At 52.3% G+C, this 113171-nt stretch overlaps 4 protein-coding genes across 8 annotated transcripts; 2 read left to right on the top strand and 2 right to left on the bottom strand.

Annotated features, from left to right (window-relative positions):
• Positions 1-6719: 6719 nt before the first annotated feature.
• E2F1 (E2F transcription factor 1) lies at positions 6720-10410 on the top strand. Its single transcript, XM_074920272.1, has 7 exons — positions 6720-6914; positions 7492-7582; positions 8172-8391; positions 8840-8992; positions 9139-9253; positions 9368-9572; positions 9826-10410. Exons 1-7 carry the CDS (start codon positions 6720-6722, stop codon positions 10074-10076), a joined length of 1230 nt encoding a protein of 409 aa, XP_074776373.1. The 3' UTR covers positions 10077-10410.
• Positions 10411-16257: 5847 nt separating this feature from the next.
• On the top strand, positions 16258-44085 carry NECAB3 (N-terminal EF-hand calcium binding protein 3). The gene is made up of 13 exons (XM_074919856.1): positions 16258-16543; positions 21362-21386; positions 22442-22550; positions 29380-29405; positions 29738-29835; positions 38519-38655; positions 38840-38961; positions 39253-39332; positions 39704-39757; positions 40421-40533; positions 42683-42760; positions 43132-43223; positions 43975-44085. Exons 1-13 carry the CDS (start codon positions 16451-16453, stop codon positions 44001-44003), a joined length of 1056 nt encoding a protein of 351 aa, XP_074775957.1. The 5' UTR covers positions 16258-16450; the 3' UTR covers positions 44004-44085.
• On the bottom strand, positions 36297-37359 carry ACTL10 (actin like 10). The gene is given in 5 exon segments (XM_074920278.1): positions 36297-36460; positions 36463-36782; positions 36784-36991; positions 36994-37329; positions 37332-37359. Coding segments are annotated over 5 exon segments (1056 nt in total).
• On the bottom strand, positions 44026-110098 carry CBFA2T2 (CBFA2/RUNX1 partner transcriptional co-repressor 2). 5 transcript variants are annotated; one of them, XM_074919853.1, is made up of 12 exons: positions 110003-110098; positions 63303-63446; positions 59266-59507; positions 57059-57148; positions 56292-56473; positions 55396-55649; positions 54605-54690; positions 53319-53514; positions 51536-51538; positions 51355-51423; positions 50779-50969; positions 44026-48706 (listed from the first exon to the last, which is right to left on the bottom strand). In XM_074919853.1, exons 1-12 carry the CDS (start codon positions 110028-110030, stop codon positions 48416-48418), a joined length of 1776 nt encoding a protein of 591 aa, XP_074775954.1. In that variant the 5' UTR covers positions 110031-110098; the 3' UTR covers positions 44026-48415. The 5 variants fall into 5 exon arrangements, with proteins under 5 accessions (XP_074775954.1, XP_074775953.1, XP_074775956.1 ...); XM_074919852.1 differs by lacking the exon at positions 51536-51538 and having other exon boundaries at positions 50779-50966; XM_074919855.1 differs by lacking the exons at positions 51536-51538; positions 110003-110098 and adding an exon at positions 109263-109304.
• Positions 110099-113171: the final 3073 nt, after the last annotated feature.

A 113171-nucleotide genomic window follows, 5' to 3' on the forward strand; every position in this document is an offset into this window, starting at 1 on the left:
TTCCTATGCTGCAGCTGTTTGTGTCAGCGTGGTTGTACCTTCAGACCACGTGAGTCCAACTGCCTCCAGGCTGGGAGGATTGTAGCATATACAAACTGCACACACTCAAACGCAGTGTAAATGGGAAAGAGCATGACCAGCTCTTGCATTGCAGCTAGCAAAGAGTCCGTCTGTGCTGCCGGGTGTTCCTGGGGTGACGTGGTTACAGGGCAGACTGCTCCTTCAGGCCTTGCAGTCTGCTGGGAACGCACACAAGTGTTTGCAGAGAGCACGCAACTGTTCAGAGAAGTGGGCTGGAGGAAGCTCTGTTGGTGACTGCCCCGCTCACGTGTGGAGTCCTGGCTTCAGTCTGTGTTCCTGGTCCTTGCTCAAATACTCCTCCTTAGGGCAGGTGGCCTGTGGCAGGACCATCTGCCAGAGCAGGGTGTGGGTACGAGGCACTGGGCACGCATCTGAACCTGCTTCACCTGTTAGCTAAACACAGTAAGGACATACACAAATAGACAAAGTATGAATGTATGTAGATGATTTTACTGCCTCTTTGTTTTGCCAATTATCAGGCCTAGCATAAAGGACACAGCCAGCATAAAGATGAACCAATAACCAAATTGTATTTGATACAAAAGGGTCAGTACATGGGTGAGCGCTGGGGGTACAAACAAGTCAGTCAGATTATACATAATTGACATCAATCCCACTGACCCCAACAACGACACCACACAACCAACAATGGGGGGAATAAACAGTGACACGCAGCCTACCATAGAAGGGACAGGAGACAACCGAGTCAACAAACCAAACACATCAGACCAAGGAAGCCACATACTGAATCTCTACACAGCCCACGTTTACAAAGGCCAGAGCTGACTGGAGCCCAGTCCCAGGGAGGCGGGAGGTCCTTCCCCAACAGGGAACTCTGCACAGGGCATCCACCTCACAGACAGACACTGCCCCTCCTGCAAGGGGTCCCAGCTTTTATCCCCAAGTGGGACACCTGACCTTGGGTTACTGAATGCAGGACCCCTGGGGCTCCTTTACCCAATGGCTCTGTCTGCCAGGCCGGCTGCACCCTGGAGGGAAGCCTAAAGGCAAACTCACCCCCCTTTGGGAAGGGCTGTGGGAATCACCCACGTGTCAACCTTAATGTGGGGCTTGGGGTTGAAACCCCAGAATTTTACTCTTCCAAACTAAGAGCTACAAAAGGAATATGCTGTAGAGGTAACAGCAGCCTCTGTGTGAGGAGCTCCCTACGCACAGGCAGGTAGGTGAGGTCCTCATCCCAAGCAGAAGGTCCCTCTTCGAGGGGATCACTGAGTAGTTGTAAGACAAAACCTCCTGCTTTATAGTTGCTGCAGTGTCCAGCCCAGGCACATGAGAAGCCAAATTAACACCTCTAAACTGATGTCAGTCCTATCTCAAAGTGGTTATTTCCCCCCTCAAAAGCATCATACTGTATCTGAGCCCTTCTCCCATTCCAAGTGAAGCTCTGAGTGAGCTGCAGGTTTTCCTCTGACTCTTTACCTGCCTTTTGGGTTCACAGCACCAAGGACCATGCTCTGAACCTGCTAGGGAGTGAACTTGGACTGGCTAGAGTTACTAAGTCTAGGTAAAAGCTAAAGCACAAAAGCAACATCAAGGGGCTTATTTCCAAATGTACTCCTTGATGACTTGCAGGCTATTTGCACAATGTACTGCTCTCCAAGGAGAAACAGTTCAACCTCCTTCATCTAGGTTGGAAAACACCTTGAAGCTCCTCCAGTCCAACCATGAACCTCACACTGACCGTCCCCAACTCCCCCAGATCCCTCAGCGCTGGCTCAGCCCGACTCTTCAACCCCTCCAGGGATGGGGACTCCCCCCCTGCCCTGGGCAGCCCATTCCAACGCCCAACAGCCCCTTCTGCACAGAAATCCTTCCTCAGAGCCAGCCTGACCCTGCCCTGGGCAGCTTGAGGCCATTCCCTCGGGGCCTGGCACTGGTTCCTTGGTTCAAGAGACTCATCCCCCTCTCTGCACCCTCCTGTCAGGGAGCTGTAGAGGGCCAGGAGGTCTCCCCTCAGCCTCCTCTTCTCCAGACTAAACCCCCCCAGTTCCCTCAGCTGCTCCCCAGCAGACCTGTGCTCCAGACCCTGCCCCAGCTCCGTTGCCCTTCTCTGGACACGCTCGAGTCATTCAATGGCCTTTTTGGGGTGAGGGGCCCAAAACTGAACCCACTCATCAAGGGGCGGCCTCACCAGTGCCGAGCACAGGGCTCAGATCCCTTCCCTGTCCCTGCTGGCCACGCTATTGCTGACACAAGCCAGGATGCCATTGGCCTTCTTGGCCACCTGGGCACACTGCTGGCTCCTGTTCAGCCGGCTGTCAATCACCCCCCCAGGTCCCTCTCTGACTGGCAGCTCTCCAGCCACTCCTCCCCAAGCCTGTAGCCCTGCTGGGGGTTGTTGTGGCCCAAGGGCAGCCCCCGGCATTTGCCCTCAGTGAAACTCCCCCAGTTGGGCTCAGCCCATGGCTCCAGCCTGGCCAGGTCTCTCTGCAGCCTCCCTGCCCTCGAGCAGATCAACACTCGCACCCAGCTGGGTGTCATCTGCAAACTGACTGAGGGTGCCCTCGATCCCCTCGTCCAGATCATCAGTAAAGATGTTAAACAGGAGTGGCCCCTAACCGAGCCCTGGGGGACACCACTCTGACCGGCCGCCAACCAGATTTAACTCCGTTCACCACAACTCTCTGGGCCCGGCCATCCAGACAGTTTTTACCCAGCGAAGCGTGTGCCCATCCAAGCCTCGAGCAGCCAGTTTCGCCAGGAGAATGCTGTGGGAAACAGTGTCAAAGGCCTTGCTAAAGTCAAGGTAAACAACATCCACAGACTTTCCCTCATCCAATAAGCAGGTCACCCTGTCATAGAAGGAGATCAGGTTTGTCAAGCAGGACCTGCCTTTCATAATCCCATGCTGAGTGGGGTCAAAGAGCCTTGTCACACGGAGTGGCTTTTAGCAACTGGGATGGGAAGCAGCACAACTACCAGGTTGTACTGTGCTGTCTTACAGAGGCTGGAACAAGAGCAGAGCAGGGGGCAAGCAGGCTCTGTGCCCCTGTCACTTCTATAGAAGGACTCTACGGATTGATGTGAGCTTTAATAACAGATGCCATCATATGAGAGAAGAAAATAACACTGCTGAATCTGTTGTGCCCAGCATCCAAGAGACTAGGTGACCTGATGTCCTGGAGAAAAACTGCTAGTGTAATCTTCTGTAACAAGATGCAAGGAAGCAGGCAGTTCCTAGCTTTTGGGACCAGGATCTGAAAGGAAACACCTAAACCAGTGATGCTTTCCTGCCACAAGCAAGCTTTAGTTACTCTATTTGTGCTATCAGAAAATCTCTGCGGTTCCTGTGGAAAAGGGGCAATGGCTAAGGTGATGGAGATGGAGGGCAGTAAGGTCAGGATAGCAGGACTGTGGGGGCTCTGGGCTTTCCCCAGGTGCCCGTCCTCTTGCAGCAAGAGCGTGCCACACTGTCAGCTCGCTGTCACCTGAACCAAAGTGGTGGGAATGGGAGCGTTGGCTGGAGGCCCCGGGGGAAGCCAGAACGCAGCCGCTCCAGGGTGACAGGTCAGCGCAGCCCGTATGGGAGCTGCTGAAAGCAGGACCACGCTACGGATGACGAGGACACAGAATGTGCTTCTGGGGCACCTACATGCTAAGGTTAACTGAGCACAGGGATGCAGGTTACATCCTGCCAGCTCTCCTTTGCCTGCTCCCACGGCCAGGAGATAGTTTTGCAGTGTAGATAGCAGCTGGGGCTCCATCTGCAGCCCTGGTCTGTGCTTTTCCCTCAGCACAGGGACCAGCAGGCACCCCTTGGCCTGAGTCTGTCCTGAGGTGCAAGGCAGCCAAAACCCACCCGAACGCAGTGACTGCTGCTGGGTAAATCCAGCTGGGGTACAAAGCTTATGAATAGCCTTCCTGATCCTCTGCAGGACCAAGTGGGGCCAGAGGATAAAGGACTTTATCTTTGTGCAGCACCCGCCAGACAGCTAATCTTGGGAACACATCTCCACTCCCTAGCAGGGCTGGCAAGGCTGGGAGGAGTCTGCAGCTGTGCAGGAGACAGGATTCATCTGCTTTCCCTCATATGCATGCAAGAAAAGCTCCTGCCCTTCCTTCTCCCTCAAGGGTTTGCCTTTCATTTGTCTTCACAGCCACCCTTTCTCAATGCCGCCAGCACTAAAAGCCTTGGAGAAGTTGCAGAGCAGCCAGGCAGCACAGCGGCTGGGGGGAGAGGGGGGCAGAGCACGGCCTGCTCCCCCCGAATAAGCTCCCGCATGAATTAGGGGGGGAAAAAAAAAACCAGCCTTTGTGAGCAGAGCAGGAGCAGCTGGTGCAGCAGCTGTGTCCCAAACCCTACATCACCCCAGGAAGCGCCTGGCCGAGGCTCCCTGGGGATGGGGAGAGCACTGCCAGCCATTCGCTCCCGCCCGGCTGTTAGGGTTGCCTTTTTTCCCCCTTCCCAGATGGAAGAAACATTAACTGTGTGCAAACATCTGGTCTAACTGTTGCTTATGCTTCACAGTAATAATACTGCAGTGCAAGGGCTCCAAAGAGCGGGCCCTTAAATATTAGAAAGGCCAAGCATTAATTAACTGTATTAATTTCCTTTAAGCACTGTTTTTATTTGCTTTTTGCTGATGAAGAAATGAGGCATGGCGAGGTGGTATGATTGGTCACGGACATGCAGTATGTTCCTAGCGTATTTAAGGATATGTAGGGATTTGGGGAAATCATGGCATTGCTCCGTGCTGACTGTCCTGCAGGGCAATTGCAGCCACTGCCAAAGTATCCAGCATAAAATCCTTTAAAGCCTGAAACCTGTTAGGCCAGCGCAGAGGCAATGCGTGTCAGGATCTGCTCCGCAGCAGAGTTAACACAGCCCTGCAAATGCCTCCTGCATCCCACGCACTGGTGGAAAAAACACCCCATCTCCTGCATCCCAGGCAGGTCGGATTTGGCAGCGGGGCCAGGGCGGGAGCCAGCACCGGCCCACGGCCCTGCCTGGTGGCGGGAACGGGCTGAGGGCCACCGTACTCGTCCGTGGGGCCTCCCGGGGATGCATGGGGCAGCTTGTGGGGGACACAGAGGGGTTAAACCCTGCACTTGGCTCAGGGGGGTTCTGGGTGCCTGGCCAAGACCCAGCCACCACACTTTGCCCATGAGCTTCAACATTTCTGGGCTCTGGGAAAGGCTTAATCTTTAAACGCGGCAGTTTTATTAGAAAGGTGTATAGATTTTTTTCCTTTTTAATTTTGCCTTCTCATGCGGCAGGAGAGTTATCGGCATCCTGCAGGCGGGAGATGCTGATGGTGTGAGCCGCCTGTGCTGTGTCTCCAGGGTGGACTATCATGTCTCGGCGTGGCAGGGCCACTCCCGACTCTGGCTGCCACCCCCTCGGCCGCTGCCTCGCCCCTGCCCACACAGTCCCACCGCCCGAGATAGCTGTCAGCACGGTCAAGTGCAGATTTTGCTTCCAGCAGAGCTTTTTCTCTGTGCTGCCTTGCGAGGGGTTATCAACTAGTGCTGAAGAAGCTGCCGAGATCCACAGCTGTTCGGCATTCGGAAACACAAAATGCCGTGAATCGCCCGGCAAACGGCACAGCAGATTGCAGCATCCCGATCCATCTGCGTGAGCCGGGCCCCTCGAGCAGGGTCGGAGCCCAAAGCCTCCAGACTTGCCCAACAACCCCGTCCGTGGTCTCGGGACAGCTTTGCAACCCTGAACTCATCCCCGGGAACGCTCCCCACAGCGCAGAGACCTGCTCGAAGGCTGCACCCCGGCACGGCCGGGCACCCCTCGACGCCCACCGCTGCTGCCGAGCTGCCCCCCGCCAGGGCAAGGCTGCGGTTACCGTCACCCCACCCGGGGAAGGGGCGCGTCCGGGGGCAGCCTGGGACACCCCGTTCAGCCCAAACCCACGGGGCCCCATGGGTGGGCAGAGTCCGCGGGGAGGGGCGAGATGAACTTTGCTCGTGGGTGTGTGCCGGGGCTCTCCGCCGCCGCCACCCGCAGAGCAGCTAAGCCGCAGCCGGAAGCCCGTTACCCCGACGGGGCAGGACCTGCAGCCCGGGCCCGGGGCACGGAGAGCGCTCGGCGCACGCCGCTGTTGCGTGGCCAGCTCTTCCCGAGGCTTAAAGAAACAGCGGGTGGGCAAGGCACGGGGCCGGGGAGGCTTCGGACGGGAACGCCGGGGGGGGCTGGTGGCCGCCGCTCCCCCCCCCCGCTGCCGCCACCGCGCTCCGCACCCACGCGGCGCCCCCGCCGCGTCCCCGAGCCGCCCCCCGATTGGCCCCCACCTCGGCGCGGCGCCGCCGATTGGCCGCCTGTCAGCGCGTCGGGCGCCGCCGTCCGCGGCCAATCGTTGGGCGGCACCGCCCGTCGCTCCGGCGGCGCTGGCCAATGGGACGCCGCTCCCGCCCCCCCGCCGCGGCGCCCGGCGGCGGGCGCAGCCAATGGGCGGGCGGCGGGGAGGCTCGCGCCGCTTTCGCGGCAAAAAGGATTTGGCGCGCAAAGGCGCGCGGGGCTGGCGCGCCGAACAATACGGCGGCGGGCGCGGAGCCGAGCGGAGCGGAGCGGCCCCGCGCCCGGCATGGGCCGCGCCCCTGCCCGCGCCCTGCCCGCCGCGCCGCCCGCCGCCCCGGGCCCGGCGGCCCTGGGAGCCATGTGAGCCATGGCGGCGGCGGCGGGCGGCGCGGCGGGGCTGGCGGCGCTGCTGGGCAGCGCCTCCCCGCACCTCCTCATCGTCTCCGCCGCTGAGGAGCCCGCGGGCGGTGGCCACCCTGACGCCGACCTCCTGCTCTTCGCCACGCCGCAGCCCGCCCGTCCCGGCGCCGCGCCGAGACGGCCCGCGCTGGGCCGCCCGCCGGTAACCCCCCGGGGCCGGGACGGGGAGCGGGACCGGGACGGGGGACGGGGGCTGCGGAGCCCGCGGAGCCCAGGGCCCGGTGAGGCCGCGCTGGGTATGGGGCCGCGCAGCGCTGGGCCGCGGCCAGCCGGGCGATCCGCCGGGTAGGGCTGTGCCACGCCGGGCCGCTCCCTGCTCCGCGCCGGGCCGTCACCTGCCGTCCCCTGCTGGGCCGGGCCGTGCCCCGTAGCCCACCTGCCGAGCGCGGCCCTGCCCCGGCTGCCGCTCCGGAAGCCGCCCGGGCGCTGGGCCGTGCTTTGCCTCCCCTTCCTGCGGCCCGCGCCTGCTTTGGGGCGCTCCCCACACCGTGGCGGGGCACCCCAGGGCTGGGCCAGCCGCCCCGCCATCCCCGCTGGCGTGCGTGGCAGCCGGGGAGCCGCTCCCCTCAACCCTCTCCTGCCGGGAGCGGGAGCTCCCACAACCCGCGGTGCTGTGCCCTGGGGGGGGGGCTCTCGGGGGGGCCCTCACGGCTGCTCTCAATCGCCAGCACTGTGGAGGGCAGCGGGGCCGTCCCTCTGATGAGCCCCATCCCTCGCAGGTGAAGAGGAAGCTGAACTTGGAGACAGATCACCAGTACATAGCAGAGAGCCTGCCGGTGGGCCGGGGCAAGGCCAGGAACCCCGCCAAAGGTACCAGCCCCGCTCCCCCTGACCCCCCCCAGCCTGGAGCAGGGGTCTGGCCGTCCCGTGCTGCTACCCATGGGCTGGGCTGTGCCTCCAGGCTCGTCCTGGGATCTTCTCCCCTTCGTGTTGTTTTGGAGAGGCTGTTCCTGTGGCTGGGCTGTTTCTGGCCACTGTTCCAGCCCGTGCTGTTGTCCTTTGGGCTGGTGGCACAGTTGTCCTGCCCATTTGCTGGCCACCACACCAGCTCCATCCCTCTCTGTGCAATGGAGCTGGAGCTGTTTGCAGAGTGTCGGTGCAGCGTCCCAGGTGTACCCTCCATCATCTCCCCACTGAGCCCTGCCTGGCACTTTGGTGCCACAACCCAGCTTGCGGTCACAACTGAGCATGGGTGTCAGAGCCTGCGCCAGGCCCTGCAGCATTCTTCCCTTGGGGGATGTGGGGAGCTCGGCCCATTGCCCTGAGGAAGCAGATGGGTTTCAGGGTGCTGGTCCTGGTTCACGAGCCACTGCAAGTGTGGGGAAGTGTTTTGGGACCTCTCAGCTCCAGCACTGGGTTTCGCTTGTGGCTAAATCGCACTTGTCCTCGGTGGCTGCAGGGGCAAAGTCTCCTGGGGAGAAGTCCCGCTACGAAACCTCGCTGAACCTCACCACCAAGCGCTTCCTGGAGCTGCTGAGCCAGTCGCCTGATGGCGTGGTGGACCTCAACTGGGCAGCTGAGGTGCTGAAGGTGCAGAAGAGGCGCATCTACGACATCACCAATGTCCTGGAGGGCATCCAACTCATCACCAAGAAGTCCAAGAACAACATCCAGTGGCTGTATGTCCGTGGGCTGGGCTCGTGGGGCTGTGGCTGGCTGTTCCCTGGGATGGGGAAGCCGCCTGGGCCAGGCTCATGTGGAGCAGGATAAGCTCAGAGTAGTGTCACTGGGAGCTTCTGCTCAGGGGTGGAGTGATGGCTCCCCCTTCCCATGGTCCATGGCCCCGGGTGAGGGCCTCGCTTCTATGCGGGTGACACCCGAGCAGCATGGGTGCTCCTGAGTCAGCTGTGAGTTCCCCTCAGGCTCCTCGAGCCAGCCTGGGGTGTGGGGGGGGCTGCATCCAGACTGAGGGAAGGGACCCCAGGGCTGTGTCCTGCTGGGAAAGCCCTGCAAGGCTGATTCCCTGGTTATGGGGTGGCCCAGGTGGGGACAGTGCATGGGAACAGCCACAGTGTGGGGCAGAGGGGGCAGTGGGGTTCAGCTGCCGATGGCCATGGTGCTCCCCAGGGGCAGCCAGGCCACTGTGGGGGCCCCTGGCCGGCACCGGCTGCTGGAGAAGGAGCTGCGGGAGCTGCAGGCGGCCGAGCGGCAGCTGGACGATCTCATCCAGACGTGCACAGTACAGCTGCGCCTGCTCACCGAGGACCCCGCCAACCAGCAATATCCTTTGGTGCGGGGCCGGGATGGGGCTGGCTGGGTGTGGGGGGGATGCAGCTGAGCCCAGCCATGTTGCAGGCAGGGTGTTTTGCTGCCTGCTCTGCTGCTGTGTGAAAGCATCCCAGTGTCTGCTCCTTGACCTGCCACACCGCAGCGTACGTGACCTGCCAGGATCTCCGCAGCATCGTGGACCCCTCAGAGCAAATGGTGATGGTTATCAAAGCCCCCCCGGAGACCCAGCTGCAGGTCTCAGACCCAGCAGAGGTGAGCTGGGGCCACCCTCTACTCCCCATGTCTGCACATCCCTCAGCAAAGCCCAGCCCAGGCCCCCTGGACATCCTTGCCCCTCCTTGTCTCACTCGTCTCCCCTTTCCCCAGGCTTTCCAGGTCTCCGTGCGAAGCACTCAGGGCCCCATCGATGTCTTCCTCTGCCCCGAGGACAGCTCAGGGGTCTGTAGCCCTGTCAAGAGCCCCTTCAAAGCTCCTGCAGGGGAGTCATCTCCCAGCCATTCGCAGCCCAGAGCCTCTCCTCTCCTGCATCCTGCCCAGGACGTGAACATGCCGCTGCTGCCCGGAGAGCAAGGTGGGTGGCTGGGGTTGGGGATGGGGTTGCTGGTGTGATGGTGGCACAGTGGCTCTGGCCAGGGGTTATTGCTGTGTTTGCAGCTGTGATCCCCTCTGCTGTTGGCACAAGCAAGGAGCTGGGGTGATGCTCAGACACCTCAGCAAGGCAGGGGGTTGGGAAAGCAGGTTCTTCTGCATAGCCAAAAAAACCCTGCTTATTTGGGTTTTTTGGCACGTATTGCGGGCTTTACGGCTGCTTCCCATCCCAGCAGAAACACTGCTGCCGGGGACAAGCGCGCTGCCCAGCAAGTGCTCAGCAGAGGAGGTGAGCCTCTCGCCGCTGGCCTCCATGGACACCCTCCTGGAGCAGAGCAGGGAGGATTTTTCGGGTTTCTTGGCGGACGAGTTCATCAACCTGTCGCCGCCACAGGCGCAGGACTACCACTTCGGCCTGGAGGAGGGCGAGGGCATCAGTGAGCTCTTTGACTGTGACTTTGGGGACTTCACACCCTTGGACTTCTGAGGCTCTGCTGGGGTGCTCAGGGGAGCTGCCAAGTGTGTGTGGGGGGCCACCCCTGGGCTCCTGCCCTTGCAGGCAGGGTGGGCAGGGCAGGCAACCCCTCCAGCGGCAGCACCCACAGCTCCTCTCCCTGTCTGTTTTTGCAATATTTTCTTCTTCCACCTCCAGACCCCCCAGCCCAGCAGGAGCCGGTGGCATCCCTGGCTCCAGCCCCACGAGGGGGATGCCAGGGTGGGGGTCCCATTTCAGGGGACCCCCCGCAAAGCCCTTATCACATGGGGAGGGGCTGCCCAGGGCAGAGCCACTGCCCCCCCCCAGGTGCCTGTTACGGAGCTTTAAGCAGTCCTGTGTATAGATTTGATTAATTTATTATTGTCCCCTGGGGACAGTGTTTTAATTTCCCAGGGGGGTTGTGGGGGGGGGGGCCGTGCAGCAGAGTAGGGGTGCCGAGAGGTTTCGTCATGCTGGAAAGGGGGTGGTGGAGATGTGGGGGGCGCTGGGTTGGGGCTGTCTCCCCCTCCCCTGCGTGGGGGGGACTCCCCAGAGCCCGGCTAAGTGTGGGGTATTTATTTATTATTTATGGCGTGTGGGAGCTCTCCCGGAACATGGGGGGGGCAGGAGGGAATGAGGGGACGGTGCTGGTGGGGGGGACATGGAGGGTCCCGCTAGGGACTCGCTGGCATGTCCCAGCTTTGCTCGCGGCCAAAATGGGGCTGCTGGCGAAGCCACCACGGTGGCAGGTGGCTGTGGGAGGGGGACAGGGCTGGATGGGGCTGGCAGCCCCAGGACCGTGTGTGTCCCCCCTCGGGGGTGCGACACAGGGGTGCCCAGGGGGGATGCATCTCTGCAGGCGAGGACCCATTGCTGTCTCCAGGCTTTTCTTCCCCTCCCCACGCAGCCTTTCAGCCTTCCATCTCCGTCTCCCCCTCTCTGGCCCGCTGGGGCTGGGAGGGTAGGAGCGGGGTGTCCCGGCCGGGCTGGAGACGCACTTTCACTTTTACTGCCTTTTAACAAGCTTGTGTTCCTCTGAGCTTCGTGTTTAATAAAGGTTTCTACTGACTCTGGCCTTTGGCACAGGGCTGCATTCAGGGAGCTGGGGGCATTAGGGGTGGTGGGGACCTCAGCCTGAGAAACCAAGGGGTTTGGGGTTATTTGGGGGCGATGGGGTGGTGCTTGATTTTGAACTTGAAATGCATGAGCAGGTATGTCACTGCCTGGTGTTACAGGAAGTGCTTTGGGCCTTGTTTGGTTTTTTTTTTTTTCCCCCCTTCAACTCCACACATTCCCCAGGAGCTGGGGCTGATCCTGCCACCTTCTGCACCCCCCAAGAGGGTGTACCCCAGGGGGACATGGCCATGGCTCTGGGGGGGGAGTTCGCTCCTTTTGGCAGCCCCTGTGCCCACTCAGCTCCTCTCCTGCCTGGCTCCCTTCCCTGTCTTCCCCTCCCGTCAGTTTTGGGGCAGTGTTTGCACAGGGGTACGGGGAGGAGGAAAGCAACGTGGGGCCTGTGTGAAACCAGTCCACACATCCACCACCCCAGCAGGCTCCTTGTGACTTCCCAGCTCCCCTGTTCACTCCAGCACCACCTTGTCCTGCCTGAATGCAGCTTCCAGCACCACTCTGTGGCCCAAAGTTTGAGGTTCCTGTGTCCCTGCTCACTGGGGATGAGCTGGCTGCAAGTGGCAGCCCTGACCCTGAATGCCCCTACCCCCTCTGTGGAGGATCCTTCCTGGGGATCAGGGGATGTTGAGGGCCCCTGGTGAGGGATGCTTGGAGATTCCAGGGGCTCCCTGGCAGCCTGGAGCGGGCTGAGGGGGGCTATGGCCCCCACCCAAGTGGCCGGCAGGGATGTGCCCCTTCCTTCCCATGTGTGAGTACTCACTGCCTCTTTCTGCCTGGCCTCCTGCCTGTTTTCCCTTTAAACAGCCTGATAAATACTTCACCCTGGATCATGTTGCATAAGCTCACCCTGCTCCTGTGCCAGCTTTTGCAGGGAATGGGAACCCGGGTTCCGGCCAGGCTGCCGGTGGGTGCTGGGGTGGCACGACAAGCCCATCGCTGCTGCCTCCATCCTCTTGTCCCCATCCCTGCATTGTCCCCAGCTCGTCGTACTGCCACAGTACTGGACTGTTCTTGCTTCAGGACACGCATGGATAGCAGTGTGTTGGTGTGGGGTAGCAAACCACACAGCTCAGCACCGTCGTGGTGCCAGCTGCCCTGCTCTCAGCCCTCCTCCCTGCAGCCCCAGGCACTGGCCAGGGCTCAGGAGTGGGGCCAGCCGGGGCCCTGGCAAGGAGGGGAGCATGCCATGCCATCCCAAAACCCAACGGTCAGGAGGGCAGTGGCACACACAGCCTGTCTGTCCCCTGTGCTCGAGTGGGAGGAGCCAGTGATTTGTGTCACACTGTCACCCCATCAAATGGGGCTCTTTTGGGCAATTAAACTGGAAGAGCTCTCGTGCTGCTCTGGTCCATGGGGCTCCTGCCCCACAGAGCCAGGGGCAGGGGGACAGGGAGACCAGGGTGGGTTGGACATGGACCCCTGGTTCCCTGCCTGCTGCATCCTTCTTTGCAAGGTCGATGTTTGTCACCTGAGGTGATAGAGGTGCTGAAGCTTTCATGATTTACAGTGGGGTGCCAAGCCCAACCATATGCCAACACATCCTCACTCCTGTGCTTAGCAAGATCCAGCGCTCCTCCACTCCCCCTCTTAGTTTCATTTTCGTGGAGGGTGACGGTGATCTGCACTGCTGCCCAAAGGCCAGAGACCCCAGCGAGAGGGAAGGTTGGCTTTCAGGGGAGCCAGTGGGCACAGGGAGACAGAAGAGGACTTACACCAACATCCTTAGCTCTGCAGGACTGTTCCTGCGAGCGAGCTAACTCTTGGTCACAGCACAGCTTTTCCCTTTTCCTCTGAGCAAAGGCGAACCTCTCTGATGGCATTCACCATCACATTCCCCTAATAGGGAGCCTCATGGGATGATGAGCCCTTGGGACTCCTGGTCCCCATGAAAGCAGCCTCCCGGCAGGGACAGGAACACATCCCCCGCTGCGGCAGCGCAGCCCATCTCAGGGGGAATGCGTTGGCGGCTCCACACGAGCCAGAGCACCATAAAAATAACCGCTCTGCCTCCCAGGGATGATTCATGATGCAGCTGAAGGGCTTCCCTCCTGCTATTTCAAATTGCTGGAGAAAGATCTGATGATAGCTTGTGTAGGGGCTCTCATTTCCAAAGAGCACATGGCGGTTTTGGGAAGCAGCCCCGGGCACTGCCCAAATTTATGAGCTATCTGCACCACAGATGCTTTTCTTTGTCAAGTGAAGCAGACACGGTGTGGGAGGTGGTCACCCTGCACACATCCTGTGTGCCCCATGTGTCCTTGGCTCCTGTTCGCTCCCATCTGCCATTCTTTGGCAGGAACCCTGTCGGGACTGTGCCCGTCCAGCTCTGGGGGTGCCCGGTGCCGTCTGGCTGTGGTGGCAGCTCCATTGGCACTGGCAAACGGTGCAGCAGGTGGGCACGCATCTGCAGGCTGAGCTATGCCACATGCAGATGTGCTGCTGAGCCCAGGCAGTTGTGGGGTCTCCTGTCCCCATGCTGAGAAGTATGGGCTCGGAGGAGTCAGGAGAGCCCAGCAGTGGGACGAGCTCTGGGACAGGCTGGCAGTGGCTGAGGGGCAGCATTAGATGCTGACACAGTATCAAGTTTGCCAGAATTCATACCTTTAATCTAATCCCCCTTGGAGGGTCCAGGCAGGTTTTGGGGTCTCTACAGGCCCCTGTGGCATCTCTGGCCCGGGGTGCTGTGCCCCTGCCAGCACTGCCTGCCTTGCTTCTGCATCCCAACCCACGCTTCAATATTTCCACTTCTGAAAATCACTCAAATTTCTTTTGCAAGAAAGTAACTCAGGTAGGTGAAGCGCAGCATCGTTTATTCACCAGTAAGTGGGTGCTTCGTTTAATTCCTTCCTGGCTGTGGTCCTGTGCCCCCGGTGCCTGGGTAGCAGAGCAAAGCCCTGGTCTGGTGTTCCCCCCCCCCCCGGCCTGGGCAAAGGCCATGTCCGCCTTCCCTGCCCCTGGCTTTCGGGGGACGATTTGGAAGGAGCTGGGGGCAACCGCTGCCTCCTGCTGCCGGCAGAAGTTTTGCTCTGGCCTCTGGCCTCGGGACTTTGCAGCTGCTCCTTCTCACCCAGACACTCACGCCATCCCCGAGGCATCCTGATAGGGACCTAGCATGGATTTTAGCAGCACAGAAGTGCAGGAGGCCCCCCCCTAGGACTTTGCTTTGATCCACGGCAGAGCCACACCATCGCCCAAGCCCCTTCCCACACTCCCTGGCAAGGTGCTCTGTCCCTGCTGCCGTAGGGCCTCCCCTGCCTGTTTCTCTAGTGCCTGCCTCCATTTTAGTTTGATTTGATTATGGCCACGCTTGACAGCTCCAGCTCTTGGACCTCTTTCTGTCTCCCCAGCTGCATGGGCTGGGTGCACGTGCTCCCCAGAAACCCTCAGATACCCCCATCAGGTCCCAAGTGCACTTTTTCCGCCTCTTTTCCCTTGCACACACCCGGAGCAGCTGGGAGATGGTAAAAATAACTGTGATGCATCCTTGCAAGTGCTCTGGGCTCAGCTTGCAGCCGGTTCTCCCTGGGGGAGGAGGAGAGTGAGCAAACTACACGTGCCACGGCTCGGTCACGTTGGGCTAGGGAAGTGTCTTGGTTTTGAGACCTGGGTTAAGAGAAGCCAAGCTCAGCAAAATGGGTTGGCCTCAAGAGGTCCATGTGAAGGGAGAGGTGGTGCAGTTGGAGGCAAGTGTGGCTGGGATTTTGTACCCAGGTGAAACTGGTGCATACCTCTTTCCATAAGTAAAGCCCCAGGATACCCCGAGAGGGATGGGAAGAATCCCACCACCCCAAGAAGTCACCATGTACCCTGGGAGCAGTGTGAAGCTCTGCCCAGGCACAGCTTTATCTAGTTTATTTAACTAATTAGCTGTTCCTTGTTTGTAAAAATGTCTGAGGACAGGCTGGGGTATGGACATGGGTGTCTGTCCTGTTCCTCTCTGCATGCACAGGCCTCTGGGAGCCTGTGCTGGGCAGGGATGGAGGCAGCTCCTGCCTCCTTCTCCTCTCCCCCAGCCAGCCTGTCCCCCACTCCTGCAGCCCCCGTTTGGGGCATGAAGGGGTTTTACATCTTCTCAGGGTACTGGGGACCCAGTGCCATCGGTACAACCCCGTCACACCTGGCGTACTGTGCTGGGGGGAAGTAGCACCGAGAAAAGGCCCCCGGCATTGTGGGCATGGAGTAGCTGGCACCACTGGAAAGTCATTTGAAACCACTTGGGGTGGCAGGGGGACCCCCCCAGGGCCATCCGCAACCACAGTGGGACCACCCATGGCCAAACTAGGGCCACCCCAGGGCCAACTGGGGCATCAGGGCTATCCCACACCAACTGTAACCACACTGAGACCAACCATGGCCACACTGGGACCAACCAGGGCAACGAGGGCTACCATGGGGCCAACAGCAACCATACTGAGACCACCCGTGGCCAAACTGGGACCAACTGGGGCCACACTGGGGCAACCAGGGCTACCCTGGGACCAACAGCATCCACACTAGGACCACCCATGGCCACACTGGGCCCAGCTGGGACTAGGGCTACTCTGAGGCCAACAGGGACCACACTGGGACCACCCATGGCCACACTGGGACCATCTGGGACAACTAGGGCTACCCTGGGGCTAACAGGGACCACACGTGGCCAAACAGACCAACGGAGGCAACCAGGGATGGTCACACCACAGTGTGACAGCTCAGGGCTGCACCGGGACCCCCGTGGGCCGCACTGGAGCCACCTGGGAGCGCAGTGGGGTGCGCTGTGTCCAACCAGGCCCAGCCCGGGACAGCCCTACAGCCGGCCGGGCCCCGGGAGCAAGCGGCGGCCGCCACCGCACCGTGCCCACACCCGGGTCACGGCGCCCCCGCCGCGTCCCCGCCACCGCCCCGCCCCTCTCCCCTCCGCCAACGACAGGCGCGGCCCTGCGGTGCCAATCACTGGCCGCGGCCAACCGAATCGCCGAGGGGGCGGGCCCTCAGCGGAGGCAAAATTGCCTGGCGGCTGCGGAGCCGCTGGGACTCTGAGTCCGGCTCCGCGGCGCGCGCCCTACGGCAGCGTATCGCGGGGCACCGCACCCTACGGCAGCGTACCGCGCCCTACGGCAGCGTACCGCGGGGCACCGCACCCTACGGCAGCGTATCGCGGGGCACCGCGCCCTACGGCAGCGTACCGCGCCCTACGGCATCGCACCGCGGGGCACCGCACCCTACGGCGCCGCAGCGCTCCCTCCCGCGCCGCAGCGCCCGCGCCCGGCGGGGCCATGATGGCGTGCGCCGAGCTGCTGGCCGTGTGTCTGCTCTCAGCCGACCGCGGCCCCGCGCCCCGCCGCCAGCCGCTCCCCATCTTCCACGACGTGAGTACCGCGGGGCGAGCTCCTGTCCCACCCCCGGGGCCGGGCGGGCCGCGGTGCCTTCTCGCGGGGAGCCGTGGCGGGGCTGCGCATGTAGGTGTCAGGGTGAGGCCCTTTCCCGCCTGCCCTGGCCGAGGAGCCAAGCCCAAGAGGTAAGTGAGTGGGCCCTGCGACTTCGCTGGGCCCGAAGCTGTGAATCCAGGCGTGGGTTGTGATGTCTTAAATAATACTTAGTGTTGTATCTTTTTTCTGAATTATGGGTCTCTGAGTGGCTAGAAATAGCCCACTTCTTATCAAGAGCTGGCTGTCGTGACTTCTGGAGCGGGAGCTGTGTGTGTCTGGCAGGAAAACTGCAGAAGGTACCATGTAGCTGTTAAAAGCCGTGGGATCCCACAGGCAGAGTGTGTCTGTTGCCCGCTGCAGCCCCCGTCCCTGCCTGCTCCTAACGCACCAGGAGTTGTGGAGGAAGATGCTCTTTGTGCAGGTTGGAGGTTGGCCAGGCGCCCCGGTGGCTATGGGTGGCTTGGGGGAGTTGAAGGTGAGGATAGTGGCTGTCTTTGTTTTCACAAGACAGGTCCTGGCACAGTGCTTCCCATCACACTGTGTCCCCTCAAGCCCTGCGGCGAGGGTGCTCTTGTTGAGAGGGAGCTGTGCGCCCTGGAGCTGGGGCTCTGGGGGAGGCAGTGCCTCTCCTCCTGTGGCACCTGGCAGGGTGGGCAGGCAGCTGCATGCCTGGCCATCTCCCAGGGCAAGCAGCACAGTTTGGGTCAAAGCCCACCTCTGCTGCTGGAGCACATCAGAGGGGCTCAACTCCCCCGTTCCTGGCTGTCTTTTGTGAGCTATAGGGTGCCTGGGTCGGATGGGCAGCACCCAGATCTCCCTGGTGAACCACCAGCTCTTTCATTCCCTGCCCTGCTGCAGGGACTGGAGAGGAGAAAGCAAGCAAGAGTTAAGGGCAAGGGTTGGTGTGGTGCCCCGGCATCTGGACAGCTCAGGATGGTGCCAGCTGTTGTCTCTGTCTTATCCCAGTTTGGGCAGTGCCACCCGTGTGTCCCAGTTCATCCTGGAGGAGGGTGGCAGGAGATCTTGGGCAGCACTTTGGGAAGGCGAATGCAATGCCTGGTCCGATCCTCCGCCTGGGAGACCTCCTGGCATCACCAGGGAGCAGCTGGAAGGTGCAGCTCTCCTGGCCTCAGTGGTACCCCCCAGCTTCCAGCCAGGGTTCAGGGTCTCTCTCCTGATGAGGGGGGATTTCAGACTGCAAGGCTCTCCAGACAGCATCATTAACCACACTAATTACTTGGCTGATGGAAGATGGGCTGGAGGGGGGTTGGTGTGTTCCAGCTCGGCTCCTCGGGGCAGCCACTGAATCCCACATCTATCCCTCAGGGCATCATTAAGCCAATTAAAATGGGAAGTGTTAACAGCAGTAGCAGCTGCTTTCCGGGTTCTGGCGGCTTCCCTTCCTTTTCCCTATGGCTCCCTTTGCTCTGGAGATTGGCAGGGTGAGTTTAATATCTCCCCTTTTGGGTCTGGGCAGTTGGCTGGTCTCCAGCTGCCCCCCAAGGCTTGTCAGGGCAAGCTGCTCCCCACCGCAGTGGGGCAGGATCCCAGACTGCCCCTTGGGCAGCAGAAAGGCAGGGCTGTCCACCACAGATCCCGGGTGGCAGCCAGTGCTTCCCCCGGGGCTGGAGCTGCTGTCTGCCTGCCCGCAGATCGCCTGCCTTCAGGAGAGGTGAGGAGGAGGAGGGCTTTGCCTGAGACGCTTCGCTGCAGGCACGGTACTAACTGCAGTGCTGCCATCGCAGTTGTTTCTCTGTGCAGACATCTCAAGCCTCTCTGAGATTCGTCCCCCAAGCTGGCACTCGAGGGTTGCTTACTCCCCAGTCGGTGTACAAGAGGTTCAGAAAAGCTGCTTGGACAGCCCGTCGTTTATCGTCGGCGCCCGGCCGCAGCCCACGTTAGCCTGCGGTGGGTCGGTGGGTACAGTGTCCCCGGGGTGGCTGTGCCCTCCCCAGCAGCTGGCGTGTTCCTGGCTGCGTGTCCATCAGCCACAGTTGCTTCCATCCCTGTAGGCAGGGGAAGCCCTATAATGTCCCTCCTTCCTGGGATGTGTGGAGGCTCACCCCAAATAAAGGCACTGGGTGTGGCTACAGCTGTTTGGACCCAAGCAGGAGCCGGGGGCTGAGGGAAATGTCTTGGGCTTCAGGCAGTGTCCCTGTGTTTCTGAGACTGCAAGCCTGTAGGGCCTCTCCAGCAGCCGATGCAGACCTGATCCTATTCCCAGCCTGGCTTTGCATCGCTTTTCCCTGGCTTTGTCCGAGGGTTGCTGTCCGCGCTGGGCTCTTTAACCAGGAGCAGCACTTACCTGTCATTGCCATGCATGTGCCTACGCCCCAGGTGGGGCTGGGAATTGCCCCAGGGCGGCCAGGAGTCACCCCGTGGAGCGTGGAAGTGGATCTGCACTATTTTTGCTAGGCTGGAGTTGGATCCTGCCTTGCACACAGGAGCCATCAGTGTTTCCTGGCACACCAAGGCACCCCTCTGCAGCTGGGGTCGGCTGAGGACAGGCTCGCTGGAGGTGGTGAGGAGCCCTGCCGTCCCTGGGGGATGTGGAGCAGACGGGGCCTCACCTCCAGGGCTCTCACAGCTCTGCTTCTTGCACCACTTTTGTTTATTTTGAGCTTCAGGCAGCTGTTGTGTGTGCACTGGCAGTGCTTTTCTAATGCACCCCTGGAGCAGAGGCTCCCGTGTGTGAGGCAGAAGCGTCAACTGTTTGCTGAGATTCATGCTGAATCCAGGATGGGCTCACCATGGATTAGAGACCTTCTCAGCTCCATAGGATCCCCCCTGGAAATTGTGCTCTCCCTCTTAGCCCATAGTCAGACCCAGTGGAGCAGGGCCAGCCTGTGAGTGGGAAATATTTGGCCTCTCTTGAATCTGCGTTTGTGAAGTGCCTGGGTGACAGGTGACTGTCTTTGGGATGAGCTAGCTGGCCTCAGTGACATCTAGAGTCAGAGAAATGTCGTTGCATGAGCCATGTATCCCTCCGGAGACAGAGAGCTCTGCAGGATTAAGCTTTTGCCTTGATGAAAAGCGGCTGCCCGAGGCAGGGAGGCAGCAGGGGCATGTGGGGCCCCCTGGTGCTGCCCCTGCCCGCAGGCCCGGCTGCCCCTGCATCTAGGGAGCCCCAGCACACGTAACCCTGCAGCTGTGAGACCCCTGATGCACAAGCAAACCCTTTAGCCTGTAGAAAGTTTTGCTTTAAAACCCAGAGAAAGCCCCAGCATGCGGGAGCTGCGGGTTCCTGTCACAGGTGGTAGCGGTCGAGCACCCAGATGCCTCGAGTGAGTCCTACGGGGTGTTCAGAGTGCACCCTCCTGCTTTCCTGCAAGGGAGGCAGCCTGGCCGCATGAGGAGAGACGGTTACCTAACGCTGGTCGGCTCAGGGCACCCTCCGTTCCCTGTAGTGGCTCGGGTCAGGAGGAGCTGGTGTTGCTCATAACAGCATCCTCCAAGGAGGTGTCCCTGCTCCTGATTTTGGTCACGGGGAAGGACCAGGAAGCTCCTGCTGGGACTGGCTTCAGAAAAGCCTCTGCCCACTTGCAAGCCAGCGGCTTCCTCAGGAGTGAGCAGCAGAGGTTTCTCTGGGCAGCTGTTTACCTCAAAGTGATTTTTCAGAGACATTTCAGTAGTAGATATGGGCTTGTGCCCTCAAAACACGCAGCAAAGCTGTCAGCAGTGCAGAAGGGAGCTGGGGGCAGAGGGGGCAGCTGGCTGCAACGCGTCTTCCTGCAGCAGGGAGCAGAGCTTGTCTGGGGGTGGTTATGTCAGCAGTCTCTGCTTTGCAGGTGTGTGAAAAAGAATATAACAAAGTCTGCTTTCCCCTTTTCCTGCCCTTTTTTATTTCTGATCTTTCTTCACACCTTCAGATTTCTTCATCAACCAGGATGATTAAGAAGAATGATTAAAAAAAAGAAAATTGCCACACACAACTTTCTGTGTTGGTTCCATAAGGATGTGCTGGCCAAAATCTTGCACTGTTTGGTCTTGCAAGATGTTCCCAGGCTTAGGAAATGATTCTGCTTCTCACTGGAGTCAGCCCTAGACCTTCTGACAATTATTGGTGGAAGAAGAGCCAGGCGGGGATAAGAAGCCCCAGATTTCTGGGGTGTTGGCAGAAGCCTTGTGGTTGGGAATCTGGGTTGAGACCCTGAATTGGAGCAGCACTCCAGCTGTGCTCTGTGGCATAATTAGTTACAGATTAATTCATTAATTATTAATTACAGTGTATGTGCTTGTCGAGGTGTTGCAGGAAGGTTTGTTGTGAAGGGTCATGACAAAGTGCAGGACAAGAGCTGCTCCTCAGTGCAGACAGTTGAAGTGTCAGTGGTGATGCACAAACTGCTCCTGTTATGGAGTGGTTTTATGCTTAATGTTCTTTCATTTAAAGGGTCTGAAAAATTAAACACTTTCCATCACAAGGGTGTAGTGAAGCCCTTTCTAGTTCGTCTCCCTCTGTGTTCTCTAAAAGATGCTTGGTGTGAATGCTGGGCTTGCTTGGGTGGCAGCGGCTGTGCCGAGATCTTTGCACATTGGAGGCAAGAAATGGTTTTGAGAATTTGAAAAGGGGAATTTCCCCAGAGCGGCCTGTGCAGCACTGGCCTCTGCAGCCCTGCCAGCGGGGGTTTCTTCACGGCTCCCCCGGGCTCCAGGAGTTGGTTTTCCCATGGTGGCAGTGCTGGGTGCTGCCTGCCTCGCCGCTCAGCCGTGCTGCTCTCCCTGCTGCCTCGCTAAACCCTGTTGTATTTTCTCTTGCAGATTTTCCGACGAGCCGACAAGAATGGTGAGTGTTTTGTTCCTGCTGCTGCCTCCCCCTCCCTGCCTGGGTCTGGGCGAAGCAGCATAGCCTGTCCCTGCTGGGAGGTTTGGCTGAACAAGTGAAGGAGGATAAGGGCAAGCAGCTCTCTGCTGCAGGAAAAATGCTTTTCTTCTTTGTCTGGAGGAAGAGGCTCTAGAGGCAAAGGGCCTGGCCGGGGGCTGGGGAAGTGAGCTCCCCCTGTTCAATGCCCATGTGCCATGCAGGACAGAACCGCTTCCAAACCCTCTCCTTCCTGCATGCTCACAACCTCTCCTCTGCACTGCTAGCAGTGAGAAGGGAAGGCTGTGCAGCAGGCAGCCCAGGGGCCATCAGGCTTCTGCTCCATCTCTTGCATGATTGATTCAGTCTCTGCGCTCATTCCAGGGTTTTACAGGTGCCCTTGGTTGGGTGGCCCTGTTCCTGGATGCCCAGAGGAACCCCTGGCATTTGAGAGTTAAGCTCTGCCCCTCAGTTTTTAATCTGGCACCCATAAATCAAGAAGTGCAAAGTTGTTTTTTGGAGCCTTCCCACCCTGTCTTGGGCTCTTTTCCTTCACATTAGCTTGCAGGCTCCAGGAGCTGCTTTTGTTGTAGATCAAAATGCAGCCCAGGAGCTGAAGTCCTCCACAGACGGGAAGAAAAAAGCTCTTGAGTCAATGGAGAGATTTTCTTTCCATAAAAACCTGATGCTGTCTTCATGGTGTTGTTTGTAATGGGCTCTGTGCTTGGACAGTCATCTTGGACAGTCGTCTAAGTACAGAGTGTCTGCATGCGTTTCTGAATATGTTGCATGGGACCTTTTGGAAGGGGCTGAAATTCCCACCTGAAATTCCAGCAGCAGTGTCCCTGCTTGCCAGCACTGCTGGGTTTTTGATGGGGACTGGTGGGACATGCTTTCAATGAGATATCTGCTCTAATTATCATGCACAACACTCCCAACCGTCCCACGCTCCTGGTAGAGAGGCTGCTGGGAGGATTGCTGGGGCCTGTGTGCTTCTTTCTGCAGATATATAATTATTCTTCCCTTTTATTTAAATGCAGATGATGGGAAGCTGTCATTTGAGGAGTTCAAGAACTATTTCGCTGATGGGATCCTGAGCTCGGAGGAGCTGTGGGAGTTGTTCAGTGGCATTGACAGGCGTCATTCAGAGTAAGTACTGTGGTGGCACAGAGATGAAGGAGAATATAAAACTGCTTGACTGTAGATGGAGGACATTTGGAGGCGGGTGTGATAAATAGTCAGGGTGAGATAAACCTACCTCTTGTAACACACAGATGTTAAACCCCATTGAACACCGGCTACAAGCATTAGTGATGAGAGAAGCCAGACATTTTGAGAACAGTTGTTACCAGATTTACTGTAGTTCTGTAAAAGCAAGCATCCATTTAAAATTACATTATGTTAGTTTGAAAAATGTATTCCAGAAATATACGTTCTGTAGAGCAGGTTGTGTCTGCAGGAGGAGCATGTGGTGGTGTGAGGACGATGCACAGACTGTGCAAAGTTGCAGACTTTGCCACTGCTGACACAAGGAACTGCTTTTCACTTACGTAAGAGCTGCTTTCCACCAGAAATGGGACTTAGGAGTGTAACTGTGAATTTAGGCCAGCTACTTTTAAAAAAAGAAACCCCCAAAGAACAGGAGAAGTAATTGCGCTTAGCCTTGGTCTTCTCTTGTTTGGTGCTATCTAGAGGAGTCCGTTGGGCTTGGCTGGGTTTCTCATCTCAGTCTTTCAGATCTCAGCGTGGCATTGCCGGGGTCCCTCTGTCTTCCCGGCTGCTGTGAACGAGCATCTCTTGGCCTTGGGAGAACCTGGGTGTTGATGAATGGCACGTCTGGGGGCTGCCTGGTCAAATGCAGAGGTGCTGCTGGGGGAGAAAGTGGCTGCAGCTTCCTCCCAGTCTCGGGCAGTAGGCTCGTCTTGGGCAGCAGGCTCATCTTTGGCTTGTGCCACTTCCCCAGCACCCCAGGAAGCATCTCCCGTGCCTCTCTGATGCCTTCAGCCAGGGCATTGTCTGAGCAGGTCCCTGCCAGGGAGAGGTAACTCAGAGCACCCTTAGCTGCCCACGCTGGTCCCAGGGCTTTGCAGGAGCCAGAGCAGCAGCACATAGGGCCTGTGCCCTGCCCTGATGCAGACAGCCCCTGAACACCACCGAGCCCCTGACAGCAGGTCCCCAGCAGTCCCTGACTGCAAGTCCCCCCATCATCCACCCAGGCCTGGGGGAACGGTGACTGACTCCGGCCAGCGGTGGGGTGGTGGGGCAGAGAAGTGGGCTCGTGTGTGCCATCCGCTCTTAAGCCTGGCTGCCTGTTGCTGCCTGTCCTGCCAGCTGGGCTCATTGGATGTGGTCAGCAGGAGATGTCTCTTTGGGCTGTGATCCCAGGGAGTTAGCAGTGAGCTTTCATCTGCAAATGCTCCTTCCCTCTCACTCCATTTTTGGGGTGGCCTTGGAGCCATCCCCCATACAATACCGCTGGAAAACATGGGTTGCAGCAAAGCAGAGTTTCAACTGTGCCTTTAGCTGAACGGTGAAGATCTCCTGGTTTACCATTGCTTTTAGGTCGGGCTTCTTCCGTCTGTCTAGAGCAGACAAACAGGACTGACCAAAGCGAGTGGGCTGTCAGAGCCGGGCACGGCTGCAGCAGTGCTCTCTCCAACTCATTACCCGTAATGACGGTGCGGTAGCTATGACAACGTGGCAGTTGCAGCATTGAGCTAGTGACATCTGTTAGCCAGGCATGACCGTTAGGTCTTTGATCTCTTTCTGACATGAAGAGCAGAAGGGACCCTGCGGACAGAGCTGCTTCCCATATTCCTGTGTTCAGTGACTTCAAGCAAGTGTAGGAGACACCATCGCTCCAGCCCTTCGAGGCAGCTCCCATTTCCGCAAGAGCAGAAGGGTAAGTCCAGCCCTGAGGCCATTCCAGGTGTAGTTCTTGTTTCTGTCCCTGACTAGGTCATGGTCCATGTAGGACAGGACATGAGAGGGGGCAGCAGGGAACTGTACATTTCTTCAGCTTCATCCCCAGCTCACGGAGGAGGAGGAGGTGGGGTCTCCCAGAGAGGGAGCCTCGTGTTCAACTTGTCTGGTGAGCAGCATCCTGCCCCCTGCAAACAACATGGGGCAGCGCTGGTCTGCCCCAGCGCTCTGATCCTGTCCCAGAGCTGTGTGTCTGCCGGGACAAGGGACTTGGAGAGACTGGCCTGTCCCCGGGGAGGCAGGACCCCGACTGTGCCCCAGGGCTGCCTGGGGACTGCTTGCCCACTGCACAGCAGCAGGTGACAGAGATCGAGCAGTGTTCAGCATACTGGGCCTTGTAGAGGTCTCTGTGGCTCTGCATGTAGAGCTGGACCTTCTGGCATTTGTTTTTGAGGTTTTCAGGGGGACTTGATCCTTTGTACAACATCTGGTGTCTCGTAAGGGCTGTGCTGGTGCCCTGCTGTCCCCTCGCCAGGAGGGTTGGACAGCCCATCTCCTCTGGGCTGCCTGCTTGCCTTGCACTTGCAGAAACTTAATATTTTTGAGAGGTGGCTGAAATTTTTGGCCAGATTCAAGAGTTATGACCTGAGGTAGTACTTGGAAGTATTAAAAAGCTGGGAAGCATCTACAAAGTCTACAAACATATCTGGCATGCTTCTTCCATGTCCCATAGCTTTTCTGGTGATGGAAAAGTTTCACCCTTAATCTGGTGGGTGGATTTGGCCACAAGGGTGCTGTGTTCATCGGGTCTGGGCTGAAACTTGTGTTTCTTTGTCAGTGCCAGCCTGACCCAAGGAGAGGCAGTAACAGAGACCTTTATACCCAGGCACTCTGTGTCTGGGTAACGGAGCACAGACACGCCCTGACCCTCACCCATCACTGCGAACCTGCAGCCGCTCCCCTGAGTCCCAAAGCTGACATCTGGGAAGATGAATATTTCAGAGGCCTTATATGTTACTTGCTCTCCTTCCAGAGAGCCCATGGTGCCACACTCTCCTTTTCTCCCCATCCTTCCTCTCTGATCTTCACCTCCCATCCACCCGGCACTCAGGTGGGATGCTGTGGCCTGTGCATCAGGTACCTCTGTTCAGATTTTATACTTCCCTACATGGCTTTTTTTTGTTCTGCATTTCTGAAAATTGTTCCATTTTGGCTTTAAAGTATCTCCTTGCCCTAATTCTTTGACATTAAAAAAATTCAATTGGAACCAAATTCGACTCTTTATTGCCATTTGGTACAACAGCTCTGTCTGCCATTTTGTGTAGCTTGTCAAGAAGCTCCACACCAGCTCTGGCACTGGCGCAGAACAGAAAGATTCACCTTCCTGGAAAAGTGCATTTTCATCCAATGAAATGCCTGGGTGAGAAGAGACAGGTGTTTTTGAAGGGAAGGAAATCTCCATTGCTGCAGAAGCATCTTGGGAGATGTGGTTTGCTCTCTGAGCAGCTGTGTCCATCTGCAGCTCAGCCAAGCGGGGTGGCAGCAGATCCCGGGGTCTCACAGGGACAACTTAATGGAGAGTTGGTTACAAAGGGCTTTGGACTGGATGTTGTAGTGTTGCATGGGTCGCATGCCTACTGCTCTTTGCAGGGGACTCTGAAACCTGCCCAGGGAAGCATCGCATGGACCTCATGTGTCTTTCTGTCCTGCATCCGTTGGGAAAATTTAGAAAAATAAGGTCTGAAAAATCCTCCTTTGCATGAGAGCGGTCAGATGGTGGTGGCAGGAATTGGGTACAGATTTCACAGAGCCTGTGTCTCTGACCTTGAGTTACAAGTGAAAGAAGTGGGAGTGCTGACGGTGTTTTTTAAAAACTCTCAGTGGAAGTAACTTCAAGACTGGTTCTGTGGAAGAAGGGACTTGTGTGAACTTTCCTCCCCTCTCTAGTCAGAGACTTGGAGCTGCAGCATCTACCAGTCTCTGAATAATGGAGAGTGACTGAAGCACTCTGGGTTACACCAGAAAGGTTTGGAAACCAGACCTGTGATGGCAGCAAAGGTACCCAGCGTGATAAAAATAAAAAAAATCCCATCTGCTTTGCTGAAGCTGATTGCTGTTTTCTCGCATAAATTCCAGGCACACTGACAAAATCCCGACAGCATAATGATGACAAGATCCTTCATCATCAGTTCAAGCTTAATTACAGTTAATCAGTGGTTTGAGCACAGTCAAAATACAGCTATGTGGAAATGTGAAGAGTCTCAGGATGAGTGCTTTGGAGACAGAGACTGGCTCTTCTCTTGGAGTGGGAGAAGGGATGGCAGAGAGAGGAGCAGAGCAAAGCCTGCTGCCCCGTTGCAGCCCTGCAAAATGCATTGGTGGGGTTTGATGTGCACGTTCTTCACGTAAGCTCCTCCTGGTTTCTGGTACGAAATAGCTTCTAGTAGCATGAAAATGGTGCCACTGGCCTTGTGATTTGTTTGCTGTGCTCTGCCCTGCCACTAACTGTGGCCTGGGGGCTGCCACAGGATGCAGGAGGTGGGAAGAGGTGTCTGCACAGGGTTGCTGACGGATCAGGCTGCACTGGGAAGGGAGCAGATCTTCCATGGGACAGCTTCCACGGGCTGGTGTTTGCCACAGGATCCTGGCAATTGGTTCAGTGTTTAACTGTTCAGTGTTTTAGTGATTGATTAGTTAGCATTTATTTTTAAGTAGAAAACAGACAATATAGATATAAGTAATCTCTGGTCTCTCCTTAGAAGCTGTAGGGTTGGTGTTGGTCATAGCTCCTTGTCACACAGACATCTGCTCGCTGGAGCTGAGGTGGGGAACTGGGCAGTGGGTTGACCTGGTGGCCCCTTCTTCTTGCTGGTGCAACCAGTCCCAGCCCCAGGTTCTTGCTGGGGACAGATGCAAGTGCCTGGGTAATGTGTGCATTAGATGTTTCACTGTGTATTTTGTTATCTCATGTCTCTATCCTTCTTTTGTGATTTTTACCCACCTCTTGGCTAGGAACCAGTGGTTGCAGTTACTACTCTGGGGCACAGGTCTAACAAACAGTGCTGCAGATGCTGCGGTGCCAAGTCTCTTGTGGCAGTGCAGCAGCAGTGGCTCTGCAGGCTCCAGGCAACTTTCAGAAGTGGAAAAATTAAGGAGGAGCAAGAAATTTTTCCAATTTAAATTTATGCTTCAAACCCCAGTCACTCTATCTAGCAGGGCTGTGGTTGGATTCATGGAGCTGCTCAGAGATGGGATCAGCAAAGTTTGATGGAGTGGAGTTGGCAGAAGAAAGGGGCTGTGGTTTTGCTGATTATCTGTATTGCGTCTCAAGGGAAACACTATTTTTTTATCCACTTTAAAAACTATCTGCAGTTCCAGGACAGTGCGCCAGAGCTCCTGCGGTAGGTGTTTAAAATAGATGAGCCAAATCACATCCTAAAACTGCCTGTCTCCGTTGCCTAAGGCGGCGCCTGATGTAATTAGCTAAACAGAGGGGTCTTCAGTCCCAGTGCTGTGGGTCTGTGATGACGTCTTGCACCAAAATATTTTCATGATTTGAAGCACTGCCTGTTACTAAAGTACACAAAGTGGAAGCCCAGCAGAAAGAGAGACACAGAAACCAGCCTTTGACATCTAGGGGAATAGCTGTAGAAAGATTTTGCTTAAATTATTACACCTGTTCCTGGCATGGCATTTTGGATACTTTACACACTTTCCTCTAATTTTGCCTCAGGGTGTTTTTGCCTCTTTGCCCTGTGAGCGGTGTCAGAGGGGGGACAGGGTGATGCAGCTGTGGTTTGACTTGCCCTGGGCAGTGGCACTCCAGCAGTCCTTGTGCTTGGAGCCCAGTAAACTCTGGGTATCACTGGTTCCTCCGTGTGTGACAGCACTTAAACACAAACTCTTCTGTGCTCTCTTCCACCTTCACAATCAGGATTAAAAATGGTTGTAATCATTTAAGGGATTTTGAGACAGCAGAATTTCTTGGGCAGAGGCTGATTTGAATACACGTTATCCTGGGGCCTTTCCCTGCAGGCTCTGCAGGTGATGCCGGGCATTGCAAGCAGCTCTGCCTCTCTGGCTCTGGCCACCTGAGCATGTCCGACAGCTTCATGTGAACCCATGGTTCTGCTTGACATCCCTTCCCAAAAATGTGGCTGTTTCTGGATGTTTCCTCCTCCCTCTCCACCCCAGCAGCACCTTTATTAGCAGCAGGAGGGACCTGGCTAAGCCCTGCAGGGACACCAGCATTGATTATCCAGGGCTGCGCTCTCTGTTAGCGAAAAGGGACAGGAGGTTGGCCCCTGTCTCCAGATTTTTGGATGCAGCTCCCTGATTTAAGGCCTTCACAGCAGGAACAACCCCTCTCAGGGGCTGTGAAGCCAGACAACCCCCTGCCCTGGGAGCCTGAAGGCAGCCCCACATCACCAGGCTCTGAAGGCCCGGGGGAGAAGGAGGAGGAGCAGCTGGGGTCTCCTGTGGGACAGACGGGAGAGAAGGGGGTCTGGTGCCATGGGGCAGCCATGAGGAAGGACCTGGGCTGAGGTCAGGGGAAATATGAGGAGGGAGCACTGGCTGAATGCTTCACACCTTTGGTGGAAGAGGTTGGCTTGAAGAAGCAGCTTTTGGGACTCGTCAGCTCCGGGGCACAGAAATGGGGCTGCCAACCCAGCTGGCCAGTCCAGGGACATGGAACGTTTTCTGTCCCCCCTTGACCTCTCTCCTGGCCCCATCATGCTCTCAGAGACACTTTCACAGCACACTGCAGCTCCAGTAGATGTTGGTGGAGCAGCTCTGCTTGCTCCTTCAGCCCGTGAAGCAGAGGTGATGCTCTGCAGCCCTGCCTGGGTGCTGCCGGTGCTGCGCATAGCTCCTGAGCAGCTGGCTCCAACCTGAGCCGCTTTTTATTCTTCTAATCCAGCTTTTGGGAGTACATGGGAGGATCAGTAAATCCACTGGGGGCTCAAAACAAGCCCTCAAGACCCTGCTCACCACAACTGTTTCTCCACAACCAGCCCTACCATCTAACAAGAATTTGTTTTTCTGTTTCTTGCAGTAATGTGGACACGGAGAAACTGTGCGGTAAGTAGGGTGATATCCCTGCCTTGGAGGGCTTCTTCTCTTGAGGGTCTGTGGTGGGGCTTTGTGCATGTCTGACCTGGGCAGGACTGGGCAGTCAAGTGCCATTGACAGTTCCTGTGCCTGAATCCCAGCACAGAGGGCATCCGTGCTTTGCCCAAGAGGATGGGACATTCTGTCCCTGGGGATAGCAGAGGACTCTTCACTTCAGTCTGGGAGGGATCATGGCTCTGGAGAGCCTTGCAGCACTGGGCTGTGCATGGGAAGCACCAGGTGCAGGGCAGGCAGAGGTGGAGGCACTCGGGAAGCTCACCAAGATCTTCTTCCTGCTTCAGATTATTTCTCAGCGTATCTCGGGGAATACAGGAATGTGCTTTCTGCCCTGGAAGCCCTCAACTCTGCAGTCCTGGCAGCCATGGACAAAACCAAGCTGGTAAGGATGGGGCCATGGGAGGGTGGTGGGACAGGTGGGTGTGTAAGAGAAGCTGTGGTGATTTTAGCTGCTTGCTTAGCGTTAAACTGGGGTGTCAGAGGCAGAAAATATGGTTCCTCCCATATCCACGGGGTTGCCTGTGTGTGCTTCAGTTGTCTCCATGTGCAGTGACAGCTTTTGTGCTCTGGAGATGTCTTCTTCCTCATGGGGCTCTGGCTACAGTTGTTTCAACAGCTCCTTGCAGACTGCTTGCAGGGTCCTACCTGGGGCCACTGTTTCTGGGAGCATCACTGATAGTCTTTGTGTTGCATCCCTGAGCCAAAGCAAGGTCTTTTCCACAAAGAATGTGACCTGAAATGAGGGACTCCCAGGGTGGAGCATGCTCTGGACTGACCCCAGCAGCTTGTGCTCAGCACAGTCTGTGCTCACAGCAACAAAATTGGCTGTGGGAGAGGGGTCAGACCCACTGGGGCAGGAGAGCTGCTCTGGGAAGCAGCGAGGCGCTTGGGAGAAGGTAGGAGATGGTGAAATTTCATTGACCCCCAGCCTTGTGCCGAGTTCATCCCTGCGGCAAATGCTCTCCCTGCAGCTTGTGCTGATGGGAGGCAGATTGAAGGCTGCTAATTAGGGCAAGCAGCCTCCTGCTTTGTGAGCCCCCCTGCCTCTGTGTCGGAGAGCAGAAGTCTGCAGTGCACAGCCTCACAGGCTAAATAAAGCTGCAGAAAAGCAGTGGCCAATACGGGAAGGGACCCTCCTCAGGGACCAGCAGCCCCCTTTGCACCTGAAATGTATTAAATGGTTTAGCTGTGGGGTTGGGGCTGATGCTGTTTCACAGCTGTGGGAAGGGCCTGCTCTTTCTTTCCCTTCGATGTGGTGGTTTGATGCTTGGCAGGAAATGGATGAAGAGCATCATCCCGTGCACACTATCCGTGGACCTATTGATCAGACAGAGAGGTGAGGTGGGACCAGTCCTGCTCTCAGCTCTGCAGAGTCATTGAAGTGTTTGTGCCTCTGTAGTGTCAGTCACGATCTTGCCCTCTCTTTGAGTTTTCTCTGGCCAGATCCAGCCTCAACAGCATCTCCCTGTACACTGTGAAATTCATGCCAGGAGACCAGGAGAGGGAATCACTTGAAAACACATTTTCTCTTTGGTTCAGTTGCCTGGCCCCCTTCACAGTTATTAAATGCAAGTCCAGAGGGAGAGAATGAATGCTCTTTAGAGAGCTATGCATTATTTCAGTTCTTTTCTGTTTTGCTTTTTTTTTTTGCTAATGAATTTATATATTCACGTATTTCTCCAAAGGACAGCACAATTACTGTCTGCCTCACAGTACTGGCATGATGCATTCCTTCACTTAATAGTTTCTGGTGCCACAGGTGTTCCCTGGAAAAGAGAAGTTGATTTTCCCTGTTGAAACAGATTTTTGTGGACTCACTTTTCCACCCCTGTTTGGATCCACATGGAGCCAGGGGGTCAGGGCAGCCTGATGTTGACAGTGCTGCTCTCAGCGGCGAGGTCTGTGCTGATGGGGTGCTCTGATCCCAGCCCTGAGCTACTGGGTGCCCTGATGCAGATACTGACCCTCCTGGGAAGCATCTCCCTGTGCTTCCCTGCTCCGTGGGGCTCTGAGCCGGGGAGAGGCAGGAGAGGGCAGGGTTCCAACCCTGTGGTCAGGGCTCTTGAGGAGCTGTGGGAAATCACCTCTGCTAGAGGCTGGCCTTCTTACCTACTGTGACCTGAATACATTCCCACGTTTGTGTTTCCAGAATGGGACTCAATCTTGGGTTATTATGGGATTAGTGGGTTTATTAGGTTGGGTTTTAGCCAAAGCTCACACCTCTCTGAGCCAGGGGAGGGGGCAGAGATTTCTTATATGACACATCTGTCCCTCATTTCTGTTGATTCAAACACCTCTAATGCTACCATGACTGAGGACTGAGAGCCCCAGCTTGTCAGAGACCACCCTCCTGGAAGAGCTGAATGAAACTTCATCCTGGGGAGCTGCTTTTGCTGGAGATGCAGCCATGCAGTGCACTGAGAAAACTGGAAGAGATTTGCCTGCTCCAGTGGCCCTCACCATAAAGCTCTGCTTCCCGAGCAGGGCTGTGGAGTCAACAGATGCTGAAGGATCTGCAGTCCCTGCCTGTTTTCCCCTGCTGTATTTAAGAGAGCTCCATGTCACTCCCGAGGAGGCAGTGGTACCCAGACTAGCTGGAAGAAGGAGAAGGGGATCTCTGACTTGAGCTGGGTCTCACCAGTTGAACCACAGCATCTCTTGGTTAGGGCATGGTCCATCTCTGGTAGTTCCTTACTTCTGCTGCCGCAGGATTGCTCACCCCTGCATCCTCCAGGTACTTACCCACCGCTGTGAACAGGCTCATGTGAAATACGAGCCCACTTTACAAGCAGAAAGACAGGGTGGCTTTGTTCATACAACGAAAGCAGGGCCTGAGAGATGCACTGGGCTCGCTCAAACCATGCCAGGGCGATGAACCACAGGGAGGAGAGAGAGGGATAAGGAAGCTGAAGCTCGGAGAAGGTATGCTGTGGCTCTGTTTGGGAGTTGTGGTTTGAAGCATGCTGCCAACAGCCTTTTTAGTCTCAAGGATTCCCACCTCCACACGAGCTGTCGTGGTCACCGTGGGCCAGGGTCCCTGGCGTGGATCAACGGCGTGTCTCAGTGGCTGTCTCCCTGCGGGCAGGATCCTCGGCCTGCTGCCTGCCGTGCACATTGCCAGCTGCAGGATAAGCACTGCGATAAAGCATGGGAAATGCAAGGAGGGTTCGTCCTTCTCACTGTGTAAGTGACTGCAGTTACTGTAGGAAATAGTGTATGTGTGGGCAGTAAACCTGCTCATGGTCTTTACGGATCCACAGGTTGGCAGGAGGAAACCAAATCATTAGGGGTTCCTCACTGGGTTGCTAGAAACATGGTAAAGAAAAGATACCTTTTCAAGAAAAGAGGGTTTTTCTCCAAATTCTGTCATTCCCACTTAGATTTGTAAAGTATAACTTGATAGCTATGCTTCAGTATAGTAATTACAGCTTATCTTGTGGCTAAACTTTGCATTTGTTACAATATAATAGTGTCAGAGGAAGAAGTGAACTGTGGAAATACCTTGGGAAACAGTCTGATATTTCTCACAAGGGACCTTTATGCTAAAATATTTTCATTCTCCAGTTTGCAGACGCTGCAAACTAGCCCATAAATACCTCTCCAAGTCAGGCACTCTTATTTCTCCTTTGGCAGGAATTATGAGATCACCTATTCCACTCTGTCCTGAGCTTAACTGTCATCATAAGAAACTAATAAAACCTCTCAAAAGCAGAATTATAGCAGCTCTTGGCAACTTTGGGATTTTCATCTGGGTCAATGGAGCTGAAATACCAGTCCACGACCAGAAAGCCTTGTCTTGTGCTTGCTGAGTTATTTTCTCTGTGACTCCTTTCCATGAGTCTTTGCTGTGAGCAGAAAATGCTGTGCTCAGTGAGACAGAACATGTTTTTATTGAGCCTCTAGCAGAGGGGTTTGAACTGTGTGTGGCAACACCTGCCAAGAGGGTTTTGCTTTTTTGCCCTAAAGTGAGGAGTGCAAAGGGGGCCGGGCGGCTGAACTGAAGCGAAGGTGCGTTATTCAAGTGATTCTCTTCCCCTGGCATGAACTTTTCCAAGTCGATGCAGAAGGTTGAAACAGCATTTGGGGCTCTCTTGAGAGATGGTAATTTCCATCCTTGTCTCTGGTGCATTCCCCTGGGCATGCTGTGTTTGATGAGGTGAGAGACAGGAGGCAGCTGGCTCGTCGTGTGCAATGCTCGCCCGAAATACTGACATGTCTGTGTGGGATCCTGCTTTGCCCTTGCAATGTGCGCTGGGGCTCGCTGGGCCCGGGAGGATGGGGAGCCCTCTGCACAGCGAGCTTCAGAGCCAAGTCCCCCCCACGCATGGCCTGCCCCGGGGCTGGTAGTTGGGTTTTGGGGAGTGACACCCCAGGCTGGTGCCTGTGCCTGTGTGTTTGAGGTGTAAGGACTTTGCTGGAGCGAGCCGTGGGGCTCGGGGCAGGCTGAACATGCCCTCCACAGCTGTGACACCGTGTCAGTGAGAGCAGCTGCCTGGTTCTGTGATAAAGCTCCATCCACCAACACCATCCACAGAGGACATCAGGATTAGGCCATCCTCAGGATGGAAGTTGAGAGGATGGGGAGTGCAGGGAGGCTGCCTTGGCACTGGGGCTTCCCCAGCACCTGGCCCTTTGAAGGGGAGCGATGCGGCTGGGGAGAAGCATCCAGCCCCTGTGCGAGGGGAAGTGTCCATATGCCAAGGCTGTGGGGGCCACAGCCAGCCCCGGCGGGGGGCTGGGGAGGATGGGTTGGGGAGGGGATCGCACCTCATTAAGTGGGTCCCACGCGGCTGCAGAGGCTGCTTGCTGTGGGAAGTGCCTCTGTGCAGAAAGAAGGGTGACAGCGTTTGGAGTTGGACCAGCTCCTGAAATGAAACAGCCTGTGCCTGGCCATGTGGTGGATGAATAATGTATTCTTTCTGCTGTGCCCCGGTGGGGGGGACCCTGTCAATTATTCTTCACTTTTCTTTCTCAGGCTTGTCCTGGGGAGGTTTGAGTGTCGGTTGTTCTCCTGTAAGCGGGGGTTGTGTGCCTGGGCTGGCAGGAGCTGAGCAAGCACAGAGGAGCGGTGCTGCTGGGGATTTTGGTGCCTGCACCCCTTGTGAGTGGGGAGGTGAAGGAGGGGGCAGGGGCCCTGCCTGGGGTCCCCAGCCCTGTGCGCTCCATCTTCTGGGGCCACAGGGAAGGAGGCTTGTGGGAGCTGATGGGATGCTTGGCTGGGGAAAGCCCAGAGATGCAGAGCTGGACCTCAGCTTCCTACAGCCGCATCGGATCAGCTTTGCTGCCATCTTATTCCTCTGGCACAAAAATGAGATTCATTTTCAAGCACAGATGAGAACCCGCAGGCAGCATGGCTGCTGGGGAGAGGGCTCTGCTCACCATGTGCTGAGGGGTGCAGGGAGAGGCTGTGGCCACTCCAGCATGAGCCCAGGGCAGTGCTCAGTAGATGAGCATCCCCTCCGCTTACCTTCCCCTCCCGGCCAGCCGCAGCTGTGCCAGCAGCCCCAGGCAGACGTGGTCTGGGACTGGGCTGGTGGCTCAGCTGTGGTGCAGAGGAACCAGAAAACCACGGGGGGCTCAGGGCCCTCCCCGCTCCTCAACAGATTTCTGACACCAGCATTGGAAGGGTTACCTCCGTGTGCTTTTGTGCAGAGCTTCTGGAGTTCAAGATCCTCAGTTCTCTTGTGTGTTGGAGAGAAACACAGTAGGAATTGGAAATACTTGACCTGACTAATGTGGTAGTGTTGCTGGACTCTGTTTTGGACATGAAAGGGGGAGTTCATGGTGCTCGGACATGTGAAGGCAGCCTGGCTGCTGGTCTGTGCTGCAGCCTTGGGGGTGCACGAGGACACCATGGGGAAGGCAGAGGTGACTTTGGTCCAGTCTGTTTCCTTGTCTGTCAAGGGAAGGGGTTGACCTCTGCTGGGGGATGCTCCTGGGGAGCAACCAGTCCTCCTTGACCTTCCATTTCCAGTCCTGTCTCTCATAGTGCTCACAGTGATGTCCTGTGGTTTCTGTGTCCCTTGACAGCCTGGCCATGGGGAGAGGAGTCTGCTGTGACAGCTGGGCAGTGCTTCCCAGCTGCTTCCCCCCATGCAACCTCTGATCCTTTTGTCATCATCTAAGCTGACTCAGTTCACTAAAGCAGCAGCAAAGCCAGGTGAGTGCTTTTCTGCCTGTTCAGTGAGCTGAATCAGCTCCCTGAAGCACCAAATGACCTTTATACCAAAATTACAAAGAGCGAATTCAGTTCCCTGGTTTCCACCAGCTCATCCTCCATACCCAGTGCTGAGCTGCTTCAGTGCCAAGATCAGAAATCACCTCCCATAGTAAAACTGCTGCAGTGCAGGCACCCCTGGACCTTCTCCTCAGCTCATTCCTCCCACACCTGGGGCTCCCCTCGGAGTTTGGGGCTCCTGCGGAAGGAACTTTCCTGCCTGCTGGAGTGGAGCCCTCCCCTGCTCCGGCAGGCGCAGGCAGTGCCTTCAGGACAGCTTTGCTGCAGTGCTCAGGACATGCGCAGCCTCCAGCCCGGAGTGCCGGGCTCGGCTGTCGACCGGCTGTACCCAGACAGTCAGCGTGGCCTGAGTTCACAGCACAAGCTGTGGTTGTGTTGCCAGCCTGATCAGACACAGACTTATTAGAGTGATGGTGCATAGGCATAGAAATAACCTGGAGTGTAAATGAAAAGCCATTTACTTCTCTTGGAGCGTTTGAATTGACTTTACATTCCTGCAGCAGTGCAGGAGCTGGCCCCAGCAAGGGAGACCCCCCTCCTGCAGCAGGAGCTGTGCCCCACTGGTGGGATGCTTTGAACACGTGGTTGTTGTCTGCCTACTGCCATCATATATTGTGCGTGTACATGGCACCGTGCTCCCGGTACTCACCTTTTGCCATCCATGTGTGCTGGAAGGACATGAGCGATGCTGCCATCGAGCCCACGGCCCAGGCTGCTGTGCTACTTTCTGGGCTTGCCAGGGCGTGGATGTGGCAGGCCGTGCCGTGTTCAACTCTAAGCACATCCTCTCGGGAAAGCCAGGAAATGCTGAGGAGCTCCCTGACAGCGTAGTGTTACCCACAGTCTCCCTCCTGGTGTGGTCGGGTACCTTCTGGAAGTTCTGCAGGGCCAAGTGGGGGAGCCCTGGGGAGCTTTGGTGGAGTAGCTTTGGCTGGAAGAGCAGCTTCGGGCAGAACCGTCCCTTGTCCAGGGTTATCCATTGCCCATCAGGAGCCTGAAATCTGGCTGGATGATGGTAACCTTGGTTGTGGAGGTCTCCTTCATAGTCGATGGAGACACAGCAGCACTGCTTCTTCAGCTGGATCACTGGTCTTCCTCAAGGCCTTCAGCCCTGCGGGGTGGCTGGGCTCTGGGTCAGCAGGCTGTGCAGGCAGCTGGGAGGGAGCCACCTGCCACCCCAGGGTCTGTCCCAGGCAGGAGGAGGTGACATGGGACACTCCTGCTCCGGCCTCCACAGCCAGACCAGTGCCTCTGCCCTAGGCACAGAGGGAGAGGAGCCCGGTGTTAGCCACGTGCAGGGCCCGAAGCTCTCGAAAAGCATTTCCACCACCTCTTCCCTGCTGGTGGAAGGGCAGGATGGGGAGTTGGCCATGAGCACTGGCTGTTCCTCTGAGAGAGCTTTCAGGGCACAGAAGAGGTGGCTCCGTAGGTTTTCCATGCCACCCCAGTCCTTGATGATGCTGTGTTTGAGTGGGTAGGTCTGGGGTGCTGTGGCGAAGCCTGCTGTGCTTTCAGCGGTGGTGAAATGCTGCTGCCTCTCCCACGTTGTGGATGCACTGAAGGGACACAGCAACATGGTTCTCAGCACAAACTTATGCAGCTTCTGGCCTGCAAAGCCTGCCCGGGTCAAGCTCTGCTGTTGTCCATAATGAGTGCAGGCTTTGGCATGACTGGCACTCATGAGGGACGCTGGGGAGGAGGGAAGAGCGTCACCCTGTAGTGAAACAAGAGGAGTCTTGTGGGGGAAGACCAACCACAGGTACCTGCTCTGCAAGGGAGACTGGCTCAGCCCCAGCGGAGGAGAACTCTGCCTGCTCTCGAAGTGTCTGTCTGGGTGTGTGCCTCAGCCTTTCCTCCTGTCCCCTTGCTCCCTGCCTCCTGAGTGTCCCTCCTTGGGTACCTTGTCTTCATCCCCAGGATGTCTAACAGTGCAAGGGCAAAACTCCAGGTGGTTTTAAGGAAGCAAGTGAAGACTGGACAAGAAAGTAAAGGGATTGGACCAGGCTGCAGGGAATGGTGCTGCCAGCAGAGCCCATAGCATGTGGAAAGAAGCCATGCTCCAGGCTGCAGCCGTTTATTGCACCCAGATTTGTGCCCAAGAGGATTTGTGGTCGCAGTTGGCAAAGGAAGGAAGGAGTTTTGGGTGTCTGTGTCTGTGTCCAGGCACTTCCCTGGCTCCCTGTGCTCCTCAGACATGTCCTGGGGCATGGCATGCATCCTGACCTGCTGCTTGGGTGCCCTCTGGGCCATCTTACCTTCTTGCCAGGATGCACAGTGACCCCTCCATTCTCCCCAGCGCTTCTTATGTGCCCCCCTGGACCCGCCTTTACATGCCCCCAGCACGTATAAAAAAAATGTGCCTGTGGTGCACACTTTGCACATCAGACCAGGCAGGAGGGTGGCGAGGAGAGGGCACACAACCCCGTGTTCTCACCTCCAGTGCAGAGCACACTCCAGAGCAGTGTGTGAGCTGTTAGGCAGAGCATCCCTTGCTGCACCCGGCCCAGAGCTGGGGGCTGTTTCTGCAAGTGGCCTTTAATTTGCAGCTTGGAAGTGTCCACCTGCAGTCCTCCACGGCTCCCAGGGGCTGTGAGTACTGTGGCCAGGATGAGGAGGTCTCACACTGTGTGTTCTGAGTTGTGACCTTGCAGGCATGCACCCAGAGGAAGCTTTTGTCCTACAGTGTTGTTACTTCTTACAATAACTAAAAAATTGATCAGAATCCCCCATGTTGGGTTTATTTAAGGGCCAACGCCTTCCAGATGCGGCTCTGCTCCCCCTGCACGGAGCCGGAAGCATCTGACAGATCCTTTTCTCTTCCCTGCAGAGGTACGAGACCTCCTCAAAGATGGAGCAGTTCTTGACCCGTTTCCTGCTGCGGGAAACCATGCACCAGCTGCAGTCCCTGCAGGCCTCACTCGAGTGTGCTGTGGACACCGTGGAGGAGCAGGCGGGACGGGAGAGGTAAGGGGGTGGGACATGCTGGTCCTCCCCCTCTCCCCACCACCTGTGGGGGTTGCAGCATGGGGCAGGACTGGCAGATCTCCCTGGGAGGGACACCTGGGAGAAGGATCTGCCCTTTCGAAGCCCACTGTGAAGCTGACCCATATAGTCGGTGACTTCAACCCTGCCTTTTGTATTCTTTCAGAAAGGACATAAAGAAATCGGAGACCTCGGTCGGCCTGCGGTCAGGGAGACGATGTGGGCGCAGAGGACAGAAGAATGTATGTCTGTCTCCAACAGACCCCTACTCCGGGATGCTAACGACAGGTATCTGCAGCCTGGCCATCCCTTGGGTTGGTGTCTCTGCCCCACTGGAGCCTGGAGTGGGTGTGGAAGCAGCAGCACAGGGCAGCGGGGGCTTGTCCACGGTAGGGCCTGGACCATCGCACCTAGGTGCCAGCTGGAGCTGCTGTGGGATGTTGTATCTCTTGAGCAGTGGGAGAAGTTTTTGGAGAAAAACCAACCAGTATTTTGGTTTAAATCAGTTTAGAAGCTTTTGCGGTTTCTGGGTCTTGAGCAAGCTTTTCCAGTGACACCTCTCTGCCCTTTCCTGTATAGGTGTTTGTGTCGAAGACAACAGCCAGTGGATGGCGCAGATTAACAGACTGCAGCAGCTCATCGAGAAACTAGAGTGCAAGGTGCGTGCAGAGGGGAGGTGGGCTGGGGGCTGCCCCGCACCTCAGCGCCAGCCAGGGCAGTGCTGGCACCCATTCACCACACCCCGACTTGCAAAGCTGCTGTCTCCAAAGCCCCCCTCTCCCCTCAGCTCTGCTGGCCCTCGCCTGGCTTCTCCATGGTCCTTGCTGACCTGACAAGTCAGTGTGGACCCCCTGAGCCCCACAGATATGCAGTTCGCATCCCTATTCTCCCCCAGGTTCCCTAAGGAGCGTCTCCAGAGTGGGACCCGTCTGTCCCGCTCAGCTGGGCTGCACTGTGGGTTACTGCCACCTTCTACCTTGTTGCAAAGTTCTCTCAGTAACAGTGATTTTTGCTATGGTGTTAAATGCAGAGCCCACGCCTGGAGCCACTAAAGGAGGAAGCGATGTGTGAAGGAAGAGATGCAGTAAGTCCCTGTCCTTCTGCTTATTGTTTGCAGGTAACCCCATAGCGTGCACCGATCCCCCTCTCGCACACACACGTGTGTGCTCACATAGCCCCTGTGCCCCGACACTGGAGTCACCTGGGTGAGCTGCTGCCTTTGGTCTGGTGGACGGGTCTGTGCCCAGCGACGCAGCAGGGTGGGAGTCAGAGCTGTGAGCGTGGGACCATCCACAGGACAAATGCAGCTCCATCGTGTCCCTGAAAGTCCCGGGCAGCACCCACGGCCAGCCCAGAGGAAGGCAGCAACGCTCCGCTTGTGAGCACCCAGATCCTCCGGGTTTGCTCCGAGCACCTGCAGACCATGTGGAGCCCCTTGGAGGGGTCCTGAGGCCCCTTTCTGTGGGGGGAAGGACACAGGGAAATGCAGCAGCCCCAGAGCAGAACCCAGCCACCAGGGGATGGAGCATCTCCTGTTGGTGCTGTCCTCCTTGTAATGGCAACCTGCCCAGGTAGGAAGAAGCTGCTGAATGTTGGTGGTGTCCCCAGCACTGTGGTGCCAGCCCCTTCTTGCGGCTTCCCCTGCGGTGCTGCTGGGCACCGCCTTGTCCCGCAGCAGGGTGGGAGCAGGGAGGGCAGGAGGGGACAGATCAGTCCCTGATGCCGCTGCTCCACTGTCCCTTTGCAGCACATCCTGGTGGCCAAGAGGCAGATCTCGGTGGCGACGAGCAGCATTGAGGAGTTCCGCCAGGCGTTCAGGTCCTACACGGAGATCACCGCTGGGCAGAGCAGCTGCCTGCAGTAAGTGTGGCAGGCACAGGGTCTGTTTGTGGAGTGGCTCACCCAGAAATAGGGGCTTTTAACATGGCACGCTTGGGGGATAAAAGGGGTTTTTGTGGAATTTCTTGTGTGCTGGTCAGTGCAAGGGTGGACTTAGTGCGCAGTGGTTTGATGTTGCAGAGAGGACAGGACAGTGTCACAGCTGCAGCAGTGTCTGCCTGCAGTGCTGTCCCATCTCCTGCTGCAGGTACACCCAGTGAGAGCCCCTTGTCAGCCTCTGGCAAGGAGGGGATGATTTTTATGCCAGCAGGAACGGCTTTGGCATGTGTGAATGCGTGTGTTCCTCTGACACTGAAGGACTCGAAAATCGTAGAATCAAAAAATGGTTTGGGTTGGAAGGGACCTCAAAGATCATCTGGTTCCAACCCCCTGCCACGGGCAGGGACACCTTCCACTAGCCCAGGTTGCCCAAAGCCCTGTCCAACCTGGCTCTGAACACTTCCAGGGATGGAGCATCCACAAACAACTTGGGCAGCCTGGTCTAGTGCCTCACCACCCTCACAGTAAAAAACTTCTTCCTTATATTTACTCTAAACCTCCCCTCCCTCAGCTTCTACCCATCACCCCTTGTTCTATCATTTACAGTCCCTTGTAAAAAGTCCCTCCCCAGCCTTCTTGTAAGTGCCCTTCAGGTACTAGAAAGCCACTGTAAGGTCTCCCTGGAGCCTTCTCTTCTCCAGGCTGAACAAGCCCAACTGTCTCAGCCTGTCCTCATAGGAGAGGTGTTCCAGCCCTCTGATCATCTTGGTAGCCCTCCTCTGGACTCGTTCTAACAGTTCTATATCCGTCTTGTGTTGGGGGCTCCAAAGCTGGACACAGTATTCCAGGTGGGGTCTCACAAGGGCAGGGTAATTAAAAAAAAAATAATGGGGAAGAGCCAGTGGGAGAGTGCACGTCAGAGCACTGCTTTGTGTAAAGTGTGTGTAGCGCTGGAGGGGAGCAGGCGTGAACACCTGAAGCCAACCCTGGTGTGAGAGCAAGGCTCTGCCCCCCAGCACCACTCCAGAGCTCTGAGCAGAGCAGAGGATGGAGCCCAGGTCTGCCTCCAGGGACGTGCCACTGCCAGCGTGTCCCTGGAGATTGCACAGCTGCTCTTTGAGAGGCATTTTCCTTCTCCCACAGGAGATTTCAGGCAGCTTTCAGTGGGAAATGTTCGTGCTGTTCCCATTTAAAGTATCATTTTTCAGCTCTTCAGTTCCAACAGCACAAAATTGCGTTTTCAGTCCAAACAAAAGGAAGATACTTATTTTGACATGTGTGGCAGAGAGAACGGTATTTTTTTTTCTTCAGAATTGATGGGCTCTTCTGTCATGAGAACTATTGGTGCAGACAACTGGGTAGCGTTGCACGGGCAGGCACTCCATGTGAGTGGAGAGCTGCAGTGAAGCCTGGGGAGGCTCCGCTGTCCTGGTTCACACCAGGGAATTGCAACACACAGGAGGATGCAGCCTCCGAGCTGCCAGGTGACTTGCTTCGCTCTCCCCTCCCAGAGCTTGGTCCTTTCCTGCAGCCCTTTGCAGCAGCTGGAGGAAACGTTCACCCTTAGTCAGAGTGCAGATGGTTCCCCAGGCCCCACACACTGAGCCTGGCTCTCTCACCTCCCTGCTGCTTCCCCCTCCATCTTCCCGTGGACTGGAGAAAGCCCCGGCCTGTTCCTGCGGCAGGAGGGAGCGTGGGAAGCCTCGCCTGGCGAGACAGTGTCCCTTCGGGGAGCAGCCAGCTGTGAGTTTGTGCTGGGATCTTGGCTCCTTGCACTCCTGCCTCAGTTTCTCTGTGTGAAGGGTGAGGGGTGATGGGCTGTGTGCTGCAGTGCTAGGCATGCACTAAGAAATGCTTAATAAAACACCACGCTGGTTTGTGGGCAGCAGCAGCAAGGACAGTTTAACAGCTGTACAGCTCCTCTGCTGCCTGCCTGCAGGAACTGCGAAGCACAGAGGGTTTGTGTTCAGGATCTCCTGGAGCCGTGGGGCAGGTGGCTGCCTCCAAACGGCTCTCTGAAAGCCCCGTGGTGAGGCTCACGTGCAGACTGTGCCCCTCGCTCCCGGGACCGACGTGGCTGCACCATGTCAGCTCGCCAGGCCCCGTCTGAGGGTGGCTCCTGTCCCCGCAGCGTGTCTGCCTGCAAGCTGACGGACGAGGCCTGCTTCATCCTGTACGAGTTCTGGCAGGACGTGACTTCGTGGAGAAGGTTGGAGGCTTTTTTTGTGTGGGGCTGGGTCTGGATGCTCTTGGGGGGGGGGGGGGGGGGGGGGGGGGGGGGGCGCTGAATGGTGTTTCCTCTCGGGGCTCCCCCAGTGCCCCACTGCTCCCTCTCCTTGCACGGCCTGTCCTGCTGCTGACCACTCAGCCCAGCGTGTCCCCACGGCCCTTAGCAGCAGGAGGGGGTGAACGCGCTGAGCAAGGGTTTGGGGAGGGGGCAGGAGGGGGTGTCCTGCGCTGGGTGGTGCAGAAGCAGCCCCGTCCCCGTGCATGGGCCAGGATCCTGGCGCACAAGCACTCTCCTGCACCACCTGGCACGCGCAGGCCCTGCGCCCTCCCCACCCCACACCTGTTTTACAGCCACTTGCAGTCCAGCTGCAGCAAGACTTTCCAGCGGTCCATCATCAGCTTGCTGGAGTCCCCGGAGCTGCTGACCACCATGCTCTTCCCAGGTGAGGGGGGCCCTGGGGGGCTGTGGAACCCCAGCGGTTCAGCGCTCCTGCTCTGGGTGTTGTGCAGAGGGCAGGAGCAGCACCAGAACAGGCACCTTCATCCCTCCAGAGCAGAAGATTGGCTTGAGGGTGACCTAAATTGTGTTTTTCAAGCCCAAGTGAGACCTGTTTCCCTGGGCAGGTTTGGGGGTGGGGGGTGTGCTGGCAGCGCTGTGGGGCCTCTGCCCTGCCTGGGGGCTGCTCTTCCACCAGGAGAGTCGAACAGCTGGGGACAGACACTTCCCAGGTAGCAGATGAGCTCAGCCCTGTCTGGAATACACCTGATGCCTCATCTTTTTTTCCCATCTGAGCCCTGAACCTGCTCTGCAAAGCCCTGGCCCTGCTGGGTCAGTCCCAGGGGCTGCGTCCAGGTTTACAGCTCAGCGGGGCTGAGGCTGGGGAGAGACCAGCTCAGGGAAAACACACGTTCCCCGTGGTACCAATAGAAACCTGGCCGAGGCCTGAGGAACTGGGAGAGATTGGTCATAGATAAGACCAAATTAAGCCCCAGTTTGCTGTCACTTTTGGGTCTTGTGTAAAAATAACATGAAACACAGGTTAATTTGAATCAAACCCCACGCTGGCAGTGCTCCTCCTGATCTGCTGCACCCACTGACTGTGTTCCTGATGCTCAGGTCTCTGCCCCCCCAATCCCCCTGCCCCGCTTATCGCTGACTGCACATCCCTGAGCCCTTCCCCTCTCCCTCCCCAGCCTCCTGGTGGATCATGAACAGCAACTGACCCTGGGCAGCCGCCTTCAGGACGCTGTCGGCATGCGGAAGGATGCGGAGCCCTCGGCACAGCCGGCGCCTTCCCCCGCGTTCGTCACCCCCTGCCCCTCTCCCCTCCTGCGGTCTGGCAGGGGCTGCCCACCCATTGTCCCTGGCAGTGTTTTACCCTTTTGCTCTTTCCTTGTGAATTTATTTATTCCCCCCACCCAGAGAGTCCCCGTGCTGCCTGGGGGGAGCAGGGCCCTCCCAGCAGCGCTCGTGGGAGCCGTGTTTGGGGGTGGCAGCCTGGCCCCTGGGGGACCACGGGTCTGGTTGCCGCACCCTGGCAGCCCTCAGCCCCTCTCGCACCCCGGCTCTTCTTCCTCCCTATGCTCCTCTTCCTCCTGGCTCTGAGGACAGGCCAAGAGGCTCCACAGGGGGCTGGGATGGGCTAGGGGACATTGCTCTGGCCAGCTGTGGCCTGGCCCACCTTGGGCCACCAGTGGCTCTGCCCAGGGAGCCGGGCTGCCTAGTACGGATTGTGAATAGTATTTTATAGGACAAAAATTAAGTGTTTCTGGCAGGGTGTGCCAGAGCCAGCCCTGGCCACGCTGGCAGCCGATGCAGCCATTGTCACGGCTTTGAGCCTGGCCTCGTGCGCCCCGCAGCTGTGCCCGTCCCCCCAGTCACCCACCACACACGCCCCAGGGAGGGCGAGCATGGCTGATAGCTCTGTTGCTTCATCCTGCAGCTCAGAACATAAACCAGTGTTAGCACCGGTTTCAGTGCTGTCAGAAAGAGGTTGTAGCCGAATTAATTAATGGTGACGGGGGTCAGTGGCAGGGCATGAGCTGAACGGGGAGGCCCCCTTGGCTGCCCCGTGGGTCCCACACGCGGGGTTGGTTTGTTGGTGCTGCAGAAGCGGCTCCTGCGCTGACCTGGTGCCACAGGAGCCGTCACAAACGGCAGGGACCTGCTGGGGCACACGGGGCCTTGCAGGGCAGCAAATGGCCACGGGCAAAGGCCTCCTGGCGTGGAAAGTACCACTGTCCTTGCACCCCACTGGTCCCCAACACCCGGCCTGGCTCACCACAGGCATCCACACCCTCAGCCCTTGCTTGCTGGGGTACCGCGTCTCCCGTCCCCCCCCACGGCTCTTCCACTCCCCACGGGAACTGCTCCCCAGCAGCACCCCCGGAAACATTAACTTGTTTTTTTTCCCCAATCCCCGGGTGCGGTAATTAAAATGCGGTTAATCCGTGGCCGAGGGGACACTGCAGACAAGCTGTGCTGGGCACAGCCAGCACCGTGTCACCCCCGCCAGCCCGCTACCATGGAGCCCCAGCGGGAGGGGGGGCTGGCTTCGCCCCGGCAGGAGCTTCCCAGGGGTTCCCTGGGTTGGGGCACAGGGAGGGCGGCCTGGCTGCTGCAGGGAGCGACCTGCAGAGATGGCATCAGGGAACCACCTGGTTCGGGGCGGGGGGGGCCGTCAGACTCCGGCCCCTGGCAGGCGCAGGCACCCAAACCCCCTCCCCAGGACGGGGTGAGCACAGAGCCTGACCCCGGCCCCACGTGGGACCCCTCCTCCCAGCGCCCAGTTATTTACCCATTATTGGTAGCTGCGGATTTCCCTGGCCCAAGCCAGTTCGCTGTGATCACGGGGCAGCAGTGGGGGCTCCAGCCCTCTGGGGGCCCCGATCCCCCCACGGGCCCCACGCATGAGGGGAGCAGGGCCGTGCCGGGGCCGGAGCTGCACGGGGGTGGTTAGAGCCGGCACCCGCAGGGCCGAGCTGCAGCCCCCCCAGACTAGTGGGGGTTTGGCCCTCAGATGAGGCAAAGGCGTGTGCAGCGGGCAGCCTCGCGTGGCGACAGCACCTCCAGGCTGTTCTGTGCTCAAATCAAACGACAAAAAGCTAGGAAAAGAATATAAACATCAACCCGAAGAAATCTAGAATTACTGAGAAAGGGGCTGGACACCAGCTGTGCCTGCACTTGCACCCAGGGCTCCCCCATGACCGGCAGCAGCGTCTCCACCCCCGGCGAGGCCATTTTTGTCCCCTGGCCAAGGCCAGGGCCTGGCAGCGCAGCTGCAGGGAGCCCAAGGGCAGCCCGAGGCCCCCCGCGACCCTCTGCTCCTTCTGCCCGAGGAAGGGGAGCTGTATGATGAATATAGTCTTTTTATTGACTACTTCTGAGTAGAACAAACTAAATACATCTGTAACAGTTTGGGTTCCTTTATACAGTACATTAAATAAGTTATGCACAGGAATGATGTAACAAATTTCTATTACAGAATTAAATGTCAAAAAAAATAGAAACCTCAACCCAATGTCTTCCCATGTCCGAATTTCACATTTATCATTCCATGTTAAAAAAAAAAAAAAAAGCAATTGTTCTAATCATGACTGTTAGTATTTCATTCATTTACACTGGGGTTAATTTTAATACACGGCCATCAAAGTTGCATGAGAATTATGGAAGACAATCTATTTACAAGCAATTCCTCCCAGCCCTGCCCTGCTCTTTCCACACCTGACCTGCAGCACGGGGTCGGGGCCAGGTGAGGATCGGGACCTGGCAACCAGACGTTATTTACCTGAGGCTGCCCCGAACATGCCCGTGGCCCCTTGGGGCAGGAAAGCCCTTCAGCCCCCCAGGAGAGGCCTGGGGTGCTACCCCTCCCCGCTGCAGCCTTGGGGGAACCCCTCGGGTGGGGTGACACCTTCCCCAGGCTGCTGCACCCCGGTGCCACCCCCCCGGGGGCTGCCCCATGCCAGGGGCACAGCACCCGGCAGCTGGGGGAGACAGGCCCAAGGGCCAGGCGAGAGCTGACTGGACCACCAGGCGACTTTGTGGCTTTTTTGCATAATAAAACCTTGCAGACAGGGGAATCACCCACTCCAGCCCTGACAGCAGCCTCCGAAAGAGCTTTTCCTAAGGGACAGAGCTGGTTCAGCGGGTCGCTCGTTTATCCCCAGCAGCTCGCTACACCGCTGCAGGCTCAGTGACGATTCATTACAGCTCCATTATTCGCCTCCAACTGAAAAAGTGATCAAAAATAATTTGGGAATTACTTGCCTCATTGGGCTCCAGCCCAGCAATCACACAAAACCAGTCACGGAAACACGGCTTTGCTGAATAGTTGGCTTCCTAGAGCCCGTTTGTGTGCAGTGTGGGAAAGCAGAGCAGGTCCCCAGAGGTGCCCATCCCTGCCCCAGCCACGCCTCTGATGAGGCCCCCCAAGATGAGCCCCAAAACAGCCCTTCTGTGGGTCCACAACAGGGCCTGCGCTGTCCCAGATCCCTCCTTCCGCACGGCAGCGGGGTCGCTGGGAGTGACGGATCCCCCGGCACCTCCCGCTCCGCGCCCGCTGCGTGCCCGGGATGGGCTCCGAGGGCGGGAGGCGGCGGCTGCACATCCTGGGGCAGCTCCGGCAAGGGCAGCGCGGGTGGTGTGGGAGCAGAGCGCCCCAGGAGCCCCCCTGGGGCTGGGGGTAATTAGCGACGCAGGACACCACGTCCTGCCTTTATTGTAATAGTTTGGCCAACGCGCGTGGAGAGAACAGACTGTGAATAACCCACCGCAATCGTGTGAGGATCTCTGTGGTTAAAAACAACGGCAGTAACTCTCAAACCAACAACTTCCATGCAGTGAAAAAAACCACTTTCTGCATAGCAAAGTAACGGTACACAGGTGGGAAGGGCAGTAACCACCCGCAACTAATCCAGGTTTGTTCTGTGCTGTCCCCAAAGGTCCCACCCTGGGTAACACAAAGCTGTCTGTCCCGTCACAGAACGGGATTAAAACCAGGCCTTCCAGAAGTGACCAGCCGTAACTCCCTGGTACTGACATGTGAATGCTCTCCCCCTTTCTGCAGTCATCCGCCGCCAGGAAGGCAGGAGAGGAGAGGGCGTGGCTTTTGCCATTGCAGACAACGAGATGCTCCTGCTGGGAAACGGCTCTGGTCTGTTCACAGCAACAACAGCCAGCACAGCCCTCTGAGACACCACTCGGAAGGAAAAAAAACCCACAGATGCACATTATGGAAAAAAGGTGGCTGAAGGAGGCGGCAGCTCAGACACCTCAGGAAAGGAGCTTGAGCACATCTGACCCGTGAGGACGGGGCTCAGCATCTCCCGCGTGCACTGGCAGCTCTCTCCACGGAATCCAGGTTCCCCCCGAGTGCCCGCTGGCCTCCTCCCGGTACCCCCCTGCAGAGAGACGGGCACAGAGGTGCCGCGGGCAAGACCAGCCCCAGTTCTTCACAAGCCACAAAAGGAAAAAGGCAGAATGAGATGGCAAAGCCCGAGTGTCGGTGCTCTGAGGAGGCAGCGCGATGTGTCCAATGTGTCAAGTGATACAAGTTGCTGTGGGTTTTTTTTTTTTTCAGCTTTAAAAAAACCCAGGGAAACTGATCAAATGGAATGAACCAAAACTCCCCCTTTAGAGTCCGTTCGTATCTATTGCTGTCACGGATGCTGGGGTGGAGGACCGGGAGGTGGTCGCCGAGGTCTTCTCGAGGGCCGGGCTGGGCACGCCGTCCAGGCTCTTGGCAGCAGCTGCCGCCGACCGGCCCGTGGGCAGAGCCAGTGGCTTGCTCTGACCGTGCAGGCCCTGGCCGCAGATTCGGTGGTGCCTCTCCCAGTCCTTGTGCTGGCAGAAGGAGCCGCAGTACCGGGCGATGTTGCAGCCGCTGCACGTCTCACTGGCTTTGCGACCGCAGTTCCAGCAACTCTGCAAGACCAAAGACGCCACACTTTAAAATGGGTTTAGTTTCCAAGAGCTGCAGGACGGTGCTGACTCAGCAGCCTTGGAGGGGACTGTTCATCCCCCTCTGGCCTAGATTTAGTAATATTAAAATGAGCAATCCATTAATTCCCACCATTACACAGCCCTTTGCCAAGGGTACTAACCCCTACTCTTCTGCTCTGCCCAAAACCGCCTGCCAGACTGCACCGGTCACATCCTCTCCCCTAGATCCACCCAAACGCACAGAAGAAACAGCAGGCAAGGACTAAAAAACATGCTGCAGATGCTGCTATTCGGTCTTTTTATTTCCTGTTTTAGAGCAGCTCTATTGTGGTATCGCTCCCGGCCAAGTGCTCTCTGCAGGGATTACAGCGTGCTGCACAGGCACCATTTGCTTTGCACCCTGCCTAGCTGCACAAGAGGTCGGAGCAGTCTAATTTGGAAAAGAAAAAGCTCATTTGAAAGCCTCCCAGCCAGGTGGAAGCACTGCCAGAGCCCAAGCTTCAATCTGGAAGCGGAGCAAAGCCCCTCTAGCCGCTGGGAGAGGCATCAGCTGGTGGGCTTACGGCGTGCCACTGCTGCCTCAGGAGCGAGCGCGGGGCAAGGGGCCAGCCCCGGGAGCTGCGGCTGCAGCTGCTCCGAGGAGGGGAGCCGGCAGATCAGCTTTCCTGCAGCTGGACTCGTGTGTTAGCAACCACATACTGGGGAGGGCAGGTTCAGCTGCAGAAAAGCAGCCTCTGCCAGGGCCCGCCTGGCTCTAACCCTGCCTGACGGGGCAACTCGCACCGGCCACAAGCAAAAAAGTTGTCGAAGCCAGAGAGGGGGGCGGTGGGAGATGCTGGCCTGTACGAGGCAGCCCTGTTGTGAGGGAGAGCAGTGAGATTCCCCGCTCCCAGGGTCTGCACCAGAGCCACCAGCTCCTCGTGATGATTTACAGGCTGGCAGCGAAGTGCCGAAGTGAGCGGGTCAGGGGCGAGGCGCTCCGGAGTCAGCACGTCCCCGAGGCCCCTTGGTCTGCCCAGAGAAACAGGACTCAGGACCAAATAAAACCCCCACTGAAGCCTGCAGTAACTCGTGGAAAACTGGGTCACTGCTTTACAGCTGCTTGCACTTCAAGCAGTGTTTTTAAACTGTATTTCAGAAGTTACACGGCATGCCAGAATACACGACAGCTTTTCAGCATGGCCTGCAGAGAAGAGCCCTGGGGCTTGCATGAGAGTGTGCTGGCTGGGGGATGCTTGGCTGCTCCCGAGGTCCCACGCTGCTCCCCGGGACAGCTGGAGGAGGAGGACACTCCTCTAGTATTCCCCTGCAGAGAAATCATTGCTTGTCTCACTTCTTCCATGGCTTCCTGAACAGTTCCACCCACTCCCATCATATGTTTACCGACTGGTGCATTCAACTTTCAGTGATTTAATTGGGAAATATCAGAGTTCAGACATACTTCTCTGTAACAACACCTAATGTTTACATGGTTCCTTCCCAAGCCCTGGTCAGCAGGGTGAACTGAAACCCCGCAAATGGCCTTGCTGCCCACACAGCCCCAGTGGGCATTAACTCCACGTTCCCACCAGATTTTTGCTCAGCAGAAACAGAGGCAAAGCCTCTGCTCTTGTATTTGTGTGGAGAAAATAAAACCAGAAGCAAACCACACGTGGCTGGGCTGCAGTGATGCAGGAATTAACGATGCAATTCTCCTTGCCCAGTCCAGCCGAGATCTCCAAAGCTTAATGAAGTGAGCTTCCTGTTAATGAACACTGAAGGTAATTAATGATTGAGGAGCAGAGAGAAATTCTCCGAGACACGCATTCACCAGGTGTCACTGGCTGTGACCAACGTAAGAGTCTTCCCTTGTTTTCCAGTGTGCAAGTGTCTCATTACTGAGCAAAATGTTGTGGGGTTTTTTTAGGGTATCAATGCATCATTTTAGCTATTGATTGGAGAGAGACTTTTAAAAGGGAAAAGGGACAGGAGACCTGCAGGCTCCTGCTGGGTAAGACCTGGAGACCTTGTGAGTCTTGGGAAGTCCCTTCCCAGGATGTCCCCTGGCACCTTACCTCTGTGGACTCCTCCTGCTCGTTTATCACCAAGAAAGCATCCTCGGTGGCCTGGCGCTTGGCGTCTGCGATGGTCTGCTCCATCCGAGCCCTCTCGGAGGCAATCATCTCAAAAGCCTTCTGCTCGGCCTCTGCCACCGCTTTCTGCACCTCCGACATGGCCTGGCGCTTCACCTCATTCACGGCTTCTTCTGGAAAAAAAATGCAGCTTCATCCACCCACCCCAGGAGCGGAATGAGCCTCAGAGATGAGAGATGTCGGGATGTGGCAGCGTGTTGGCTGCAGCTGGGATGCCCAGGGCAGCAGGGATGAAGGGACGTGGTCAGCACCAGCATCACGACTGCTCCTGGGAGCCGAGGGGCCACGCTTAGCCCCACAGGATCCCCACTGGCAGCATACAGAAGGAGCAAAGCACTTTGGAAAACCCAGGCTGGGGGCATTGCAGCCAGATGTGCACATCCTGGGGCCTTCCTGCAGCTGGGCTTCTCCAGTTCCCGCAGAGCAAATCTAGAGCATCTGTGTTTACCTCGACCGATCCGGCAGAATCCCTCACCGAGGTTACTAGCAAACACTTACCAGCTTTTTTCCATATCTCTTCGGTGACGTAGCCTGTGCCCGACCTGCTGCTGAACTCCCGCAATGAATCTGTTGGATAAGGGACACAGGGTGAGGTTGGCAAAGCCTCATCTCCCCCCACTGCTGCTTGAGCAAGTGCTCGGCGGTACCTTGGTACGTCATGAGGCAGGGTAGAATTAACCAGCTAAAACTCAAAGCAGAGGATTCCTACAGTGAAAGCCATGCATCAAGCACTCAGATGATAGACTACAACATTTAATTAGCGCCTTGCATAATTTATGACACTATATAACCCATTTCCATCTCCTGGTACTCTATAACAACAGGCAATGCTTATAAATATGTGCCATCAAACATCTGCACTGCCCAGCGACTTCGTGCATCAATCTATATGTCCAGAAATTTATATTAAGGGCAGCACTTTCCATTCCCAAGGGCAATTCAAAGGCTTGAACTGACTCTGTCCTGCCAGAGCTCTTGGGGAGAGAGGTGTGTACGCAGCACCCATGAGCCTGGGAAGAGCCTGTGTGACAGATGGGGACAGTCACACAGGGATGTAACACAGGCTGCAGTCACAGAGGGAAGCTTCTCAGGAGCCTCGTCCTGTGTTCTGTCTGCATCCCCCTTTTTAAGGCTTCAGAGTTACCTTCTGAAGCGTCAAAACAAAAACTAATTCGTGTCAAAGGCTGGTGGGAGAACCAAAGCACTCCAGGAGGGCGGTGAGGTTAAGCCTGTGGTACACCTGAGGATGCTTCTTGATGTTTAACTGCACCTTCTTGCAACAGCAACGGAGCTTGAAAATTAGCCCTAGGTCCCACGAGGGGGGAAAGCATCAACAACGCTCCCAACTTATAAAAAAAAATTAAATTATATCACCTTTAACAACATGGAGCTGTTAGTCACAATATACTTAACTGTAGAAGGGCTAAAACCAGGCTGTGCTGCTCAGGCCATCGCACGTGCGCAGCCACCCCACGGCCTCGCTCCATGCTGCTCTGCAGTCACAGCTGGAGCCACGGGTGCTTGGTTTCCGAGAAACTCCGATTAATCTCTTCTATTTTAGTTCCTTTTGCTTGTGTACTTGTTATTGTTTTCCCAGGAAATACTGGTTCTTGCTGTCTGGAAACTATCAAAACTTGTTCAATTGCAGCTAAATCTGGGCTGGGCTCTAATTCAGATGGTTCTTTTTGACATGCAGGAGGTTTCATTCTTTATTTTGTATACAAATAAGTTGAATGTATATAAAATTGAGAGTTTTAGTTTGACATTTATTAGTATTGCTAGAAAACATCCATCCTCATTACTGAATGATCAGCTGCTTTTTTCAGCATTTGATTTGCAGCAAATTTATTTGGATGGAAATTAGAGTTCTATTCAAATGCATAATATCAGCATTTCAGACTTGTTTTTTGTAAAGGGTCAAAACCTCCGCATACTGGATGGGAAAAATAGTCAGCTTTAATAAAGTTAAGTTGACTCATGATACAAAAATAGAATTAATAACTCAGGTAGTAGCTCTTACACTTACAGCAGTCTTCGGTATTTTTAGAATTAGTAGACCTTGACATTTACAATCCTTTAGGCAAGACAAAATGGAAAGGGAAGAGGGGCGGAACCAACCACCTCTCCCGCCTTTTTGTCCCCTGTTTCTCAGCTTGGAATGATCTTGGCTCGGGTTGCTCAGCTCGGTGACAAGGGAGATGCTCTCCTGGCACCAGCAGAAGGTGCTGCTGGCTGCCCAAAGGTGCCTTCAGACCTCAGCAAATGCTGCTTCCAGGAGCTCACCCAGCTCCTTCCAATGAATCGTCTCTCTTCAAAGCTTTGAGAACAGCTATGCGCTGCTTAGGTATTTAATTTATATTATAATTTGAATGTATTATCATCACTTTATGCCTAATATAGCTGTGTCGTAATTAGACACCCACTTAAAAAGGTCGTGGCTCAGCACGCCCACCCTCGCTTACCGCTGCCGATGGAGTCGGAGCTGCTGGGGCTGTGCTGCCTGGAGACGAGCTCGCTGCCCGCCTTCCGCGGCTCGGCCGTCTCGCTGCACCGCCTCTTCCAGTAGTTGAGCTCTTCCCGATCGGCCTCCTGGCAGCGCCGCAGCACGGCCATCGAGCGCCGGGTCTTCTCCACCATCTCCATGATGCAGTTCAGGGCCTGCAGGGAGGAAGGGGTTCTCAGTCTTGCTCATGAGGTCACCTCCCAAGCTGCTCGTCGGAGGCACCATGGAGGGACCATCGCAGGAAGATGAAACACGAGGTCATGTCCCAGCAACAGGCTCTGAGGATGAGGCAGTGTTCGAGCAGGTGGGTAAGACCTGGGGGCCGTACCATGCACAGCAGCGATGCAGTGCCCGCTGGGAGGGACCTGCTCACACCCACCCCGTGAGGCCTTGGCCACCACAGGACGTGGCTAAACTCCTTCAGGCCGCTCTCCTGAAGATGGAGGGGAAAAACCCACCACTTACCTACGGGAATAAGGTGCCCATGCAAGGGTTGGCTGCGGTACTGGTGCCAACTCTCCACAGTCACATCCCAACTTGCAAATATTCAGCTATGGGGCCTCTACTCCGCCCCACACCCCCCAAAAAAATCCATCAGCTTTAGAGCATAAGCAAGCATGAGATCTCTCTGCTTTTACGATCAAAGCTGAATTTCAATCGCACCTCTCTAGGGGAAACACTCCAACGAAGTGCTTGGATGAGCAGCCTTGCTCAGAGAGAAAAAGCTGACTGCAGAAAGTCTGCCAGAAGTACCGAGTCTTGCGGTTTGTGTGCCTAGTGAGGCCCACAAAAGGCTGGCACCTCAGGAAAAAAAGTCTTTAAAAAAATAAAAATGTGTTTACTTATTCTGTAAGCTCCATATCTTATTGCACATAGCACATCTGCACACTTGTTGGCCCAACGCTGGCCAGGCTGAGGCAGGAAAGACCCGTGTGGGACAAGGCTGGGTTGTGGGACAAGGCCAGGGCAGCACAGGGCCATGCTCAGCAGAAGCTCCCCAGCTCCAGACACTTCACCCAGAGTGATCTGGGCTCCCACTAACCATGGGCAGAGAAAACCTGCCAGGAAAGCGCTACTGCTCTTATCTGCCCTCCCTGACATCCACCTCCTTGTGGTGGTTTGTTCCTCTACAAGCCGCTAGGAAAGGCTGGATATGGTATCAACAAGAAAATCAGAAACTGGAGCAGGTGGAACACTGGGTTGCTGCGTCCCACAGAGCTTCCCACACCTCCTGCCGTTTCTTACGTGATCGAGATGCTTCCACTCGTCAGCCCACTCTCTCTCCGTGAGGCGGTGGTCCACCAGCTCATCCTGGTATCCCCCGTTCAAACCTGCAACAAACCACAGCCAGGGGCACGATTCGATGGACTGAGCTTCCAGTGCTGGCGAGGGAAGGTGGCCCCGAAGCGGTAACAAAGAGCTGCATTTCCAGCTACATAGAGCTGGGATTTTAAAGCACAGCTGAAGGAGGTGGGTCTACAGGGGAAATTCCACCACAGTGCTTTCATCCCTGTCGGTGCCTCATCTCAAAAGTGCTACAACCCACTCACAGGTCTGGATCTGACCTGCTGAGGAGCCAGCTCCCTCATCAAAATCCCACAGGAGCTCAGAGCTTGTGATTCAGGCTGCTCTGCTGGAAACACAGCGTGTGCCTCCCACACCCCCCTGGGGAGAAACAGGGCCGGGGGTCAGCTCTGCTCTCTAGCTTTAGTGATCTTGGAAAAGTTACTTCCTATTTCCCCTGCCCTCCACTCCTGCCTGCCAGGTTGGCTACACTCAACTCACACACCAGCTCCTTCCTCCTCACCCTCATTGTCTCCAGCCTTTACATGTACACAGGGATATACAAACTCTCAATCTTCCCATTTAACATCCCACGATCAGTTGTTTTCTCCAAATTCCCTGCAAAAACTCAGCTGAGGACATGCCCAGCATTACACAGCTTTGGGTGCAAGTGGCCAAGCAGGGACTGATGCCAAAGCTCAACTGCTGGACCTCACAGCTCCTATGACTAAAAGTCCTCCTGGCTTTCTTACCAAGACCACCATGCCTGTCCCGAATCTCTCTGTGCTCCAACATCTTGCTGGGGTCCCTGTAGAGGTGGGAGGTTGCGATATCTTCCAAGGTGTAGTGCTGAAGGGGCGGCGGGGTGGGGTGGAACTGCCCCCCGGGGTTCATCAGGGGGATTGTCAGGGCAGGGCTGTGTCGGGGCGCGGGGCTGATGGTGCACACCCTCTTGGCCGGAGGCTCTGTCGGCAGCGGCTCCCTCTCAAAGCTGTTGTCTTCCCTTCTGCAACCACACCGGCAGAGAGAGGTGTTCGTTAGCACCACATAAATGTACTCAGGAAGGGAAAGATGCAGACTGCCAATCAGCAGAGTTTGGGCAGCGATGTTTTTACCAGGGGGTAAAGGCAGGGAGCTAAAACAAACATGCTCAAACTTGTGAACAAATCCACAAAATGACCCTGTCAAAGAGAAAGTTCAAGATGGCCAAGTGCTGTGATTCATCTTTCTGAGCATGACCAAATTAAAATTTCACAGTTTTTATAAATTTGAAGCATGCTCCACATAATTACGTAACAACTTTTAACTTGGAATAAGAAGTGGTGAAAATGAACTGCATGCTTCTCAGCCCTGACAGTGCCTCCGCTTGCTGCCCGGGGAGGCGGAGAACTGCTCAGCTCTCCAGCTCAGGCTTTTTAGAGCTACCCAGCAAGTCCCCCTGGGACAGAGCCTGCCTGAAAGAGGATCCCAACCTGAATTCACAGTGTATGAGGAGCAAACATTGGTGGTTTATTAACAGCCACAAAAGTCTCTGGGAGTGACAAGATCCTACGGTTTAGCCCTGGATGCTGCCTGAAGCTTCGACAGCAAAGTTGAAAGAGAAGTCACAATTTCGAGAACCTGGCAGAGCGATGGAAGCTGTTTTTACCTGTCTGGACTGTGCCTCTTCCCATTCCCGTTCACCTCGATCAGGAGCTCGGAGGAGTCGGCGGGGGATGTGGTGTTTGTGTTCAGCAGGATGTGCTCGTGCTGTGCCAGGTACTGGGAGGGCGTCTGCTTGGCAGCCCGGGCGCAGTGCAGCAGCTCTCTCTGCAGCAGCGGGAGGTTGGCCTGGAAAAGAAGCGTGGGTCTGGTTTATGCAGGCTGCAGGCAGGCCCTTCCAGCCGTTCGCAGGAGGTTTGCTCTGCACACCTAATCCCTCAGAGCAGTAACACCTAGAGCCTGTGGCCTCCGCTCAGGATCCTCCAGCTCCCAGTGTCTGCAAGGTCAGATTTACCTGTATTTTCTCAAGAGCTGAGGATGGCCTGACGTCAGTGCCCCCAAAAATCAAGTGTCATGGGAGGGGCTCTGTGTTTCCAGCATCTAACCACCCCAGACATGCCCTGTACACCAACACTTCAAGTATTCTAGATCTGAACATTTGCAAATAAGATTATAAGATCAGAAGCTGCTGAATGGAACTCGGTTTGTCTCCTTTATCCCTAACATACAAGCAGACATATGTGGCACTCGTTATAATGTTAGCTTTCCACAAGCCAGCCCCACATGGCCACTGCTACGGTCTGTGCAGTCTGTCTTGGACTTTAACAGGATTGCCATGGTGCTGGAAACGAGAGCTTTCCCAGCAAGGACATGCTGCCAAGTGGCACAGACTGGCACACAGAGTGCCGGCGAGCCCCACCAGCTCCCTGTCACCTTCAGAAAGGGGATCACAAACGGCCGGAGGGGGAAGTTCGTTGCCTCTTGCAGCTTGCAGTGAAATTCCTCGATTGTCACCGTTGAGTTCTGAGAAAAGAAATTAAAAAATGAAATGACAATTTGTTCTTATTTTTAGACACATGGGAAACAGCTCCAAATGAACAGAACTGGAAGGGAGACTGCATCTGCCACTACAGGACTGACAATGCTTGCATCAGACCCTGCCTAACACAGCCAAAAAGACTCGGGCCAATGGAGTAGAAATGCTTCACCAGGCGAGGGGTGAACGCTGTGCACAGCCGGCGCTGCCCAGCCCAACATCCTCCCAGCTCTGGGGCTGGGAGGCAGGGATGGGCTCCCGGCAGGCAGCAGGACCCAGCTGGCATCTCCTGCACCCTGCCCAGGGGCAGGCTGCAGGGAGCCATACAGCGATTCCAGCTGCTCAAGGCTGCAGGCCGTCCTCCCTCTCAACTCATCTCACCTAATCCATCCACAAGGTCAGCACCAGCCTGCTGCTCACCCCACTCGCACGGTCCCCCCTGGCCTGACCTGCATCCCTGTGGCCGTGCAGGCCGGGTGCTCCCCGGGACAGCAGCATTTGATAACCTGTACGTACAATGTTCACCCCTGCGGCAATTACCACGATCAGTGGTGAGGACAACAGGCAGAGGAACCTGGACAGCTTATCATTTCCCTTCCAAAGGGTAAGCTGAGGTACTACCCTACACCCATGGAAACGTATACGCCTGCCTTCTTCAGCAGCAGCAGCATTTTGCATCCAGTGCTCAAGCACTGTGAAAGCCCCCGAGGCCATGGACAGACCCACATTCCCTCTGCCTGTGCCAACCTTAGAAGCAGAACTACTCCAGGCTGCCTGCGGTCTGGCTACCTTTGCTGTGTGCTGAGCCTCAAAAGAAACATGCCAAAAGCCAGAGATCAGCTTAGGAGCAGCGCTGGGAGCTGCACTGGACCCCAGCCAGGCAGGCGGCTGGTGCTGTGCTCCAGGGTCTCGGTCCAGGGGATGGGCTTGCACAGCATTTATACCAGTCAGTTTCTATACCTGCAAATATTAAGTCACAATTCCACAGCAAGACCTGTTCCTTTGTTTTTTGAAGGGTGTTTTCAGCTGTCTGTAGCTACAGAAGGGCACGATGCACTGTTTATGCACCCACAAACTGCCACCGACCCCTGCTCTCACAAATCCAAGGGTAGGACTGCACAAGAAGGGCAGACAATGCCTACAGGTTATTTACCAAGCCTCTTCCTGTAGCTGCACCTTCAGACTGTCACAACCAAAGAATCAATGCCTTTGGTACTGCAGGCAAATATGCAATCAGCAAAGCAGCAGCACACCAGAAGCCTAGACCTCTTGTTCTGCAACAGCAGCCTTCCATCCTCTGCAGACCTTGGTAACAGTCAGCCTTGCTGTGCTAGTGGGCTTGTTTAAGACATGAAGGAGCAGCCCATCAAGGAAAAAAACCCAATAAATGTATCACTGCCTATCATAAATGAAATCTTTGAAGAGTCCAGATATTCTCTGCACACTCAAGAGCAGAGAAGCACTACCAGCTTTTCAGAGCAAGTCCCTGCTAGTGCCAGGACTCAGCTCCCAAGCAGCACCCCTGCTTTTCCATGACACCTGGCCGCCTTCCTGAGCAAAGCAGGTTTGAGCACCCTGAAGTCAGGGCAGCCCTAATGAAACAGTGGCTGGAACTGGAATTTCTTTGTATGGAGGCAGATCAGAGGCAAAGTGATCCACGGTCAGGGTCAGGCATGAGAAAGAAAACACTTTCCTTAGTATAAAACTACAGGCTCCTCTGAACTGTGTGAAAAGTTTCATTCATGAGGGGAAATGGAGAAACCCAGCAAAGCCCATGCCTTCCAGCAAGCCCATGGCACCAGACGTGTGGCCTTTATAGAAAAGCTTAGACCAAATCCTTCCAAGTTTTCCTAAGTTCAGCTGCACCCAAGCTCATGCCAAAGCCACTGGACAGCTTTTTGAAACCCACCAAAGAGAAGAAAAAAAGAAGTCCGCAAGTCTACTAGAAAGCATAAACATTACAGAGTCTTGCTCAGTCAACAGCTCTGCTCATAAAGGCACCAACAGATAATGTTGTGTAACGGGCAGGCGCTGGCTGCCAGGATCCCATCGCCAAAGGGCTCTGGCAGAAGCAAGGCAGCCCGGGCCGGCACGTGGGGCTTACCACTAGTGCCAGGACGAGGGTCCGGACCTTCTCCCCGATCTCTGGTGAAATGTCGTTGCCGAACTGCTGCAGAGTAGTGAGGAAGCGCTTCAGCTTGCTGAGCTGCCGGGCGCCACATGTGGCTGGGAGCTGCTGGTTCGTCAGTGAGGAGGAGGAGGAGGAGGAAGGACCGTTGCTAAATCTCTGGGGTGGGGATGGTGCCCCGTTCAGTGTCGGGGGGGAATGGTTTATTCCGTTGGGCACTGCAAATGGGAGACAGAAGTGTTACCGAGCATCAGACACGCACGTCCCTGTGGTCTGGTGTTTACGAGGATCCATCTTCCACCCAAGAACCTGCTGCTGCTGGTTAATCACTGCTAGCAAACTGGACAAGAACCAGAAAAAGGGCCATGGCCAGAGCAGAGCCTGCATGCCATGCCGGAGGGCACCCAGATGGTCACAGGCAACGTGTGTGCCTTCTCGTCCACCTTCCCTGAGCTCGTGGGGACGCTCTGCAGCTGCCAGCGCACAAGAACCATGCGCCCAGCCAAGGCATCCACAGGAGTTTTCCTTACAGGATTGCTCAGGTGTGATTTATAGCACTGCCAGTGACTTCCCTGGCATTTCTCTCCTCCGCCAGCTCCATTCACACAGCCAAACACTGCAGAATTGGGGCTCAGCAGAGCAGGCACACCTCCATCCGTGAGGACTGACGGGGTCAGGCTGCACAAAGCCAATGCTGTGGCAGACGGAGCTGCGCCATATGCTCAGCCCGATGAACTCAACGTGCTTTAGTTCAAAGTTTACGGCTCTCGGCAAGAATCACTGAGCAGCATTTTCTGGTCTGCGTCAGGCTGAAAATTACACCAGATGATCCAAGGATACTTCCCAGCCCCACTGTTTACAACGTCACCAGTGCTCCCTACAGCCAGGGCCCCACTGCCAGGATAGTGCAGCTCAGGTGCCTCCACCTCACCCAGAGGATGGCTGTTGGCATCCTGCCCCCTGCTGCACCTCCCTGGGGATCTACAGGCAGTTTTGCAAACACAGTTGTTTTTTCCAACCTGGTCCCATCTGTAACTTTGCCTCCTGTAAGCAGCAAGCATGTCGAAACAGACTGAAGGGCTGGAAGTCTGGGAACTCGGCGAGGGATTAGAATAAATTGTTGACATCCCTGCGCCACCATTGTGCAATCTAGAGCCCTGTCTGAAGAGCAGCTGTGTGCTTGGGGCCTCCAGTCAGTATAAACTCAGAATTTTAAAGGTGAAAAGTACATCACTGTAAATATAGTTTTAGCTGATCCACTGGGTTATCCTTAAAAGCCCAGCCCTGAATTCTTTATGGATGCAAGCACAGAAGAGAAAGCGACAAGCTATAAAAAACACTTCAAATGACAGCGTTCAGAGCAGAAGCACTGAAGCCACTCGGCAGAGCTGCCCCTTACATACAGGGCAGGGGAAGGTGTGTGCCACCATGGAGCAGCAACTTGCAAAAAAAAGATGCCAAAATTTCCGCTGCAGCTTCGTGAGGATCATACCAAATGATCACAACCCCAGTGAGGGTTTTTTGGAGAAGGTGGCAGGAGATACTTGAACGGTTAAACCCCTCTGGAGCACACTGGGGTCAGAGGCTGGAAAGGCTCCACACACCTGGTCCTGCCGTGGTGAGCACGGGAGGGAACTCAAGAAGATTAACCAGAATCAGTTAAGATGTAAGGGAAAGATAAGGCTAGAGAGACCATCAAAGGTGGTTCCTGCTAACAGGGTCTTCTGCAGCATAACAAAGACAGAGAGATGATGAAATGAAGGCAAAGGCCAGGACTCAGAGGATGAAGGTGCAAAGAGAAAGTGAGTTTATGCCTCTTGTTACGGAGCAATGCAACCTGAAAAACTCCTGTCCATGTCAGCTTCCCCAAAGCAGCAAAAGACCAGAAATGTCCTGCAGACAACATGTACTTGAAGGGTTAGCTACATGGAGTACCAGCAAACGCAGAGCTACGTGAAAGGCAAGGCTGCTGGCAATTACTCATGAAGAACATTTATTACATGATGAAAGTATTTATAAATAGGAGGGAAAGCCACCCAGAGAAGCTCCTCTCAGAGGACTGCACAACTCTGCACTCTCTAACAGCCACAACCAAGGTGCTTTACCCTCTTCTCTATTTCACTTCCTCTTATTCTTTCAAATGAAAGACTAGGGAGAGAAACAAGCTCTATTTATACCCCAGGAGAAGTAGGGGCTGTGCAACCCAGCTGGGGGGCTGCAGGGGACCCTCGGGGGAGGCTGCCAAAGATGGGAGTGACAGATGTTGATGGACTCAGGTGATGCCACGGAAGCAGAGCGAGTTGGGTTGGCTCGAGGCTGCTGTTAGATGCAGCCCCCGTAACCGCTCTCTGTGTTTGTAGGTTTAATCTGACCCCTCCTGCAAACGGTGTTACCGCAGGGTGGCTGGCAGTTATCTGCTCCTGCACGTCACCAGGATCTGCTCTGCCACAGACCACAGAGCCAGGCTGGGACCTCTATTTCCAGGTGAGAAGGTAGTGACGAAGCAAGCTGAGGTGGCATACAGAGACCGGTGCGATTACAGCTGTGAGGAAAGGAGGTTGCTAAATTCCTGGGAACATAAAAGTCATCATCTAGGGCTGCTCTGTTAAATTCTGCCTTAGGTCCTCAGTACTCAAAGGCTTTGTTACTTCTCCAACCCTTTAGTTACTGATCCACAGGCAGGCATGGCCTTCCTCCAGCATGCTGCTCCTCACCTGTCCAAGCCATGAGATTTCACAGGGCAGAGGACACACCCACTGACTCTGACAAAGACCCTTCAGTACAACTGACAAGTAAAAAGCAAGAATAAACTTCACCACAGGCTGTATCTCTCATCTCTCTTGGAAAGAAGCAATCAAGTCATCTGCAATCAGCAGATTCAGGCTCCTTGGCCCTTAACAGTGTGCCTGCTGAACAACCTCATTTGAAAAATTAATTTCTGTCACTTTGCTAATGATCTTTTTCTGCGTGAGCAAAAGGAGAGCCATTAAAAACCCCTCAGTGCATAAAGCTGGGGACAACGTGTCTGGCGGGATAACCCAGCGATTAGTGCTATTGCCAGCATCATGCAATACATCAGTGTGTGTCCTGAAAGAGGCTGGATTGTAAATCTCCGAAATCCATTGCCAGTGTGAAACTGTGAGATATCCCAGACACCATTGTGGACAGCAAAGCAATGCAGAACCAGCCAGGGAGATGCTCAGCGCAGGAAAAAAGGGGTGAGGAGGGCTTGGAAAATATGTACGTGCCACGTGTGGGGGTCAGATAACTCTGTGCCCAACAAAGTAAAGCAGCTTTGCTCCAGAATGATGCTTTTAAAAAGACATTAAATGGCATAAATATCAGCTAAGGGACAAAAAAAAGTCCGTACTCTTTCTAGACTGTGAGAAAAGGCTGTACACGTCCACTCTGTCCACAGAGTCACCTCTGTGCAACACCCTGCTAGAAGCAAGGCTGGGCAGGGCCAGGATCTACTGCAGCTTAATAGCAAAGATTATAAAGTGAAGATGGAGAAAAGAGAAGCTGGATGGACAGCAAGGAATTTCCAAGGCTGAGAAATTAAAAAAAAGGAAAACTTTCTAATCTCCACTACAGAAATGCTGTCTGCGAAGTGAGATATAGCAGAGAGGGAATTAACTCCTCCAAAAGATACAGTGAAAAGCCTGGCTCTTGGCTTGTTTGAAGCTGACCTGATAAAAGACTTCAATTTCTTAAGGAGTCTATGGCAGAAATCAAGGCTGCACCTGCAAGGACTCAAGGCAGCACTAGGAGTAAGGCAGGAGCAGGTGGGGTGGGGGGAGACGACAGACCCCTTTATATATCCTGCAGAGGCAGCAGAACAGGAGGGAAGCCCCAGCCACCCCTTCCTTACAGCCCTGCAGCGTGGCTAACGCTTGCCGTGCTGGTGAGCAGCCCTGGCTGACGGCTGAGACATCCCCGGTGACTTCTATAAGCAGAAGTTTTTCTCCTGGCTAGAGCTGGTCCCAGGGAAAAGCACGTTACTGGGGTCTTACGTGCAGTCGGGGTGAAGGACACGGGCCGGGGTCCGCCGGGGTTCACAGGGGGCAGCGGCGGCATGTTGGGAGGAGAGGACCTGGACTGTATCTTCACTTCCACGGGCGATCCGGGCATCACTGGCACCCTCTTCTCACCAGCGACTGTGTGAAGAGAAGGTGGTAACGCTTAGTGACAGTCACAGACAAGCATTTCCCCACCCAGCACATGAAGTACAGTTGCAAGGGCAAAGATGGGAAGGGGTGAAGGAAAAAAAATCACAGGAGGCTCCCACACTGCTGTGCACGCCCTGGGCGGGCAGCGGGTGTCCTGGGGTGCTGCCGGGCAGGCTCAGGATGCCTGTGTTCACCATCCCAGACTCTCAAATGCATCTTTTCACCCCTTGTGCCCAAAGATGCTTCCTCAAAATATTTCTGCCCACTTGCTTTGCTTTTCTCCCCTGTAAGACCCCCTCAGCCCATGCTGGTGTGCACGGGGCAGCACTGGTGAGGGGTGCTGAGGTTCCACTGCCAGCCCTGCTCTCCACTGAGAAAAAACACACTCCAAAGCAGCCACTTTGGCAAACAGCTCTCTGACCAGCTTTTCACATTTGCTTTTTTAAAAAAAGTCACAAATTAAATGCTCCTACACCTCCTCTCTTGCACCAGGGTGTTCCTTGCTGCCAGCACAGTCCCCCCATGGCTGCACACACCCCGCACCCACTTGGCTTCTCTGGAGGAACTGCCAGGCTGAAGCCATGCAACAGTCAGCTCGGTTTTTGGGTGGGTGCTGGCCCGCTGTGCAGGGCCCACCGGTGCAACATTGGCAGCAGCTGTGTCAGAAGTGACTGAAATGCTCATGGCACTGTAAAAATGAGCCCATATCAGCTAGTCATACCCTCTCTCTGGCGTGGAGACTCTGGTGCCTAATACAGCACCAGTTCACGCCACAGCTTCTTTTTCAGCCTCTGAGGGTCCCTCCTGAGGACCCAAGCTCTGGCGGTATGTCCCAGCCCAGCTGAACCAGTTGGTCATGCTCGTGGCTCCAGTGTGGCTTAAGTCAGCCTCAGAAGCGTCCTTGGGGAGAAAGGAGAGAAAAGGAGGAAATGTGTGCTTATGCAAGCCTTAGGGAGGATGTTAGGATTTTGGGGGGGGATTTGGGTTGAGTTTTTTGGTTTTTAGAACCAGACAGCTCAGCAGACAAAACCTAAGCATCTCCAAAAGTGCAGCTCCCATTGGAGCCCACAAAGCCCCCCCGGGGGCGCTCCATGACACGCTGTCAGGGCTTCAGCACCCGCCTGGATGTGGAGCTCAACACCCTGGGTGATGTGACATGCAGCAAATTGTCCCTCCGAGCTCCCTGCTCCTCGAGCCACTGCTCCCTCGCTCAATTAGCTTCCTAACGAGTTGTGACCGCCAGCGCAGGAACACTGATGGGTTCCCAGCGCCCATCTGCACCCGGCTCCGGGGTGAGGGAGGTGCAGACATTCATCTTTCACCTCTCTCTGGTGCAAGCAAGCTGGGCTTCGGTCTGGTGAATTTTCTCAGGCAGTTGTTGGCTTTCAGCGAGCAGAGAAGTCTGACGGAGCTTCAGGGCAGCAGCCAAGCGAGCGCTTTGTGCTGGCACACAAGCATCACCACTCAGCACAGTGGCTGAAGGGGGATCCCAGTGCACCCCCTGGAACTGGGCACAGCCAAAAACCGACATGTGCACAGAGGCTCTCTACCGTCTGGGATCAGTCCTGATCCTGCTTTAAGCCACAGAGGAAGGGTATTAAAGATCATGCTGTAATCTAATCAAATTAGATTACAATCTAATTTGTAATCCACTGTTTTTACAAGTATCTATCAACTGTAAGAAATTCAGCTTTCAAGTTCTGGCAAAGCAATTAAATGCTGTATTCCCACAAAGCTGAGAAGCACAGAATGAACGGTAAAGTTTTGCACTGAAATGCAACCACAAAACCTGCTGCTTCGCAACTCCTGACAACAGAAATGCTGCTTTTGAGGAGAGAAGATGCAAACTGCCACCCAAGCCCTTCGTGTCGCTGGCCTGGAATCTGCTCCGTGAACCACCAGCACCTGCTCTGCCACCATGCACCAGGCATGAGCTGGCTCATTTATTTTCCTCGTGACAAGTCATGGTTAACATCAGCAAGGTAACAAATGAAGTGTATGTTTTCTCACATTTTTCTTTCTGTTTGCTGGATGATTTGTGGAAGGGGGCACAGAGATGAATACATGCTGAAAACCCATGTTTTCCTGCCATTTCAGCACAGCTGGAATAACTGAGGTGGTGGGGCTGGAATTGCTATAAAACCTGTGTCTGCAGTACTTCCATGGCAGAGAGTTTGTGTCTCTTTATTTAAACCTGTTTAAAAAAAAAAAAAAAATTCTAGGCTTTGCTCCCATGAACAGAGTGAGGACCCACCAAATGCTCTATTAATCTTAACATATAATAACCATATTAATATTATGAACTACTATTCGCATACATTTGGTCCAACTTTCCTATGATTTAATACTGATGTGCAGACTCTCCCTATCCCATCCACACATGAATACAATATTCAGATAATAACAACACATTGACATAGGAATAGGAAGTCATTCGTGCACACAGGTACCCATTCCAGCAGGTGAGTTTATTATAAAGAGCAGGAGGGGACAAACTCTCGCCTTTCCTCCCACTCAAAATAAATGCAGCAAAATAGTCAAATAGCAGGGTTTGTGCATGAAGTTAGGGGCGTTCCTAGCAGAAGTAGTCTGAGTTCTGTCACCCAGGCAGGGAAGGGAAATGTTGCTAAACAACCCAAATTTTTCAGTCAAAACGGCACTAATTGTGTCTATCCACAACGATGCCAGCTGCAAGATGGCCATCAGGGGACAGAAACATGTTTGCTCCGAATATGGGAATAATTGCAAAACCGTGAGCTAATACAGGAGAACCAGGACCTGTTTGCACGTTGTCCACAGAGATGTGAGATGTGGTTCAGGCTTTCCTCTGCAAGCTCTCTGCCTGCCTCTGCACCTGCCCGGCTGCAGGCACACCAAGGAGCGCGCTGCATCGCTCCCTGTGGGCTGCTAGCCCCTTCCTTCTGCACAGCCCAAATACCACTGTGCTGCCACCCGCCCGCCTCCTTGGATCTTCTTCACCTGCTTCCTATGAAACCCTCCTCCCCGGGAGAATATGGCCAACCTGATATTGCCATGCTCTGGAGAGAAACAGACTGTGAAACCAATCCTTAAGGTTTCTCCTCTTTCCTCCTAAAATGCTCCTAGAGCACATTAAGAAAGCAGAACTAATTTGGTTAATTTACAGGGGGGGGGGGGGGGAAGTCACATGGAATTTATAATCCCAAAATAAAACCAGCTACTGCTGGGTTACTGCATGAGACACCAAAACCAAAGCCCACGAGAAGCCAACACCTTCTTTTCCAAGCTCACTCCGACAGACAAGAAGCAAACAGGATTGTTAAATTTAAAAGCTTCCTGCTAATGACCTGGGGCATCTATAAATGCAGATAAAAACCATCTTTCTAAAACTCCTCCTTTTTAGCCTAAACACATCCATTTAATGAGAATCATGTGAGCAAACCAGACTGCAAACGAGGACTTGAGTCAGCCTCGCATTGACCTGGGGCTAAAAATGAGCCAGTGAGATGGTCCCTGGAGAAATGCTGCCTTCCCAGTCTCTTTCTTCTGCATTTCACTGTTCAGAAATATTTACTGGCTCACCAATGGCAACATTTCAGAGCTGTCTCCAGATGCACTGAGAGGATGCTGAGATGCTCCTCAAAATGCCTGCAAGTCCGTCCAGCGTATCAGTCATCTGATATCACGCTGGAGTCACACACTGTAATAGATTTTTGGATGATGCTCTAAGAATAATTCTTTTCAATGACTGAACTCCAATTGTCAGAGCATGACATCTACCTAAACTAGAAACAATGGTTTGTTTTCCTTCAAAAACTCATCCTTCCAAACCCTAGCTGGACTTCGAAACATTTACAAATGTGTAGTTATTTTTCAGGCAGTGTCTGCAGGACACAGATTGAACATGTTTATGGCACAACACTTTTGCTGTCAAGCTGCCAAACGTCAAAACTTTGCAGTGACACATGCTCAACTTTGCACCCAGGACCTGCAAAGGTTAACCAGGGAAAGAGGCGTCAGCGACGTGGCCAACCAGCCGGGTGGGAGAGCTGCCTTCCTGGCCTTGGATGTGCTGGAGTTTCACATGGGAAGACGATTCACTGGGAGTAGAATGAAACCCGATCACAGAGATGCTGTTTTAGTCTTGGCTTGATGCAAGAATTTCATCTTCTCCAAAAGCTGACAAAGCCTGAAGACCAGATTTCACAGCGATTGGAGTTACAGATTTCAGATGCTGCAAAGCTGCTGTCTGGGTGAGGACAGCTGTAGGCACATATCGGTTTATGCTGCGTGCCCTATATATTCGCGTGTTCCATTTAAGGAGCCCAGGTGTGGAAGAGGCTAGAAAGCCCCAGAGCTTTGAATACACCTGAAACCCTTCATCCCTAGTGACATGAAGAAAAACCCCAGTTCTACATGACTCTCACAGCACATACCAACAGTCAATGCATTTCCTTTGCTGCTCCAGTTCTCATCCTAGCATAACAAATCGAAAAGGAGCATATGTCAAGATTAAGTGCAGCTGATTGTTTTCCTTTCTGGAAAGGAGAGCTAAGTGAGGCGACAGGACAGCATGCCAGGAAAAAACCTGGGGTCTTGACTGGTCCTCAGAGAATTCCCACTCCTGTGCTTCCAGGGGACCGAGACTCCAGCTCTCCAACAGAACAGCACATTTTAGAATGGGCAGTTTCAACACATTTCATGAGACATTTCCTCATACTTATTTTCTTTAAAGAAGTCTTTCACCTATGGTGTTTAGTACAGAGAGTGATGCTGTGATAGGTAACCTCTGAAGAATGGCTAGCATTTACTGAACTGTATAAAGAAGCTGTTTATTAATCTCTTCACGCCTGTGGGTTTGAGAAAAGGGAAAAGGCAGAAGAAAAAAAATAGCGACAAGTTAGGGAGTATCTCAAGTACACTGGAATTTAAATTAATCCTTAAATGCCTTTGGCAATTAGAGAATAAACTAAGTGATGAAAAAGAAATAAAAACACTGCATGAAGAAAACTGGATGTTACTTTCCCCAAAAAAGCAAGATAAGGAACTGGAGAAGAGAGTCCGGAATAACCCTGGGGGGCAGACAGACACAACTGGTCTCCTCCTCATCCACTTCCTAAAGTTCAAAACATAGTTCCAACAGTCATCAGAATAGTATCAGGATGGGAGACTTATATTTATTAACAAAACGCAGACTGTGAACCTTTCTCACATCCTTGCTGGGGCTACAACTCCCATAAACACAGTTGCATTTTGAAGAGGCGATGGGCAGTTATGAAGCGCCTGAGGCTGGTGGTGCTCTGCTTTGCAGGATGATGCTCAAGGGAAAGCCTTGATCTAGTTGTGAGAGCGGACTTGTGAGCTTGCTGAGAGTAAGGGAGGAGAGAGAGAGCCCCTGCTATGGTGAAGAAAACATGGATGTTTTATAGGAATTCACACTGTGGCATCTGCATGGGCACAATTTAACACCATCCAGCAACCTCTGTGAGTGAGCACATGGAGTACGTGCAGGTTCTTAAACTTTCCTATCAGCTCAAGACAGTAAAGACTTTCTTCTTTCCTCATGGGAAATGGATTTAAAGTCTGTGGCTGGATGTTTGGAGGGCATGTACAGCATGAGCATCAGTATCTTCAAGCCATTCTTGACACAGGTGTAGGATTCCCCTTGGTTTGCTGTCGTGAGAGTTAAGGAGGAACCTGCCTGGCCTAGAAGCGATTTTGTAGCTCCCATTTATAAATAAGCTGCACAGAGTTGGAACTGCTTCTCACAAACCTGTCTGCCAGACTTGAGCACTCCAGCTTTCTGCAGAAGTCAAAACATGAAACATATTGGAATAAATAAGAGAAAAACATTACATGTGAGGCAGCACTGCAAAACTGGCAGGTATGCACAGGTAAGGGTTTGCTTTTGCAGTTTGCAGGACAGAGAGAGCAGACTCAAAATCAGACCTTGCCAACAAGGATTTGATCCCTAAGTGGTTAGATTGACAGTCTGTAAGTTAACAATGTTTTGGTTTTAGTTCATGTCTTTTGAACAAAAGACTGTTTACAAGCGCTTGCCCAGTCGTTCAGTCTCAGGAGTAAAAGCATGTAACTGTTTCATACAGTAAGAAGAGGCTTAATCAGAGCAGATGTTTTCGACTTTGATCTACAACAGGCAGAATATGCTCATAACCTAAAAAGCCTCAAGAAGAGCCCCGAATTCATACATGTCTCTTGAGAGCAAGGGACTGGAGAATCATCCCAGTAGCAGCAGCTGAGGTTGTCTGCCAGGAGAAAGTCTTTAGTAGCCCAGGAGCCGGGTCCAAGCTTCTTCTGGAGCCAACAGAGAGACACCTCCAAAGGCAATTCAGCCCATCCCAAAACATTCATCAAAGCAAGGAAAATAAGCCACACTTCAGACACACCTCTCTTTCCACTGGCCCTATCTCTTCAGATGACCACTTGGACTAGAGGCATGAACTATAGATTGCCTACAAGTCAGCAAAATGAACCCTTCCTAGAAATAGTCCTTTCAACCAGAGACTTGTTTCCCCATGGTTTACAGGGGTAAGAATCTCTGGTTTAAGACAAAGCAACACAAAGCTCAACTAAATAAAGAGACCATTTGAAAGAGGGAAACAAAGGAAGGACACACCTCGGTGCCCTCTCCAGTGGCTGGCAGGACCCTGCCTACAGCCTAGGAGAGCTGCTTTTAGATAACTAGCTCAACATATCGTCCTGGAGAAAAAGCCAGGGAAATGGCCTAAACCCATCCATTCCAGCCCAAACATGTCTACGATGAAAAGGACACACTGCAGTTGGTTGCGTCGCAGGGTTCCCTGTTGATAGTCTGAATGCAAACGAGAGGCAGCATCAGTGTAACCTGACCCGATAACGTAAATAGGGTGAAATGAAATATGGTTCGCCACCTCCCCAGCTTTGGCGAATGTTTATTTTGAATAACATGCTTATCTGCTCCAACTGCTCACCATCTGTTTTCAGTCTCCACCAAGCTAATATTTTTCACATTTAGGAACTGAGAAATGGGAAGAATTACATTTAAATTTTATTAACATCTTTCCTCCGCTCTAAGGTTGCCTTTCCCTCCCCTTGACGGCTCTAAGCCATCTGTAGAGCACCTTTGCAGTTCTCCAAGGCATGCAGATGAGAGGTTATCTACATGCAAAACAAGAGTATCATTACTCAGACTTCTAGAAGACGCTGTTTACTGCTACTCCACTGCAATCCCTCCATCACCTGCTTCCAGACAGCTTCCCCCAAGCTCAGACTGAAACCACATCATTGAGGAACGAGCCAATATTTTATCTTTTTGCAGCATCACTGCATCAAAAAGTGATGGAGGGGGAAGACTGAAGATAAGCATCAGAAACAAGGCAGCCGATACAGCAGCCTTAAGAAAAAAAGGATGATTGGGCTAGTCCCAATTTAGTGAGGGAGATGTTAAGAGGTTTGTAGTCAAGATTACATTTCTGTACAAATATTGACATTTATTTGCGCATAGGGTGGTTTCCAGAGGTCTCCCTTTGCTTGAATCAATAAACGATAACTTACTGGGAGACAGAACTGGGAGACACGAGTGTGTCACATAAACAGGTCAGCAGCAAATGTTGGTCAACTGAGGCCCTTCTCCATCTCCTCCCTCCATGCCAAAGCACGGAGTTGGCTAAGATAATACTATAGCATCTGTTGCAGTGGGTAACTTATGTTACTGTACGGATACTTCCTCCACTAAATGCAGTCAGCCTATTTTTACCCTGTTTAGCTTGGTTTTATAGCACATCTAGGCTCCTGAGCTGTAAGATGCTGTGGGAGTGGAGAGGACTCAGCACCTCGCAGGAGAGCCTTGCATCACACAGGAGGGAGCTGCTGAGCCTGGGATAGGCATTTTATAAATCAAAAATAAACGCGTGTATCTCCATTGCCATCTATTCCTCTCCCACACACAGCTGTTTCACTTTAAATCTCAATTCAATGTGAAACTCAGATAGAAGAACTTGAAAGAGCAAAGTATGTTATCGCTCGCAACCAGTCCAGAAAGCAGTTAATAAGGGAAATAAGATTAATAATTTATTTCTGAAGGCAGACTGCAGATCTTTATCCATCTTGCCCTTCAGTGATTTTTATAAAAACCTATTAATGTGCCTGGCTCTACAAACTCATTGGTAGCACAGGTTGGACTTCACAGCAGTTCTCTTTTGCTGTGTTCCCACCCAGACAAGATGGTTGCAGCTCTGACTCTGCCCTCGCCTTGGCCATGCCAGACCCATCAGCACAAACCCACCTCGACATCATCTCTGCCTCCTTAGCTCTGGTTTCCTCTGGTCCACAGCCTCATACCAGGGTCTGCAGTGCAAGCCCACGGCTGCAGGATCCATCCCGCAAACAACTGCATCCGATAGCTCCCAGAGTGGGGTATGCATCGAGCCTCCCAAATCCTGGTCATCTGACTGCTACAAGAGCACAAACCACTTCGGCACGGTAGCCCCCCCTCTCCTGCTCTCACTGCCATGAAGGAGCAAGGGAATAGTTACTCAGACCACGAAAGCTGCCCTAAAAACCATTCACACATGGTGCGGCAGCCAGCTGGGAGCTGTTGCCGCTCTTACCAACAAGCCATAGCAATGCCCTTCCCACACAAGAAGTTTCGGGGACCCAAATTCATCTCTTGATGTCCCTGCCAAGAGCTTTTGCTCATCGGCTGTCTCAAAGGGATGCAGTGAGCACTGCTCGGGAGCCCACATGCCCCTGGGCAGGGAACCCACCCCACCCTCGCCAGCCACTTGCTCTGCCCCCATCAGAGACAGCCACCCCCAAGGGAGGGATATGCTCCTGGAATATACCCCAGCAGAATGCATTCCTGGAAACCAAAGCCTACAAAGCAGCCAGCATTTCAGTTTTAGGATGGGAAGGGCTCTGGGGATCGGGGAAGAGAGCTCCTCCCTCCCCGAAACCACCCCTCTGGTTGCTCAGACCTCTTTGGCCGGGGTTATAACCTGGACAGGGGCATGGGCAGGGCAGGGCAGCTGTGTTCAAGCAAAGGCAGAGATGCTCACTAGTTCGTGTGATTAGTTACTGCTACAGTACTTTGGTAATTTTTCATTAGTCCATTGTTCCACTTAAAGTTACAGAATCAAGACTTATTTTTGTTTTAAATCATCCACTCCCATTACAATATTAAGAAATATTTACTCCTCTGCACTATTTACTTATTAGGCTAAAGCACTCTGAATGAAAAATGAAAGCAGCTACAGATATCAAACAGGCAATTATCACAATCATGGAAAAATTAGTTCTTAAAAGTCTCAGCCTGCTGCACTGCTCTCTAAATCCTCCGACTCTGAGTGAAACAACGGTGGCGGGAGCAAACTTTCCAGATGGGAACATCTGTCTCTCATTTGCCGCAGGGAAGAAAACACCAGGAAGATTAACAGCTCTCAAGGCCGGTGGAGCCCAGACACAACACGTACAAAAGGGATGCCATTTAAAAAGAGACTTGAAGCAACAGCTTGGTATCAAAGATTTTTTTTAATTATTATTTTGTGGGGCTTCTACATACAGAGAAATGTTATGTCAGAAAAAAAAAAAAAAAAGAGCCTGAGTTTCACTTATAGTAAATGCTCTGTACAATGAAAGCAAGAATTGAGTTAACCATGCTTACATGAATGACATACAGCACTTCTACCAACTCAGCTACTTTTTAGAGATGAAAAATCATTACAAGGGTTGGCTTTAGGGGGTTACCCCCTAAAGGTCAGAAATAGCTCCCTGCCCAAAGCAGCAAGGCCATGGATGGGGTGAGGTGCCCCTCTGAGATCCAGAGACTGAACACCAAGTTTACTCCAGAGAGTAAAAAGCAATCCAACACATGGAAAACTCACAGCTGAAGGACATGCTAACCCAGCCTCCCCCAGCAACCCTAGCACTGAAAATCCATTCCTTTTAGTTTTCTTTAAACTCTGCCAGAGCTTAGGGACTGCATTTCTGAAGGCAGGCAGGCATTTCGGACAGGCTCCATCTCCTCCAGCCGCACATGTGATGCTGCCCAAATGGAAGTGTCAGGCACTAATGCTCGCTCCTGGCATGGTTCAGCAGCACAGCAAACGTGCAAGACATGCAAGCCATCCTCTGCACTTCAACACCAGAGCCACCAGCTCTGCCTCCACTCCACACCCAGCACTGGCATATCACAGCTTCCCCCTCTGTCTTTGACTTTCCTCAGCAGCACTTTCTGACTGTAGAGGTACCCATTATAGCAACTCAAACTCTTCTTAATTCTAATTCTTGATGTCTATTCAATACCTGCCAGTTCTAGCTGGCATAAGCCCTCTCTGGGAGAGCATCTGCCTGTTGTGAAGGGTAACATGCCATTAATTGTGAATTAGGACCCAAGTGTTGAAAAAAGAAAACTTCTAAATGGATACAACTGCCTTTAAAACTTTAGACTTCTGCAAGTACTGGTTTTAAACCAAAGTTGTGCCAAACTCTGCTGAGGTATAAAGAAAATAATTTATTAACAAAAATCCCACAGGTTATATATTACAGAACAACTGAGCACTGTAATTTTGGTAGCGGAATTTTTTTTCTTCTTGCTTAGGCTAAACACCATAGAGTAAATAAAGCTACAACTTTTGTACCTGTAAAATCCTGGGTGACTCAAAGAGGGGAACACCACAGTGAAACAAGCTATAACTTTTGAAAGCATTTTCCACCTTAACAGAGGCTTTGAGACAGACTTTAAGATATGATTCTATCTAGCACTCATAAATCCATTTAAAACTTGGATTGATGGCCATTTAACGAGCAGCTCCACCCTTCTCCTGCTCTCCAGATGAAACACATACGCACTAGACTCCATTTTGTTACCTTCCTCTCCAACCCAGCAGTATCAGAAAAGCGGCAGTAGAGCCCAGGGAGCAGTGTTTAATTGGCAGCCTCTTATTACTAATTAGCTCCGAGGGGCTCTCCACAGCTTGTAATGGTCAATAGAAATGCATCCACTGCATTAAATGGGCTTCGGAGCAGCAGAGATGCTGGAGCAGTCTCCCAGGAACGACCCCACTGCAGTCCGGGGGACCCAGGCCACCACCGCAGCTCCCCGTGGAGGAGCCAGCACAGGGCCACCACAGCCCTCACTGGGCCTCTCCGGTTGCACATACGGGTCTGGAGGAGCCTCAGGGAGGCTACAGGGTTGTCTCACCCAGGGGAAGCGTTCCCAGATTCTGGCTGCTATGCAGCTTCCCTGCAGCATGTCCTGTACAAGAGCCTCTCGCGTGGATGCTGTGATTAGAGGTGTCCGAGCAGGCACAACATCAGCAGTGCTCATTGCTTAAAATCCATCAGCAAGTCTTTGGCAAAAGAGATTTAAACCACAAATTAATCTTACCACCACTCAACAAACTCCATTTGAGAGTCTGGGACCCCATCTCTCCTCAGCTGCCCTACTCTATTCTTTAACAAAACAGTTCAGAAAAGGGGAGTCTGCAAAAAGCATTTCAGCATAGCAGGGCTGGGATTTCGCAGCGCTGTGATTTCCCAGCGCCGTTCTGCTCACAGTTGGCTGAGCCGAAGAGCTGCCGGTGCTGTACCACGGCAAGGCCACAGCTATGACACTGCAGCAGCGCTCACCCGTCATGCAGCCCCCTTGTCCCTGCTGGGCTGCTGCAGAAAGCCTGGATGAATGCTGCGGGTCCAGCATTCCTGTGGCTTCCCCAGAGGAGCCACATTTCCAACCTTCCAGAGGGATTTTTGCTGGGTCCTGCAGCTTCCATGCTGTGAGTCTGGTTCATTCCTGGAAGCTGGGGGGGGGGAGTGGTAGTCTATTCTGAGACACCAGGCTAGTGACCCTTCTTTTACACCACCTGGTGTTTTATACCCCAGCTCTTAGTTTCAGTATCAGTAGGAAAAATAAAGTTGTGGAAGAGGAGGTAATTTTCTAGTCAAATCTGTAAAAAATTTAGCAGATGTCAAGCAGGATGCTGTTTCTGGGTCAGTGCAGCAAGCCCTGCTGCTTAAAGGCTTCCCACCAGCAGTCCCTCTCTGCTCACTGCAGGATGAAGCCCTGCCTGTTTGGGAGCAGTCATTTAGGGAGTTTCCTTAGAGAAAAGCATCACATGAAGCAGAAGCTTTTTCACCTCCCGGTGCATTTTTAACCCCTGACTCCAAGCAGTTAAGTGATGGTGTGAAGCCTGGGGCCACAGCACCGGGGGGGGGGGAGCTTGGACCCATCACCACGTCTCCCACTACTGCTCCTCTGCTCCCTGTTAGCTCCTGGAAACCAGTTTGGTCACACACAGCATCAGTTCCTGCCAGGATGTGTACAGGTTGTTTTGTTTGTACAGACGGTCCCATGGATCGCTAAGAGGATCTTTTGGACCAATAATCTCAGGTAAAAAAAAATATCCCTGGGCCCCAGACATGAGGCTCCTGCATGCAGACTGTCAGTTCAACACCCATCTGCTCTCTAGCATGCTGGGGAGGAAACTCCCAAGTAGCTCATAACCACAAAGCTTTGGGGATCAAAACTGTAGGTTTTCTGCTGCCCTTCAGAGCAGAATCCACATGAACCAGGAGGTTCATGAAACACCATGAGCAACTCCAGCAGTGGACAGAGCTGGCGTGGGCTCTGCTGCCCAGGCAGCCCCAGCAGCACCCCGCAGGGCACTGGGAAGAGCACCCATGAATGATGAACCATGGCATGGGCTGGGCTGGCAGAAAGCTGCAGACAGCAAGGTCTACTGGAGTTTTGTGTCACCAGATAACTCAGAAACACTTCAACCACAGCAGCAAGACGAAAACACAAACCTCCTTTGGAAGAGAGCCCTTGTCTATATAAGCTTGTTTTTTTTACCTGAGCATCCCTGAGATTAGATTGTACCTTCACAACAATCCCGCCTCACTGGGTACAACAAACACAAGCATTGTCCATGACTTGAACAAGTTCTCAGTCCTGCACTACTCAGCCTGACTGGAGAGGCAGGTATAGACACTTCTCGCAGAGCCTACATAGGGCATAGCCATCCTGGAGCACCTCAGAAATTCATACAACACAAGGTAAAAGGGGAATGGCCTGAAAATCATTAGAGGAGGAAACAGTCTCATTCAAAACAAGAGAATTAATTCAAACCCACCACAAATTCCTCTTAAAATCATTTGAAGATTTAAGAACTTTACAGCTGGTTACTAAGGACATACAGGAGGAGGTTTAAGTCAGAAGCTTTAAAACAGCAATTTAAAAATACAACCCTCTCTCAGTTCTCCACCTTCCAAGCCCCATTGCTTGATGATTTGGTTCCCACCACTATAAATCAACCTAAAAAACCACCACTGACCTCAAAAAATAGCCAGTACTGAGCAAATCTGGATTTCTCATGGCACCATAACTGCCACTGAGCATGTGGGGATCTGAAGCTAATGAGAACTGGTACAGCAGATCTGGCATCTAAAAGGTGAGGGTATCTGGTGAGTAGAAAATAAACTAATACAGGAATTGAAATAATAAAGTCTATGCATACAAGACAGACCCAAAATACCAGCACCAGCAGCCCAAGCACCACTACCAGTTAACTGGTAAATAACGCCACTTAAAAAAAGTCAAGTAAAGGAGTGAAAGGATGAAGGCGGAACTCATTTAATCTATAACAATTAGGCCATAGAGAGGCATAAATAACACCAAGGACACCCAAAGCTATTACCAAAAGCCCAAATTAAACCAGAAAGCCCCAAAACTGTTAAACACAGAACAGGTACAATTCCTGACCATCTGGAGAAGGAAGCAGTCCAGAAGCTCATAGTCAGAAGGGCTAGTTTAGATGAAAACAATAGTCATTTTCACAAAAACAAAACAATCCAACCCAGAACAAACCACTATCCAAGTCCTACCACAAACCCAAAATGAAGCAATCAAGGAAGGATACACAAAAAAACAATCCCCCTTGGATCCCTGAAGTCATACTGTTTGCTCTCTTTTCCAATTACAAAGCAGAGTCCAACAGGGAGTCTCCCTTCTCTAGACGGAGGCCAAAGAGCAGGAGCTCACCCACGAGCTCCAGGGCTAAATTTCCATCAAACTTTATCATAAACTGAGCAAGCTGTCCCAGAAATCAAGGGGGAACTTGGAAAAGACCTGGGAAGTCTTTTTCATCCCTGTTATTTACAACTTTCTACAAGTGCTGAAGTCCAAACTGAGGACCACAAGCATCCCTCACTCCACAGACCACTGTGGTTTTACTACTGCAGCCCTTGCACTGATGCTGGCAGTGCTGCATGCACTAACACCCGTCTTACTACCCCATCAACGTACCTAAGGTAGCCAAGATTTGCTAATCACACCATAACTCACACTGGCTCTCTTTAGAGAGTGCGCTTCATCCGCTTGGGTGCTAAGTACATTAACTGCTGCCCAGCTAATATTCATTCCCGATCAATGACACATGTAGGAGCCCTGCCAAGATGACAATTCCATCTCTTAAAAACACTCCTCACGTCACTACACAAATTGCTCTTCCTCTTTGCTCCAAACCTGATCAGCATGTGGAAAGTTCTCCACTGTCCCATGGAGCTGGAAGCACAGGAGTGATACATTTAGGGATGGGTTTCAGAGGTGTTTAGGAGCCTATCGATGTAGATGGGCACCTACACGCCCTTAGCAGCAGGGTGCCGGGTCTGGTGCTGGAGCAGCATCTCCTGCAGAGCCCAGGCACGGAGAGATGGGGGTGGACTGAAGAGCCATTAAAGCTCACTACTTCTTGGTCTCTTCAGAGAATGACCCCAGCAGATAGATGCAGAGCAGTAACTGCCTCTGCTGTGCCTTGTTCCTCTCTCTCTTATGGGCAGCAGAGGTAGAGATTTTCCATGGATAACCTCTGGAGATGCAGTGATGCACAGGGACCACAGAGTGAAGGTGCTGGCTCAGCTGCCGATGTGCTTGCTTTCAAAGCATCATGCTGCAACACAGCACAAAACCCACTTTCCAACTTGTCATTCTTAGGGTTGTCCTAAACTAGTTACTAGTAACCTGCATAAGCCTGCTCAACATCAGCTGGAGCACAAAGCTACATTAACCAAGAAGTGCAACCGCCAAAACTGCAACACCAGGAAACAGAGAGTCTACCTTGCAAACAAAAAACCTCAAGTTTGTTTTAAACTGCTATTTTCCTCCCCCGGTCACAGCAAAGCCTGTGACACAGTGCCTATAAATTTCCCCTAATGATGCAGCAGCCAGGCAGAGACCCATCTGTGCTTCGGCACAGGTGAGACTTTTCACTATCATGTAAGCGCAGGCTGCCTTTCAATTACACTCACCAGCCCATTAGGCAAATTAGATTTGCATACGAGAGGATAACTAGAAAGTCAAGAAATAGGCCCTGAAGTAAAATATGTTTTATAACCTACACATCCCTGGGAAGATGCGGACAGTAAGTTTGCTATCCAATCCATGGCTGAGTCTGATGTTCATGTCCGCCAGGCTTCTGCTCTCAGCACTGGTGTATTTTTAAGGATGGTCTCTCCACCACACAGAACTGAAGCCAAAGACATCTGCTTACCCTGCATCCCCACCTCCCTAAAAATATGCCCATTTCTGCAGGGTTTTGCATCATTTGCAGGTTCTGCCTCGCAGTATGCTTGATTACTGGTCCCAGGGAACTTAAATACATTCCACCAGGATTTCAATAAAAATACCATTAAACTACAGAATTATTTCCAGCACCTGAAGAAGGTGCACTGGTACATGGTGCCCAGCAGTATGGGACTGCATTGGTGTCCTATGTCACCGAGAACATTTGTGTGGACTAAATGGTTCTGCTCAGGTGATCCTGAAGAATTACTCTGCCTGCATGTACTTTTTTTTTCCTGGTGAGTGTATGCAAAACAGAGACAACCTAGCTCATCTCCCAGAATCCAGATGGCACTTGCAAACCTTGTCTGTGTATCAAATGTTGTTTTTTAGATCAAGTGTCCCTGGTTGACAACACAGAACTTCACGATGCTATCTTTAGAGAGGCTTCTCTGCAAAGAAACACCCTTTGAGCATACGTTACAGGGAATATGCTAATGTGGCATGGTGCTTTCAGCGGACGCAGATGTATCTGTTTCTGGGAGCCCAGATACCCTGGAACAGGCTGAGCCTGGTTGAAGATGAAAGGGTCATCCATCTCCCCTTTTAACACCAAGCCCCTACAGAAAACACGTGTCAACAAGTTAAGACTGCAGAGAAAGGTTAATGTACACCACTAGAGAGATGCAGGATGAGCTCACAAAGTCCACTTGCACACAAGAATTATGGTTACCAAAACACCCTATGAAACGAGTTAGAGTAGCTGAAAACAGACAGCAAAATCAAAGGAATGAAAACTCTCAATTTCTCCTACAGGTTCAGAGATTTTTACCTCACTTTCCTGTTCATCTAAATGCAAGGGTCTGATCATAAACCAATGGTTTTCTTCCTCAAGGTCTAAATTTCCTCCTCCAGATTTCATGTAAAGATATAAGCAGCACATGCAAAGTAACTTTTTTTAAGACAGGCCATTAACAAAGAACAAAACTCTACAAAACTTTAAGTTTCACATATTCGAGATGGTAATGTTACCCTCAACAAAAAAAAAAATTAGTAGTAGTTGTTAAAAATAATACCATCACCCACTGAGTTTTCTCAGCTCCAACCCCAAGAATCATTACCTGCCTATGAAAAAGCATGAAAATTCCCTGACCTGTACACGGTCCCACTAAGCAGCAAAATGGCATTACAAAAGCTAGAAGACAAGGAAGGCTGCAGAAACAGAAAAGGTTAAGATACAGCTCATCCCCAGGATCAGAAGGTGACACCAACAGCAGCAAGGTAACTGAAATAACCCCTCACGCCCGCTGCTGAAAAGAACATTTCAGAACAGTGACATCAGGTAAAGCAGCTTCTTTTGAAAAAAAGAAAGTGATCCAGGAGGTAGCTCCTTCCATATTGCAGGCACTCACAGTAAACACCATATGGTCTGTTAATTTAATTAGGGAGAAGAAACCCCCTAAGTTTGAGATTTGACTTTGAAGGGTTTAAAACAAGTATGAGGAAAATCGCTCAAGATACTCTATTAGGTCGTCTTGCTAGCTTCACCCATCCTTCTAACCTGATTCAGTGGGTGGCTCTCCCCACCCTGCACAGCACCTCTAAGGGGCTGATAATTTTATTTTTCGAAGTCCACTACCAGATGTGCACAATCCACACGGTTGCACCTGCACAACTGCTTCCCAGGAAGATCTGGGTGGTCCACGCAGTGCAGCGAAGCCAGCACAGGTCTGTCAGAAAGGAGGTACATGCAGTCAATAACCCCAGCACTTCAGCTTAAACCCATCCTCTTGGATACCAACCAGAATTTTTATTTTAAATCCTTCTCACAAACTACATTGGCAGATCCCACCCATCAAGGCAGGATGGACCTCAAGGTGGAGGTCAACCTGACAAATGCCAAAGAACCAATGCTGAGACACAAAGTCTCGAGACAAGGCCATTCCCCATCTGTAAGCAAGTTTGTATTTGTAATCTTGAGGTCAACCAGCTGAGCCCCAGCCACTCCCAAAGACTTTATCTGAGCAAAGACTCACTGCAGCATCTCCATCCAGACCAGCAAGAGAGACTCTTTACCCAAAGGGGCTGTGTTATCTGAATAAAGTCATTCTTCTTTTTGAACACATCTTCCAGGTCTTGCTCTGAGGAGAGAGGAGCACATCCAGGATCTTTTCTAGCTAGAGGTTTGCATACATATATCTGTACTGCAACAGGAGACTGCAGCACCACTGTCACGCTGGAGCACCCTGCCAGGTCTCAGCATGAGCAGCCCGGGGCTGCCCAGTGCACCACCAGCAAGGAACAAGACAGATCCCATGGAAGTGGCTGCTGGGGCATAACCAAGAATGCAATGACACAAAACTTACTGATTACCTATGAAATAGCTAGGACTTATGGGGCTTTGATGGGCTTTCATCTTCAAGTAGCCTGCTCAGGTCCAGGCAGTAGCGTGCAACACCTTGGTCGTGGTGCTTTGAGGACCGCCATCCTCCAGCAAGCTCCTCTCTCAGGAGCCACCAGCACAACTCTCATCAACTGCAGTCAGTGCTGCAGCATAACCAAAGACCTTTTGGGAGGCCCAGTGTGTTATGAGGGAAACCCAACATTTCTCAATAGAGGTATACACTCTGACCAACTGACCTCCAGACATGGACAGGGCTTTGACGCCAAAGTTGTTGGGACAGAAGCACAGAGGAAAGCTATACCTGATGCCTCCAGTATGGAGACAAGCTGCCACTTTCCTCCGTTTCTGCCTGGCACAAAGTAGGTCAGGGCTGCGTGGGCTGATCCCCTCATCATGGGACACGACCCACTGGTGCTCTTCAATGAAGATGCTCTGTGCCTCTGCAGAGCAGGTTCATTTTCAAGCCCTAGATAGGGCAGAAAGAGATGCCCCCCTCTCCCTCTCTCCTGTTACCAACTGCAGCACAGCTCACCTCAAGGCAAACCCAGGCTGCTCCATGCCACTGCATCAGCAGGAAACCCAGAGATTGCAGGGGGTTTGGGGTTTCATGCAACCTGCTGCCCTGCAGATGAATCATATCAGGACAAAAAAATCACATCATTCCCAGAATTTTGTAACCTCGATGGGTGTGTAGTTTCCCTTTGGCTCTTCTCAACAGTTGACTACACTCACAAATTAACAACCCACTTTTCAATTATTTTTTCCTTTTCTATCCAGACCCAGGCTGGGATCCGCATGTCCCTTTAATAGGTGTGCCACAGCAATATGCCAGAGACCAGAGTTCCCCATTTTCTAGTAAAAAAAACCCTCCACCAAATAGCCAAACATCTAAACCCCAGCAGACTTCTTCCTGCTAGCCAGAAAACCTCCTCTCAGGACACTGCAAAGGTTTAATTTACTACCAATTGCCCTCTGGTTATTTTACATTTATTGGGTGGGGGCTGAAGAAAGGAAGAAAGCAGGGCAAGGGTGTAATTAGCTTTGCTTGTAAAATGTTCATCCCAGTTGTAATAGCAACTGAAGCCTATTGGGGGCTTAAAAGATTTCAGGGTTTTGTGCCTTGCGAGTGCTGAAGTGTCTGTGTGGGATGGGGGGAATAAAAAAGGGGGAAAAAAAAAATATTTTAAAAAAAATTCAGTAAGTGGATCCTACTTCTTGCCACAACCCCATATGGAAGTAATCAAGCACAAGGGTGGCAGCTGGGGCCAATAACAGTCACCTGCAGTTGAGGGACATGGGGGTTTCGGATGGGTTTTTAATGCTAATTTCCTGGAGAAACAATGAGGGAGCGGGCGCAGAGCGGCAGCCGAGGGCGGATGAATAGGGACCAGCCGGAACAATGGCTGCACCTGGTGCCGGAGCAGCGGCACAGAGCCGGCACGCGGCAACAGCGCACGGCACATCTGTTCCCCGCACAATACCCCACTCCCCCCAGCGCTCCACCAGCATCCTAAGTAATACCCGTCTTTAAACATTCACAGCTTGCTGCAGAGCAACAGGTCTGAGCTGTTTCGGGGCTGCAGTGTGCTCCTCCTCCTCCTCCCCTTGTTTGGGGCAAGCTCAGTGATGATTATCAATACTTTTGAGGCTTTCTTGGGTTTTTTTTGTGAAAGAGATGCCTTTGAAAGGGATGGCTACACAGCATCCCACCATCGGGGTGTGGTGTCCTGTTGCTGGAAGGAAAACTGACTCCTTGCTTTGTAGTTTCCATAGGACCAGCGAGCAACAGAGCAGCAGATCTGCAACAGTCCTGGTTCTTCCAAACAGTCTTCTGGCCACCTGCGACTGTCCTCCTTCAATAGCACAAGTCCTGCTGCAGGGACGAAAGACAGGAGTCCTACAGCCGGGAGCACGCCAAGGAAATTCAATACATGTTATTCTAAAACCTTAAGCTTGGCTTATAAGAATGCCACTGCCCAGCCCAATAAAAAGGCACGATAGTTACACTTTAAAATGCTTTGAAACCTCTGAAATCGCTATTGTCCTTTCGGACATAAGCTGCCAACACACAAAGCAGCACTAAGGTCAAGGTCTTGCCTCAGAAAATTGCTTGCAGACCCAGGAACTGAACCCAAGCCTCTAGGTACTCCACTTCAACTGCGGGATTGTCGCTCGCCAGTTCTTCCCAGCTCCTGCTTTTGCTCTAAACAAAGGTTTTTCCAGCTGTTCCCTGAATGCCGCATGAATTAAGACAGTCTCCATCATAAAAATAAAAGTTGAACAGGCTCCCAGAGACCTGCAGTGACGCTGCCCTCAGAGACCACTCTGGAGTGTCTGCCGAAACACATTTCATACCCAGCTTCTAACAAGCAATCGGATATGGAAATAGTCACTAGATGCTAGGATAAAGGCAAGCTTACAGTCTAGCCCAGAACAAGTGTAGATAAGCCAATCCTTATTATGGGAAAAAACCCAATAGGCAACAGATTACAACCATCTCCCGATCAGATTTAAGAACTAGCCAGCACTGCCTTAAATCTGCTACATATGCCCAAGTCCTCAAACGACTTTATTCAGCTATCCAGCTATACTATAAACATTGCACATGCACGTCAAACAAATCTCAGTTTTTGTCCGAATCCTGAAAAAACAAGAGGCCACCTGGCTTGCCCATCCCAGCACACAATCGTGTGAGAGCGCTGCCTCCTGCAAAATGCTGCCAATGGTTACTGCATTTATGGGTCAATTTGTGGACCAGAGAGCTGGCTGCTTTGAAAACTCAGCTCCTGAAGTCAAATCACACTTTCTCCCTCTTGCCTGCTGTCCCCCAGTGATAACCTCTACAAGCCAAAATCCACTGTGAGTGATGCACGACGAAGACCTGTAAAGCAGCAGTAAAATAATTTGGGACTCCCATTTAATCTGACAGACAAGGCAGCATTAAGAAGTGAAACCCCGCTCTCTGAGACACCAGTATTGTAAGACTAAGAGGAAGAAAACAGAAGGAAATAAAAACCCCAAAAGCCTGACCCATGGTTCACGTAAGAAAAGCTCCCTTTGCTTTTGGCTTCAGCAGGTTTAAACAAGCCTCTGCAAAAGCCAGCAGATGCAACTTGCAAAAATAGCAGCATCTTGGAAGTAAGCAGAGGCCATGGCTCCAGTCCCTGGGCAGAGCAGAACCCGACTTGGCAACACTGTTTTGGCCTTTTCACTATTAAATGGAGTCTCTGCTCTTTTCCTCAGGGCATTCCCTGTGTAACAGACTTCTCAGATTAACAATTTATTCTCCTTGCCTTTAGCAATTTTGCTCCTTCCTCAGACCCTTCAAATCCTTCACTTGGCTTACTGCACTTTCCTGTTGGCAATATTTCCTCAAACTGCCTTTGCTTTACCCCTTTTACCTTATTTCTTAACACTGGCGTCTCTTAGTTTTGTATTATTTGCAGGTGTCTCTTAACCAGTGGATGTGCTGGGGTAGGGGTACCCAGCTGGAGAGGACCCAAAGTCCTTTAGGTGAAGCCTAGGTAGTCCCAAAAATCAGGTGAAACATCTTCATGTTAATTGTGAAAAATCGCATTATCCAGAAGATAATTCTGAAAAAACAAGTCTTCAGTTATAATAATTTTGTAGAAGTGGGGTAGCCCATCCAAGTGGCCACTGGGTTTCAAGCCGTCCCCTTCCCCAAAATACAACTACCACTCTCACCTAAGCACTCAGCTCCTCAGGCACCTCAAATCCTTCCCCAGAATAAGGGAACCTGAGAAGAAAAAAAGTTTCCTGCAGCGCTTGAGCAAGACACCAGCAAATTAGTTGTTTAATGGCCAAATCATGCTGCCCTGATGCTGGCAAAACTTCCGTTTGCTTAATCAGAGCCCGACCTGCAAAGAGACTGCAGGAGCAGATGCTCCAACACTGTGCTGCGTTCACAAACTCGGGAAGTCTTCAGGAGAGCCGCAGCAGCGGAGCACGGCTCTTTGCGTTCAGATATCATCACAGCCTGTATGGCTTTGCTGGAGATTTTCTGGTTTTCATTCCTCCTTTGTGCGGGTGCACTTTTGAGACGCTGAAGTCGCAGAGCATTTAGGCAGCACACGCTCCTTCTGCCTCCTCTCTGGGGACAGTGAGGGACACATAGGAGGTGTTCAGCATCTCTGTAGAAGCAGACTTACATATTTTTTATATATTATAATGCAGGGATATTATCTCCTGCATGCTGCAAGAGAAGGAAAACCTTAAGGCGGCACATGCAGCCGCCAAACCGGACAAGGATGGAGCTGCAGCCCATGCAGCAGCAAAGCACCCTGCCAGGGAGCCTGGCCTGGCTGCACCACGCTCTCCCCCTGTCATTTAGCACGCTTAAAACTAACCGGAACAAAGCAACAGCAAAGTGCCCCAAAGGGAACCCTCCTGCACCAGACAGCCTACTAAAATCCCTCTCTCTTTTTCCAGCTCAATAGCAGACAACCCTCAGCCACATTTTAGCTCCCCAAACTTTGAGTGCTGACTTTGGTGCATGTCCTGTGGCTGGGCAGGATTTCTCCGGTACATAAAATGGACTGTGAGTACTGTTGCGCAGGAGCCAAGGGCTGCGGGAGGGAGAAAAAGCCAGTAATATTTTGCAGAGCACCCACCCGGGGCAGCAGCTCAGCAAACGTGCAACAGAGGGATCTTTACAACAAGCTCTGGAGGATTGGAGGAGCAATTTCAACTGCTGACACCTCCCCCCCCCCAAAAAAAAAAAAAGAAGGGGAGGGGGGGGAAGTGCAGGTTTAAAATACATACGCAAGATCAGGAGATTACAATGGAATAAGGGAAGATTCAGCAGTCTGCAGCCTGACAGGGAAAATATATAGGGCAGGGAGGTCTGTTCCAATATCACAAAATTGATCAGAGAGATTTAGATGCTGGTAGCATCAGTTGCTGCTCGAGGAGCGCAAAGACAAAAAGGGAGCAGCCTCTGCCACAATGCAGAGAAGCACTGAAAACAGAAAATTAAGGAAATTTGGGAGTTGATGGAAGAAATCCACCTCTGCAGATTTACCCCCCAGCTTCAGTATCAGCATGCAGAAATGAGAGCAAGGCTAGGCACAGCAGAAAAACACATTCTGCTAAAATACACAAAAACCTTCCTGCTTTTCCATTTCCCCAGAAAATGCTGAATCCCAGATTTCTGCTCATGGGGAGAAGGGGGGGGGGGGAATAAAAATAAAAAAAATAATAAACCATTCCATGGCAACATAGAGAGCTCTAACGCAGCTCTCCTCAGAGAGTTTAGTATTTTTTCAGCTGCAGAATCCACGCAGGCAGCCGGCTCCTCTATTGAAGTTTTCCCCCAGCAGAGCCACTGCAGTCGACCGGAGGCAGGCTGGGTGGTGAAGCGCTGCGGACCGCGCCGCTCCCACCCTCTTCCTTTACCTGAGCTCAAGGTTGAGGCTCTCCCTAGCCCACCAACAAAACCCACGTCGCTCTTCAAATCTACTTGGCGGCACAGCAGCTAAGCATCCCCCCGAGCATCCCCCCCTGCCCCTGGATATGCTGCACCCTACCCAGTCCCGTTTAAAAATAGACCCCTCTATTGCTTACCCTAAACAGCAAGGTTGCAACGATCCAGCTGCTGTTGAATACACCTAGTTTCTTTGAAATATAAATAAAAGCGCTCTTCCTCCTCCTCCGCTCGTGATCTTCGAGCACAGCCGGAGCCCAGCCTGCCTTCTCCTTTCATTAGCTGGACATGTGTCAGGTCCTGCACATCTGCGATTTCTCACTGCCTGGAGCCGCCTGTCCGATTCCAGGGAAACACAGATGGATCCCAGATGGGAAGGTCCTGCCAAACAGACCAGCTCTCCACCTTGCCAGAATACCCAGCTTAGAGGCACACACCCTCGGCTCCCTGCCTGCTCCCTGCCTGCGCCGCGCTGCTGCCAGGCTGCTCGCCAGCTGATGTCACCAAGCACACACCTACCAGCGCCTCGCAGCCGGGCTAACATTAACTTGTTAAATACACGTAATTTGTTTATGGCCGGCAATAACAGCGAGACGACGGCGGGGCGGCGAGAGGAAAGGAGGGCTTCGCCGACACAGGCGCTTCCACCGGAGCGACCCTCCCAAAATCAGCTTTGCCTGATGCAGTACTGGGTGTAAATCAGCCTTCGTCTTAGCCCTCAATTTTGAAATCTGGATAAGCTGTTGGGTAAACGAGCGAATTAATTTTCTGAAGGTTTCCCCATGCACGTAAATCTTCCCTGTAAACTCCTCTCCCAGCCCCAGCGCCAGAGTTTGCAGCGCTGGAAAGCTGGCATGTGTTAGCAATTAGAAGCAACAACAAGATAACAAGATACTGATGTTGCAAGGGTACCAAATGAGGACTGGAAAATTCAAAGGAAGAGCAATTAAATGTGTAACATATTACTCGGATCGAAGAGGAAGTGTTAAAGGAAAATGTAAATCCGAAACATTTTATAGGGCGAGTAAACTCAACCAGGGATCTCACAGCAGCAGGGGAGGCTCATAACAGAAACCCACTGGACACAGCTACATTTGGCCATTTTCTCCCCATTAACACACAGACGTGCCAGCTCTGCCACCTACAAACCTCTTGGTAATTTTGAATAGCTGCTCCCCGACGTGTGGTGTGAACAACAGATATTAACTGGAGGCCCCTGACTAATCCCATCAGCCCAGGACCATTCACCGCAAGCGGGGCACTGGGGAAACATGGATTTACACACAGCATTCCTCACCACGCAGACAGGCATCCCTGGCGGCCGCGGTACTGCCTCGGGGAAGGGGCAACCACCCCTCCACTTACTGCCCAAACCATCCTCCTCCATGCCATCCTCCTCCCAGCTCCCATAAAACCGCCCGAGGAGGAGAAGCGACATTTGCATTTTGCTTGCAGACAACGCACAGGCGCATTTTAAGATCTCAGGAGGGATTCGCCACGCCAGTCCATATTCCTCTGAGCCAAGAGGCTTCAGGTCTCGACGTAATCCTTTCCAAATCTTTGCAGGCAACACTAACTCTCCCTCCAGCTACTTTTTTTGAGAACCAGCGACCTACATATCTTGCCAGGACAGCAAGCTAAAAACCTGCCATTGCCCAAGCTGAGGGATGCTGGTTTTTTAAAAGCCCAGAAATCACATGAGCTGCATTCTCTGCAGTTGGTATAAGCATGGCAGGATATTTACTCACAGACAGCAAAATGCTTATTTTTATGAAATTCCCAGTGCTTTGGTAGGCTACTGCTAACTGCCAAGCCATGTCCATAAACCTCCTAGAAGTACTGCCCTCCGGCATCCCACCTAACCCTTCCCCCCCAGCTTCTCTGCCTCTTACTCCTAATTAGTTTAAGGTACCTCTGCTTCCCTTTGGGAGGGGAAAAGGCTGTAAAGTGAGGGGAAAAAAAAAATGTCCTTTAAAGGAAGCATTAAAAACCACTCTGTGAGCAGGCATGGCATGCATTCATAAAGACATGGGCCATGATCTCCTCCCACGGAAGATGGGCCCCCAGTGTAGGCAGGATGCTGGATGCTAACTGGGGGCAGGCGTTTGGGCAGGAGACTTTGAGCCGTTGTAGGAGCACATGAAGCTGCTGCAGCCTTGGCTGGGCGAGCACATCGCTCCAAGAAGGGCAGCCTGGCTGCAGGTAGATGGGGCACAGATTTGCAGCTACTCTCCCACCTCCAAACCTCAACTTAGAGAAGAAATTTCGCACTCTTCAGTTAAAAAAAACGCAAACAAAACAAGAATAACAATCAAGTATCAGCACATGGATACCTGGAGCACCCTGCCAAGCGATGCTTGGGCAGCAAAGCGCGCTGGGAACAGGCAGACACTGCAGGCAGATCTGCCAGCGCCACGTCTTTCTGTGCCCCAGTCCCTGCTGGTAAGGCACGTCAATAAAACATTTAATTTCAGAAAGTTTAGCTCGCTGGGGCTCTGACACTTCTGATGAAGGTTGCGCAAAATACTGACACTCCAATATTTCATAAACTGAGATGGAAAAATCATCTCTAAATTATACAGACAATGAAGGGAGACAAAAACCAAACAGCTCCATGAGCACCAGAATTAATAAAGTTATTTTCCTATGGACTTGAGTCTCATGATTTGCTCCCTGGCGCCTCGCACTGTGAGGTCCCCAACAGGAGCCCTCCCTGGCTGGGGTCGTGCCGACAGCAGTGGCTCTCATGTGGATTCTCTGATGTCTTATAAGGAGTGAGCTTGTGTTGCAGCTTTGCTCCCAGTGGAGATGGTACCAGGCAGATGGATGCAGCTCTATGCTTAAGGCATTAAGCATTTAGCATCAGACACCACTGTTCCCCATCCAGCCCTGTCCCAACATCACCGGAGCAGCCTGAAACCAGCCAGTGAATTCAAAAGCTGATGTTGGTCTGAGCACAAGAGAGGAGGGGGATGCTGTATGACAAATACAAGATGCTCAAGAGTATAGCCCGGGAGCTGTCAGGTCTCTGGGTCAAAATCATCAGAGAAAGCCCTCTTACAAGGTACATAGGATGGCCTGGGGTTTGGGGATTTTATTTGAAACGGGTAACTAGCATTAGATGTTCCCTCACCTTCTTTTTTTTAATCATATTTTAACCTAAGGACCTCAACAGCTTGTAAACGTTTCACTTTACATAAACAAAAGCTGTCCCCAACTATCACAACTGTGTACTAACTACCATTTGTCAATCTATGGCCAAATAAATCTTTTCTCTAGTTTTACAACCTAAAGTGGTTTGAAACATCAAAAGCTCAGGCCACTCCAAGAATTTTAAGTATAGTTACAACGGTTTGACTTTAAAAACCTTTCTGAAAATGTATTCACTCTTTGCCATGATACCCACAGGCCAGCTTCTACTAAAAACCCAACATCCTCAGGAAAGACATCCCCATTTCTGGCTTAGAGGGGCAGGAATATGCCAGACATTGTGGCTCGGTCTAGGAGTAAGGAAGATGCACGTGTGGTTTTGGGCGCTCAAGGCATAAAAACTAAAGGTGGGGTCCCTAGGGTGTTGTGAGCAGGAGCCATTGCAAAGCCTCCTTTGAAAGGCTCATGGATTGTATTTTAAAACATGACCACATGCCTAAGCTCACCCAAACCATGACGTATGCTCATGACCCTAAGCTCACCCTAGCTGGGAACACTCCCTAAACTCACTGCTGGCAGAGGCAGGGCCATGGAGCCTCAGGCAAGCCAGTCTCTCCAGCACACTGATGGGGCAGCTCCTGCAGAGCGAGGCAGGAGAAAGCATCCCACAGGCCATGCCCTGCCCAGCCTCTGCAGGGGGAAGCACAGGCAATGCACTAATGGAAGACACTGAAATACATCATCTACCAACCTCAAAAACACCTCCACATAACCAAGAGGCTAACCTGCTCCCATGCATTAAAATAAATTTTGTAACCCAGACATCAGCACGACAGTGGAAGGAAGGAGGACTGCAGGCAGCACGGGGAAAGCTGCTTTCCCCAGCTCACTGCATTAATCTGCTTCTGCTTTCTTCTCCTGGGAATGTTCCATGGAAAGAACGATGCAAACAAAGTCTGAACACTGGGAGCTATTGATACCTGCTGCTAAGTGTGGTTTCTGAGGAAAGCGAGGAAATCTGAAGAATTTTTCCAGTTTCCAGTGGAATTTTTATGCCTATCACAGTCCATTGCCACAGCAAGCACCAGAGAACTGCTTCTGATTTCTCTTCTATTTCACCCATATTTCATGACGTGCCACGGCTTTATTTTTTTGCCTGCTGTGTTCTTACCTTGGAAAGAAGCTTCTCTCGTATTCACGGCAAACCTGGAAAGCCTTTGCCTTTTTAAGCTGACTACTTTCCATCGCACAGAAAAATAAATCCAAATGCCCTAAGGCAGCCAAAGCCATTTATCAGGCTAAGTGGAAACCGTAAATTCATGCTAACTGGAATCTGATGGAAACCAATTGGGATCCTCCTCCTCCTCCAGGCTCAGGTCTGGCAGGAAAGTCAAACATTTTATTGCTTTCTTTATGCCTTACTTACAAGTCAGTGGAGCCAAGAAGGGACTGCTCCCTTTGAAGCGATGCTGGTGGGGTTACAAGGAAGGCTCACTGATTTGAGTTCAAGCTCAGCAGACAGAGGTATCGCCCCCAAACAGAGATTAGACCTCTCCATTCCCACCGAATTTATCACATTTAACAAACATCCTCTTTTCAATACATCCATTATTTAAATTAGCACATGGTAGATTATGTTAACAAACTTAATTTGTTGAGTAAATCTAAACATATTGCCTCCTTCAGGAGTGAACCTGAGCAGTTTTTGGCTTTTGTGTCATTTCAGTATTACCCAGAGAGGGGACAAAATGTATTAAAAGTTGGCCTTAACTGAGCTAGCGGCATTTATACCCAGAACAACTATGAACAGACATTGCAAAAAAACAGTGGGAGCAAAGGTGCAAAAAGGAATTAAACACAACCTAAACAAGTTACTGAAACTTTACTTCTGGTCTCTGATTTAGGGCTGGGGGTCAGGGTGATGGGACACCTAAGTAAAAGCTACATTATTCTCACTATGGGATCACATATGTACAGAAAAAACACCCAGGAACCGATGTCTTATCCAAAAAATCTCCACCAAAACAACACACCAATTCCTGAATTTAACGCCCTTGCTCTGATTAGAAATCCAAGTCTCTATAGCTGTCACGGGTATTTAAAACAAACACAGAAATATGGAAAAAATGAGTAATCGTATTTGGAGAGAGTAAAATCTAGCCTGCAGAGGATTAAGTCTGGTCCAACTGCAGCTTGACAGTATTTTCCAGATCAATAGCAGCACCATTTGATTACATAGAGTTGTTAAAATACATGCATCCACTCCCCTCCAACTGCAATTTTGGTGACTTGTCTTTAATTGCCCAGCACCCCAGGTGGAGGATCAGGAGCATTTCTGGTTACAGAAGCTGTGCTGATAGAGCTGTTTCAGGCACCTCCCTGTTACTTTAGAAAAGCCAGTTACCTGCCTAGATCTGACATTTTTGCTCAAGTCCTTACAGGGCCATCCCCTCTAGCATGTGTTTATGATGCAGACAAGCTTTGGAAGCAGAAATCCGCCCTTTTGCAGGGGAGGTGATGTACTTTGAGAGCTGTGTCCCAGCCCTACTCTGGGCTTCCAGTATTCCCCACCACCTCCCCCATAGTTTTTCAACAATTGAGAAAGCACATGTTAAAACTTATCAAAGCAGGACTTGTCAGCAGAACTTGTGTTTTTGGTCTGGTCCCAGAAAGGACAACATTTACAATCAAAAATATGAGCCATAAAATGCATGTGATGTATCCCAAGCCCCCTCCCTACAGCAGGGTCATTACGCCCCAGCTTGTTTCCTGCACCTCCCTCCACTGGTGACTGCCCTCCTGCAGGCTGTGGCTTTTTCCTTGATAAAAGAGCCCAAGATAAAGAAGGAAAAGCCATTAAGAGAAGCCTTTTTCCCCGCTTCATCCTGAGCTTCCCTCCCCTCCAGACCCTGGGACTGCCACATCTGTGAGTGCTGCTGGCTCTCTGGTCCTTGCCCAACCCTTCAAAGGAGATGGCACCTCCTCACGTTTTGGCATCAGGCAGCCACCAAAGATTTATTTTCTCCTTCATTAGTTGTCACTAACCTGGTAACCTTGACTAAAAAATATCCAAATTTCTCACCCAAACCACAGCCTCCTTTTAACACGCTAAAAAAAAAAAAAATCGTCAGTTGTTTTGTTCATTTCACCCAGTAACCCCACCAGTTCAGGATTTTAAGCAGGGCTTTCAAGCGGCATCCCAGTTTGTTGGGTTTGCAGGTTCAGCAACGAACAGGGTTCCCTCCCATCCAGCCTCATTAAAACATAATTTGTTGCTGTTGTTGTTCAAACAGGGTTTTTTTGGGGAGGGTGTGTGTGGGGTGTTTTTATTTTTCTTTGCAAAGCCCATCCTTGCCAGCTCTCTCTCCTGCTGTCGCTAGCCCTTTGGACCTAACAAATGGTGGGTTTGGGGAAAGGGGAAAAAAAAAAAAAAAAGAAACAACCCAGCGCAGCCCTTTGCGCCTGGCCCGGCATTCCAACTCTCTGCTCCCGGCTCCACCAAGTCTGATTTAGTAGCACTGCTGGGAGCTATTAGTTTACGAAAGAACCAGCACGCCCACCCAAGCGCAGACGACTGCGAGAGGCTCCTCTTACACCGCTGCCATGTGCCTTTCATTCTGCCCAGAGAAGTCGGAAAGGTTGCGGTTTCTCTAAGGGCGGGAAGCCAAGGAGAAACCAGCACGGCGGCGAGTGAGGAGAGCGCCGAGGTCAGGCTGAGAAGGGCTGGATTTCATCCACACCCCTGTGCTGCCACATGAGAAAGTATTAATTAATGGGATGCTTATTGAGAGAGTTCAGCCTCCATCCAAATCTTCCTTCTATCCTGCCTGTTGCTCCTCGTTTCCATATCCTGTAACCACTGCTTTCTTTCTGTATCCTTCCTCCCCCTTCTGCTACCACACTTTTAATGTCTTTTTTCACCTTATTGCTGCTTCCCTTCTCCACTCGCTGCTTCCACCATCTTCCAGCTTCTCACCTGCCTCCATCCCTTCCCCAATATACCTCAAGGAAGCCCCAACATCCCCAAAAGTCGATCAGCACGGTCATGCCCAACCATAAGCCCACATCATCTGCCAAGCTTGACCATCTACTGGGGGTCTGCTACTACCCAGAAATAAAGCATGCATCAGCCTCCGACGGAGGGAACCAGGCACTTACTCTCTTTGCGCTGCTGCCTCTGCCCCCAGCAAGCTGTGGGCACACTTGTCTTGGCATCAGAAGGAAGGTAAAACATACAGCTTGCTACCCGCGGCTTCATCTTGCAGTGGCATTAAAAGGCCAAGAGAGCAGCCAGGGGCTGGCAGATGCCCCCAGCTCCGGGGTCCAGCCCCACATGGGATGAGGCTTATGAGCTGCCACTGCATGAAATGCAGAAGAGCGAAGCATTAACTGTAGAAAGGGAAAATCAACAACTAGTGTGGGCTAGATCTCCTCTCAGAGGTAGCAATAACAGCAAGATTAAGTGACATGGGTGGTAACCTGCAAAGTCTTCTAATAGTTGCCTGAATCTGGCCAACTTGTTATCCAAAACTGCTTGGTTTGGATGTAGGATTGAGTTAACTCCACAAAACTGAAGTTCCGTGGTGGGAGAGGCAGGGGAGAAAGGAAAGGAGAAAACAAGCAGTGAAGCATCATTTTAGAGTCATTAGGGTTTTAAGATTCTCCAACTGGCTTTTATTAGGATTGCATCCATATTTGAGTGTCTAAAGAAGAGAGGGAAAACATAAAGGGAAAGACTGGCTTCCAGAGGTGCAGAGCAATCAGCAGGTTCCCTCCTGTGCCTCTGTGCTTCCACTGCCCCTGGGGTGCCTCGATGCAGCTCAAGGAGGACCAGGCACAGCAAAGGAGAACCTGAAATTTTATTACCTTCATCTTCCGTCGGAAACAGGGCCTATTTGCAGATTTACAACTCGTGTCAACAGGAAGTTCATGTTTACAAGGTTCCAGGAAAAAAAAAGCCAGCATTCCTGTCCTATGCAATAGCTCGGTGGGAACACTGTCTCACGTGGGAGTTCTCAGATTGGTATGCTAGACAGGAACGAGTTTTAGCCATGTAAAACATCCAGACAAAAAGATAAAGCTATGAAAAAAATTGAAGGCCAGAAGAAAAACAGTAATTCAGCAATTTGGTGGAAAATACACAGCAAGACAGCATAGCCATGTCTGGAAAAATACTTTTGTAGCATCTGGGATTCACACTTCAAAGAAACAGAAGAATTTTAAGAGGATGAAAAACTATATTCAGGCGCTAACATGAATTTTTCTCCTCTAGTCCAAATCCCTTGACACTCCTCCAAGGGTCAGCAGCCAAGCTCAGCCTACAGTCACACTGGAGCAGCCCCTTCCCTCCCAACAAGTGCACACATGGGACCACAGAGGTGTCTGGGGGTGCTGCTGGATGCACCACGACCTGCCAGGAACCACCAGGATCCATCTTTTCCCCCAAGCTCAACCCCAGATCAAGCCCCTTATTTTCTGCAGGCACCAGAGAGATCTGAGGGATGGTGAAACCACAGCCCATAACCAGAAAGTGTGGGCAGCAGCAACTCGCTTTAACCCCAACACTGGGCTGTGCCAGCAGCAGAGCAGATCTCTGGCAGTGGTGCCACCTCGAAGCCTCCCTGAAAGGGAAGCACAGAAAGCAGGTTTGCACAAAGGCTCCAGCACCCTGCACATCTCTGCAGACAGTGTTAGTGCAGCAGCTGGTATGCTGCAAATTCACACCCAAATTTCACAGCAATTTCCCCATGCAGAAAAGCGACATCGTCAGAGTAAAACTTAGAATGCTAAACCTCAGGCTGAGGACACCATTTATTGCCTTCAGCAAGCAGGAGCCCCATCCTGTGAAACCGGCACTTAAAATCTTCTCCTTCCATACAGTTATTAGAACTCCAAACCAAACAAGAAAACCCAACCCGATCTCAAAAATTACACAAAACAAGGAGACATCAGGATAGCCAAAGATCAAGCAGCCAGCATTCTAACAGGATGCCAAAGAACCATATTCAAATCAGTAAATATTTACTGAGGCCATGTAATACAGTTTAATAAATACAATTACAGAGTGCCTAGGGTGGCTTCTAATCTCCTGAGCACTTATTGGTCCCAAGGAAAATTTCTCTCTTTAAAAATGGACGTTTCCAACAGAAGAATGATCCCATCAAAAGATTCTTACAAAAACAAACTCATTCAACAAAACAAAGGTACAGAAAAATCAAGTCTCAAAAAAAAAAATAGCTTCTTCCTAGAGAACAGCTGAAGAAAACCAGGACAAAATCCACCCAATCCACCCACCCTTAAAAACCTACAGGGTTTAACATGCAGAAGCTCAAGAGCCCATAATCGCTGGAGGCATCAACTCCCTCCAACACCACCATATCTGTACACAAGACTTTCAGCCGTAGCTGCCCCCAGCACAGATTTAGGATGACCCGCCTCACTCAGAGGTGCACATCTCCCCAACTCCCTAGGCATTTGAGCTCTTTCCATATCAACCCAGCAACACTAACAACAAAATTCCTGACAGACTCAGAGAGATGGGAAGGAAACCGTCATGCAAAGTTTCCAGAACTCGTTTTTCCATCCTAAGTGCTTAGGAGGAAACACATCATTACCAAGGAGCTGCCTGCCTTGGATCCGAGCATTTTACATGCAGGTGACACCGTTCCTACACAAGGGGACAAGCCCCATCAGATCCTTTATCATTTGCATGCAGGAGAAAGGGGAAACCGCTCATGCTTTGTGCTCCTGCCAACCTCCCTGTGGCAGTGGAGTAAGCTTCATGCTCTGCCTTGTGCATGCCCAGCACCCCCTGCCTCCACCTGCTCCCACAGACCTAGCAACATGCTGAAAACCACTTGAGATGGTACAAAGAGAAGATTTTTCAATAGACTGAAAGGTGTTCGGTGAGAGCATCATATCAAATAAGTCAGAGATCTTCCACCCCACACACCAGACGTACACATTCAGCAACTGCTAAAAGCTAGAATAAGTAAAATGTCTGTATGTTGACGTTAATTAACATACATATAAAGGAAAGAGGAAGAGGCCAAGCATTACCTTCAGTCTAAAACTCAGATACAACCTGAAACTCCGACAGCTGTCAAAATCTTGCTTTTCGACACAAGTTATTAAAAAAATAGATCTCAGGAGAAAGAATAAGAAAGAAATCCCTTAATTGAAAAAACAGCATTAAAAACCTGGAGTAGAAGATGAAAAAGAGATGTTCATCAGCAAAGCTTCTCCAAAGTGGGGTTGGATTTGATGACACAGGCAGTTAAAAGGCAGCATGCTGGAAATAGTTCATTTGATTTGGCTGTGTTGCTACCGAGAAAAAAAAAAACTGAACTAGCTCAAGCATACGTTTCCTTCCCCTTCATTTCATTAATCCTACCCAGAGCCCTTTCTGAGGTGAAGCTGTGTTTATTGCAGATGATTTGCTTTGGGGTGCGCTCTGCCCAGGTGAAATAGCACGTTGTGGGGCTGTTCTTAACTCTTCCCAGCTGTGTTTTGCTGACGGTCCTGAACGTCTCCACCTGTTTCTGCAGATGGAGCAGCTGCAGTTAAAGGCAAACACCTGGCCCATGTTGTGGGGGGAGATTAGAGACACAGCAGCTCCTGCCCTACTTAAAGCCCTATCAGTATTTGGATTAAAATATTCCATATCCATGGTTAATAACCTGGCTGCTTTGAGCCCAAGTAACCTGAAATGCTGCACACTGAGTTTTGAGTTCAGCATGACTCATTTACATACAGTTAATGACCACAGTCTGCTTTCCACTGACCAGCCACCAAAAAAACCCCTGATGGTGTAGAAGAGATGAGTGACAGATGCACTACCGGTCCTACTCAGAGTTGTACACCACCATTGCATGCCATAACAACTGTCCACTTATAACCAGTTGCACCCCTTACACAACTTTGGGTTGCACCAACCCAACCAGGGATGCTGGCGGGACTCAAGAGCGTCAAAGAGATGGGGAGGAAGGCAGAGCACGTTTGCTTTTAGCTGCTCAAGTGTGACCTGATGCTCCAAGCTATAGCATGAGTACTTTGAATTTTACTTCTCTGTAGATCTAGAAAAACAGATGACAAATATATGTGCTCTAGGGAATGTCATTATGAGCAGAGCAAGAGAAGCACTGAAACAGTTTTCTGAGGGATTTTTACAGCAGCCATTTCAAACAACACCTCTCCAAGTTAATACTACAGTCTGAACAGGCTTCTAGACCAAGAGTTCATTCTTCTTGGAGACTTCTTACAGCTAAACAGCAGTGTAATACATCTACCTGATTAGCACTGCCGCTTCAGCATTTCTTTTCACCATCTTCCGGCAAGTCCTTGTTCAGTGATGACAATATTTATACTAGGAACACAAGGATATGCAACTATGTGACTATAAACTGTAGAGACAGCCAGTGCATTTAACAAAAAGCGAACAAAACCACTTCCCAATAGACTCCAAATGTCTGCACACTATAGCATCACTAAAAGAAGCTATTGGTTACTCAGCAGTGATTTGTAGATGACTTGAACATAATTCATGTTATGACTGTATGCAGTCATACAGGGGAAAAAAAATCCCTGAGATGTAATAAACTTTTGGAAGAAAGGAGATAATTTGAGGGAAAAAAATAGATCTTGCAAAGCCAAACTGACAGGAATTAGTTCAAGAAAGCCTGTGGGGTCAACTTGTATTGACTATAGAAGATTCTTGTGCAAATTAAAAGGTCTTCCTGCCTGCTTGTTTCAGCAGATGGAAAAAGCTGCAAATTCACCTCCTAAGGTTTGCACCAACGACAGATGCTGTTTAACACCAGACGGAGTCTTGGAGATTGGATGTTTGAATGATAAGAAGAGCTGGAGGTGCAGTCCACTAAAATTCTTCCATGTGTTCAAGAGTCAAGTCCAATCAAACCGATGTTTGTAGAAGTTCCTCTTGGGTCCTGTTTCCAAGCACCTGCATCCCTGTGTCTCCTGGATACTCAGTCTCCCACTTGCTTCGGCTGTTTCACAGCACTATGAAAATGGAGTGTGGCTGTCCTCTTGACCCATGCAGAACAGCTAATCCCAGAGGGATAATCCTGCTTTAATGAGGAAACAATAGGACCTTTGATAAAGCATATAAATTTTATAAAAGCCCTACTAAAACATTCCTTAGTCTCTGAGACTGGATGACGGTCCTCTAAAATGAATTTTGTATGCGCCTGTCTCAAGCTGTGTAACGTAACACGAGGCAGGGAAAGCAGACTGCTCTTTCTTGTTTGCAAGACACCGTAAAATCTGTAACAGCACTGGAGGCAAATTTCCCATGCCTATTGACATCTGCGTGCCACCCCTTCAACAAAATGCCTCATCCTCTGCCTGCTGGAGGAGCCAGAAGACACCACAATCTCCAGTTCATCCAACTTCATTTCTCCGACTCCTGGCAAACCTCCTGCATGCCAAAAATGGGACTAGCCACGGTAGAGCTGACCTGTCCCCAAGAAAGTGAACCAAAACCACCTGCTGATTTCATACAGACCAGCAGCTGTGAGATGGCAGAAACTTTGTCAAAGCCAACCTGGGCTGCAGCTGAGCAGGTGACCTCCAAGCTGAACCTTCAAGCCTCTGCAAAACTGAGTATTGGTGCTAGGTTTTGCATTAAAGCATTAGATTTGAAAACAGTTCCTCATTACTACTTAGGGGTAGAAATCCACTTTATGCTCATTGTACAGAAATCCTCAGATACTTGTCTTCTGACCTCATGAGACCTTGCTCTGGCACCAGAGAAGAACCCAATGAATTGACATTTCAACACTCTCTTTTACTCTTAAGTATAAACACGCAACTGCTGAGAAAAAACAGCAATGCTCTGACCTGACACAACCAGTCGTGTCGAGGGATAATTCCTGTGCTGTATCAGTGACTGGAATTACCAGAGCTTTGCCAACAGCTTAATGAGATGGAAACTCACGCTCTCACTGCCAGAATTTGTTTGTTGGGGTATAAACTATTTGGATGCCCTGAATATTTTGCTTCTGTGTTATAAAACAGGTGTGATGAGGTGCATCTCCACTCACATCGCCGCCACTCAGAGAAGTACAGCCATTTGGACAGTACTGTTGGTGACAGATTTAAATTCCTGGCCTGCTGCATGTACGCAGGCAGATCTGTTCATTGGCTCATCCTCACCTTGGTAGTTCCTGCTGATCTACAGACTCACCCCGTGTTGGAGAAGCAGAGTCAGCAGAGAGAAGGCTACTGCATGTGGGCACCTGAACAAGCCCACACATGCCACCGCATCCTGTCCCATCTGGGTTTTTTTTTCTTCTCTTTGGGGCTGTCTGGAGAACTGGCGTCACCCTGACCTTCAGACTGGGAGGACCAGCAATGGCTGTAGAAATCTTGGACAGAGGAGCCAAAAAAGCAAGTTGCTGTAAAATTCTGGCAAAGAAGTCTTTATGCAGGGCACAGTTGGGTGTTGGTCCGTTTGGTGAGGCACCTAGGTACTGCTGCAGCCCAGCAGCACAGCACAGGTACGTGTCCCTCTGGTGGCTCTTTCTAACAGGGCTCACTGAACATAGGAAATATTCCTGAAACAACATCAGGCTTTCACCAACTGGGGCTTTCAGAGCCTGGATGGTGGCTGGGTCACATCTGCCCAGAGTCTAACTGAAGCAGGACTGGCTCTGTGCGGTGCTGCCAGGTTCTCCAGGGCTTCCTGGGCCACCTTACACCAAGAGCACCGAAAGGACAGTAAAAGTGCTGGTGGGAACTGAGGCAGTCCTTATCGACACACACAAAAGGGAAAGCCAAGACCCTATGCCAGCAGGGTATCTCCATGATACCATTTGAGACCAAAGGCAAGAACTTCTGCATGGACCAGAACCCGGTCTCTGACCATCAGAAAAGTCATCAGTAGTGACAGAGGGTCACGGAAAACAGGAGATGTGGTAAACTGTGTTCAGGGGTAGCGACTGAGTCTACAAATGTTATTTTTGCAAGCATATTTTAGCATAAAAATATAACAAATTTTATTCCATTAGCTTTATATCAAACTTAGCTTTCTTAATTAGAGGTACAGAGCTCAAGGGAAACTGCTGTAATTATTAAATGGGAAATAAAACTTGATGAACACAGTAGCTGCAGTGACTGAAGACTTAACATTTAAATAGAACTGGTAGCAGACAAATCAAGAAACATCTAAAAATTACCTGCTCAACAGTTTGTGTACTCTGACAGTTGTTTACCCATTCATATGCACAAAGAAGTTTTATTTTTTCTCTTGCTAAAATCAATTCTACACAGGGGGGGAAAGAAAAAAAAAAAAAGGTTTGTTCAATAAGCCAAGTATATTCAAGAAGAAAAAGGATGGACAAGTGCCCATGAACATTTCTGGAGTACTGCAGTGCAAAACCGGTGCAAGACCAAGTGGGTATTGTCAGATACAGGTGGCAAGGATGGCAGTGCTAAAATCAAAGTGGGTGCAGGTCGCCTCTGCTGCTCCCTTTGCAAGATCCTCATCCACTTGCTTTCCAGAAGAGGGGTATCTGCTGCTGTCCAAGATTCTTCCTAAGGAGATTCCATCAAATTGAGTTCCAGGTGCTCAGCAGACCTAGATACAGGGGGCAGACCATATTTCCACAGAAAAAAATCATCCTCTGGGGGAAAAAAAAGGGATCAACCAGTATATTTTGAAACGTGGAGACTTGCTAAGAGTTGTAATCTGTAGCCAGAGCTTTTGCAGCAGAGGAGTAAATGAACTGCAGTAAATGGATGCAGACGATGCACCAAAAATTAAATTTTGCATGATGCTGACTTGCAGTCCCTGTTACCCCATGGTCAGATATACAAGCTCTACGAACAAGCCACTGCCTGCATCCAAACTCTCACCCCTCCTTGCTGTGTACACCTTTATAGCTGAGGGGCAGCTGGAGAAATGGATACACGGATGACAGCAGCACCAGGTTAAGGATCTCCTCCTGACTCTGTGCTTCTCCCTCCCACACCCTGAATGATTTCACCTCCGTGAAGACCCCTGGGATGCTCTCCCAGATCCGCTAAACTAGTTTCTTTGTGGTTGCCATAAATTTGATGTATTTTATTTTTCTGGAAACCATCCTCCAGATTGCTGCCTTTTCTCTCCATCTCTAAGCAAATCTCATGGCAAAAAAATTTGGTCCCGGGAAGCGGATGGCTCCGCAATGAGGACATCAAGTTTAATACAACTTTCATCTATGAAGAGGGAGGAAGAAGAGAGCAGAGAATGCACAGAAGCCTGGGTGCATCAACTTGTACACACACCCAACCAAGGCTCAAGGCTGCTACAGCCTCAAGTATGTGCCCAGGCTCAAACAGGAGGTAGGTGTTTAGGCTGACACAAGTAATCTCAAGCTAGGCTTGAAGGTTTCTCAGTGCTGCCTGATCTGTGATGGTTTAGGAGTGGGAACGCATCTCTGAAAGAACATTCTCGAAGATGACAGAGTTTCTCAGCACAACATAAAGTACGGCTTGTATCGTTACTCACCAAGGGAAGGTGATCCATTAGCATCTGTAGTGTGAAGAGGGAAGCAAACAGCAGAAGGAAAGCAAAGCGCTAGAAAGAATTTCTGGCTAGAATTTGCTGCTTTAAATCTTTGCGTGAACACGGGCTGTGTGCTGCAGAACACCACGCTCACATTGCGAAAGCAAAATGGGCACAAGGCTTCCATCCAACTCGGATTTAATGGCAGAGAAGATAGATCTGCTCATTGAGAAAAATCCCAATTGTTGATTTCTATTTTGTCTGGCGATGGAGCACAGTATTCCTCCTTCCTTCCTGCCAAAAGTGGTGGAAGTATGATGTACTTTCAAGTAATTACAGGAGCTCATCCCAGAAATGGCTGCATTTCAAACTAAGCAGGAGATGCACAGTGGGGAGTGGCTCCCTGATGAATGTTTAACCTGCCTTCAGACCTTGGGATGAAAAGATGCTCTCCAAAACAAACCATTGCTGTTTGCTTCCAATACCTGTCCAATTCGTCTCCCTTTTCCCTGCCTAACCCTGATAGCACCTCCATGCATGCTACGGCTGGCAAATCCAGGGCAGCACGGCCCCAGTGTGGCAGCTGTGGGCAGGAGCTCTCTTCCTACAGAGATGCTCGGCTTCATACAGGCTTTTTTTGTGGAACCGATGTGTCTCTAACTCTTCAGGAAAACTGACTAACATTTGGCCGTGCCAACCCTGTACCCTCCTAAACACACAGCCTGGGTTTTACAGTACACTTGGAAGTGTTCAGTATTCTGATTATTGGTAGAACAGCCACAATTATCCAAATAAAACTATTACTATATTGGGCCTTAGATCATAAATAGAACTTAATGGATTTTATTACATCCCAGGAAGCAAAAGCTACAGAAGGAAAAGTATTGCTAAGAGTGCATTGCTACTACCTATCAATTTCTCCTAAACACTCAGCACTTAAGAAATATCCAAAGAAACACACTGCTCCCACAGCCTAACTATGTCAAATTCCCCTCTGAGCTCTTCCCTTTTAGCCAACTCGCATGGTACGGTTTAGCAGCTGAAAATTAAAGGGTCACAATATTGAGCCTTCAGGTATCAAGTTCACAATGGAAACAGCAGCTGACACAGAAAGGGCGCTGCTGAGCGCGGCAGTAATAATTCTGCTGCCTCGGAGCTGGAAGCAGCTCCCTAACACAAAATTTGTTATTTAACTCAGTGAGAAATGAAAGCAAATGCCATAGCCATGGATTTATTCCTTACACAGCCTCTTTCAAATCATACTCCAAAACCAGAACCGCGCTAGCAGTGAGAGTTTTTAACTCAGGCTACAGTATCCTCTTTAATCCAAGTAATTCCCTTTCAGGTGCCAGTGAATGCAGTGATGGCCTAAGTGAGGGCTGCTTAGCCTTCAAGCCCATGCAAGCCCTTCTGCTGGAGCACAACCTCCAGAAATCTTCACAGGAGACCACACAGCAACTAGATGCCTGGGATCCAACAGCAAGCAACGGCAGATCTGAGATGACCAACAGCCACCGACTTCACAGAGAAGGGCAGGAACAAGGAGGACTTCTGCAGGGCCACGGGAAGCCAGCCAGATACGCCTGCTTCCCGTTTGCCCCTCCTCACATCATCCAGGAAAAGCCATCTCGCCACCCCCGGGGACTCCCCACCTGGCCCCGCTCCGCAGTGACAGCCCAGGCCTGCTGTTATCTCCCAAACAGATGCATTTATTCTCTTGAGAGCCTCCCACGTCTTATCTAGCTGGCAGTTTCCAAACGTCGATCACCAAGTCCAGCTAAAACCACTTTAAGCTCTTTTAGGCAACTATTCTTGAAAGCGTTTCGGCTGGGGAGCGTGGAGGGCAGAGTGGCAGCCCCATGGCAGGGTCCCCCACTCGCCATCCTGCTGGGATGGGTATGGAAAGCACCTCCCGCACCCCGCTCCGGTGCCGCTGTAAACAGGACCTGGCACTGGAATGGATGTACAGTTTACAAAGATCCCTTGCTTCAAGCAAATTTGCCTCTCAACACATGGCCAAACTCTCACGCAATAAATTAACTATTTGGCAGCCACCGAACTAGCGCTGGAGCCAAACCAATTAGGGTTTAATGTGATCCCAATTTCCTATTTCTGAGACGGGGGTCAGGGACGTGGCGGGGGAGAGAAGGGGGAAGAGGAGGGAGGGAGAGGGAAGTAAATCCCCTCTGGTTTATAAATCCTTGCCAATCATCCCAGATAAACCTGTCACCCACAGCTCTAAATCTGTATTTGCACTTGCGTGCTCCAAGGGACGCTATGGGAAAAGGCGCATTGGATGCAGCCAGCCTGACTCCCAACATGTGTTTTCCATACTTGGGAAATTCAATCATTTAAAAAATATTTACCAAGCTTTGTCTTTAATTAGAAAAACATGACGACGGATAAGGCGAGTTATTGTTTCTAAGCTAGAAATGTCAGAGATCCTAATGATGTCAGAAGATAAACCCCATTACCGACCCACATACACGCTGCCAGGGCGGCAAATGTTTCGAAGGTTTTTTTCATCTCCCCTCAAAGTTCAGTGCTTTACAGTCACAATTTATCACCGGCTGCTTGGCCCCCACCAAACCTAATCAGGGAGCAGGAGGAGGGAAGACTCCTGCCTGCGGATCTGCTAGACAGGGTGTTTTAATGCTAAAGAGCTTGCACAGTGGGGGAGGAACATGGGAGCCATTTGACTTCTTTGTGTTTTAACATCCTGACTACAGTACCTCCCCTGCACATGCAATTACCTGCCATCACCTAAGATAAGCAAATTAATCTCATCTGCACCTGGAAATGCCACAGGCTGAGATATCCCCATCCTTTAAAAGTGTTAAATTACGTTTCTGCTTAATCAAGACCCACCAAAATGTTTGCTCCCAAGAATATAGGCTCAAAATATTGTATCCCACAATCCTCACTTAAGAAAAGAAAGCTGACCGGGCTCCAAGCAGACAACCACGAGTGTGACCATAGATGTACCCCCCACTACAGCCCCTCTTCCATCTCTGTTTGTTCAAGCGCCTCCAGCCAGATGCAGAGAGCCTCCACAGGCAGGATGCACCACAACTTCGAAGTATAAAGAAAATATTTGTTGGCTAACAGACACAACAGATAGCTGGGATGTAATGAGTTATTAGTCTAAGCATCTGTGTGCTCACCACTCCTGATAAGGATTCTGAAGAGTCTTTGACAGCCAGGCAGGCACCAGGGACGGTCCCTGGATCTCCCCAGCGCTGCTGAGCTGCTGTCTGCCACCAGCCCGGTGCCACCAGTGCCAGCAACTGCTCGACCCCAGCCATCCCTCGCCAGTCCCTGGCCAGAACAGCCTACTTCCACATACACCAACCATGTACAGCCTTCCTGTTCTGTTGCCTTTCGGAATTTATACCTCCTTTTTCTCCTCCTGTCGCCTCCTGTCAGAAATGGCATGATAAAATGCACACAAAAGCCAGGTGGGAGCTTTCCAGGTGATATATTTGGAGGAACTTGCTGCTACAGCAACTAGGTGCACTATTAGGAAGTGACAGACCAACTCCCAAGAGATCATGAGGATTAAAAACTATGAATATATTTAGTTCAGGGAGAAGGTGGTATTGATTCTAACAAACTGGTGTGACTATTGAGACCACTCTGAGAAAAGCAGCAGCAATTCTTCAAGCATTCACTAAGTATTTGTCCAACTATTTTATGACATCCACAGGAAAAAATGGCTAAAGCTACACTTTCCATTCAAAACCATACCTGTAATGAGGGAATTCCACAATATTTCAAAAGCTTCAAAGTGTCACCTATGGATCCAAAGTCAAGACAACAGCATACAATTAATCTTCTGAAAATACCCTTGGAACCCAAGGTTGAGGGCTATTACCAACTACCGTCTTAAATACCAACATAAATCTACAGGAGAAAATCCCTGCTTGAATCGTCTGATCCTTTAAATTATACCATGACTGCAGAGCATATCTGAGGAAAACATATGTGCGGATTTTGACCTCAAAGTCCAATTGCCAGGTAAGTTACTACCTGCAGAAGTTCTCTCTAGAAGAGCATGAAATGGAGTAAAGAATGTTTTAGCTGAGCTGTAAGGTCAGGATTGATCAACCAGGAGTGCACAAATACAGCCAAAACTATGTCCCTGACACCTTCATAGCTGAATCAAACATGGGTGTGCACACGTGGGATGTGGCAGGGAGAGATGGGAAGGTGACAGGGACACAGGAGAAGTTTTCTGCACCAGACTCTAGCTGGACAAGTGCCTTCAGGAAGGTGGTTTTCAGTCTGGAAGAGTACCTGTCTGGGTAGAAGCACTGCCTCCAGGACTTTCCACATCAGAGGGAGGACCTTTGTGAGTTTTACAGCCACCTCCTCCTTCCAAAATCAAAGAGTTTACCTCTGATTCTTGCCAGCAAAAGGGAAACTCGAGCAGTCCTCCTCCCCTCTCCCGTCATTTATGGCAACATCTGGAGGTAACAGCAAAGCCTTGGCAGCTCAGGCTGATGGAAACCGTACTCAGCTCACTACTGCACTCCAGTCCTGCTTTTAAGATAGTCAACTACATGGGATATTCCTGAAGTACAGGCTCTTTTCTACCCTCAGACAAGCTGCAAATCAAAAACCTCTTTTTCTTTCCTCTGACTGCCTAATAAAGTGTTTATTTCACTCCCCTGAACACTGGTGCAAGGAAAGAGTAACACCTTAAGCTTTTTATTTTACAGCATATGGAAATTAAGATTAAGTCCCTGGAAGATCTATTTTAATTTCTGCCCATTGGAAATGAACATGCTTTTGTTACTTGCTTATGAGAGTCAGTATGCGCCTTAAACTAATACGGAACATCCCAAAGTTTCAAAGCAGTCCCGCATCTCTTCTTTCTTTCTGGATCATTAGCTTCACGCTGAGCACTGAAGCACTTCTCTGCAATACATACCCAAAGAAATCAAGCAGCCTCCAGACACTGCCAGTAACTATATTTATAATATAGCAGAAATCACTGGGCTGATAACCAAGGCAATGTATGTAATCTGTGCTTATAAAAATTATGAGTCTACAGCTGATTATTCACCTTCTTGAGACCAAAGATGAAATCCAACAGTGTTCTTGGGCAGACACTGGGCCTGAAAACTAAGCGATGCTTGCGCTAGTGTTCAGCCTGTTTAATAACTGGCACTAACAGGACATCGTTACCTGCTGTATCTATAAAGCTGCTGAAGGCTATAACACTTATTTATGTGCTCATCCTTATAAAACAGCTGTATGGTCCACCAGGGTTATCATTAGCACTTCACCAGTGGATGCTGAGCCACAGGTACATTAAAGGTGTGTAAGAAATGATGCTTTAGCTGTTGCTGAGTCACCTGAAGCATCCCCAGTGCTTGTCACCCTCTCTTGCCAGGGACTACAGCCATACTGTACCTGCTGGCATGAGGTCAATGCAATCTGCTTCCTGACTCAGTTCTGTCAACGGGACCCAGATGAAAAAACCTAATCTCAGACATGGTCTAATACTGCAAAACTGAGCAGCTGCACGTACATTTATATGTTCCTGCCACAACCCAGAAAAACATTCAAACAACTTGCCCAAGGTTGCAGAAAGCGTCACAGCTCAGAGAGGAACTGGTTTCACATACCCACCCTGCAGCTATGACTTTAGGCACAAGATCGATGTCTCTCTTAGCTTCAATTATTTTTAAGCAGGATTTCAAAGGCCTGTCTCTCCTCCCAGTGCTCAGTCTAAGAGAAACAGGGAATCTGACCAGACTCTGCATACACCATCAAAGTGCACCATGAGCAGACAGACTGGGTGGGATTTGTTTCATCTAACTCCTTGTTGCCAAACCCAGGACTTCCCTTGTAGTCAATGAAAAAGCCCAGGCACCTCCAGCATGTAATTCGTCTCATCCAGAGAGAGGTGTCCAAGACTGGTGAGATGAATCATGCTCAGTTTCTCTGCTAGGACTGCAAAGGAAGCTTGGAGAAAATCAGGCACAGTGGGCTGACTTCTGAACAGCAAGGTTAAAGCAGATGATCTCACTCGAGACCTTCTCTGGGGCTTTTTCTTCCAAGGCAGACAAAATGAAGAGCCCTCCCTGGCAGCAAGGTTAGGAGCCCATCAACCAGGTACCAGGGTTCTGCAAACCCATGGGGATGTTAACGGGGCTCGCTCACTGCTGTGCCCTCCTCCCGCTGCTGCTGCCTAGGCCACTGGCTCTTTCAAGCCTGTGTGCTTTGACAGGCTAATATTTGTAACTGCGAATAACAAACTCACTCTGAACATCTCCACACATTTTGCACTAAGCAGTATGATAAAGTATTCACCCACCCTCCGCAATTTCTGTCACTTGGTAATTCCTTCTCCTCTCGGGAATGCAGCCTTCGGGGTGGTTTCCACATTAGCATCACCATCTATCTTGACATTGTTTCCCTATGAGCAATCACACTTCATGTTAAAATTCCCTCATTTCCTCTGAGCTTTAGGATGTACTTTTAACTGCTTTTCGCCCTTCACTAAACTGTGACTTATCAACTGAGTAGCCTCGAGGCTGTGATCCAGGCCGTGGGTAAATGGCCCATCCAGGCCACATCCACTACCCACCGACATCCCACCGACCTCGTGGCTCTGTCCCGCACCTCGCTCCGGTGCCCAGGACGGCTCACAGTACATTCCCGACTCCGCACAAACAAATGCTGCGCACACAAGCACAGATGAGAAAAGCGATCAGGAGGTTAATACGGTGAGAGGCACAGGCTAACTAAGCAACTACCCTGCTCCTCAGCAGCGGCAACGCACTTCCCTGCTCTTCTGCCGGCCTCACGGCTTTCAGAGAGTGCAGCTTCTGGAAACAAACCTCCTGTTTTGAGAAATTAATGAGAACAGAGCTCAGTTATTCATCTTCCCAGCCCCACGTTGCAGAGGATGCTGCCACACCAGGCTTCTCGTACACGCTCGGTCGCTACCCGCCTGAGCGCGGCTCTGGCCCTGCCCACCCCACCGGCCTGCTCCCGGCCCAGCGGCGGGGACCGGGGGGCTGCGGGGGGACCGGGGGCTGCGGGAGCAGCCCTGCCCCGCGCCGGGGCACGGAACCCCATCCAGCCTGGAACCGAAAACCAAACCCCGCGGGGCTGCTGCTGGGCTGGTTTTGCAGGTGGGGGCCCCCCAAGGCGTCTCCCGGCACTCGAGGGCAGCGAGCCGCCTGCTGAGCGATACGCACCAACCACACACCTAGATCAGACATTTTTCTGTACCAGCGTGTGCGGCTGGAAGGGCCGAGCAGGGCGCAGCACCCCCCCTGCACCCCCCGGCCGGGGGCGCTGAGCCCGGCGGCGGGGCCGGCACCAGCGCGGCCCCCCGCTCCCCCGCCTCCGGCCGCGCCGCCCCCCGCCGCCCGGCCAGGCCGAGGCGTCCCCCCGCCGCCACCCGGCCGCGGCCCCGCTAGGCCCTTCGCCCCGTCCCAGCGGCGCCGAAGCGGGTCGGCGCCTCGCCCCACCGCGCCGCGGCTCTTACACTGGCAGCCGCCCGGGATCCCCACCATCGCCCGGCTCCTCGGCGCCTCCTCCCGCTCCCCGCCGCGGCCCCACCGGCCCGGCCCGGCCCGGCCCTTCGCCGTGACGCTGCCGGGGGCGCGGCCTACCCGGCCCGCCCCGGCAAGGCCGCGGGAGGCCCGGCCTGCTGCGGGTTAGCGGGGCGGGTCGCACCGGCTGGATCAGAGGCGACGCTTTATGTATGAATTTAATTAATGAATTTTATCCTAATTGTGGCTTGTGGCCTCCCCGAAACCATCTCATCGTCGTCCGCCCTTTGCGCTGCGGCCTCCGCACTAACCCAGAGGCGTTACAATAGCCGCGGCCCCGGTGCTGGGCTGCAGCCGCGGGTGCTGTAACCCAAGGGTCTGAGCTGCCTCCCGGCCCGGCCCGCAGCCCGAGTGCAGCCCCACGCCTCGAGCGGTGGTTTCGGTTCGGCGGCCGGGTTGGCCCGGAGGGACATCAGGTCCTGGAGATGATGATTCAAGAGTTGCAGGACAAGTGGGATGAAGAATCATGAAGTGGTTTGGCTTGGAAGGACATCATCTAGTCAAGAGGACAGGGACATCTACTCCAATCTACTCTCAATCTACTCTCAGTCTACTCCAGGGACATATTTCACGAGATGGGGTTGCTCAAAGGCTCATCCAACCTTCACACCCCAATGATGGGGCATCCACAACTTCTCTGGGCAACCAGTGTCTCGCCACCTTCATCATAAAAACTTTCTTCCTTATATCCAGTCTCAGCTGACCCCGTTTAAAACCACTGCCTTTTGTTCTGTCGCTACAAGCCTTGGTTAAAAGTCTCTCTCCATCTTTCTTCGAAGTCTTTACCTATTGAAAGGCTGCAATAAGGAAGAGTGGGACTTTTCCCAAGCACCAGCTAACTCTGTGGTCCTTCTTCTGTGGAAAGGGGGACCTGAAAACCACAGTCACAGAATCATTCAGGTTGGAAAAGACCCTTGGGATCATCAAGTCCAACCATCAGCCCGACTCTACAAAGTTTTCCCCTACCCCACATCCCCCCACAGTTCATCCAAACCACCCTTAAACACCCCCAGGGATGGGGACTCCCCCCTCCCTGGGCAGCCTATTCCACTCTCTGACCACTCTTTCTGTGAAAATCTTTTCCTCATGTCCAGTCTGACCCTCCCCTGTTGCAGTTTAAAGCTGTTCCCTCTTGTTCTGTCACTAATCAGCTGTGAGAAGAGACCAGTACCAACCTCTCTACAATGTCCTTTCAGGGAGCTGCAGAGAGTGATGAGGTCTCCCCTCAGCCTTGCTACAAGCTCTTAGGGTTAAGTGTGACTTTGTTGGCCAGGGAGCTTTGTGTGTCAGGAGATCTCCCATGGGCTGCTGCCTTTCCACAAATACCCCCGGGAATCTGGCCACAGGAAAACACATTTAGATTTACAGGGAAAAAAAGGCAGAAATTAAGTCAAATATCCATGTCAGAGCTGAGACGGGAGTGTTTTGACTCTGAAAAAGTCCAAAGCTTGAGTGCCATTTACCTCTGGTAGGTACCTCAAAGCCCAGAAATGCTGGAGTTTGTGATCATGAGAGTTTCACCGCCCGGGGTTTGTCGAGGATGAAGTCTCATGCTGAAGTCTGACTGGCATCTGAAAACGAAGCACAACCTTGCTTCCCTCCTGGTGGGATTTGCCATGATATGTGTTCTCTAGGGAAACTGCAAGCAGACCAGCTGGATCAGGGACTTCCTCAAAGACTTGAAAGTAGCTGTAGGAGGAAGATCATGTGTCTGAAAATGGGGTTATAGCCAGGGTTTCTGTTCTCAGTAATAGAATATATATGTGGTTGCGGAAGCAGGGCCAGGACCCAGTCTCCTGTCCTTGTGTCCTGGTTTTGGCTGGGAGCGAGTTAATTTTTCTTCTTAGTAGCTAGAATAAGTGCTGTGTTTTGGATTCAGTATGGGATTTGGTACGAGAAGAATGTTGATAATATAGTGATGGTTTTAGTTGTTGCTAAGAAATCAAGGACTTTTCAACTTTCTATGTCCTGCCAGTGTGCAGGTGCACAAGAAGTTGGGAGGGAGCACAACCGGAGCAACAGACCCAATTTGGCCATTAGAATATTCCATATCATACAAAGTCATGCTCAGTATATAGATGAGGGTTGGCTGGGAAGCTCTCTTTCTCTATTCAGGGATTGCAGTTTGGGGATTTCCTCTCCTCTGGGATCTCTAGCTGGGATCAGGCTGGGCAGGTGGTGAGCAAAGTGCACACAAGTCAGCGTTGCCGTTTCCCAGTAGGACCATGCTCCCAGCAAACTGGGCTTGAACTCACACAGCTCTGGGCTGGTGACTGCTGGCCAGCAGCCTGTTGAAAGCCCAGCTACGAGTAAGCTTGGCAGTGGTTAGCTCTGGACGCTCAGGGAGCCACGGGCTCATTTTGAGTTTGCTGGCCAGCAACAGGCATCTCTTGCGCCCAGACGTTCCATGATGGAGCAGATCCAAGCTTGCGCTAAAATGACAGGAGCATCCATCTGGTCCCATCGTCCTTGTTTTAACTTTGTGGCTTTGCTTCCTTCCCTTGCGAGGCACCAGCATTCCCCTGGACCAGCCTGTCCGCCTGAGCCTGCATCCCCTGTGAGGCTCTTATCTTATACCGCGCTGGCTGCAGCTTGGCTCTGGTCTGTGTTTACCACCACTTATTTCAGTGTCATCTACAGCCTCACTGTGGCCAAATTTACACTGCTGAAGCAGAAAGGGTTGTTGTGTGGAGTGCTGATAAGGGCTTTGTTTTAATTTAGCTGGTCTTGAAAGCCTGTGAAGCCCCTAGGAGAGCAGCAGGCTGGGCTGCATTAGAGGCTTCACCATTGTGATGGAAGCAGCCCCCCAAGCCACCTGGCCGTGCTCCCCAGCTGCAGCCTGGCACCTCCCCAAGGCTCACCCACGCTGGAGCCATCCATGTGCCCGAGCATGGAGGAGGACATGGGAACTGCTGTGCTGACAGCATGGGGCCGGTGCTGCCCTGCTCTGTGTCCTGTCCCTCCTGGGCACCACGACCTTGGGGGGACGTGCCCTGGTGTGAAATGTCACTGCTGGGAATGGGGAGGAGGCGGGGAGGGCTGGGACTGCATAGCAGAGCACTGAAATGTGCTGGGGAAAGCTTTGAAGGAGGAGCTAATGTG

This window comes from Athene noctua, chromosome 16 (assembly GCF_965140245.1).
Source record: "Athene noctua chromosome 16, bAthNoc1.hap1.1, whole genome shotgun sequence".
NCBI lineage: Eukaryota > Metazoa > Chordata > Aves > Strigiformes > Strigidae > Athene > Athene noctua.

Coding starts and splice junctions, on each gene's coding strand:
- NECAB3 (XM_074919856.1), top strand. CDS start 16,451: ATGATGGCGTGCGCCGAGCTGCTGGCCGTGTGTCTGCTCTCAGCCGAC. Junction 22,551..29,379: donor ATTGACAGGCGTCATTCAGA/GTAAGTACTGTG, acceptor TGTTTCTTGCAG/TAATGTGGACACGGAGAAAC. Junction 40,534..42,682: donor GGGCAGAGCAGCTGCCTGCA/GTAAGTGTGGCA, acceptor CTGTCCCCGCAG/CGTGTCTGCCTGCAAGCTGA.
- CBFA2T2 (XM_074919853.1), bottom strand. CDS start 110,030: ATGGTGGGGATCCCGGGCGGCTGCCAGT. Junction 63,447..110,002: donor GATCCCGGGCGGCTGCCAGT/GTAAGAGCCGCG, acceptor CTCTTCACACAG/TCGCTGGTGAGAAGAGGGTG. Junction 59,508..63,302: donor GTCCTTCACCCCGACTGCAC/GTAAGACCCCAG, acceptor TCCCATTTGCAG/TGCCCAACGGAATAAACCAT.
- E2F1 (XM_074920272.1), top strand. CDS start 6,720: ATGGCGGCGGCGGCGGGCGGCGCGGCGGGGCTGGCGGCGCTGCTGGGC. Junction 8,392..8,839: donor AAGAACAACATCCAGTGGCT/GTATGTCCGTGG, acceptor GGTGCTCCCCAG/GGGCAGCCAGGCCACTGTGG. Junction 9,254..9,367: donor AGGTCTCAGACCCAGCAGAG/GTGAGCTGGGGC, acceptor CCCTTTCCCCAG/GCTTTCCAGGTCTCCGTGCG.